The sequence below is a fragment of the Colossoma macropomum genome, unplaced genomic scaffold, assembly GCF_904425465.1.
Source record: "Colossoma macropomum unplaced genomic scaffold, Colossoma_macropomum, whole genome shotgun sequence".
Classification (NCBI taxonomy): domain Eukaryota; kingdom Metazoa; phylum Chordata; class Actinopteri; order Characiformes; family Serrasalmidae; genus Colossoma; species Colossoma macropomum.
Window position 1 is genome coordinate 25,086,689 of NW_023494788.1, and position 144,179 is coordinate 25,230,867.

Sequence of the window (144,179 nt, forward strand, 5' to 3'; positions counted from 1 at the left end):
GACACATTTCTCGGCCGCATATGAAGGAGGCTTCGAAATGGGACAGCCTAGTCGCACCGCTGTGACACAATCGGCATTCAACTGCAGCCTCCAAAGGACGCAGCCCCTGAATTGAGACACATGGCAAGACAGCTAGCTAGAACTAGCCGTTAGATATGTCTGAGACAGCGAAAAGAGTTCTTGATACTATTCTAAATGATCGAAAACTGAGCATTGATAATGCTCTTAGCACCCGAAGTAATGTTTTACAAAATACACTTCAAAACAGAAGCACTGAACAAGAGGTCCAACAGTTATTTAACAGACCTAGTGCTAGCAAACAAATCCCCGCTTTTAATTTTTCCCGGGGAGTTGCGAACATGAGACGAAATCTGTAAGTTTTTCAATAAGTATTGTGGGTTAGCTAGCTAGGTTCTTTATGTTAATTGTTATTTTGAGTGAGTTACCTTCAGGTTTGGTTTGATAAGCTAGCTAATGCTTTGCCAGCATTAGCTTCTTCTTTTGACATCTAGCTATCGTTAACGATGAACTCATCTGAGAATACAGCAAATATTAGCTATCGTTAGCTAATGTTATGATGTTATCAAGATTTCTGATACATAGCAGTTCCTCATATACAGATTTTGGCTTTACTTGTGTAAATGGATGTAAGTTACCTTCAAAATAAATTATACAAAGGGATATTAACTGTTGCTAACACAAAAGTATGTGGATAAATGCAAGCCATTAAAGAGCCCATATTCTAGAAGTGAACGAGCTTCACTTGTAATGTCTGTGTGGTTTTACACAAAAAAACTGTCATTCATTTTTACATGAAGGTTTTCCAGTCTCTCTTATCCTTGAGAATAAAACATGCTGTTTTTGTTCCTGTCCCTTTAAGCCTGATATTGTTAGGGAGGGGCTAAAGTGCTGTAGGCTGAATAGGTGGATATATGTAAATACGTTGGTTTAAAAAATTGTGACGACAAAACAGGTTGTTTTGCAGTTTAGTTTTCATATATAGACTAGGGAGTTAACAGTACAATTTGAAACTTTAACAATGCATGCATACTATGGTGAGGTAAATTACGTTTTCCATGATATGGGCCCTTTAACTAGGTAGGGTTATTACTGAAGTGCAGTTTAATGATTTGGGGCATATAAACAGGTTTAATCAATTATTAAAATCGATAGGCTATTAATGGAGGATTGGAAGTGGAAGTAATAAAAGAGTATTTTGTGGAGAACAACAGTTTTTTTTTTTTTATTTATGACTGAGTATGTGATTATAGCTTGCTTTTGTTTCCTAATCCAGTTTGAGAAGTTTATTTGTTTTCCCCACCATCTAGGTATAGAAACAGGAAACAGTCAACTACTGACAATGTTCCCTTCCTCTGTAATGTTTGTCTGCTTCCATCTGCCACTGATTGTATTGTCCCAAGATGCAGCAGGAGGAGTGTTCTGGCAGAAGAGTGTTCTGCCATATTATTTCTGCTGTGCAGTTCCAAAAACAATGGACTGCACAGCAAGTGCTGCAGCATGTGTTTTTCAATATAAATTAAGGACAGCATACAGTGAGTCTTATTTGCTTATTTAGTAGTTCTCTTGCAACATTTCAGTATGTGACTCAATGAGTAAAAGGGCCATAGTAGAAAATCTCAAGAAATCTGTGGGCCAGAGGAAAAAATGTTTGGTAACACTTTGCAAAAACTTCAACAGTAAGAAATATTACATGAATGCTTGAAATGTTCAAAATGTAAATTTCCCCAGGAGCTCGTTTTTTTAAACCTACCTATCTGATTGAACTAGACACCTGGTATCCTTTCTTTCCTGCAAGTTCATTAATACTTGGTCTAGTTTCTGAGCTGCTGAGCTAATGTTAGGTGTTTATATTGGTTGAAATGCAGCTAGTGTGTTTAATACTTTCACAGGCCTTGTGTTTGACACATGAGAATGTATAGGGTGGAGTAAAATGTTAATGTGCTGCATCTTTTGCACATGGTTATCATAGAAAATTTCAGTGTGTTTCTCTGTACTTGGAAAGAACTCAAAACTCACTTAAATACATGCATTGAAAGACCAGAAGATTTTGTGTATTCGTGTTGATCTGACTGTTTGTGCATTAGTACAAGGAGACACTGAAGTTATAGGTCATCTTAATGGAGTATGTACAGATGCTACATAAGTACAAATGTAGCATGTGGAGATTAGGTTGAAAAACTCACTGAATAAAGGTTTTGCCTAGGCCATTGACTTGAAGGGTGCCTAGTGAGTGGTCATGCAAGTTTTAAATCAGGTCTTTTTGAAGTCATGCAAAGGTTTTGAAATATGTCTTTGAATGGGAAACACACCTTGGCCAGGTAATTGAGGTCTCTGTGGTAGGGAGGTAACAATACACCCAGCCCACGATTTGATTTGATATGATTCAATACTGGGTCAATGATTTGGTATTCTTATAATTAAAAAAATAATACATATAAAAAACTTAATTATAATGATGTTGCATTGCTTACTAATGACACTAGAGCTGTGAGGCAGGGTGAGTGCTGGAGCAAGGTGTTGCTTGGTGCTGACTGGTGTTGGTGTTTAAACGATGCAGTTGCATTAGATGGCATAATTAATAGAATATCCATTATCTCTGATGCTTTGTCACACCTCCACAATGCACAATAATTAATTTTGTTAACAGACAAAGACATGTAAATGCTTTATCATTTGTATTTATATATACATTCATTGTTTCCTGTTTTCCTAAGAATTCATCATCAGTCTGGACATCAGCTGCAGCAGCATCACCAGTCCAGGCACAAGCTGTGGCACAACCACCAATCCAGATACCAGCTATGGCACCATTACAAAGTCAGATGCCAGCTGTGGCATCATCACGGGTCCAGACACCATCTGTGACATCATGGGTTTAGAAACCTGCAGCAACTGAGTTATCAGTCCAGAGACCTGCTGCAACTACATCAACAGTCCAGACACCAGCTATGGAACAACAATCAGTCCAGATAACAGCTTTGTCACCGCTATCAGGCCATACCCCAGCAACACCACCAGTCAATGAAACAGTTTTGGTCTTATCACAAGTACAAGGTGCAGCTACATCTGAATTACAGGCCCAGGAAATAGCAGTATCTCCACTACTTTTCCAAGCAACAGCTGCTGTGCCAGTACAGTTTCAGGCAATAGCTACATCTTTGCCACTGGTCCAGGCCATGGCTACAGCCATGGTAGAGTGCCACCCTGCAGCTACTTCCTCATCACAGGTACAGAAAATCATTAATTGTTACTGTACCTGTCACATTGTGAAAACCTAAAATAACAGCCACAACTCCAAGTCTGCAGCAGCATCAGAAATCATGGTTAGACCTAATATCTATTATAGCTCCTTCACAGATTATGGTTGATTTTTCTGTAGAATTTGTAATACAGTGTTAATACAGTGCTTAGAGCTGGGTGATAAGGCAAAAATGTAAGACAAAGTAGTGCCATGTTTAAAAAATACTTTCAAGAACTATGAATCCAGTCATTTGTATTCAATATTTCACATCCTTCACTGCAATAAATCCAACTGAACACAACTATTGAGGCTCTACTTTGTAGTCAAATATGCAGTTGGCAAGTGTTTTTAAGTACTTACAATATCTACGATATGCTCAGAAAAGCTTAGTGATGTAATTTATCACAATAATACTAAACATTGTCATATTCACCGCACTGCACTTAAGTTTTAATAGGACACTTGAGTACCTGTATCTGTCACTTTGTAGGACTGTAATCCTACACTACACGAGTGGGTGAATGCAAGAACTCCAGATGTGAGTATTTAATGTAAATATTATTACCACATGCAGTCTTCATATTTAAAAGAACTTATGAACAAACTGAACATTACAGGCAGTAAAAGTGCATCAAAATATTTAATGTCTTTTTCCCTCATTCATTTTTAAGAATATGAATTGAATGCTAATACAGAAGAAGAATTGAGTGTCTGTTTAAACATGATCATGTGATGCACAACTTAAGGGATGTTATATTTTAGAAAGCTAATGGATGTTATACATAATTACTTTGTATTTAATTTGTTTTTTTAATAGGTATTCCACAGGGCGAGAAGTGATGAACAAGCAAGCGCACAAGTAACAAACTGGTTTGTTATTATTATTATTATTTTTGTGACATAAAGCTGTTTGCAGATGTGCTTGTGCATTTAACTCCTCCATATATATTATCTCTTTAAGAAATATTTTATGGCGTATAGTGTAACTTGTACTCTATATTTATGTTCATTTTGTAGGTATGTAACAATACAACATATTATATTGTATGAAATTGTATCATACCGTATTGTAGCATGCCTTGCATATTAGCTTGTGTCTACACTGTAAAAAATGTAAAAAAAAATGCTGTTTAAACTAAAAGCTACTTATCAGGCTGCTTTCACATTTTACGGTTAAACTTCAAACTGATTCTTGTTCTGTTATCTTACTGTTAGAAGTTTATTTTAAGGCAACCTGATAACTAACCTTTTAAAGATAAAACAGCATGTTTTTCGGTGTAGAGTGTTAGATTGTAGTGTTGTAGTCCTCTAGTCTGGTCTTGTCATCATTTGACTTGGTCTTGTATCAAGGTTAGCACTAATGACATAGTGGTAGATACAGTGTGTACAATTAAGAAATTAACAGAATTATCAAACTAATCCACTGAGAATGCAGAATTAACTGCTTTTCGTTCCTAGCGCATCACTTGCAAAAACTTCACTTGAATTCAGCAGAAACACCAATGTAATCACAATGAGCAGTTATACTGTTAAATGTAATTTTAATTGCTTTAAAATGATGTCAGACTCAGAAAAACATTCTTCACATGTACTTATTAAAGAAGGGCGAGAGGAAGATCATGTTCTGAGACACATAAGCTGGACGGCTGTCCCACCGCCGTCTTTTAAAGCTCAGAACATAAACTTCATCTCCTCTGCTGACCAGTTTCTGCTCCTGCCATGTTGAAAGTTATAAACTTTCGCTATGACACGATGCACATGTGCAGAACCTACTTAAACTTTCCAATTGGGAATGTAATCGGATACAAACGTTTACACTGACATTATTCTTCTATTTATTGGATTATTTACAGGATTACCCACCTTGTCCAATCAGATAGAAACTGTAACCTGAATGGCCTCAATCGGACTAGCCTCTTCCGATTGAGGTGTATACATAGACGTATTCTATTCCAAATGAGATATCAGTTGAATTATTAATGGATTATAAGGTTGCATGTAAACGTAGCTATTGACTAAGATGTGCTTAAATTGTGTTTCTAGTGGTCTGACTAAAACACTATCAGATTGTTTCAAATATTGTATATTTTAATGTGGAATGCTCTAATAAATTGAAAATAGAAACATTAAACATATTAACATCAGCCTCATTTTTAGCCACACCTCTTTTGGTGCTGTATCTGAAAATATAAATCAGTATATCAGGGACACCATTGTATTGTATCGAAATTGAGTTCTGAATTCATTACACCACTAGAATTATGTGTCAGGCTTATTAACCTAAATTTCATGGAGGGGATCGGCAAGATTTTTTTGCTTATTTGTGATTAGAGTGTGAAAGAAAAAGGAATGTGTAGTAACAAAACATTCATTCCAGGACTTTACCAATGTATCTTAACCTCAGTTAAGCAAACAATGCATCAAGAAAGGACTAAGTAATTACAAATATTTGAAGACTGTATATGTAGTAACATATACTTCATGAAAAAAAATGCATCATAGTGAATATTTTTATTTATTTATTTATTTATTTTTTGAAGGGAGGACTTCACTGTACTATCAGATAAAGAAGAAGAACAACCTGTCATGTTGCACTCTGTTAGTAACACCAATTCGGAAAGTGTAAGTAAATACTTAAATACTTTACCTTAAATTATATTCTAGACATCAAGAACAACAATAATAAGATGAAGAATAATGTTAGTATATATTTCTAAACTTTTTTAGGAGATGTCAGGCTTGGCTGACATTCTGACATCATTCCAGAAAGAAAATCTCGACACTCAAGTATGTGTAACTGTGGTTGGTAGATCGATAGATCGATAGATCGATAGATAGATAGATAGATAGCCCAGTTGAGACTTTACTGTAAATGAAAATGTTTACAATTAAAATTTTCTGCACTTTAACACATATTTTCTCCTTTTTGTTAGGCTTCTAATGAGTGAAGTTCTGTCATCTCTTGGAATTTTTGAAGGCAAACAAGGCCAGATTTTCTTTTCTTACAACCAGAGAGCTCTAGAACAGAACAGATTTTACACAGAAGGAAAACTGATAGCTTGGTCCATTATGCATGGAGGTCCTGGCCTTAAAGCCCTTCATGCTATATTGTACTTGATGATGTGTGGACAGGAAGGACAGTTGGAAAAGTTTGACTTTTGTGACTTGCCAGATCAGGAAGTGCAGTTAAAAATACAACAGGTATATTTATCGCACAGGGGGACTGAACTCCAGTGATGGAGGGTCATTGTCCAGCAGTTTTGTGATTATCCCTGCTAAAACCATGGAAAGTGATTCAGCTGATCTGTAAATTCCTAGTTTAGAGCAGGGAAACTGTGCTCAACAGCAACCCTCCAGAACTGGAGTATTACAGGCAAAGTATAATAGTTACTATCATTACATATGTGGTTATTATTAACTTTGCTTAAATATTAATAAAAAAGGTGAGACAGGTCAGGTAATCATTTATATGTAATTTTGTTTTTGGTTCTGTGCATAAAAAGTCATTCCATTAATATATGTAGATCAGTCATCACTGATGTAATAGAACATCTGGCTGTTAAAAAATTATTTTATCCATTACTCTGTTTGTGTGTAGCATTGTTCCCTGTTTTGTTTTTGTCCTTTGATTTATATTATTTCAGACCTGCCAACATGATTGCACAGTTCAAAGCTGGGATCAATTCATGTGGGTCATTGTGGCAAACAGTGGAACAAAACTGGAAGGCCTTCAAGCCTCTGTTCACTAACATGTAGAAGCCGCTGTCAAGAAGTATGTTTAAAGACCTTCTTGTGATCAATTGGAGTGAAGAGAGTAGCAACAACACAGAGGCTGAGAAAGAAACCATCTTCTCTTGGGAGTGTTTACTCAACAGCATTCAGAGTAAGTACACAAATGAGTTGGGCTACTTTATACAGTCACTTCATACAGTTTATACTTTATACATGTCCATAAATATTTGGACATCAGCAAACTTATTATGTTTAAGGGGCCTTGTGCAAAAATGGTTGTAATTCCTAAACTGTTCAACTTATTTGGGATGTAAATACCCAAAAAATTAAAGCAGAAACTCATTTTTATTGTTCAGTTTCAACTCCAATATGCTGTGCCTAGGCAACTGAAATAATTTTGTGGACATCCAGATATTTATGGACCTGACTATGTTTTCACTGTTAACAGTACACACATTTGAATCTGGAGTAATGTGGTTGAATAAGCTTTGTTTTAATTACCTGTCAATGTCTAACCAACAGAGAAAGAGTCACAGCTGACTTTTAAGCATCTTCTTTCATTCATAAGTGGAGCGGGATCACTTCCCCCCACTTGGCTTTTCTAAAAAAGCTGAGATTGCATTCTATGCAAAACAGGATGGATGCCGAAGTTTTCTTTACGCATCAACCTGTTCCATGGTGCTCTTCTGGAAAGGCAGAACCGGAAAGGTTTACTAACTGAAGCAGTAAAAGGCTCAATTGGGTTTGAAAAAATTTTAGGTTTGAAGTCTGTGCTCTGCTCCTGCCAAATTACCACTAGTTCTGTTTACATCTATATTCATTTTTGATAATGGTTCGAATTTTCAGAAAAATCGGATTCTGTAGCTCATTTTGTACTTATGTATTTTAATGGAAAGTTTGTGAGTATTAATTTTCTTTTTATTTTATCTCACTAGCTATCAGTAGTGTTTGAATGGTTTGAGGTGCATTTACCACATCTTAGAACTGAAAGTTAGTTCAGACACAAAATAAATGTTTTACTTAATTTTTCCATTTTCCAACAGTTCCAAGTGTTTACAATGTAGGAAAACAATGAGTTAAAATATATAGAGGTCAGAGGTATACTGTAATAATTGGAATAAGACATACACCATGTTTTCAATAAAACTGAACTAAGTTTTAGTTTTGAGTTTTTATTTGTCAGTAACATTTCAGACAGTAGTAAAACATTTTACACACAGTTGTATTTATGTATCATGTGTAACTTGGAAATATTCAAGTTTACAGAGATGGTTGTTGAGATGACATCTAAAACAAGTAGTGCTGTATTTTTTAGTCATCTGATAAGGGGTCCAGTAATGCTTGAAGATATTTACTAGGCTATCTATGATGTTTATATGTAATGTACTGTCTGGGACTATGGTGACCTGTGTGTCAGTCTCAAGATAAACACTTGTGCCTTCATAGTCAATGTCATATATTTCTGTCTACATTTAAATATAAGGTTTGGCCTCAGTCATCATCCATATGGATATTGGACTCCTGGCAATCTGAGACTTTGATAATTCCACTGACTGACAAACATGCTTTCAAGGAACACATAATGTAGGGCCTACAAATGCATCTCATCGTATGTACTGAAACAGCTGTCTATATAGGTCTAACACAGCCCTGTTAAGATCTGCCTAAAGTTGTTCAATTCGTTGGTTATGCGCACTGCTGTTAGTCTGTCTGATGGGCTCGTCCTTCAGCAGTTTGATGTTGTGTTGAGCCGCTGCCATCGTCCTCCCGGGCTCCTCCCTGAAGAGACCGCTGGGGATGATGGCTTGCACCTCCTTCCGTTGGTCTGGGCTCAGGTGGTTCAGGTCCAGTGTCACTGCATTGTGCTCACTGCCAGAAGGGAGGTACTGTTCATTGCACTCCTCTTCCTCTCCGACTGCTCCCACCCACAGATGTTCCGCTGTCTCTTGCTCCCATTCCCACCCCACTGACGGAGCATGATCATGTGAAAGGACTGCTTGGTCTTCTTGTAGTCCGCTCGTAGGTGGTCTGGTTCACTTGGCGGATGACTTCATATGGGTTGTGCCACTTTGCCAGTTGTGTCAGAACTGGTAGTAGCACTAACGCCTTGTCACCTGACTTAAGCATCCTGTTCCTCGACACCTTGTCATACCAGTTCTTCTGGTACTGCTGCACTTGCTCAAAGTTCTCCTTCATCATTGCAGTCACACCAGCCATTTTTTCATGAATCTTCAGCACATGGGAAAGGACGTTGACTTCTTTTTTTCAGTGTCTTTCAAGACGTCCAGTGGCCCTCGCACTTCTCTTTCATAGAGCAACTGGAACGGTGAGAAACCTTTTGATACTTGAGGCACTTCCCGTTATGTGATCAGGATAATGGGAAGCCAGGTGTCCCAGTCAGAACCCGTGTCACACACAAACTTTCTGAGGAGTGTTTTCAGGCTCTTGTCTTAGGATGGTACAGGGTGGTTTTGATGCTATGAATACCTGATAAATTAAAAACATCTTTAAACTGCTTTGAGGTGAAATTAGTGCCTTGAACTGTTATAATTTCTATGGGGACCACTACCCGTGAGATAAGCTGAATTAAGGCGTTTACTAGTTGCCATGTTTTCACCTTTTTAAGTGCAAAAGCCTCAGGATATCTGGTTGCACAGTCACAAAGCACTAACATGTATCTGTTGCCAGTTTTGCTACGGGGAAGTGGACCTACTATGTCCATTGCAATGCGCGAGAATGGTTCTTCCATTATAGGGAGGTTTATTAAAGGTGCTCTGTCAGATTCTTTAATTGGTGCTGTAAGCTGACATTCTGGGCATGATTTGCAGTAACTTAAAACATCTAAGCGCTGCCCTGGCCAATAAAATCTGGTGGATATGTGATTAAAAGTTTTTGTATTCCCCATATGACCTGCCCATGGCACAGAGTGTCCAAGCTTTAAGACTTCAGCCCTCATACATTTAGGAACTACCAGCTGTTCCACCTCTCCCTTTTTCCTGTATAAAATGCTGTCCCACACAAAGAACTGCTCCTCCTTTTGTCCTGCCTTAGCAAAGAGAGATTTTAGTGTGGGGTCTTGGCTTTGTAATTGCGCTATGTTAGAAGTTGGAACGTTTAGGTTGGCATCGGGGGTTGTGACATGTTCATGTACTTTGGTGCCCTGTATTTTAGCCTGTCTTCTCTCACGTTTGGTCTTTTTATTCTTGCAGGATTCACCATAGGGAAATTCTTTAAAATTATTGGTGCTGTCCTATTCTGCTTTTTCAGAACCTGCCCTAGTAGTGACCATCACCTCAGCTTCACTCTGCTTTTTTCTTAACAGGTCTATTAACACTGGCACATCTCTGCCCAAAATGACTGAGTAAGGTGAGCACTTTGATACACCAACAGCCAGTAAGTAAACTTGGCCATTTATTTCCACCTTTATTTCAGCTGTGGTGTATACTTGCTCATCCCTATGGACACACTTAACTGTCAGTTGATCTGTGTGTTTAAGCTCATTTTTAGGTAGGCATGAGGCTAAAATTAAAGTGTGACTGGCCCTTGTGTGTCTATAAGAGCTTTTTGTTTCCTCTATTTAACGTATATGTAGAGGACTGAAAAATAAAAGGGTTTATTAGTTCCAGTAAAATAGGGACCCTCACATTTTTTTTGTTATTTATGTAGTTGACTTGATTTTATTACATTTTGTTTATTGTGAACATTAGTACACCGTATTTTTGTGACAGTGCTGAGGATGTCAAATCATTGTCTTTTAAGACAAAGTAGTTATATTTATTTCACCCAGTAGAGGGCGCTCTTAGGCTGAACCGACAGGAAAACGGGCTGTGTGGATAAAAGGTTCAGAATAAACCTTGCCCCGCAGGCTGACGACACATTCATTTTTGTGTTGGTTTTCCTTGTCGTTTTAGAGGTACGAAACACTCTTTTATACATTTGAAGTAGTTCAATTGTATGCTAAAACATTCAGGAAGCATTGTCTCATACCATAGTTCACATAAGGTGTGTTTTTGTGAAGTTTTATCGAGCGTATGTGGTAACGTGAGAAACGCGAGTGCCAGCTGAGCTTAACAAAGGAGTTGTTCTAGCCTTTTACGTAGCAGAAACAAACTCTGTTTTTCATCTATATTTTCTGTAATTCTGTGTTCTGCTGAAAATCCCAAGTATGTACTAGCAACATCAGATATATTGTTTAGAAAGTAGTTTCTTTTAGTCATTTTGTGCATCTGTGAAGCAACGTTTACTTTCCGTATTAGCTATCTTTTAGCAGCTTGTTCTGGAATGGCGGCGCCCATGAAAACAACGAGGTTCTTTGTACTAAGCTTTTACTATTGTGATGTGTGTTCTGAATATTTGCTCTTAGTAAAGAAAATAGCTCAGCCTTAGAAATGCAATATCAGCTTTATTGCCAAAAGCAATCTGTTTTCTGTTGTTTATTTGAAACAGTGATATGGAGATAATTGTATTACAGTCTTAATTTCAATATAGAGGTTCTCAAACTTAAGGGAATTAAGATGAATATAGCCTAGACTTCAGATGTGAATGTAATGTGGAAATGCATTTTCTGGAGTTATGAACGATTTTGTATATTTAACAGCACTGAACATACAGAAGTAATTTCTGTGTGGATAAAAGGTTCAGAATAAACCTTGCCCCGCAGGCTGACGACACATTCATTTTTGTGTTGGTTTTCCTTGTCGTTTTAGAGAGAGAGAGAGAGAGAGAGGGAGAGAGAGAGAGAGAGAGAGATCATTCTCGACCATCTCCCGCCATCATACAGCCATTTGCTGCTATGATTCCATATTGTGCACGGCTCAGGTTCCCCTAGGCCTGAGGCCGGCAACAATTGGGGGCTCGTCCGGGATAGCGCCACCTGGTGGGGACAGCCGCCACTGCACCTGAATGATCCTGTTGTCGACGCTTCAGGGAGAGCTTCTGCAAATAAGTAATCCAGAGAGTCAAGACTTCAGGCAACAAGGACAATGGCAACATCCAAACCACGTCAGACGCTTATCTGGGACATTCACAAAAGATTGCCTACACTGAATCTGAGACAGCTGCGAACCCTTGCGGCAGCCTTAGAGAGTGAACAAACAGAGGAGGCTCTAAATGTGTCTACACTCAGTGAACCAGAACTGTATTACTACATCACGGACTATGTCAAAAGTGAGAAGTTGCAGAGTCTGGAGGATGAGGGCATGTCATGCTTGCTCCTCCTCTGTGACATGATTAGCGAACTCATAGCAAGTAATGACGCAACCCAAGTGGCAAGTGAAAGCACACTGACATCGCAAGGCAAAGGAACAACGGCACAGCTAAATGCGACCCCAGTTCAAGGTGACAACACATCTCCAGATATGCCAGTGGCAACACAAGGCACCTGCACATCTGCTGCCCTCATCAGCATGTCAGCTAACATGGACAGAGACACTGTGATGCATGTGTCAGCTGGTAGAGACTCCGTTCCTGTGGGTAGGAGAAGTACATCATCAGTGGGGTCAGATCAGGTGGTAAGACTTACTGAAGTAGCAGCTTTTCTGCCCCGTAGAGAGTTGAAAATTCAGGGGGGCCAGATATCAGACTCAGGATCTGAAATCATTTACAATAGTATTTGTAAACAGATAGATGAGGGTCTGAAGGAGGGATTCACAGAGTCAGAAGTTATTAGGTCTGTACTGAGAGTCACAAAACCAGGTACTTTCAAAGAGTTTCTGACAGATAAGGTTGACCTTACAGTTGATGGGTTAAAGCGCCTACTGAGATCTCATATTCGAGACAAAAGTAGTACTGAGCTCTTTCAGGAGTTGAGCAATGCTAAACAGAATGAGAGGGAGACACCTCAACAGTTCGTATACCGAATAATGGGTCTCAAGCAACGTGTACTACTGGCGTCACAGCAGTGTAGCTCTGAGTTCAATTATGACAGAAGGCTAGTTCAAGGTGTGTTTCTCCATACACTGTATCAGGGTCTAAATGAAAAAAGCAACAACATTAGATGTGACATAAAACCCTACCTTACTGATCCACAAGTGACAGATGATTTCATCTTAGAACAGATAACTAAATCTGCAACAGAGGAGGCAGAAAGACAAAAACGCTTGACTTCCGCAGGGAAACAGAGACCAGTGACTGTTAGTTCAGCTCAGGAGGTTAACACTGACCAGATTAATCAGACTAAATTAACACAGGTCGATAGTGAGTTACAAGCCAACCGCACTGCTATCATGCAGCTGACAGCTCAAGTGTCAGCACTAACTAAAAGTCTAGAGAAAGTGGTGACCTCAAATGGTAGTGAGATGCCTGCTACTCACCCACAGTCCGCTCCTAAAATCCAGCCACCGAAGGTTACCGTGAAGAGGAAGTGTCAGGAATGTATTCAACAGGGAAGAGAAAAATGTGTCCATTGTTTCCTCTGCGGCCAAGCCGGACATAGGGCTGTGGGGTGTTTTAAGCAGTCTGGGTCGGGAAACTGGGTGAGGTCACTGGAAAGGGACAGCCAGTGACCTACAGCAACCAATCGTCCCATTCCAGTCCTAGTCGCAGTAAAATAAAACCACCAGCAGGTGGCACCACTCAAGCTGGGTTCCCTAAAAGAAACCTCGTGGCACAACTCATCGGGAGCCGATGTATGGTCTCCTGTTTAATCAGTGGGGTTCAAACGCATATGTTATTAGACACGGGAGCTCAAGTCAGCATTGTGAGTAGAGAATGGTTAGAGAGGGAACTCCCTGACATTAAGATCCAACCCCTTGACAGTCTGCTCCATGATGGATCATTCCATGTCGCTGCCGCCAATGGCACTGAAGTCCCATTTGATGGATGGGTAGATGTGTCTCTGGAACTTCTAAGTGAAAGACATGGTCGGTTAGCAATTCAGGTGCCATTGTTGGTAAGTCAGAGCGGTGTTAACTGCCCACTCCTTGGATTTAATGTCATTGAAGAGATTATTTGGGAAAATGACAAGCAGACAGAGACAATCAGTCTCAGTGCACTGCTCAGTGAGGTGTTAAATCTAAAAAAAAATACTGTGGAGGCAATTGTGTCTGTGGCCAAAGTGAAACCGTTGGAAACACCACAACCTGGCCACCTTGTGAAAGTGGGAAAGAGAGGGCTTGTTATTCTGGCTGGCCAGATAAATGAAATCAGATGTAGAGTTAGATGTTGTCATAAGGGGGGAACCATGTCCTTTGAACCAGCAACTGTTAACCACTGTCCAGATGGTTTAGAAGTATTTCCAGCTATTGTTGATGTTCCTGCTGGTTCTACTAAGATTGTCAAAATCCCCATTCAAAACTCCACCCAGCACAACATCTACCTCACTCAGAGAACAGTGTTGGGTAGACTGGAGGAAATTGCTGACCTTATACCCATGTTCAGGCAGAAGCATGTTTCAGGACCAGTGACTCAGTTAGCCGATGCCCAAGCAAACTCAGCCGAAGTGGCTACTGACAAAAGTAGGGAGAGAGTCAATACTAGGGAGAAATGGAACCCACCTGTTGACCTGTCCCATCTTCAGGAAGTTGAGCAAGAGGCTGTCAGACGCATGTTGTATGAAGAATCAGATATTTTCGCCCAGGACGATAATGACATTGGATGTATCCCAAGCCTGAAATTAAAGATCAGCCTAAAGGATGAAACACCGGTTCAGAAAAGTTACAACACTATTCCAAAGCCTTTATATAAGGAAGTCAAGGAATATGTGCGAAACCTGTTAGAACGTGGCTGGATCAAGAAGTCTGTCTCACCATACTCATCCCCAATCGTGTGTGTCAGGAAGAAGGACTCAAGTTTGCGCCTTTGTGTGGACTTTAGAGAACTTAATCGCAAAACAGTCCCAGATCGGCACCCTTTGCCCCGCATTCAGGACCTGCTTGATAACTTAGGGGGATATGCTTGGTTTTCAATCCTAGACCAAGGCAGTGCATACCACCAGGGTTTCGTGGAGGAAAACTCGCAGCAGTTCACAGCCTTTAGCACCCCCTGGGGATTATACGAGTGGGTGCGCGTCCCCTTTGGCCTAACTAACGCACCAGCAGCTTTCCAGAGGTGCATGGAGGGGGTACTGGAGGGTTTGCGAGATGAGTGCTGCTACCCATATTTAGACGATGTGCTTTGTTTTTCTAAAACATTTGGCGAGCACGTGGAAGATCTCAGACGTGTATTTAGGCAGATGCGTGAGCATGGAATAAAACTGCGACCAAAGAAATGTGAATTATTTAAACAACAAGTAAGATACGTAGGCCGTTTGGTTTCCAGTGATGGGGTTCAAATTGACCCTAAAGATTTAGAGGCAGTTCTGCAGTTGAAAGAGAAGGTTCCCACAACAGTTGGAGAAGTCAGAGCACTTGTAGGTTTCTTAAGCTATTATCGCTCCTTTATTCAGGATTTCTCAAGATTGGCCAGTCCTCTCTTCAAACTTCTTCAAAGGGCAGATGAATCCACGGGTCTTGTAGTAAGGTCCAGAAACAACAGAGCCAACAGCAAAGCTCCTGGGCAGCTACCCTCGAAAACACCGGTCACATGGACAGCTGAACACCAAGCGGTGGTGGCAAAATTGGTGGACATGTTAACCAGTCCCCCCATCCTAGCATACCCCGACTTTGACCTACCTTTTGTGCTGCACACTGATGCATCCAGTGAGGGGTTAGGTGCTGTACTTTACCAGCAGCAGGGAGGTAAACTGCGAGTGATTGGGTATGGGTCCCGAACACTTAGTCCAGCTGAAAAGAAATATCACTTGCACTCTGGCAAACTGGAGTTTTTAGCCCTCAAGTGGGCAATTTGCGATAAGTTCAGGGACTACCTATATTATGCACCTACCTTCACTGTGTTTACTGATAACAACCCCCTAACCTATGTTCTGAGTACAGCAAGACTTAATGCAGTAGGTCATCGTTGGGTGGGGGAGCTGGCTGACTTCCATTTTGATGTAAAATACAGGCCAGGAAGGATGAATGTTGATGCAGACACCCTTTCCCGTTATCCTATTGCTCTTAGTGACGATGTGAATGAGTACACTGAGGCTATGTCACCAGAAATGGTCTCAGCTGTACTGCAGGGGAGCAAGGCGGTTAAGGATGAGGAGGTGCCATGGGCTGCTGCAATGCTGTTTGCTTCCAAAGATGAAGACTTATTCTTGGGATGTGTGTCCTCAGTCATGCCCAGAGACATCAAAGCCGCCCAGCAAGAGGATGTGACAATCAGGGAGGTTATGAAATTGAAAGAAAGGAATTGGAAGCCAAATAGAAAGGACAAAGAAACAATGGGACGAGACACAAAGAGACTCATACAGGAGTGGAACAAGCTCACAATTGACCAAGGAATTCTTTTCAGACAGACAGGGACTCGCAAACAACTAGTCTTGCCAAGTAAACTAAAACCAGAGGTGCTAAGGACATTACATAATGACATGGGACACGTAGGCGCTGACAAAGTGATTCACCTAGCAAGAGACCGGTTCTACTGGCCATTCATGCAGCGCGAGATTGAAGATTACGTAATCCGAAAATGTGATTGTGTATAGCAGAAACATCCCACTATTCCTGAGAAGGCACCCATGGGGTCCATCACAACCACTGCACCATTTGAATTAGTTGCTGTTGATTACCTCCACCTTGAGCCCAGCAAGGGAGGCTATCAATACATACTAGTATTGATTGATCATTTCACGCGTTTTGCGCAGGCTTATGCAACAAAGAATAAGTCAGGTAAAACGGCGGCTGAAAAAATATTCCACGACTTTATCCCTCGCTTTGGATATCCAGAGAGACTGCACCATGACCAGGGACGGGAATTTGAGAACAGTTTATTCCGGAAACTGGAACAGTTGGCTGGAATATCTCACTCTCGTACCACGCCCTATCATCCACAGGGAAATCCTGTGGAGAGACTAAATCGAACACTGTTGCAGATGCTTCGGACGCTGCATGAAGAGAAAAAGGCAGGGTGGAAAGATCACCTACAGCAGATTGTTCATGCATATAACTGCACAAGGCATGAGGCTACTGGATATTCCCCGTTTTTTTTACTTTATGGCAGAAACCCCCGCCTACCTGTCGACTTACTTCTTGGACTGAACCCAGACAATGAGACATACACAAGACAGACTTTCGCACAGAAATGGGGCACAAGAATGCAGGAAGCATACAGAATTGCTTCTGAGAACAGTCAAAAGTCATCGGCAAAAGGAAAAAGGTACTATGACAAAGGGGTAAGAGGCGTCCTTCTCCAGCCAGGTGACAGGGTGCTTGTCAGAAATCTATCTGAAAGAGGTGGACCAGGCAAACTTCGTCCTTACTGGGAGAGGAAGGTACACCGGGTAGTGAACAAAGTGGGAGAAGCCTCAAGTCCAGTGTACAGAGTTCAAGCGGAGGTTGGAGACAAAACCATCCGTGTTCTACACCGAAACCTTCTCTTACCTGTGAATGACCTACCTCTTGAAGACAACTTCTGCAGTAGACCCACTGAAAGGACTGTACCTGCAAAGACACAAACACGCAGTGCTAGGGATGAGCATGACTCTGATGATTCTGACGATGATGAAATCTCATACCTGTCAAGTCCCTTGTGTCGCCTGTCAGTAGCTACTAGCCCTGAAACTGTCCAGAGGGAGCCATGCTTCACACCTGAGGCAGTGACCCAAGAGTCCCAGCAGCTTCAACTGGGATCTGAACAGCCACAAGCAACAGCACAAGTAGAACTAGAGCCAGAAATAGAAGGAACTCAAGAACCTGTTGAACCGAATGAAAATGTACCTGAAATGACAACAGAGGTCTATGATGAGTGTGAGGTGAGAGGAAGAGCGGAAGAAGAACCTGTCTTGCGAAGGTCTACACGGACTGTAAGACCAAAAGAACTATTCACATATCAAAATCTTGGTCAACCCTCTTATCGGCCATGGACACTGGGAGTAAATGCTGTATGTACTATCCCAACTAGGGTAGCTTACACAGCGTCACCGGACTTTTGTTTCTATCCTCAGGCAATGGCTTGGGTCCTGTAAACTTGACTCTAGTGTAAGATGTCCGGAGCCATCTTAAAAAAGTAGGGGAGAGTGTAGAGGACTGAAAAATAAAAGGGTTTATTAGTTCCAGTAAAATAGGGACCCTCACATTTTTTTTGTTATTTATGTAGTTGACTTGATTTTATTACATTTTGTTTATTGTGAACATTAGTACACCGTATTTTTTGTGACAGTGCTGAGGATGTCAAATCATTGTCTTTTAAGACAAAGTAGTTATATTTATTTCACCCAGTAGAGGGCGCTCTTAGGCTGAACCGACAGGAAAACGGGCTGTGTGGATAAAAGGTTCAGAATAAACCTTGCCCCGCAGGCTGACGACACATTCATTTTTGTGTTGGTTTTCCTTGTCGTTTTAGAGGTACGAAACACTCTTTTATACATTTGAAGTAGTTCAATTGTATGCTAAAACATTCAGGAAGCATTGTCTCATACCATAGTTCACATAAGGTGTGTTTTTGTGAAGTTTTATCGAGCGTATGTGGTAACGTGAGAAACGCGAGTGCCAGCTGAGCTTAACAAAGGAGTTGTTCTAGCGTTTTACGTAGCAGAAACAAACTCTGTTTTTCATCTATATTTTCTGTAATTCTGTGTTCTGCTGAAAATCCCAAGTATGTACTAGCAACATCAGATATATTGTTTAGAAAGTAGTTTCTTTTAGTCATTTTGTGCATCTGTGAAGCAACGTTTACTTTCCGTATTAGCTATCTTTTAGCAGCTTGTTCTGGAATGGCGGCGCCCATGAAAACAACGAGGTTCTTTGTACTAAGCTTTTACTATTGTGATGTGTGTTCTGAATATTTGCTCTTAGTAAAGAAAATAGCTCAGCCTTAGAAATGCAATATCAGCTTTATTGCCAAAAGCAATCTGTTTTCTGTTGTTTATTTGAAACAGTGATATGGAGATAATTGTATTACAGTCTTAATTTCAACATAGAGGTTCTCAAACTTAAGGGAATTAAGATGAATATAGCCTAGACTTCAGATGTGAATGTAATGTGGAAATGCATTTTCTGGAGTTATGAACGATTTTGTATATTTAACAGCACTGAACATACAGAAGTAATTTCTGTGTGGATAAAAGGTTCAGAATAAACCTTGCCCCGCAGGCTGACGACACATTCATTTTTGTGTTGGTTTTCCTTGTCGTTTTAGAGAGAGAGAGAGAGAGAGAGAGAGAGGGAGAGAGAGAGAGAGAGAGAGAGAGATCATTCTCGACCATCTCCCGCCATCATACAGCCATTTGCTGCTATGATTCCATATTGTGCACGGCTCAGGTTCCCCTAGGCCTGAGGCCGGCAACATATACATTTAAAAAGATGTCCTTAGCGTCTCTATTTTGGTACAAGCTGTGGCTTTTAGGGCTGTAGTATAAATGGCTAGAACTGCTGTTTAATTTTGGGCATGCAAGTTCATTGCAATTAAAACATCTGAGCATTTTTTCAGTGTATGTTTTGGAGCTGCTGCCTGCCCTGTCTTTATATTTGGCATATGAGGTGTAAGAGCCTCTTGTGGCTGATTTGAAGTACTGCGGCATCAAACCACCCCGAGCTCCGCCCCCAAACTCACCGGACTGTCTGTGTTGGTGCCTCTCTGTGCTGCATTTGCCCAATTCAAATGTTCCTTCTGCTTATCTTGCTGAACGTAGGCCTCCGCCAGCTCGACCGCCTGGAGGGTAGATGCAGGGCTATGCTCTAGAATCCAGCTTCGCAGATCTGGGTTGATCATCTGCAGGTACTGTTCTAAGATGATCGTGTCTCCTATCTACTCTTTGTTTTTTTTCTCCATCCACTTTTAATGAAGTCCTTTTAAGTGGGTGTAAAGTTATTTAGGCGTTTCGCCGTCGCATACTTCCTCACTCCTGAATCTCTGCCGGTCCGTTTCCTTATTTTCGCAGAATTGCTTCTTTTACCTTTCTGTAGTCCAAGGCTTCCTCCGCATCCATAGCAACATTTGCCCTCGAGAAGTGGGACTAAATGTTCTCAACGTTGTCTGTGTCTTTGAGCGTTGGCATATTTGGTGCTGGCCAACTCGTTACTACGGGCGTTTGCATTGCCGGTCTGGCTGACATGCTTTCCACCGGCGTACGCCTCAGTATTTGCGTCTTCCGTTCTCTAGAGGTTTCCTCGTTCTCCCCACCGCGCTCAGCTTGTCTCTCCACCTGACTTCTCTGCACTTGTTCCTGGAGCAGGCTGAACTGGTGCTGCATTAAACGCCAGTGTTGTTCCTGTCTCGCTGCTTCGCGCTGCCACCGTTCGTCTTTGCTCCGCTGTTTGAGCATGAAAGCCTGAAGCACGTTGCACACGTTGTTCTTGGTTGCATCGGGTGAAGCTGCTGCTCCGTCGGTTGAGGTAAGACGTCCTTCCTCTTCGCTAATCTCTTCCTGCTGTCTCTTTGGAGCGATCTTCGTTCGCTGTCAATCACTGCAGCTATGTACTGCACCGCCACGGTTTCTCTTCGCGATTGGCCACAGCCACTGCTGTGATGCAGAGACATGTAGAAAGAGAGTCCCGTCAACGGAAGTTCAAAATGCTTGATGGTCACATGATTCACGTAGACTTCAGATAGTTCCAGGAAGTTCTTTGCGGGCAGTTTAAACCCATAAACACTCAGCAACAGAACTGCGTCTTTTGGTACTTTAAAGTCAATAAATGCACTGATTTACAATATTTATATAGAAAACCAACGTGTGTGTGTAGTTACAACAATATGATATATTTTAAAGTCAAATTCGCTACTATTTGAGGATTAAACAGCTATCGATACCTGCCTTTTTGGCATGTTAGGTTAATGTTAACATGATTTCAAAGTGTGTTTTCGTTGTTTCATTGCTTTGACTTTTCAGTATTATAGATAATATCCCAGATAGCAGCGGACTCCGTTCCGGATCCGCTTTTCCTACGGCAGATCCGTGTCACAGTAACCTCCGTTTAGCGTATTCGGCCCAGCTCCAATTCGGTTTCGGTTCGCGAGTCGATTCACTGTGACGTATGCACTGATTCACAGCCGCATCTTGCACGGAGGAGATGTTTCATTTGAAATTTGAACTTCTTCGGTTTAACGGTCGCCCACTGCTAATGGTTTTCAGTCATCTTTGGTGAGTACTGCTTGCAATTTTATTTATATAAACATGTAACTTTTAGGTATCTATATGATCAGCACTGCCTGAAACGTGTTTTTCTTGTTTTTAAAGCTATCCTTAACATCTCCGGCAGTTCATTTTCGAGGTAACGCTAGGCTAGCAGACTCATATTACAGCCTATTTGGGGGAAAAAAATAGCTAGCTAGCCACGTTAGCTAGCTAAAGTTAGTAGCCTTGTACTTGTAAACGTGTACTATTTATAGACTAATAACTAGTTAGTGTTATTTTTATTGTTAACTTATTGTTTACCAATTTGAACACTTGGTAAAGAAAAATCCACACGTTTGGCCAACATTTCCTTGACTAATAACTGATCAGCTAGCTAATAGCTAACGTTAGCTAACGTTACATCTGCTAACTTTAGCTGGTGTGCTGTGCAGTGATGTTCTCATGTTTCTTAGCAAACGTTAGCTGTATGTCACCAGAAGTTTTGGGTTTTTAGCGTTAGCTAAGACTTTATTCATTGACTATTGTATTAGTTTATTGGTTGCTGATTGGTATTAGCTAGCTTGCATGCTCTCAGTTACATTTATTTTTGTGAATAAATGATCACCCTGGCTGTCTAGCTGTCTGAAGCAATGCAGTGTTTATTCAGACTGCATCAGGTGAATAAGACCAGTATTGCTGATTTTAACTGGTGTCCTCTGGTCTTTTCCACACGTCTCAGCCTTCAAACAGCCTCAGCAACTAACCTTACTTCAGTATTGATTGGGCTGTCTCTTGGCATACTGACCTACACTGAATCAAGCCTGGCTCAACAGTTCTGGTAAGACACTCCTGTTAGTGTGTTTTACACTGTTTGTACGTTGTGTTATATGGCTTTTTGCTAGTGAAATGAATACCTTAAAGAATTCAAACTCGTATATCACCTACACTGAAAAAAAGGGTGATGAAAGGTTGTTTTAAATTTACATGATTCAAATGTGTACATTGGCTCTGCATGAATGAAATGTTACATCAACATAATTACTGTAAGTAATCAATTATATTAAATTGATTTAACATATTTCAGTTATGTGTAACCAGTATGCTCTTCTGAATCATGTAAATTCAACCACTTTTTTTCATTGCACTACTATTGTCAAAAAATACTTGTGTTATAAATTTTAATATAGGCCTTTGTAGTGTTCCATGTCAGTCAACACCGCTAACATGTTGTTTAGTTTTGTCTACTCACTCAGTAACTCATGTGCGAGTCAAAAGTTGCCTTGTAGAATTGGTCCTATGTTTCGGTGTCTGCCATCATTTTAAGAGCCAGTATGAGCACTATGGAGTACCAGGTTTGGCTAAATGAAAAATAAATAAAATTAAAAATAAATGACTTAGTAAATTCATATATGAAGTAGAATAGCAAAGAATAATGATGCAAAATCTAAAAAATATACATAACAATTAATATATTACTAAATCTTATATTAATTAGTATGTCTGTATTTACATTTTTTTTGTTTTTCTATTCATTTATTTCCATAACTGTTCATTTCTATATTTATTAATTTCTCTATTTATTCATTTCTGTATTTCCTTGTCTTTATGCTAATAAAGGGGCTGCCAGTAAATGATGTCACAGCGTGTTAATATTCCCATTGGTTGATCAATGTCAGATTCTGTAGATCAATTGTATATGTCTTGCTCTCTTAGTGGTAACCAAGGACAAGACAGTACAATGATGGCTTCTTACAGGTAGCAGACAGACAGAGATCCGAGACTCCTGGCTGATCTGGCTGAAAATGAAGGTCCGGATTACTGACTCTTTTGAGCGGAGGCTGTGGGGACAGTTTGCTCCATTTAGCTGATCTGCTGATACGGAGGTCAACCTGTAGTGTTCAGAACTTTGGAGGAGGTGGTTCATTGTCTTTTTAGCAAAATTCAGATCACACCTTCTCACATACGGCCTGTGGAAGCCATTGAGAGTAATTTATCGGCAGGTTTGTCTGTCTGTGGCATTGCAGCTCTTTATTGAGTTGGTGAAAGAACAGTTTAATCAACTCTTCTCCTCCTGGTCTTGATTGCTAAACCGGAACATGAAAAACATGCCCCCCATGAATGAAGAAATACAGAAATAAATAAATGTATTAATGAAAAAAATGAATTAATAAAAAAATTAACAAATTCATCAATACATGAATCAATGAATTGAATGAAAGTGAACAATTGTTAAAACTATAGGTACGGAAATTGTATTAATAAAATTAAATAGTAAAGTAATAAATAAATTGAGAAATATATAACTGTAAGAAAATCCTATTTGTTAATGATGTTTTTATTATCTTAGTATTTTAGTAGTATTTTAATTATTTAATTCAAAGGCATACATAAAAAGATAATAATGATACAAATGAACAGTACTTAAGATGTGACAAAGTACGTCTTAAATTTTTTGTTTACAGAATGTTAAATAGAATTTTTGTGATAGAAAGTCCTGAAATTTAGAAATGTTTGGAAATGAAAAGGTACATCAGCTTAATGGGAACCCGTAACCTAGTAGGTCTGTTGAGCAACAGGCCAATTCTAAAAACATTGGGACAGTAATAAAAACACAGCAATGATGTGCAGTTCTTTTGAGACCTGTATTCATTTTGAAAACAGTGTAAGGATAAGATTTAATTTCCTACTCAATATTTTTAAAAATATAGGCTTATTCTAAATCTGATGCATTGAACATGTTCCAAAAAGGTGGGACAGGGGCATGTTTGCTACTGTGTTACATAACCTTAGCTTTCAACAATGTTCAGTAATCGTTTGGGAATTGAGGACACCAAGGACACCTAGTTCTACAATTACAGACTGTAGTCCATCTGTTTCTCTGCATACTTTTACCCTGTTCTTCAGTGGTCAGGACCCCATGGACCCTCACAGAGCAGGTGGATCATTCTCAACACTGCAGTGACACTGACGTGGTAGTGGTGTGTTAGTGTGTGTTGCGCTGGTCAGAGTGGATCAGATGCAGCAGTGCTGCTGGAGTTTTTAAACACTGTGTCCACTCACTGTCCACTCTATTAGACACTCCTACCTTGTCAGGCCACCTTGTAGATGTAAAGTCAGAGATGATAGCTCATCTGGTGCTGCACAGTTTGTGTTGGTCATCCTCTAGTCCTTCACCAGTGGTCACAGGACACTGCCCACAGACACTGAGATGTTTAAAACCTCCAGCAACACTGCTGTGTCTGATCCACTCGCACCAGCACAACACACACTAACACACCACCACCACGTCAGTGTTACTGCAGTACTGAGAATGATCCACCTGCTCTGTGAGGGTCCATGGGGGTCCTGACCACTGAAGCACAGGGTAAAAGGGTGCTAACAAAGTATGCAGAGAAACAGATGGACTACAGTCTGTAACTGTAGGACTACAGTCTGTAACTGTAGGACTACAGTCTGTAACTGTAGAACTACAAAGTGCACCTATATAGAAAGTGGAGCTGATAAAATGGATAAGGAGCGTAGAAACATAGAGATGGTCATAATGTTATGCCTGATCAGTGTGTTAGAACAGGGCAAGTATAATACTGTGCAGAGAAGAGGGTCCCTGGGACTGCACACATTCTGTGTTTACATCTTACGTCTTGTACACTAAAATTGTTGTAGTTCAGAATTAGTCCTTTGCATATGGTTTATTTAGATTTGGGTTGATGGGTTATACAAAATGACTTAGTGACTATCAGATACTATGACAAAGACTGACTGCATCAACTACATCAACTGCATGCTACTGTGAAACAGGATATCAAATGTGAAACAGGATAAAACTTCACTGTAAGTACTCATTGTGTAGGTAGCTTTTGTGCTAAATCTAAAGCTAATCCAGTGGTTCCCAAACGTATTTCAGTTATATCCCCTGCCCCGCACATATTTAGTGTTTTTCATGCTTAGTATTAGTGTTAAATGTTAAAATGTTTTGGGTGTGGGGAACAACCTCTTCTGTAAACTATTTATTGCCATTTCATCATCAGGACCATCATATGGAGTGTCCAAAATTAATTTGTCCTGTGTGCTTTATTTTCTTAACAACAGGTAATCTAGTCATAAAACTGCATCACAGTGAGGTTATTGGTAACCACATCATTGTTAAGGTGAGAGTAATATAATTTTTACACAACTATTTTAAGTTTTACCTCAGGGTAGTTTGCCGTTCCAAAGGGCGTTTGCCATGATGCTCCATTTTTGTGTTCGCAGTGACAAATACAAGTAAAATACATATGCAGAAATATGTAGACACATGGTTGTCCAATGTTTATTTTTAAATTAGTGGTATTAATAGGGAGCTTGTTCCAGCCTTCGCTGCAATATCAGCCTCTACTCTTCTGGGAAAGTCTTTACAGATGACGGAACATTGCTGTGAAGATTTGTTTGCATTCAGCCACAAGTGAATTAGCATTAGTTGGATCACTCCAACTCATCCCAGAGATATTCAGTCACCTAATCTCAATTATTTGAGAAGATCTCAGTTTTTTGAAATGACTTAAATAATTTGCCACAGTAGTTAGATTTCATAGTCAAATTATGCTGCAACTAACAAAATTTGAATTGGTTGTAAAGGTTCGAGGTGTATACGCTTTAATTAACAGAAGCAGTAATGCAAGGGTGTCCAGTCTTACTTGCAAAGGGCTGGTGTGGCTGCAGGTTTTCACTGCAACAAAGAAAGAGCTCACATGATCAGTTGTTTAAAGACAGAGACTGACTGATTAAACTATTAGAATCAGGTGTCTTCCTCTTGTTTGGAACAAAAACCTGCACCCACTCTGACCCTTTGTGGATAACCCTGGGACGCTTATAGCAAAAAGAAAGTATCCACTCTCCCTAAATTGCATGGAGTGCTAACCTACAATCTGAAAGGAAGAACCAAGCAAAATTGAGACTGGAAGGTGGGACTTTCAAGAATTTTTTTTTTTAGTTGAGCTCAGTAATCCAGTAAAAATGATTTACTGCAATAAACATGCTACGCAGCAGTGCATGTACACCATATTTTAACGTTTTAATTTGACTCAATAATGCTACTTCTTCTAATTTTAACAAAACAGTCATACCTAGTGCAGTTTTAAATAAAGTAAAAGTTTAAAGCTATTATGGTTTACAAATGCTTGGCTTGTGACAGGCACCTGTACTAAACATTTTGTTGATGTCACATCAGAGAACAAATTTTTACAGCCAATGGTTGAAAAATTAGGTATACAAGTATGTAATTTTATGTGAATATAAGAAAAAATTGCAACTTAAATTTGAGCTTAATTTTTTTTTATCTGCACTGATGATAAATTTGTCAGTAAAAGATGCCTGATCTTTAACATAAAATATTTCTCCATTTGTGGCATCTATCTTTGTAATTCTAGATTTCTACATGTTCCTGTTAATTCAATTCCTAAACAGCAAAACAGTGGCAGTGGTGCCCAAAAGCTGGTATGCTGATGGGGTCACCTATTGGCCAAATTACAAAAGTGATAATCGTATAGAAAGAGCAGTGAAGAATGCAGAGGAACCTGGATCAGACTGGGAAAAACATGATGTCAGAATTCTTAAATCATGCAGTAAGCTATTCCAAGAAAATATTTTTTCATTAAAACTGAGGCTGGCTTTACACTTTGAAACTTTCACACAACTAGATGTAGGTTGCAAGTTGTATTAAGCATCATTTCTGTGCAACTTGACAGTTACTCACTCAGTCACTTACTCATCATCTAAGCTGCTTATCCTTCTGGGTTGTGGTGAACTTGGCAGTTACACAAACCTAAATAAAATAGACCAGTACACTGAATTATTCTACTAGTTTCCAAGATTAGTAGCTACTTAGTTTGCTCGCTAATTAAAATTTGATGCAACATGTTTACCTTTGCATATTTATTTATATTGCCTTTTGTTATTTTTCCAAGTATCACTATTACATTTGCAGTATGAGAGCAGTCCTAATATGTTAAATATTCTAGATGATACCAGCCAAAACGGTTGTGATAACAGCAACCTATTGTTGTGGCTGAGTTTCAAAATGGTTTTAAGTGAGTTGTGTGAGGCTTTACATTATGCAACACAAGTGACACAAGTTTCGTTTAAATTTCAACTAATCAAATTCTTGTGAAAATTTCATTGCATAAAGCCAGCCTAGCCGATTTCTTTAATATTCTTCTCCCACTCTCAGTCATTTTTTTGGAGACACGGACAATGACAGCGAGGAGGAAGTGTTACCAAAAAAGAGAGCCAAAGGTTCACAGAAACTCCAATCTGAGAACAACCTTTCACCTCCTGTCATACCCCCTCCTCCAAGCAGCAGTGCTGTACCTCTTCCTCCCGTCTCCCCTGCCGATGCTATGCACTACTCCAGAGCCTCCCTGTACATGGGTTTGTAACATTTTTAATTATTTATTTATTTTTGGGCTTCAATTTTTTGCTTTTTTTTTCATACTTGTGATTTTTCAAAACTGTTGAAATGTGAGTTGTCATTTTGTATGAGTTGTAACTTTATGCAAATCCTTGCACCACACAGTGAAACTTTGTGCTCTTGTACAGGTTCCAAATAGAAGTCATTCAGCACCAATACCCAAGCAGCCCCCTACTGCAAGCCTGTACAGACCTGTCTGGAAGGGGGGTGCGGTCAGGACAGTATTCCCTGCTCTAGTGAGTATTACTTACAGCTTAAGATAGTTGGGTTGAGTGTAATACCTAATATATGTAATTTTAGCATAGTAACTCCACCAAAGCCCTTTTGTTATAACAATGGAAAATGCATTGTTTTTTAAAGGATAATTCAACCAATTTTTCAAAATTCCTCTATAATTCAGTGGTTGAGGTGTAAACATAGTGGTTTGATGTGAAATGGTTGAGTGGTTGGTGGTGATAGGCACCAGGGCTCACAATGTCTACAACACAAATATAGCCATTTTATTTATTATCCAAGACCACCACTGAACCTACAGGTGTCAGGTTTTCTTTGAGGACTAATTTAATTTATGACTCCCTGCATGTACCACTGTGCCATGAAGGTGTTAGAAAATACAGTTTAGGCCAAAACATTTTTAAAATGATCATAAAACAATGTCATAGACATCAGCAAGTGTGTTCATAAACGGAGATTTTAAAAGGTATTAAACTCTTCAAGTGCCTAGTTCCTATCTCCACCACTGTGAACAGCTCTCAGTCGGCAGGTTACAGGGCACTTTGAATGAATTTTTCATACATCTCAGTGATTGAATTATGCAGAAAATTTGAAAAATATGTGGAATTCCCCTTTAAACATACTGAAGTCTAGAACATTTTAGAATCATTTTGAAAACATTTAGAAAAGACATTTTTTATGCTAATTTTAGTTTTTTAGATATTGCCCAGGCATAGTGTCACCTATATGTAGTTCACCAGTAAACAGGAAATGTTCATTTTTATTGTAAACTGTTTTTGCAGCTGCAGAATTGCATATATTATCATTACTGGAGTATTTGAAGCACTAACAAGACCAGTTAATTTCTAAAGTAAATTATCTCTTGAGTAAATGTGATCCAGTTGAGCAAGTAGAAATACTGCCAAATACAATGGAATTTCCACTGGTATAAGTATACCACTATACTGATCAAGTATAGTGGGGCTGCAAAAGTGGGCTTTACACTGGTAACTCATTTGCTGTAGCCGAACGGCAGGAGAGTTATTAACCAATAGAGCACAAGAGGGAGTGTGATATGGCAAAAAAACATCACAGCTCTGATTTGGTCAGAGGCTGCACAAACTGAAGACGAAAGAACAATTTTGCATTCATAAAAATGGAAACTAAATTTATGAAGTCAAGTAAAATAAATTTAGTAGTCAAAAAACTTAAACAACAAAAACATGCATATTGTTTACATGAAATATCCTACAAGAAAAGTTTCATATACAAAGTATTTAAATAAGCTAAGATAAATTTAATTTTGTATCATGTTTTGTCTTTCTTTGGCCAAGAAGGCATGCAATCAGAGAGAAAAAAATAGGATCTTTTTAAATTGTCATTGTATCCTTATACAGCACTGTGTAAAAGCACCTAACCAATTTGTTATTAAGAATTACAAGACTTTCTTTTAAAAAAATCTTGTGAGCTACTTTGAATAACCTAGGTTTGGTTCCTGATTCTGCTCTCCAGCCATTGCATAGATTTGTTTCAGTCCCTCCACAGACCTATTTTTTTTTAATCATTTTGTACTTGTCTATCTATCTATCTATCTATCTATCTATTTATCTATCTATCTATCTATTGTTCTGCAATTCTCTATCTCTGTCTATCTATCTCTCTCTCTGTCTGTCTATCTGTCTGTCTATCTCTCTCTCTCTATCTATCGTTCTACAAGTCTCTGTCTGTCTGTCTGTCTATCTATCTACCTGCCTGTCTGTCTGTTGGTCTATCTATCTATCTATCGTTCTGTAATTCTCTATCTATCTATCTATCCATCTATGTTTTGAATCGAGGGTTTTCATCCACAGTTGTGCCAATGAAAGTTAAGGAAACCATTAGAAAGCTGAGAAACAGGAATAAAACAGTAAGAGACATCGGCCAAACCTAAGACCAAAAACGTACCAAAAACAACTGTGTGGAACATTACTTAGAATAAAGAGAGTAACCACAAAGAGACTGGTAGCTTATTACATTCTGATGAGAATTCTCATCATAATGAAGAAAAATCCACATATCCCTGTGGATTTGTGTGTATTTAACAATGATTATTGTCTGCACAAGACTTTAGAATAGATATACAGAGGCTACATGGCAAGATGCAATCCACTAGTTAGCCACAGAAATAGGATGGCCAGGTTTGCTGAAAAGTATAAATACACTTTTCGAAGCATATTGTGGACATCTTCAGTAATTATAGATCCCTGACTATTTACATGTTTCCTTACAAAGTGAATATAATTAGGCCTGTTTAATTGATTTAGTTCAGTGCAGTTTTGTAAAACAGTGAATAAAATAAATGACTTTAGCTGTAGGTATGTAATTATTATAATAGTATTTTTATATGTAATACTACAGATTCTAAAATATTGTGATGCATACATATCTGGTATTGCAAGTATCAAAATATAATATATTTGCCATATCGCTTACCCCTACAAATGCATGGTGGAATCAGGTAGATCTCAAATTATGATCATTGGCTCATGTTACTCATACAGTGCAATACAGCATGAAACTTATTCATCATACTTAACCTGATGTCTACTTTTGCTGAACCAGTTCAGTTAAACTTTGTAATTAAAAGTACTGATATTTTAGAAAGAATATCTTGTACTTTAATCCACAACTTTTGTCTTTTAGATATCCTCTCTAGCATCTATCGGGGGGCACGACACAAAACACGTAACATGGAACATCCTTTCACATATTTTTTCTGACAATGTTGGCAAGAGGATAAGTTGGAAAGGTGCAAATGGGAAAAAAACATTGTCAGATGGCAACAAAAACCTTGCTACTGTGTAAGCAGTTTTAATATTTATATTCAAAAGGGTTTATTACATTTACTTGATTTTAATTGGTGAATTAAGGCATACAGAGAGATGTTCTGAGTGACTGTTGGGTTCTGCTGCTGTTCATATATCATTTCCCTGACAGTTTCCATTCCTCAGCACAGCCTGTAAATAACAATATTACATTTCATATGCTTTGACTCACTTTACCATAATTAGAAATGTTCAGTTAAACATTGTAACGCCAAACTGGCTGCTTTTGCAAAGGCTGTTAATGCTGACATTAGCGAGCTGTATGGTGACATATTGTGCTATAAGGAACTTGTTAATCTAACAATCACACTAAATAAGGTAGTCTACTAGTGTTTTGATTGCTGTGCAGTTTTCTGCATGGCTTAATAGTGGGGCATGTTTCTCAGTGGAAGGTCATAACTGCATACAGAGTGTTACTATAGATATTGGTTAGAGGCTCATCATAGAGATATAAAAATAAGTATTTTGTGTCAATTAATATTATATTATTAGTTAGTGCTCAGCTTTGTTATGTCTTGCTTGTGACACAAATTCAAAAACAGGGTGCATCAAAATTTGAGAACACACACATACACTATATTGCCAGAAGTATTCGCTCGTCTGCCTTCACATGCATATGAACTTGAGTGACATCCCATTCTTAATCCATAGGGTTTAATATGATGTCGGCCCACCCTTTGCAGCTATAACAGCTTCAACTCTTCTGGGAAAGCTTTCCACAAGGTTTAGGAGTGTTAAAATGTTATATATATATATATATATATATATACACAATTTTATGTTAAAAAATATATATTTTTATATTATATAATATAATGATATATTTATCACAATTTATTATAACTTGCAATAATTTATTATAATCTTGCAACATAACATTTGGAGCAGTGGAAACACATTCTGTGGAGTGATGAATCACGCTTCTCTATCTGGCAGTCTGATAGACAAGTTTGGGTTTGGTGAATGCCAGGACATTACCCGCCTGACTGAATTGTGCCAACTGTAAAGTTTGGTGGAGAAGGGATAATGCCAGGGGTTGGCCGAGGCCCCTTAGTTCCAGTGAAGGAAAATGCTTCAGCACACGAAGACATTTTGGACAACTGTATGCTTCCAACTTTGTGGGAACAGTTGTGCCTTTTTCTGTTCTAGCATGACTGTGCCCCAGTGCACAAAGCAAGGTCCATAAAGGCATGGCTGGATGAGTTTGGTATGGAAGAACTTGACTGACCCTCACATAGCCCTGATCTCAACCCCATCGAACACCGTTGGGATGAACTAGAACAAAGATTGCGTGCCAGGCCCTCCTGTCAAACATCAGTGTCTGACCTCACAAATGCTCTTCTGGATGAAAGGGCAAAAATTCCCACAGACACCCTCCGAAATCTTGTAGAAAGCTTCCCAGAAAAGTGGAAGCTGTTATAGCTGCAAAGGGGGGACCAACTCCAAATTAATGCCTATGGAGTGAATGGAGTGGCATAAAAGCTCCTGTTGGTGTAATTTGTAGGTGTCCCAATACTTTTGTCTATATAGTGTATGTAGGCACCAATATGTCTTGGCTGATTAAACACTTATGGGGTAAAACTGTGCAAGTTAGAGTGTTCACTGAATTAGCACTTTATGTATAAACAGTGCATATTCCATAAAATTTTACAGACCCAGGAAGTATGAAATTCTGAAGATTGCATTATCAACTGCACTGAGTGACTTCAAAAGCAAAAGCTACCTGACATGTTTGATCACGTAGGAAATTTATTTCATCATTTAATAGGAGTACCTTCGGATATCTTTGAAATAGTGATGTGTGCAATGCATCTACCTTCCTCAAGTTCCACCTCATGACATGAATAGTAACCATGACAGTCCTCACTGTAGCGAGGAAGAAACAAAAATAAAACATGCATACAACAACAACAACAACCTTAAGATGTCCATATTTAAATAAAATGAAATCCTTGCGTTCTGACTACTTGCCTTCTTTGCTCATATGTTTGGTGGTAAGGGCCACACGTGGCATGTAGCTGTTCACCTGCTCTACCTGTGACAAATAAAAAGGGCAAACGTTATATCGGAAGACGTTTTGAATTCAGTTACAATCATAAAAGGGACTTTTGCATTAATGATACCTCTTCACCCTTGGTTGTTCCAGCGCCTGCCTGGTTCCTTCCACCCCAAACAATCTGGATACCAATTAAAAGAACACATTGGGACTCATTCACCAGCTGTTCTTAAGAAGATTTTTTTTCTTACAACCCACTTACACAGTTTTCCCTAAGATTCTGACATTCATCAATGTTTTCTTATTTTGTGATTTGTTCTTAGGTAAGAGCAGAATCTGTGCACACTCAAGAGCACAAAGGTATGAACAGTTCTGTGGTTTAAGAGCATGTCATGAATCTGGTGTAGACTTTTTCTTAGAACCTCTCTAGAACACTTTTTTTTAGGAAACAAACATCTGATGAGTGGAGAAAAACAGGATGATAAACAGTAGAATAAACGATGGATAGCCTCCAATAGCTCAATTCACTGGCAACCTCAGTTTTTATAATTACATTTACCCCACAGCACCACACACACACACACACACACACACTCGCGCACACAGACACACCTTTCACAGCCAACACAGACTTTCCAAACATTACAACAATAAAAACAACCTTATCTTTGAATGGGGAAGAGGGAAGAAAAAAAAAAAAATCAATCTGCCGGCATAACCTGGAGTGCATCAAAATACTAAAGAAAAGAGTTCCATTTAGCATAAAATGCAGCAGTATTACCTTTTATCGTTAATCTAATCTTCTCCAATTTATGAAAATGCATAACATCACGGAGCCATAATACGACTGAAGGTGATTTTAAGGACTTCCACAATAATAAAATACAACATCTCGCTAATAAAGATGTGAATGCAAGAATATCTGACTGAACTCCAGTGGGTGAGGGCAAATCAGTGGAAAATCCAAATATTGCAACAGAGGGATTCATACTAACATTACATCACATGACACTGATTGCTGACATTTGGATACAATTTAGATAAGTGGGACTAGGATATATGAACTCTGTATCTAGAACACGTTTAAGAAAAAAAAAGTATTATTAGTACGTGGGATTTACTTATAATCCACTTAAAAGATAGCACAAATGAATGAAAACAAAAGTAAATCTGCAGCAAGTGCAGGGCATTGCAGACATCTGTTTGCAGGTTCTAAACAGGTAGGCGCACAATCTGTCTTCAAAGGTTTCAAGATGTATAATACATTTACAGACATATCTCACATTGTGATGAGTGTGCCTTTGCATGCAAAGCTGAGAGAAATGGTTTCATATTTAGTAGGTTCTGTAGTTCGGTAAACCTCACTGCAGCCTTTTCCAAATATGGCCACAAGGTTATATTGTGTTTTCTGGCAAGGTCTTTTTGCAAGAAGAGGGGGTATGCTAACATCTCACCATGATATATATTAAGCCTACATAACTTCATGAACACTCAAAGAACCATTTGAATGCTTAAAGAGTTCTTTGCATTGTGAAAGCGTTCTTCAGATTAGTGGAGAATGTGTTCTGTGAGTGTTCATGATTCTACATAGAACCATCGTCTTTACTAAAGATGGTTACTGAAGTGTTCTTTAAGAGTGCACATTACAAAATTCTAAACATTAGTGAAAGTTGCATTAGTTACAAAAGAACAAAAATAAGCACAATATACATTACCGAAGATGATATTACTGACTAAAAGATGAAGTCAGCTTCAGGGCATTAACATACAAAAGAAAACTGACCATTTACCCTTCCATATCACAGAGACCTTTGCTCTAGAAATTTTATGAAAGCATGTCGAGACAATCCAGGAGCAAAAACCTTTGCATCTTCAAAGGATAAAAACACGTCTCTGGAGTACGCAGTTTGATACTGCATGGATGCTGGCCACAGACCACTCTTCAACAGATCCTTGACACCAAGGATCACAACGCAGGCACCAGAACGTGAACAGCTAAGGGAGGGAACAACAGCCTAAAAAAAAAAGACAATATAATTCTTGCTTCATAATGTTCTGAAATGCAATGTAATGAGGGTACCTCTGGAATACTATAGGAATGAAATGCAACTGCATTAGATGAGGAGCATTTACCACATTCAACACACATACCATTCATTATTATCAGAATTACATATCTTCCAGGGGTCACTTGGAGCAAATCTGATCCACATGAGCAGATTGACCCTGGTAAAACAACTGAGAGGAGACAAGCTGTTGGATCACATGCATATTAGCAGGTTTATCGGGCCTTATAGAATAAGAATGCATAATATATTTGCACAACTAGTAATTGCTTCCAAATATATAAATATACCAAATATGCAAACACACAGCTCAACTACAAAAAAAATTCAAGGCACTGTTCTTCATAATTGAGAAAGCCAACACTGGTCACGATCATATGACAAACATGCCTATGTTTTCTTGAATAAAGTTTCCAGTCTGTCAATGGTGTCACAAACTTAATTTCAAAAATACTTGTTTAGAGCTGTAGCCCCTGCTGGCGCATATTTACCTCTCTCAGTAATTTTATAGTTTCCATCACTGCCCCTCTCAATCCTGATTGTTGGAGAAATGGGCTGGGACCCTCCAGCATTACTTCACTATTGTGTAAAACCTGAAGCATGTGGTGGTTGGCATCACATTCTTCACAATAAAAAGGTTAGGGAAGACACACAGCTGTATGGTCACAATAGTAGCACTCACATGATAATACGTCTTCAGCAGCGTACGCACTGTTGATCAACTGTGGTCTGGCAGCCTACCATCTTTCTTTGGTGGAAGACTGCCTTACATTCCACTCAGATGAACAGGGCTGAACTGGCTCAGAAATCATCCCAACAATTTCTTGCAGTCGTTCAAAAGGATCTCCAGTAATAATAAAAAATAAATAAAAATAAAAAATTAGGCAGGTAGGTACACCTACCTTTACTAAATGTTGTTTTTACCAAAAAGACCAACCATACATGTGCACTTTGTAATTACATTTATTAACTGTATCCCCCAATCTCATCCATCAGTAGTGAGGGACCATCAGTAGTGAGGGACAGTAGTGAGAATAGAGAGTATGTGATAAATAAACACACATGCAACACTGCATAAAATACTGAAGCGAACTGATTGTCATTCAACAACAACCAAATGGCAGGCTAAAACTTAGGTAGATCACCACCAATTCTAAATTTCCATGAAAGGTACTAGATGAAATCTGTTACCAAAACTTGAAGCTTTAAAAGAACAGTTAGAGTTTTACAGGTAAATTCTTGAATGTGTTACTTAAAACTTTTTTTTTTTTTATTAGATTTTCTTTGCAATCCTTTAAAATGCATACACTCTTTAAACAAAAAATAAACTGAAGTTACCAGGTAGGTCAACATGATCTACTGTGGAGACAAGCTCATTGCCATGCGTTGACTTCCCAACTAAAAAGAAAAAAATTGTCAGTAAATTAATACAATACTTTTGACAGCAATCATCAAAACCAATCAACATCCCTATAAGAGATTTACCATCCTACAAAGGTCAGTTCCAACACAGGGGCTCTTCAAGGATTCTTTACTAAAGCTACATAGAACAGCTCAAGGAAACATTTAAATGCTTTAAATGGTTCTTTGCCTAATAAAACAGTTCTTTGGATAGATGGAAAAAATATTGTATAACCTCTTTGAAGAATCTTTTAAAATGGTTCTATAAAGCACCAAATGGTCCCTTTTTTTTTTTTTTAACTATTTTAGCTGGATTTTTTTGCCTGTATTTGTAAAACAGAAAAAAATAATTATGCTACTAATACCTCAGTAGCAAAATGCACACATTTAATTTTTTAACATAATGATTTCTAATTTACACTTTAACTGCATTCCATTTAGTGTTCCAAAGCAAAATCCTTATATCAGGGTTCCCAGCCCAGATCCTGAAGCCCCCTGTCCATTTTCCCTGTTCTAAAACAACCATTTCAACTCAGGAAGGGCTTGTCAATTATCTGATTGGTTGAAGTAGGTGTTTTGGAAGCATGGAAAACACTAAAATCCAGAGCAGGGGGGCTACAGGACCAGAGTGTGAAATCCCTGCCCTATATTCCCTATACCGGTGGTTCCCAATTTTGGTTTTGTGTTTGCCTTACTCTGCATACCTGACCCAGCCCATTATTAGTTATTGAGTTGAATTAGGTGTGCTAGATGCAAGAAAGCACAAAAATATTAGTGTAGTGTCCTGCCCTACAAGCTGAGCACAGATGTCAGTGATTCATAACCCTGATCTTGGAGAACTCTCTGCCTATTTTTATGTTTCTATTAGTGTTTTTGTGTTTGCCCTGCTACAACACACCTAATCTGGGTAATTAGTGAATTAATAAACCCTTCCCATGTTGAACTGGATGTGTTTGAGCTGGAAAACAGAAATGTGAAAGCCTGTGGCTACTCCATAACCAGGCGTGGAAACATAGGAGTTAAGTGAATTGCAGTTAATTAAATACCTTCGTTCAGAATGCCCTGCAACATCATCAGGTGCTACGAGGTGTGCACTGATGAGTAAACATGTCTGCAGCTTTCTGTGAAGTGATGTTTACTAGCCCCCTAGAAGTGTTAAGTTCCATTGAAACAGAACAATTTCACTTCCTATGGTTTGGATTCACATTTTAAATGCTTAAATACTTGTGTATTCCACTTTGCAGAGAAGTACTAGCAGACCTGAGATAATTTTCTCCCACAAAAGCTGCATCCCATTTCAGGGGCTGCGTCCTTCGGAGGCTGCATTTGAAGGCCGACTGCGTCACAGAGGCGGCGACTAGGCTGTCCCATTTCGAAGGCTCCACAGAGAACTTGTAGAGAGGAGAATTACCACTCTGCAGTGCCTTCCGGTTTTCTCAAACGCTAGAGGGAGCTCCCGAGTGAGTCCAAAATGAATGGGTTGGTATGGAGCATTTGAGCAAAATCATAGTTTATAAATGCGTAAATATTTCATGAACACTGAATATCATAAAACATTTTAACAGTGCTGTTATATTTAAGAGCTTTAAAACTCGAGTTATAGGAGTTTAAAACGGCACCTCATGTATGTACATGACGTCAGTGCGCGCGAACAGCCAATGACCTGCTCCGCTCGCCAATCAATCATCACGCTCTAGCAGTAAAGCCCGCCTTCTGCTGCCCAAAACCCGTTTGCTGTAGAAAAAAGAAAATATATGTGATTTTTCTTTGCTTTTTTTAGTGAAATACATTCTTCTACTTTATAAAATTAAAGAAACGTTCTGGGCAAGTGATTAGAAACTATTAACTTTTTGTTTTTAGCTGTTGAGCGCCATTTACTCCCATTCATTGAGGACTCACTCGCGAGCGCCCTCTGTTTAGCAGTCCTGTTTTTGATATAACGGCGGGAATAGGAAGTGGCCAGGCTAAAATACTAAAATCAAAGTTTCTGGCTCCATCTTTAAAGAACTTTAAAAGAACTCACAGGAGCGGCGTTTCGTGACGCAGCGGTAAGGGGAACAGCGGTGCTGTGACGCAAACAGGAAATCCTCCATAGGGCAGACCATAGATAGACATAGTTAGATGCCGCGTTGCTTGTTGTACTCTATGTGAGGCGACGCGTCTGCGCGTCCGCCATGTTGGAGCGGTCAACGTCCGCTTATGAACAAATTCACTTGTATTGAGAGATGATGTGTTTTAGGATTAAATCGGCCACAGATTTCACCAGATTTGTTATAATCCTCAGACATAATTTAATCTAGGTTGCACGGACTGCTGTCGGTAGCTTTTATTTCTTTAATAACTGATCGTTCTAATTAGCCGTCCGGAGGAAATTATTCAGTCTGCACCTGACGTGAGTTTAGCGCGAGCTCCAGTAAAAACACAATCAGCAAATCCATCAGTGTGTGAATCACTTCTCATCTTAATACACGGAAGGACGAAGCTAAAATTGGCTTCCTATTTGCCAGCTTCTTGTTCAAGTTCCACCTTAAATGTTGCAGTAGTCACTTTCTGGTGCCTGAAACTGCACCATTTAAGGTGGAACGGGAAAATTCGAACAAGAAGCTAACTTCAGGTTCGTGTAATAAGGTGCTAACGTTAATCTATTATGAAAATCTACACGGATTAAGGAGTGCTATAATTTAGTTACAAAGCATTAACCATCAGTGTAAATAAATAACTACTATATCAAGTGAAGATCCCCTGAATAGACTATTAAATGAAATAAGCTTTATAAAACCAGAGGAAAAACTCACATCAGCAGGTTCTCTGCGCATCACCAACCACACGGCTGTATCTACATATAAACATCACACAAACATGAGCGTGATTCTTACGTTTTAGGGCGCGCTTTATTTAATTCTTCTTCATAATGTGACAGACAGGTTGTGTGGATTTACCGAAACAGCGCTACTAGTGGACGGGAGCTCGTTGTGCGCATACCCACGCAACTGCTGGAGCTTAAGACTGATTGTAAAATAACTACGATTCATAAATTGTCTGTGTTACGAATATCTGGGCTTGTCTTTTCGTCGTATGTGTACTAATGTTTGTGAGACCTTGTTGCAGCTAAAAGCAGGGTATTCTTACCCGTCTTCGCTGTGTGGCCATTAGCTTCGAAATACGTGCTTATCGAGTGCCACCAGGTGAGGAATTAGACCACTGGTTACCGATAATACACTTTTTGGTGTTGGTATATGATCCGTAGTTTCTGTAATTCTGCGCTCATTAGATTAGGCTGTCCAAGAGAAATAACAACAAATTATCCACACTGAACATAATCATAACTTACCAGCTTTTAGTTTTTGATCCTCTGGAGGCTTACCTGTTGTCACGCATCAGGTCACTTGATGCGACGGAACAACGTTTTACGAGTAGATTAATCAAAATTAAAAGTAATGTTTTTACTTTGAAGGAATATATGTAGTGATGTGTGGAAACGTCAGATTTGAGTATGAAATGAAAGAAGCAAAAAAGCAAAAGAAGGATAAACATATACTGAATTTCTAACTACTAAATATCTGCTGAATTTGTGACTACCTAAATATTCTAGACAGTCATTAAACCTCTTTCAGGACAAAAAATAATGAGACAGGATGAGAATGGTTTAATTATTTTCTTTATTGATATAGACAAACACTGAACATTGACAGGCTTCACTTCTCATTTTCCAAGTCTGTAATGTTCTTCCTCTTGCTCTGCTCATGAATATGATTGCCCCAAGTGTAGGTGAGGTACATCAAAATCATGGCTGTGAGAGAGAAAGGAAGAATAATTACTCAATGAGATACCACTTCTTCACTTTCTTCTACAGTATGAAGTAACAACAGTTCTAGACAAGAAGCCTCCTAACTTAAAGCTCATGCACAATATGTGCCCATGTTCTAAATTGCAATACTTTGTATGCATGCCTCCTTTGCTAAGATAAACCATCTGCATGTGACTTAGATGGCATACCGAAGATTCATTCAACAGCATGATCATTACAAAAAGTATGCCAATAAAGTTCTGTTACACAGCATAATGAGTCAGCAAAAGTTATAATACACCATCATGTGCCTCATCTGCCACCACCACCATTGAATGTTTTGGCATGATAACACATGATCCCATTTTGCAAAGATCTGCAAACAACTCCTGCAAGCTAAAAACTCAGTATGCCACACTTTGTGTCTAAGGTGCTCTGGATATCAAACGATGTCTGTGGCAAATCAACAACATGGTCAACAATAAAATCAATTGTGATCACAGGAGACTTCCTTTTGTAAAGCCCCATGGAACATTAACATCTAGCAAAGTATGATACTGTGGCGGTGAAGAAAAATGGAAAGGATGCCATTATTTCTCCTCAAGGATTTACATTTTCATTAGAACAAGCAGAAAAGACCAGTGAAAAACAGCCAGAATGGTGACAAAATTAGCTGAATGCCATCTACCTCCACTCTGGTTAACACAAAATCCACACTACTTAACTACGGCATCATCAAGTAAAACATAGCTAAAACACTCTACTGTCTCTGGTGCAGCAGGTCCTTCTGTCTGTCAGTGCACCACACTTTTACCATGCAGGAGCCCTTCCACTATGACTGTATCCCTTTCTATAGCAGGTGTTGTACAGCCACACCTGTGGCCCAGGTGAATAGAGCTGTCCCTGGCAGCGTCAGTGATATGCCCTATTTTGGCTAACACTGGCCATGCCATGGTCGTTCCTAATGAGCTGATCTGCTTTGTACAGGTATAGGCGGAAGTGACGCGGCCCCAGCAGCTCCCTCTGTGTCAAGCAGTTACTATGCTCCGGCTTGCTCAACAACTCTCATTCTCATCCTGTACTTGTGAGAGGACAGGGCCCATGCTTTTGTCGCTGGTATGTGTCCACGATGAACCTGCAGCAATTAATTTGCTTGTTGCTATCCCTTTGCTGCTGAATTTCCCCATTGTGGGACTAATGAAGGATTGTTACCAGTGAACCGACACAATAAGCGCCAGTAGTATGAGGCCAGACCAAGGAGGTTTCAAAGCTCACTCTGGGCCACTGCCACACTCCATCCACCTTTCCCAGGTCTGTTTCCACTCCTGCGCTGCTTACCATGTGCCCCAGAAAATTTATGCAAAGGAAGTTTGTGGCCAGTGTGCATTATGGAGGCCGAAGGCCATTACTGTAAACTGCTTTAGGCTGGTGCCCAGTGTGCCAAGTCTTCTCTACAGCATCTAAAGCAAGTACTGATCTGAACCACATGGAGCTGGCGAGTCAAACCAAAATGTGTCAATGTATGGGTTTTGTGACTATTGATTGAAGACAAAAGTACAAGTAAATGAGTCAAAGTATACACAAAGGTGGTGCTCTACCCTGCTGTGTCGATGGCTCACTAAAACATTTATTTCTACTTCTGTTCAGTGTGCATGCTTTTGAAAGTACTGATAGGAGAGCACTTACGCGGTGCAATCTTGAAGATGGATGCTGTGAATCGTCTCCAAACGTTGGGAATTCCCTTTGAAAAGTAGTTGGGGAAGGCCCTTTGCTCAAAGGGGGAGATGCTGTAAGTGATTATGTGTCTTATCTTGGCCAAATCTCCAAAGTGGCGACCCATTTTGTCAAGAGACCTGTTTTAAGAGACAAGACAGATACATTAGCTTTCAAAATTAAATCAACTCAAATCAGTCAAAGTTTGTGTGTTTGAGTGTTCTATACAAATTATCCTTGAATTTGAGACTTATTGTATGTGCACAGAACTAAATAATTCATTTTCCATTTTATCAGCATTCTTATAAATCCATTAAAAAAAAATGTTAAACCTGAACATTCTACTTTTTCATTTTTATACACATTGTAAGTCACACTGTAATATGTAACCAACTGGACGGTGTACCTGGAGCTCATGTGAAGCTTAACATGCTGTATAACATTATGCAATATAACAATGATTTAATGGTAATTAAGTACAGTATGCTAATGACAACATTGCTTAGCTTTGTTTTGGTGTTTGTCTTCTGTCCCTTACTGTTGTAATATTTCACATACAACAGACTTACAAATTTAAAACCATGCGCAGCATCAGACCCCAAGAACTGACCTTAAAAAGAGGAACTGACTTTAAATTTGGCATGGATATTGATTAAAGCTGGTGATGGTCAGAGGTCTTGATTGTAACAGATGAAATAAAATAAACCAGTGAGTATCCCTTTATTACAATCACTATGAATTATCTATAGATTTATTATGATTTTTCATGAATTTCATGACATCATAATAGGACTTATGCTAGCCAGATTTCTGTAATAAATAATAAGAATGCATTGATACCGATATGGGCTCCATACTTCACTCATTTACTTGTACTCATTCTAAAAATAAAAATGCACCGATACCAAAATCCGGTACCACTTGACATGGTGTGATGTGTGCATAGCGTATGCTGCAGCTGAATCTGCGGCTGAACCTGCCAGTGAAAAAGGGTCTGCTCGCACAGACAAGTGTTACTGACACTGTGGCGATCAGACACAAAGTCACTGGTCACTTTAAACTAGTGATGCATCCAAACCATTTTTGTACATGTATTTACTACTCGCCAACACTATACTGAGTGACCTACTTGATTTTAAGTAGTTGTTAATGTAAATAAGTGCAATATACATTAACAGTAAAATTTTTAAAACCTAGCTGATTTTAAATGACATGCATTAGCTAGCTATGCTACATTAGTTACCTTGGCTTAAGTAGCGCTGCAGTGGAGCAGATTTTGTTCCACTTCAGAAAAGCACTTCTGTATATCCTTAAGTAAAGTATGTTTCATAGATGACATTTCATAGAATCCATAGAATCGATCTCAACAACAGTCTTTCTAGCACAGTGACAGCATAAATCATAATCGTGGGTAATCCAAGGAGCCCACTAGTTAAGTCTCACAAGTTTTATGTCTTGCTTGAATTTTTGATTGACTGGTTGAGCTTTAAGTGAATGTCCCCTAAAGCCAGACACACCATGTGCAATTTCAATAAACCTTTTCTTTGGTGACTTTGAATAGACCATCACGTACAGACAAAGCTTACAATTTATTTACTGACACAGTAGGAAAACCCTCAGTACATGCTATGTGAAAAGCAGCACCTACACACCGCTCTGTCAATTAGCAATAAAGCTGTTTCATTCAAAATAACATGCTGCTCACCAAGAACTTAGCAAACATGCCACACTGTGCACTGTAGTCAAAAGCAGGCGGTGACAAAATGGCTCTTTACAGTCTATCTAAAAAAAAAAAAAAACAAAACAAAAAAAAAAAAAACACAACAACGAGGCTACAGAATGAAACGAGGACATGCTTAAAAGAGCTTGGCAGAAAAAGGATTTGAATTCCAAGGAAAAAGGATACATCTGGACAATGATTATGCACCTGAGTTGCTGAGGAAGCGGAGGAAATATGCAGAAGCGAAAGCTGCGCTCAAGGAACGAAATATAAAATTCCAGACTCCATTTACAGTCAGCCTCAGAGTGTTTTACAAAGATGGTATGGTGGTTTACAGCTCGGCAGAGGAAGCAATGAGGGACATGACAGAGAGGGGGATACCGATATCTGAAGCATCCAACTTCTCGACCAAATCAGCCTGCTAACTTCGCGTCTCAGCGGAAAAACGAAGACAACAGGAGAACACAGGCTCTAATTAAAGATTCAAGGAACAATTCCAGACATTTCGGCGTTGGGACCTTTGATAAATACATTTTCTATGAAAGATATTTCCTCCAAGAACGTTAAACAATGCAGAAAATAATGGTGAGAGACAGTGCTAATTTTCAATACCGCTTCTCTACGCGGTAAAAGTTTGGATTCCACTAGACCTTTGTTAAAACTATTCAAGCATTGTACAGTGACCCAAGGGCAATAGTTAAAATAAACAGCCATATCAAGAACCTTTAGTCTGGAGTGAGGGACTAGACAGGGCTGCTCAATAAGTCCATCATTGTTTGTTCTATTTATTGAGGCGTTAAGTCCAAGAATATCTCATTACAGGGCTCCAGACAAAAAAATAGCTTGAGGAGCCACTGGCTCCTAAAAGGATCAGGCACCAGTAGCTGTTTTTAAAGTGCCAAATAATAATATGCAGGAAAATAAGGCTTTTCAACACACCTCAGGTTAGCTCTGTGATTTAAAGGGGAATTCCACAGATTTTTCAAATTTTCTGCATAATTAAATGGTTAACATGTCAACAAATTCACGCAGAGTGATTTGGTATGAAACGCTTTGTTCTAGAGAGACAGAGTCAGGTCATGATCGGAATCAGACTTCTGAAGAGTTAAATGTGTCTAAAAGCTTCGTCCCAGGAAGGTATTATGTGCAATGATTATGTATACACTGCCGGATGTCCGAAACATTGTTTTACAGCAACTTTGTGATAAAGTTTTGGTTTAAATGTATTTTAATCAATTAATCTATTCATGGTGGAGGAATACATGAAGGGTATTCTAAGGTAAAACAGTCCCCAAAGAAGTTTCAGATTTACCACTGTTTTACCATCATCAACGTTACATAAAAACTCAGAAGACACGTGTAGGTTCACTGGTGGTTTTGGATAGTAAATAAAATGGCTACGTTTGCATTGTAGACATAAGGAGTCCTGGTTTCTATCACAATCACTGTAAAGACATGAATCTGTAAGTTCTTTGCAAATGAACCATTTCACATTAAATCTGAATGCCAGTTTGTATCTCAACCACTGATTTGCACAGACATTTAGAAAAATCTGTGGAATTCCATTTTAAGTATCTCTGCCTTCCACTGTGCCTGATTCTCGACACATCTGGTCTGCTATTTTTCATTAACAAGGTTTGGGAGATGAATTTGGTAAAGATTAGTTCTTTACATGCTATCATGTAGGCTGTGCTGAATTCAATTTTAAGCTCTTTGAATTCTTTCTCGGCTGTTTTTTCGCTTGCATGAGACACTGCATGAGCTGAGGGAGTTTCCTTAGGAGCAGTCTGCAATAATGAAAACGTGTGCGTTTTTATGCGACTCTCGCCATGTTTTTTCACTGTCTTTTTTAAAATGATTGGCTCCTGTTGAAAAAAAATATTTTTGTTAGTTATAAAGGTCAAACATTGGACATTTTGTCAGCACTGAGAGGACAATGGCAGCAAAAGCCAAAGACAAAAGCCACTGCCAAAGCTTTAGGCATACATGGAATACCAGAAGTACTCCTGCCACCATTCCAAGCCTCCCCAGTAAGTCTAATAATTGCCTGATAAAGAGTGTCTTTACAGCAGACAGCATCAATTTAGCTCCGTACTCTTTCCTGCTGAACCTCCTTCAGAAGAAGGAAAAAGCACCTCTTGGGTGATCGTCCACATCTGGGGTAAGCGATAAATCATGTTAATTTAATTGTTTGCTCAACTATTCCTTTAAAAAGATAAAGATCACTCTGGGCCAATCTGAAACTAAGTTACATAATATTAGGAAGATCTATTCTGTCATGTTAAGATGAGTGTTTCTGTAACCAAACATGTTTTAACCCTTTCTTTCTCTTTCTGTAAATAGGTGTATAGAAATAATAAGAGCTATTTATGCCATATTGGTTATTTTAATGGGAAAAATCAGTATGATTATATCAGTTTAGGAAAATGTTCATGTTCCACATTTTATAGAGCACATTTTAAGTGTGGATATCGCTTTTTAGACCAGTCTGCTAATGGCCCTGACATCAGGGTGCTGTCCTCTGTCTGACTGCCCTATAATTTTTTACTTTACTTGATTTATTGAAAATCCTATAATGCCCTATCGATAGAAGTCTCTCAAATTATGAAACATAAGTTCATATGTTTGAACATACTTTAAGAAAGTACTGTTTCATACTCCATAAGTTTTGTATCAGTAGGGAAGTATAAGTTGTGCAACAACTCAAGTGCTGGATCCTGGCGGCCAAGATGTGAAGCAGGGGTAGTGATAGAGAGGCAGAGCAACAAACTCTGTCCCTCTCGGCTCAAGAGCTCACGTGATATGGCGTCGGCAGCATGAGTGCCTTTAAAAGACAGAGAGGGAACAGAGAAGGAGAAGGACCAGCAGCAGTGACAGACTGACGAGCTGAAAAGCTTATATGTGGAGAAAAGGACTGAAAACAACCCCATTAAACATTTGATTCTTATTACGAAACATGGACATATCAATATTTGATCTTTGAAACAATATACACACACTATTTAAAAAACAAAACAAAAAAAAACATACACAAATTGTTTGAAAAGAGTATAGTTCTTTAAAGGTTTTTCATTAAAAATGGTTCTATATAGAACCACGAGCACTCAAAGAACGTTTTGCATGATCAAAGAGTTTTGTATTGTGAAAGCATTCTTCAGAGTGATGGAGATCTGCTGAATAAGGTTCTACATAGAAACCTTTCCAAAGAGGTTTAATATAGAACCATCTACTGCACATTCTACATAATGACATTTTAAGATTGTCAGAGACTTCTTTACACATCTTACGGTCTGCTTTTGGGCTGAACTTGCTAGGACGGCCTGACCTGGCTATGTTGGCAGTTGTTTTAAATATTCTCCACTTGTAGATTATTTTCCAGACAGTGGACTGGCTGATTTCTAATTGTTTAGAGATATTTTTAAATCCTTTTTCAGACTCATATGCACCTACAACCTTCTTTCTGAAGGCCTAAGAGAGCTCTTTGGATCTTACCATGGTGATACCACTCACTTCAACAAATCAAGAGCAAACTAAACTAAATGTCTGAGGTTCAGGCTCTTCCAAATTCCTCTCTATCCATGTTCTAATCATTTGCAGCTGATACGGGGCATCTGATTCTAATTTTAGGCATTTTAAGTAGTAAGAGTCACAAGAAAATTGCATTTCTATTCATTACATTTTACAAATTATTTTTCAAAAACATTTCTTCAGTTTTATTTGTTTAGTTATATTACCTTCATCTTTCAATATTTGTAAAAAAATTAAGATAAGCTATCCATATACTTAAATACATTTAAAAAAGACTCAGGTTTTCATGGGGTGTCCTATGCCACATGACTAAATGGGTGCCACAAAATAAAGGGTTAAAAATGTGTTGAACCACCTAAACTCACCTTTAAAGGAATGAACAGCTCTTTCCAAAATGATATAACTTTGTTTCAGACTGACCCAAACTGAGCTTCACCTTTAAAATGACCAACATACACTTACCTTGAATCTACACTCACTGTCCATTTTATGGAGGCCCAGTTACCATATAGGTGCACTTTGTGCTCTACAATTACAGAATGTAGTCCACCTGTTTCTCTGCATAATTTGTTAGTCCCCTGGTACCTGGTTCTTCAATGGTCAGGACATCCACAGGACCACCAAAGAGCAGGTATTATTTGAGTGGTGAATTCTCAGCAATGCAGTGACACTAACATGGTGGTGACGTGATACCGTGTGTTGCGCCAATACAAGTGGATCAGACAGCACTGCTGCTGGAGTTCACTTAGTATCCATTTTATTAGACACCCCTACCTCACTGGTCCACCTTGTAGATTTAACATCAGAGACAACAATCAAGTTTAAAGTTTATTTATACAGCGTTTTTTACAACAGGTGTTGTCACAAAGCAGCTTTACAGAAAAAGGTCCAAGCCCCCATGAGCAAGCTGGGGCAGTCATGGGCTGGAGGTTAGGGAACGAGCCTTGTGACAGAAGGTTGCCGGTTCGATCCCCTCAGCTGACAGTACATGACTGCTCCCAGATCATGAGCAAGGCACCTAACCCCCAATTGCTCCCTGGGTGCTGTGGATAGGGCTGCCCACCGCTCTGGGCAAGTTAACTAGTGTGCATGTATGTGGGTGTTTTACTGCACGGATGGGTTAAATGCGGAGGTCTAATTCCTCTGTGTGCAAGCACAGTAGGCTAATGGTTCTGGTTCTGGTTCAGTGGCGACAGTGGCAAGGAAAAACTCCCTAAGAACAAGAGGAAGAAACCTTGAGAGGAACCAAGACTCAAAAGGGGAACCCATCGTCCTCTGGTTGACACCGGATAAGAAAACAGCATTAGTACATTAGTATAAAATATTAGAATACAAAACAGGGAAAAACAGGTGGAGCAATGGTTAATTAAATAGCATGAGTTCATGCAGCAGCAGCAGCAGCAGCATCATCATCATCATCATCATCAGGAGGGTCAGTTCATGCAGGTAAGGTTTGCACAGCGTTGTACAGCGTGAAGCTTCATGGTGGTCAAAACAGCTCATCTGTTGCTGCACAGTTTGTGTTAGACATCTAGTCCTTCATCAGTGGTAGGGGTGTGAAACATCAAAGGCCTCACGATACGATCACAAAACTTGTCATGATATTGCGATTTTAAACATATTGCAATTTATTACTTATTTTCAAATGCGAATACGACCAACAGGTTTTGTCGGCAATCCCCCATCCTTGTGCTACATTTTGCAGGAGGTCTGCCATGTTTGCCTCAGTGTAACTTTTGTGTACTGCTCTAGTTTGGAGAACATGAGACAGCAGTCGCTAGTCCTCTGTGAGAATTCACAGTTTAAGTCACACATGAATCCACTGCCCTTGATGCAATCCTTTCTGATGTACTCAAAGATCCCTCAACTTTAAGTTTCATTTCTTTGTAGAGCTTGAGCATGGATGTGTCGATTGTGGTATGCACCTGGGTTCCAGTGCATGTAACAAAGCCCTTTGTTTTCCACAATGTTGTATGGACACAGGTCTTTGCACATGAAGTAGGTGATGGATTATGCCATTTTCTTAGCTTGATCAGAATTGGAAGCTTTGACAAACTGAATATTTTGGTGAAGCTGATTTAATGTTGGCTTTGATATCAGCAAACCAAAAGTCAGCTTATTCGCAAGTTTCTTGTTTAAATTTTCCCGTTCCACTTTAAATGATGCAGTGGCTGCAACACTGCTGTACCTGATCCACTCGTACCAGCACCACCACCACCACCACCATGTCAGTGTAGTTCTGTAGTGGGGGTTCTCACCATTGATGGACAATGTGAAAGAGGACTAACAAAATCTGCAGAGGAACAGATGGACTACAATCTGTGACTGGAGAAATACCAGTATATCTTTATGGTAAGGGGAACTGATAAAATTGACAGCAAGTATAGATATAAGGAAGTTGGAATGATTATGACCATTAAATAAATGAAAATGTCAAAGGGCAATTTAAAACAAGTAAACCTGTCTGCCTATTTGTAAAAACAATAAAATCAAAACAGTTCATAATTCCGGTATAAATGGCTTTATGAAGCCAATTTAGTGCCATTTTACAAGGATTACACAGATTAATGATAAGTGACGCATCAGTGTGAAATATCGTCTCTGCACCATTTAGGGTGCATCGGAAATTTCGAATAAGAAGCCATGTTTTCAGTGCCTTATTAGAAATAAACACAATAACAGTAAACATGATTTAACTATCACTGCCTTTGAACAAGACAGCCAGTTATACTTCAGTTATGAACTGGAACTGCATTAGCCTCATTAGACCTGGTAATTCATTTTTGTCCTCTGTAGGGGACATGAGTCCCCAAAGGATTTCAAAAAACCATATATGCTACAGTGTTGAAAAATGCTATGTAGAGGACATCCTGGCCATTCCAGTGATATATAATTTGTTGGGGTTTGTCATTCGCAACAGGAGTTCTGCCTTTTCAAAATGGCTGCCATCTCAGCACCCACATTTTATGGGTGCAAGAGAAGCAAGTAGTTGAAAAACATGTATTTATGATGTTTCTAAAGCCTATAGTTGATAATGTTTTAGGTGGAAAAACGTTTTAGCTAATTTTCAGAGCAATTTTTTATTGATATGCATAAAAGTTTAACCACCTAACAGTATACTTTTTTTGATGTCCTCTGTGGTGGACACTGGGACTTTCTAAATCTGTTTTTTTATGAAATTCATGGCATCAGAAAATTGACTGAGGCAGAGGAAATTAAAGGATGATCACGCCTCTCTTGATCCAGTTTGGGTTAGAAGCAACAACATGTAAGCTTAGCAGTTAAATACATAATATTACTGTATTTCATTCTTTTGGTTCTCATTTTTTGGACAGTATTTTCACCAGTATTTTAAGTTTTACTCTTACGGCTAAATGGATAATTGGAATAAGTAAAATCTCCTTTCACACATTTAAAAATTAAAACATTTAAAAACAAATTAATTTTCATCTGTCTCTACTTATACCTACTCTACTCTTATACCTACTCTATAATATTCCTCCCAACCATGGAACAGTTTGCTGCTAAATGACAACACCCAAAGTCGTACTGACTAGGTGCCCTAGAATTTACTTTGATGATAAGGACTTAAAAAATTGATAACATGTTTCTTGAAGTTGTTGCTGATGTTGCAGCAGGGTTTTGGTCTGATGCAGTACAGGAAACAAGAAATATGACAGCATAATTACTATGTAAATGTCCTGTTGTTCACTATAAAGTATTCTGAAAAAAAAATTCACTAACAAGTTTTTTTCAGCCAATAGACTTATTTTATCTTAAAATTACTGAAATTCACAAACTTTATTTTTTCTGGGTCTTCTGAGGTACCATGGTAAATTGTTTTATTTTCCATACTCGCCTTTTCAGCACTAATGACATTTGAACGGACTATGGAAGCTAGTAAAGACTTACATATTCAGGACAGTATGACCACAGAGAGTAGTGCACACCTTTTCTTTTGCGGTTTGGATGACATTTAACATACCCCACTTTGTGTTAATACCAAAAAACAGACAAGATTTCCAATCGGAATAAAACGCACACCAACATCTGTGCATTTGTTTTCCTCCAAACCGTTTCAGTGCTTTTAAAAACATTTTTTTTCTTTCCTTTAACAATAGATTCCGTCGGACAGATCTATAGTGAGAATTGCACACTATTTTAATTTTGAAGGACATTTTAACCAGTAGCTAAAAATGTACTTGCCCATGCTTATTCTTACAGCATACTGTAATACCTGTAAAAAGTGATGTTACCTGTTATACAGTTAGCCTGATGATGACATTCACAGTCTTTAAAGTTGAACAGATGCTTAACTGTCTAGAATGTTTGTATTAAAACAGGTTGTTTTCAATCTCATGTGAGTGCAGAGGAGAAAATGTCTTTTTGAATTTATTTTAAGTAGAATTCAAGTTTTATAAATCCACCAAACACTGGTGTCATGTTAGAGGCAGTCTTCAAACAGACAGCTTGGAGATATAGCACATCCGCAGTTTTCTTGGAATGACTTGGAAACACTATAATATTTTATATTCATTATTTTTTTAAATTCATTTAAAAAAACTGATGACAAATTTGTTTTAAATGTAATACTTCAGATTATTTTTTCCTTTTCGAATTTCCATAGCATTCTAGCTACATTACATTTAACAGTGAAATAATCCGTGTGCAGACAGATGTCAGTAATGATGCACAAACTTTGGATTTTAACTTTGGATGTAATGCAGTTAATTTGAGTGTTGTAAGTAATGCAGCTAAAATCCTTGTGAAATTCAAGATGGCAAAAAATACATAAAGTAAATACTATAAAGTAGTTATTACCTTCAAAACTTGCTGCAACTTAGCTACAACATTTACTACCAATTTTAGTGTTGCATATACTGCAGCCGAAATGCTATTGAACAATAGCATGAACAATAGTAATTATTACATTGCATCCAAAATTGAAAACTATTATGATTGCTGGCACCTACCTGCACTTCCTTTGTTTTTTTAGTGTTGTACGTAATGTGGTTGAAATGCTACTGAAATTCAAAATGCACAAACATCATAAAGTAGTTACTGCATTATATCCAAAATCCAAAGGGTGTGTATCAAGGCTGACCCTTCACTTCACCATACACAGTTGTTTTTAGTGTTGTAATTGAAATTCAAAATACATAAAAATGTATATAAATAAGTTATTGCATTAAATTCAAAGTCCAATGATTGTGCATCATAGCGGACATCTCGCTGCACCACACAGTTGTTTTTAGTGTTCTATGTACTGCGGCTAAAATACAGAAATTCAAGATACATAATTAATATTACATAGTTTTGGTATTACATACAAAATCAAAAGGTTGTGCATGATTGCTATAACCTAGATGCACCATACACACTTGTTTCTAGTGTTGTATTGAAAATTAATATAAAGTAGTTATTGTTACATCCAAAATCCAAAGTTTGTGCATCATTGCAGACATGTTGCTGAGTTTTTAGTGTTGTATGTAATGTGGCTGAAAATAAACAATAATTTATATAAACAATAATTTATATAAAATAGTTATTGCATTACATTCAAAATCCAAAAGTTGTGCATGATTGCTGACACCTCGCTGAACCATACACAGCTGTTTTTAGTGCTATATGTAATGCAGCTGAAATGCTATTGAAACTGAAAATACATAAACATTTATATAAGGTAGTTATTGCATTAAATTTAAAAGCCAAAGGTTGTGCATGACTGATGAAAGATAGCTAAACCATACACAGTTGTTTTCATGTTGTATGTAATGCCACTGAAAAGCAATTGAAATTTAAAATACATTAGAATTAATGTAAAGTAGCTTTTGCATTACATCCAAAATCCAAAGGTTGTGCATGAAAATGTAATGGAAAAACTACTTTATATTAATTTTTATGTATTTTGAACTTCAATCATTCAGCCACAAGACATACACCACTAAAACCAACATTTTACGGTGCAGCTAGATTTCATCGATCATATACAATCTTTGCATTTTGGATGTAATGCCAGAAATACATAATAATAATAATAATAATAATAGTTATATATTTTGAATTTCAATAATTTTTCAGCCGCATTACATAGAACACTAAAAACAACTGTGTATGGTGAAGCAAGGTGTCCACATTAATGCACAACCTTTGGATTTTGAAATACAATGCAATAAGTGCTTTATATTAATTTATGTGTTTTAAATTTCAATGATATTGCAGCTGTATTACATACAACACTAAAAACAACTGTATATGGTGCAGCAAAGTGTTCCCAATGATGCACAGCCTTTGAATTTTGGATGTAATGCAATATATAAAAATTGATATAAATTAGATATTTCAAAATTTCAATAACATTTCAGCCACATTACATATATCAAAAACAGCTGTGTATGGTGCAGCTAGGTTACAACAGTCATGCACAACATTTAGGTTTTGAATGTAATGCCATAAAGAATAACTACATAACTAAACTACATAATATTAAGTTTACATAGAACATAAACAACTGTGTATGGTGCAGCTACATGTCATCAATCATGCACAACTTTTGGATTTTGGATGTATCATAATAACTACTTCATATTAATTTTATGTACTTTGAATTTCAATAATGTTTCAGCCATCTTACATACAACACTAAAAAGAATTGTGTATGGTGCAGTGCCAGCAACGATGCACATCTTTGCATTTTAGATATTATGCAACTACTTTTTGAACTTTTGAATTTTGGATGTATCTCAATAACTACTCAGTATTAATTTTATATATTTTGAATTACGATAATATTTCAGCTGCATTACACTAAAAATAACTGTGTATGGTGCAGCAACATGGCACCAATGATGCACAGACGTTTTATCGCCTAGCCTTATAGCTACTTTGTATTTTTTCCAATTTGAATTTCAAAAGGATTTTAGCTGCATTACTTAAAACACTAAAATCAGCTGCATTACATCCAAAATTAAAATCCAAAGTGTGTGCATCATTACTGACACCTGTCTGCCCCAAACACTGTTTATTTCACTGTTAAATGTAATGCAGCTAAAATGCTATGGAAATTCAAAAAGAAAACAATTATCTAAAGTATTACTTTTAAAATAAAATTGTCATCATTTCCAGGTAGTTGCACCATTTGTAGTTTATTTTAGTTTTTTTTTATATGTGGTTGAACTGCAATAGCAATAAAAAAAATGTAAATTAGGTATTTGATTACATCCATTTTATTGTTTCTTAAATGAATACAAAATATAAGATTAGTGTTACGGATTCCAAGAGAACAGCAGATGTGTTATATCTCAAAGTACATTTTTAACAGTTAATTAAATGTCCTTTCTTTAAATTAAAGTGATGTGCAATTCTCACCATAGATCAAAGTGAACAACACAATTGATCATAGGTGTATAGACACTGTGGTTATGGAGCTATTGACTTTTTTTGGTCCGGCGGACACTACCGTTAACAATAAAACAATAACAATAAAACAATAAAATATGCTTTTAAAAGTACTGAAACAATTTGGAGGAAAACAAATGCGTGCACACAGAGGTGGGTGTGGTCTAGAAAGACAAGCATTTTATTCCGATTAGAAATCTTGTCTCAGCTTTTTAGTATTAACACAAAAAGAGGGGTATGTTAAATGTCACCAAACCGCATAAGAAAAAATGTGCATCACTCTATGCGGTCGTACTGTCATGAATATGTAAGTCTTTACTACTTCCATTCAAATGTTATTAGCGCTGAAAAGGCGAATATCGAAAATAAAACTAACTTTACTGTGGTTCAGGAGGTGAGAGCAAAAACATGTGGACCGACTGGCAGTCCCGGAGTTAACAATGAATTCTGTGACCACCGAGGGTGCCATTTCACAGTTTCTGTTCTCATAAACGAGCGTTTTATGCAGACTGCGTATGCTACGCCGACACACTTTCGATTCTCGTTCTGCTGCTTTCAGCAAGTCTAATGATGAGAAATGCGTGTACATTTCATGTTGTATGTTAATCATATACATATTCTTGGACATAAATGTTTCATTACAAATTTTCTACATCTGTAAACGTTATGAGGAAAGATGGACAATGTCCACGCTAAACAATAGCAAGCTTTTCTGCCTGAAGAACGTAAAACTCCAGGCACAAATTAATTCACACACACACACACAATAAAAGCAGTGAGTAACAGTCAGAATGATAAGTTTCATTTTGTACGTGAAGCAAGATACTTCCATAAACAGAGGTAAAGCTGTGAGAAGAATTCTCTCACCCTTTGTGCCTGTTCATGCTAAACAGATGAGGTGTTCCATTTGAGGCTACTCTTAATTGGGCTTAATTCAGATGAAAAATGGTTGAAAGATGAAAGATGGTTAGTCTCCTAAAAGGTTTTGGTTATTTTATTTTTTTTTTTTAAATAGAGTTACAGCGGAGTAATACCTTCTCATGGTAGATGATGGAATTGTGATAAAGTTGCCTATGCCAGGTCCTGTCTTTAAACCCTTGTTATGAGGGTTGGCATTAAATGAGAATAATGGAAAAGCTGGGTTGTCACACAAGTCTTGGCACAAGAGTCATTATTTATCACAGCTATAATCAGAACGTATGACCCCACTCCATCTCCACAAAAGAGAGAAAAATATTTCTTTTAAAAGACTTACCATCCTCTCTCATTTTCAGTCAAAGAAAGCCTTCATGACTGGAGTGGACACATTGGCCTTGGCATAGGGGTCACTAAATCTGACAGCTGCTGTCAGAATATGTGACTGGATTGCATCTCCACAAAAAATGTCCGCTTTTCCACTATCGAGCCAAATCTGTTTCAGGACCGTACTGGGCCTTCCTGCGCTGGTCCGGACTTGTAAGTCTGGTTATGGTTTCTGTTTCCATCCGTTGTACCACTAAATCAGAACCAGGAAAAACCCCAAGAAATAGCCATCTTGTTTATCCTCCAAACAGGTGGTATTTGAGCATGAGTCACTGAAAGAGTCTATACTGCGGTGGATTTTACCTGTAGCCGGATAACTACATTAGCATTAGCGTCGCATGGCAGGGTACAACTCAAAGCACCATAGAACAATTCTATTTTTTAATCTTTGTCACTTCAACACTAGTCTTTTGAAGTTGTGCTCTCAGATACGAGTCTTTATCTTCTAAACGGGTGTTTTTAAGCATCGGTTAGGTAGAACAGAGCCCATACTGCTGTGGGAGGCACCATGCACTCACGTTAGCTTAGCCAAGCAGGCTAAAGCTTAAAGCTCTAACAAAACAGGTCTGATTTCAGCTTTCCGTCACACCAACACTGATCAGTCGACTATGCTCTCACTATTCTAACTTTTTATCATCTATACTTGTGATAGTAGAGCAGTTAAGTTAGTTGATCCAAACGTGCACTGTGGTGTTTGGATCTCTTTAGCTAAATTAACTAGGAGACAAGAGCCAGCTAGCATTAGCTTAGCTAGGAGGCTCCAGCATCAGACACCAAAGAAGAGGTTAATTTCAGCTTTCTGTCCCTCTAACATCAGCCACTCGACTTCGCTTCCTCACATATGAATCATTACCAGCTAAATTTGCGTCAGTAAAGCTTTTGTTAATCAGAATCAAATCTGTTCTGTGGTGAGCAGCACTGGCAGCATGCTGGCTAAGCTAACGCTAACCAGCTACTCTCTTCTAGCTGGTTAGGCAGGGCCGTTTAACATTTAGAAATTGGTTTTAGACTGAAGCTTTGATGTTTCTTGAAAGATGGATTTAAAATCATGCACTGCTTTAATTTATTTGAGCAAACTGAATTATTTTAATGCTTTCAGGTTTGAAACAGCACAGCAGGATGCTGTGGCAAAATACCGATATAAACATAGAACCAGTCAGCGAACAGCTACGTCGTTACATCATCCCACCGAATGGTTAGCTAACCTTGCCCAAAACCCCGAGCCTGGTTCTTAGGCGTTCCGTGTCAAACCGTGTCTTTGTGGGAACGCCACTGGAACGGTTACCCTCCATGCTCAGAACCGTTCGGCCCTCCAGTGGAAAAGAGGCCAATGTGACAAACCAACCAAATCTTTTCAGGTGACCTAGCATCCCTTCATCTTTTCAGCCAAAAAAAAGCATTCATGGCTGGACTGGACTGATTGGCCTTGGCATAGGGACAACTGCTGTCAGAATGTGACTGCACTGAATCTCCACAAAAATTAGTTGAAGTTCAACCAAATCTTTTTGGGTGACTCAACATCCCTTTACCTTTCAGTACAGTCAACTATTGATGTTGCTCACTAACCGGGCCCAAAAAACGGGAGGTGAACGTCCACGTTGGATAATTATGTTTCAGTCTCGTTCTCATCACAATTAAGTCTGGAGAGATGCAAGGGACTCTCAGTACTTAAAGCAAATAAGGGTCAGGGTCTTTAAAGACATGACAGAGAAGCAAGAGCTAAACTGTGACTGCTGGTAGATCAAGCTTGGAAAGAAGGCAAGAAAGCTGGATTTAATGGTCCTGTGGGGATCACTGATGGCATAAGTTTTTTTGCGGATAGATTATAAGAACTATACAGAGACACTGGCATTTCAGATGACTCAGCCCTGTGAAACTATAAAGTGCTGAAGGGGATTCCTTCCAGCTTAGTTTTACTTTGAAAGAAGAAAGGATGGTGAAGGATTCATGGTTACATTATTCAGAGGGTAAAGTTGGATGCAAAGTTTTGCACTTTCATTCTACTGCTATAACTTACACTTTTGTGCGTTTTTCAGTGTTTAAACTTACCTAGTGTTCTTATGCCTTTTAAAATTTCTTTGTTTTCTCTAAATGTACGGGGGATTCGTGACTTGAATAAGTGAAAAGCTTTGTTTTGTTTTGTACTTTGCAATGAAAAGATGTTTATTTTTTGCAGGAAACTCATTCTTGTGTTGATGATGAACATTTCTGGCAAACTCAGTGGCAAGGTAACATTTTGTTTTGCCATGGCACAAATCGTTTAGGAGGTGTTTTGGTTTTGTTTAGCCATAATTTTAAAGGCAACGTCATCGAAACTCATTGAGAGTAGAAGGATTATTACAGTATTGCAAACAGAAGATTTTAGACTTGCAAAATAAATTTCCAACAGCTGATGTTATTACGGGGGGTGGGGACTTTAATGAGGTATCTGATTTATACTTCCATAGATTTCCACCAAGAGGAAATGCTATTTCCCCCTAATTGGGTCATTCAAAACTTTATTAATGATCTTTCTTTTGTAGATGCTTTTCAGTTCAGACATGAAAATACTCTATGTTTACATGGTTTAGGACAGACCTGTCACAGGAATCACAACTTGACTTTTGGTTAATCTCTGAGTAGCTAAGGCCTCTGATCACTAATTGTGATATTTCTCCAGCCCCACTAACGGATCATGCATGCATTACTTTGTGTCTGTCCACTAATAAAATGGCCAGACAAAAAAGTATAGGTTATTGGAACTTAAATTCAACTTTGTTGCAAAATCCAATATATTGTAGTAACAAACATTATAACACAGTACATAAAGAATACTGAAGGTGCGCCCAAAAATAGGAAATGTTTAAATATGAATTTAGAAAATATTCTTTTGCATTTAGTAAGCAACTTTCTAAACAAAAAAATCTCTGGTATGCTAACATCCTAAAGGAATTGAATTGCTTGTTTGGATCACCTTCACTAAGCTTAGATGAAGAAAGGTTACATAAATTAAAAGAGGAACTTAATATGTTCTGTATTGATAAAGCTAAGGGAGTATTCATTAGGTTAAGAACCAAATGGCTTGAATTTGGAGGAAGAAATTCTTCACATTTTTTAAATCTGGAAAAAAAGAGGGCAGAACTCAAAAATCTCTCAGCTTTGCATATTAATGGATGATTGGTCACAGATGAACATAAGATATCTGAGTATGTGTAAGTTTTACCAATTACTGTACTCTTCCTCTTTTATTTCTTATTCAGCAGATTTTTTTTCTTTACGAAAGCATCTCCGTTTCTTGATACCATAACTGAAGAGTGCCACAGTAATTGTAAGAGTGTCCCTGCGCTATATATGCATATGATTATTAACTTTTAATAAAAGTTCTGGACCAGACGGTTTACCTTCTGAGTTTTACAGAACATTCTGGCAGGATATTACACAGTTTCTTTTGGAAGTTCTTAAGGAGTGTATTAATTCCCCCTTTTCAACAAAACTATGAAGCAAGGACTGATTAGATTAACTCCAAAACCTAATAAAGATAAGCTTCATTTGGATAATTGGCACCCAATAATATTACTCAATACCGATTACAAGTTATTAGCATCTCTATATGCCAATAGATTAAAACCCTGCTTAGAGGATATAATATCTGTTTCTCAATCTAGTTTTATGAAAGGTAGACATATATCAAATAATATCCGACTTATTTTGGATCTTTTGGACTATCCAGAATTGGTTAATGAGGGAGCTGTTATTTTATTTTTGGATTTTTATAAACCATTTGATACAGTGGAACATAAATTTATTTTTGAAATGCTACTTTGGTTTTTGTTGTAATTTCTGTAAGGTTATTCAAGCCTTTTATGAAGACATTAACAGTAACTTTTCCTTATGTAATGGTGTCTCCACACTTTGCAATTAATCTCACCTTACCTGTTTCTACTAGTAGCTGAGCTTCTTAATCGTTATATCCGGCACTGTTCTAAAATAGAGGGTATCAATATATCGGAAGAGGTGTATGTAATTAGTCAACTGGTAGACAATACTTGTTTATTTTTAAAGGAAGAGAGTTAGGTTACTAATACCCTAAAAGTGCTACAACTGTTTTCAGAAGCATCAAGTTTATTGGTGAATCGAAGTAAATCAGAAATAATGACTGTACATGATAAGAAATATTACTCAGATTAATGGAATTCAAGTTAAAGAATCGGTTAGGTATCTTGGAATATTGATCAGTAAAACACCTTCTGCCAGAATTGAGTAGAATTTCCATAAACAGTTCCATAAAGTTAAAACCATTTTTGGGTGTTGGCTACAAAGAAAACTGACCCTTCAAGGACAGGTATAATGATCAAAGGTAGAGGATATTTCAAGAGTGGTATATCCTTCTCTATCCTTGTATGTTGACTCCAAAACCTCCACAACTATAGACTAAATGATATTTAAGTTTATTTGGAATAATAAAACAGAGTATATAAAGTGAGTATATAAAACTCATTTTGCTCTTTTTCTTTTTTTGGGGATTTTGAAGACTAATAAATAATAAAAAAAGACAAAAAAGAAAAAAACATGTAGCTGCAGGCTAATAACTATTTTCAACTACAAGAAAAAAAAAATCTAATTTCAGTCTCACTACAGCTCCTTGGAAATCTCACCCCATTCATTTCACCTAAGTTAGCAACCATGCGTTAACCTACGCATTTTTCTAAAATGGTGACCACGCGTTTATTTACAATAACATAATTCGACCGTGTACTCACCAGGCAGGAAGCCGATCAGTGTACTTTATGTTGTTTGGATCAGAAAAGAGCCTCAACGTTCTGAGTCCTGTTCTAACTATCGTAACCCCAAAACCACTTACACTTAGTTAGTAGTCATAAGTATCGTAAATACGGTAAATAACTATAACAGCATCAAGTGTAATGGACAATTAATCTTGCCTTATGTTGTGAAAGGATCCATTCTGTATAGCTATCCAACGACGCTTAAGTTCAAATTACGTGCTAAACTGCAGTAGCATGACATCTAGCTAGCTTTGCTAGCTACCTAGTCAACCGAAGACCTTGCTTGACTTTGGTCTGGGTCTCTCTATTAGTGAACAGAAAAAGTCCTTTACCCCCCAGAAACATCACATACACCAAATACAAATCACAATCGACCGTAACTAATCGATAAAAAGGAACTAGAGCACGAAATCAACATTTTATACACCTACCTTACTGCTAAACGACCCCTTTCTTGCGCGTTGCAAATGTCTATCCGAATAGGCACGCAATATCCGGTTCCTTAATGTTTTTTTAGGTGTCGGTCACAGAGCACAAATGCAGAGCGAGGGAGAGCACTTTCACCATAGATATACATACCTAGACGCTGCATTGGGTCCAGCCAGGCACGTCAACGGCGCCGCCATTTTGGGGCGGTCAACATTGCTGCTGGACTGCATTCAGTACCATTACAAAGCGGCAGTTTGAGAAAGATGCTGTCCATAATTATACTATTTCAAGAATATTGCACTCAGAAAGCAGGATAGGATTATATAACGGAGGGAACGCAGCAATCCACGCTCATGTTTGTGTGATACGTATTGTTTATGTGATGTTTATGCATAAATATGGCCGTGGTTGGTGATGCACAAAGAACCTGTTGATGTGATTGTTTTCCCTCTGTTTTTTTATTAAGCTTATTTCATTTAATAGTTTCTGGGGATCTTAACTTTATGTAATAGTTATTTATTTACAATGATGGTTAATGCTTTGTATCTAGGTAAGTTATAGTATTCCATAATCTGTCATATGCATAACATTAGCACCTTTTTACACAAACCTGAAGTTAGCTTGTTATTTGCCAGCTTGTTGTTCCAATTTTCCCGTTTCATCTTAAGTGGTGCATCCGCCACCATCTTGTTCGAAATTTCCCATTCCACCTTAAATGGTGCCTGACTGTCACTACCCACGTTGTCTGTTCGCGAGCTTACAAGCTCGCATACTTTCTGTGGTTTCGTATTGCCTGTCGTGGATGCTCCACGTGATGTTATGAAATTTTATGATAAGTTTTTATGAAAAACGATTCTTTTACAGTTCTAACTATGGCGACGTTCAGAATACCACCACCATTTAAGGTGGAGCGGGAAAATTTAAACAAGAAGCTGGTGAATAGACATCCAACTTTAGCCTCATCCTCATGTGAACCTAAATGTAAGATAACCTGTAACATAATATGTTTTGGTGCCTAGTACTAGTTAGTACTACCGAATAACAAACATACGAGGACTGTAGGAGATATTCATTGTTTATTTAACAAATGCACGTTTCACAATGAAATATTAGTGTGTCTTCCAAAGCCAAAGCCTTCACGCGACATCTGCAGTTGTTCATTTTCTTCACAATTATGTCATATTGTTCACTGAAGCCAGGCAAATGTCGTCTCTGCAAGAAGTATGCTGAGGCCTTCAGGCGATATGTCTGCACGTCCAAGGTCAAGATCCGCTTGTGAACAAATTCACTTGTATTGAGAAGTGATGAGTTCTCAGGATTAAATCATCCACAACTTCTTTATTACTCAACTGATTTTCACCAAGTTTGTTTTGTTATAATCCTCAGACATGGATTAATCTAGGTTGCATGAACTACTTTCGGTAGCTTGTATTTCTTTAATAACTGATCGTGCTAATTAGCCATCTGAACCAGCAGAAAAGTATTCAGTCTGCACCTGATGTTAAAAACCAAGTTTAGCGTGAGCTCCGGTAGAAACATAATCTCACACACATCAGCAAATCCATGTGTCTCAATACACTTAAAGATAAAATAAATCCCCCAAAACACAGCAAGAAGGACGAAGCTAAAGCTGGCTTCCTATTCGCCAGCTTCTTGTTTGAGTTTTCTTATTCCACCTTAAATGGTGCAGCAGTCACTTTCTCGTGCCTGAAGCTGCACCATTTAAGGTGGAATTGGAAAATTCGAACAAGAAGCTGGAAAATAAGAAGCTAACTTCAGGTTCATGTAAGAAGGTGCTAATGTTAATCTATTATGAATATCTCAAAATGAGGAATGCTATAACTATAACTACAAAGCATTAACCATCATTATACATAAATAACTACTACATAAAGTTAAGATCCCCTGAGACTATTAAATGAAATAAGCTTAATATAAGACCAGAGAAAAAATAATCAAAAACATCAAGAGGTTCTTTGTGCATCACCAACCACATGGCCATATCTACACATAAAAATCACATAAACAGTACACATCACACAAACATGAGCGTGGATTGCTGCGTTCCCTCCGTTGTATATTCCTATCCTGCTTTCTGAGTGCAATATTCTTGAAATAGTATAATTTTGGACAACATCTTTCTTAAACTTCCGCTCTGAAATGGTACCGAATGCAGTCCAGCAGCGATATTGACCGCCCCAAAATGGCGGCGCCGTTGACGTGCCTGGCTGGACCCAACGCGGCATCTAGGTATGCATAGACGTGTTCGACTTAACCCGGCGCTGCGCAGACCGATCGCCGCCAGGCTCAGTACGGTGCATGCCGGTTAGTTTTTTTGTCCGATTTGCTTCGGCGCCATCGGCGCGTCATGATGACATACGGCGTTATAATCTCACGAGTTCAAGGCGGCTGCAGGCTTCAGAACCAGTCGCTGCAGTTGCTTCGCCCGAGCTGCGCGAGCTGATAGATGGCTTGATGACGACAGAGCTTAATCCACATTGGCTAGAAGCTCTGCTGACACCTATGACGTCTGTTTCGTTTTATTCTAAAATGAAACTTTTTTTTCTAAAATGTAAATCTCAGCTGTAGCTCTTAAAGACCCTGTATGTACACTAGAGATGAAACGGTTACCGGTTTCACGGTAAACCGCGGTAAAATTAACGACGGTTAGTAGTACCGTTTGAACTTCAAAGTATCGTTAAAACCGCGGTCGATTACCGCGGTGTGAAAACTCGGAGATTCGGAGATATTTCAGCCTTCTAAGAAGACCAAGTCTGACGTTTGGTCATATTTTGGGTTTTATAAGGATGCAGAAGGAAAGTTAATTGAAGATGACCACCCTGTCTGCAGAACATGCCGAAAGAAAATAGCGGCGAAAGGGGGCAACACATCAAACTTTACGAGTCATTTCGCGACCACCACCCGCTACTTTTTAGAGAATGCAAGGTTAACTTTAACGTAGAAGTCTGTGAGGACTTCGAAATAGAAGAAATGTCACGGTTTGTGTGGTTTAACCTATGCTTATGGTTCGTTAATCATATAAAATGAAGCTTTTAGCGTCAAAAAAAGAAAAACAATCGGTGAATCAACTGTGAATCGAAACTAAAGCTTTTAACACATTTCTGTGGAGCAGAGTCTCCAAAATGAGCTCTGAGTTAACAGTCACACGAGCTCTGGAACGAGACGCTGCAGAGGTTCAATCTGCACAGCTCCCCTTTCTCGTCTCGCTTGCAGTGTTTACTGTCTGAGAATAACACCGTCTCAAATCACTCAGTGTCCCCTACGTAGAGCGCTACTGTTCAAACAAACACGATCATCATTAACAAGCAGTTGAGTTTTAAATAAGGACTTTGTAGCCTGTTGTTAATGTTGATTATAGATGACTTAGTCGAACGTTTCACGCACTCTTTGGGTGAAGGATTTGCTATTTCATGATCCACGAAGTGCACTACATAGGGAAGATAGTGTGCTTTGAGGCGGGACCTCGCGCGAGTAAACGCTGCGTGCTGCTTTTAGGAAAAGTTTCAGAGATTAAACTTCAGGAGTGATTCTGCCGCAGCTCAGATGCGCGTTAATTTTAAATTATGTTTTAGTTTTTAATGCTTTTAAAGAAGCAGCTTCACAGGTGAAGACACACTGTGTGAGTTCTACACTGTCTGCAGCTCACAGCGCGGTCACGCAATTCCTCTGTGATTTTGGCTGTTTTTCCTTGTGCACTGTATTGATTAGGGGTTCAGCGCCACAACGGCACAATAATGCTGCAGTTGCAGTTCGGACAGAAATCCCCCGAGTGCAACACTTCTTAGAAGTAGTAATTTTCCATTAAGACCCACCTCAGAGTTGGTCGAGATTTAATTCTCTATGCAGGGAAATCCCTAGTTATTGTAATTAATAATAATAATAATAATAAGAAGAAGAAGAAGAAGAAGAAGAAGAAAAAAGAATAATAACAGTAATAATAATAATAATAATAATAATAATAATAATAATAATAACTGTAATAATAATACATTTGCTATTCTTTTGTTTACAGAGTATTACAAGTATTGTAAGTAATACAAAAGTAATACTAAAAATGTATTGACCTTATTAAAATAAAATTTGGTGAAACGAGTTTCAGTTTGTGTATCAGTATTTATTTTTTTATTTATTTTACTTTTCAAAACATTTGAACAATATCGCGATAATCGTGATAATTTTGGTCATGATAATCGTGATATGAGATTTTAATATCGTTTCATCTCTAATGTACACTAATACTATCATGCTCTCCAGTAGCATGACAGTTTATTTCCGTGCATTATTCGACGTATTTAATGTCATAATGATCATTTCATATCGTGAATACTCGAGTGCCTGATATTTCTTCAGTCTAACATATCTTTTTGTCTTGATATTTTTCTAGAACTTTTAATGGTCTTTGTCTTCTTATTTTATTTTTATGAAGCACTCTGAAATGCTTTTATGATTTGTAACCTGTTTTTTTAAGCACTACATTACTATTGCACTTTGATTTATTTTTCTTTCTACTCTGTAAACTTTGTAAATGATTTAAAATATGATAAACAAATAAAGCCGTGTGAATGAGCATGGTGTTATGTTTCTTTACAAGAACGCCAGAAAGTAAGTTGTTTTGGAATATAAGAACAAAACAATGTGTTGTTCAGAAGATGATTGTGTTTAGAAATTCATCTTCAATTAACCACAGCCAATATTCATCTTCAATGCCTGAGTAATTGCTTTGTCTGTGCCCGAAGAAGCACAGACCTCTACACAATCATACAATGTACAATTTAACCCCAATATTCATTCGTGACTCATATTGGGCACATCCTTCATTGGTGTGCCTACTGAAGTACTGCTACACGATACATCCATAAAATAACATCCAGCATTGCATGTTATGTGATTATTTATAATAGATTTGTTTTATCCTCCAACAATTTAATGTTATCACTGATGTTGACAATATATGAATATATGCACTTACAAACTGCAGTTTCATACACACCACTTAGAAGTAGAATAATTCACCTAAATGGCACACCCAGTGGCATTGACTGCTAATTGAAATGTGTTCAATTTGTATAGGCTAAAGACCACTCACTAAATCTAAAAAGAACTTGGTATAACTTTTGGTATATAAGGCCACTGTTTCATGTTATATGTGCCATAACATCACAACACGGACAACATCCTTATCATTTTGATGGACAGCCAAGGAAATATCACCTTATGTGTACCAGAAACTGTTGCAGAAAGGCTGAAGAATGGTGAGTCAACAATAAAAGCATGATGCGAATGCAATGGTTTTGGGAAATACTTTATTCATTTTGATGTACTTTGCCAGATAAAGAGTATTTGGCTGAAAAAAAATCATGTACGAATCAAATAAGAACTGCAAGGAATACAAAAAGTTCTGGGCCTGCAGGTACACTCTGTATTTGTTACACTCTGCTACACCCCTATATGACTCCTGCTTCAACGGTGTCCATAGACAGGCTATGGACACTCTTGTCAGTGGCAAGTTTTTCTGCTGTGGATTCATATAAACAGGACCAAGTGTGTTAATCAGATCCTAAATAGTAAGCAAGAGTAAAAAGGTTATCATAATAACATTAAAACCATTTGGATAGTAATGTGGCTTCCACATACTCTACACACCTCTACTTGTCCTTAGAAGAGTCTGAAATGACTTCTACATTCTGAGAGGCTATTAGAGAGGGATGACATCTAAATGTTGTATTTTTGGATACAAGCCTAAAAAGGGGAAATGTGATTAAGTTCATCTCGAACAGGGCTTATATCTATGATTGAACCGTACAATTAATCAGAAAGAAATAAAAGTCTCACAACTGGCTGATGACACCACCATCTTTCTTGAAAATGCAAATGAAATTCCCAAGGCCTTAGATACAATAACCAAATTCTCCAGCGTATAAGGACTGAAATTAGATGTTAGTAAGTGTGAAATACTGGCCTTAAAGTTATGCAATCATACTAAAATCTGCGAAATTCCTGTAAAAGACACAGTCACCTACCTTGGCATTAAGACTACAAAGAATCCACAAGAAATTAGTAATCTAAATATAATGACTGAGACCACCAAAAAGAAATTCAACTCATGGCTAACTAGAGATCTCTGTCTCCATGGAAGAGTTTTATTAACTAAAGCAGAGGGCCTTTTTCGTGTCTCGTACATTTTCTCCTCTATAGATTTCCCACATACTTTATGTAGCCCTCTTGATAGATTATTATCTAATTTCATTTGGAAGAACAAGCCTCACAAAATTAAAAAAGAAGTTATCAAAAATAAAATAAAGGACGGTGGATTGAATGTACTGGACTTTACAACATTTAATAAAATAATGAAAGTAAATTAAAAGATACTTAAAAAATCCTCATAGCCAATGAAATATTCAACCCAATTTTTTATTTCAAAAGCTTTGTGGTCTGAACTTTTTGCTGCAGTGTCCTTATGCGATAGCGAAATTATCAATCAAACTAGCCAACTTCCATAAGCAGTCACTACTCTTCTGGTCTCTTATCTACAAACACAACTACTCTCCTCAATGTTGCTTCATTTGGAATAACCGAGACATCTGTCATAAAAGAAAAAGTCTATTATTTGAAAACTGGTGCAGGAGTAATATTCTATTCGTAAATCAACTGCTAAATGAAAGTGGTCAATTTTATCAACACTCTGACTTTCTACTTAAATATAACATTGAAATTAGTACAAAAGAATATATCATAGTAACAGAAGCTATTCCTAAAGATATACTCACTCTCCTAAGAAACACAACAATAGAAATATCAGCATTAACATTTGATAACCTTGAAATGCTTCAATTGATGGAATTAATATAAGTGAAGAACGATTTAATAATAGATTTCATAGAGATTTATACATCCCAAGAAGTATTCCCATGGCACTGGCTTAATGGGCATCAAAATTTGTCATTGATTGGAACATAATATGGTCCCTCTCTTACAAATATGTATTAAATAACAAACTCAAAGAAGTAATATACAAAATCCTTCATAAATATTACCCCTGCAACAGTATAGTCTCAAAATATAACTCACAAGTAGAAAATATATGTAGCTTCTGTGGTGAAAAAAATGAATGTATTGAACACATCTTCTTCAACTGTATTCATTCTAAGAATAGTTGGTATGATGTAGAGAAGGATATTGGACAAAAAACGAACGTAATATTAATAATAGATATATTTGATATTTTATTCTATTATAAAGACTCCAATAAGGACATTTGCTACTTGCTTAATCGGTTCATTCTACTTGGTAAATACTTCATCCATAAAATGAAATTTACAAAGAGAATCCCATCTTATATCTCCTCAATCCAGTATATGTATTGTAAAAGAACAGCTAAGCTAATGAACACATTGAGAAAACACAACTTTGTTTGAAGACTTGTTCCACTACCTCATGCAAGATGTGATAATCTGCTTTTCAGTTATTTGTGTATTGCGTTTATATATGGAAACTCTGACTCTGATATTTGTTTATTCCTCTAGCAATAAAAATAATAATAATAATAAAAAATAATAATAAGATTGAACCGGAAACCCAATTTTGACTGTGCATGTGCATCAACATATGTCATTTCCGGTATCGTTTTACGAGGTTCTTCTGGTAATAATACGTAGGAGTTTCGTAACCGAAATGTTATAATCACGTGTCTTGTTTTACCCAGAGTTACGCACTTCCGTTTCTTGTGAAAATGGCCTATTGGATTTCGGAACTGATTTTTTTTATTATTATTTAACCATGCTTTCTTCTAATTAGTTTATGTGTTGAAACGCTCATAATTTATTTTTATTCTGTGACGTTATTAAAAATTAAAGTACCAAAGTAAAGGTATTTTGTTAAACAAAACAAGTAAAAGTACTAGCATTTAATTGTACTCTAAAAAGTACCTGTACATAGAAAAATTTACTCAAGTGTAATTTGTTACTTTCTACCTCTGGATGTGACAACCTACTGGAGAATGAGCATTTTGTTAATTTGGCATTGAATGCACTTGCACTGTTTGAGCACCAAAGTTAACAAACAGAAACAATCACAAACGCACCAACATGTCAGTTAATAAACTGTGCAACAACGCCACCATTCTTTTCATTCAAATTTTGTTCATAATACCATAAAAATATAGAATCATGAGCCTAGGACTAAGTGTCTAAGGCTGTTGACATAAGGATCCTTTTGTCCCTGTCTTACAGATCAGTTACTTAAGGACTGTAATGTGAGATGACCCTTTTTTTATTTACTTACATGGTCGTCGTGCTTATTATGTCGGGTATTTTAATAATGTGTTCTTAATCGAACTCTTACTTTGAAATGTGTAACCAAACGTCACCGAACTGGATCGCCCTATCGGTGCTGGTTTTACTGCTCGATTACTTCCCCTCTTACTTTTCGTTATGGGTATATCATGTCTAGCTCTGCTTGCATGAAGGTCAGATTAGGAAACACTAAGATATTACCTTAAGTAAATTTAAAACCTGCAGTAGACTGGTACAATGAATACTCAAGGAAACACGACGGATCCCCAGCTGCAGCAGTTTATCGAGATTGAGTCTCAAAAACAGCGATTTCAGCAGTTAGTTCACCAGATGACAGACGTGTGTTGGGTAAGTAAGGAACTGACCATAGTGGCTATAGCATTTAAAGACTTGTCTCAAGCTGTATATCAAAAATGCAGAGTTTTTTTTTTTTACTGAAGTTCGCAATGTGATTACAGATAAACACACACCGTGGTAGGCTGCGGGATGCATTGGGGTAGCGGTGGTTGTCGTAAAAGATGTTGACAAAGACGATTTGCGCAGATTTTTCTAAAAACGTAAAGTTTAACTCACACTGGCAACTATGTGCATGCTATCTACAGGCAATATACCAGAACAACTTTACAGAGACCTCATATGCAATCCCAGAGATTATACTGTACACCTAGATGTGCATGCCCGTTCGAGTGAATGGGGCGAAAAGGGTTACAGCTTCGCTCTGCTTGGGACAACAGCAGGGAATGACTGTGTCTGAAACGTCATAAATGCTGCCTACGCATACAGTATTCTGAGGCAGGAAGGCACAGAGTCATGTCCGAATCCACTATTTGTATAAAACGCTGCCTGATAAGGTTCTTCAGTTCATCCGTTTTTTGAAGGCAGTGTAGGTGTATTCTTCGCTGCCTTACATATCCCATAATCCTTTGTGTCCTCGCTGGTTCGCCAGTAAGAGTTGGATTTCTGCGTGCCGGGTGACGGGCGGAAGTGGCCGCTCATGTGGCAGCAGGAAACAGCCACTTCGCAGCCACTTTTATTAGCGGCCGCCACTGAGCAGCCACTTCACCGTCACTTAACCATCACTTTTGTAAGCGACTGCCACTTCACCGCCACTGCTCTGTTACTTTTTAAATTTACAATTACATTTCAAATAAATTAATCTACGCCAAAACACATTCAAAACACAAAAATGCATTTCAGGATATATTGCCATGTGAATAATATTAGTAAATGTATTTTAAAATGCACTTATGTTAAAATTTATGAGGAAATATTACACATAGAAATGTACTATAGAAAACTACATGTATGTAAATGTATTTATGAAGTACATTTGAAAATATATGGAAATTACCAAAATACTTTGCCTAAAGCACTTTACTGTTGGGAAACCTTTTGAAGTGAGTCTGTATCTTTTGAAATGAATTTGTACAGTATCTTAATTGTAAATGTTGGTAAATGGACCTTTAACAGGACAAAAGCAAGTGTTGTAGATATTGATACACTGAGAAAATGTAGTTTGACGATTTGATATCTTGTTTATTTGACATACATTTTGTGTGAGTGTCTTACTGCATACGTAATGCAATGTACAATGCAAAACACAGAAGTCAGAAGTTCTTAACATGTGTACAAACTTAACATAAATAAGTAATAGGGAAAGCAGTTCCATTTTATTGTAGAAATTACAAGATTAAATGTTTAATTGTGTAATGAACATTTCATCTTCTAGATGCTTGTAGTCCCTGTCTTATAAGTTAAGAGTCCAAGTTTTTTATATTTCCTTTCCTACTTTCTTTTTTTTTTACTGTAATTGTTTTGGTAATGCTTTGGTGAAAATTAATTACTACATTTATTGACATTAAGAAACAATGAGCATCAGCAGCAACATTATTTAGACATAATGTTTACAAAGTATTTAACACTTGTATTAAATTATGTTTGTTAGTGTCAACTAAATATAGAACACTTGAATTATATCATATTTATTCTGTCTGACTTTTTTTTATTTTTACTTTTTTTCTTGTTCATATCTTTGAATTTGTTCATTTATCAATTACTCAATACAATTGTACTTAATATTTACTATTTCGTTTAATATTTAATGTTTAAGAACTATAACATCAGCATTTCTTTATGATGTCTTTTTACAGGTATCATGTATTTTTTCATGCCTTTAAATCTCTCACTTCATTCTCAGTCTCAGCCTTTTGAGAATGGGGCTTCTGACTTTGGTCCCCCCACATCATTCTACCGAAAATTCTCAGGTGGCACAGCTGTTCTGTGAACAGGACAGAACAAATGCACCTGAAAAAAGCAGAAACACTTCAAAAAATAAAAATAATATAGTGCTGGATAATTCACTGATGAGTCAAATGAAACAATGGAAAAGGAAAAAAAATCAGGTTTCCTTCCATCAACCGAACCACCATCACAGGACGAAGTAAATTTAAATTACCACATCACTAAATATTCTCTGTACAAAACCAAAATAACACGGCTGACATAACTACACAGCATTTTAGTGAGGCTAGATGAATTCATGTGTGGTGGGATACTATTTACTTAGATATTCTTTTCCTGTTTACTTTGTAAAAGGTTATAGCCTGCAATGCTTGTAGGATGCAACTTAGGAATGTAGCGGGTTCCAGTAATTCCTTATCTTCTAAAATTCCCAAACACTAAGTGCCACAAACATACAACCCATGGCAAATTCCTTTAGATACTGTAGGCTCATGTGACTTCTCACCGTAGCTGTGCAGATGATGTGAGAGCTACCATGAAATATGCCCCAGGAGAAGCGGCTAATAAACGTGTCCGGTGCAGCGCCGGCCTCTGATAACACTGCTGGCAAAGTGGCTGCTCAGTGGCGGTCACTAATAAAAGTAGTGGTGAAGTGGCCACGAAGTGGCGGTTGCTAATAAATGTGGCCATGCAGTGGCCGCTCTTGTGACTGCTCAGTGGCTGTTTCCTGCTGCCACAAGAGCGGCTGCTTCCGCCCGTCACCCGGCACGCAGAGATCCAACCCCGACTCCGGTTTGATTAGAAAAAATAGAAGAAAACACCAGTACTGGCACAGAGGACCACGCTGCCTTCTAAGACAATAACTTATAAGACAGTATAGGCAGCATGGCATCGAGACTGCCTTCAGTTTTGGACTCAAGCCATGAGTGGTTAAGAGAACAGCCACTCACTCAGAGTCCAAAATGAATGGGTCAATATTTTGAGCAAAATCATAGTTTGTATATGCTTAAAGGCACTTATAAAGAAGAATGCACTCATTTCCTAACACAGAACAACATAAAACATTTAACACTCCTGTTATATTTTTGAGCACTTTTGAACTTGAGTTATAGGACTTTGTAATGGTGCCTCATGTATATTATTGACTTCAGCGAGTGTGAACTGCTTCATTCACCCGATGAGCTGCTCTGCTGGCCAACCGGTCAGCACTCAGTAGCAGTATCGCTAGCATTCTACAGCTCAAAACCCATTTGCTGTAGAGAATAGGAAATATACAGGTATGTTGTTTTATAAGACTCACTCATAGGTGCCCTCTGGCATTTTGCAGTCATATTTTTGATGTAACAGTGGCCAGGCTCTCCTTAAACTGGCTCTGGGCAAAAGCAGCAGCCTGCGAAGAAAGACTGGACAGCGGGCTGCTCAAAATACTTAAAAGACCCTAACAATTACAAACATGGCCACAACTTTGCTGTAACCGTTAAGTAGAGGAATGGCTGTTACCATGAAAATTTTCCTTGTGTGGTTTGATGCCAGATAAGTACAAAGCTGTATCTGTCGGTTACTCCACCATGGAGATTGTCAGAAATAATGTTTTTTCTTTTTTTTTTTCATTTTTAGGGATAAGGAAAAGAGTGTTCCAAGCAAAAAAAATCACTACACATCAGGCCATGTAGTGGAGTGTATTTTGTTAGAAGGGTGGAAACTATGATAGAAGTTTTTGTTTTTAAATGTCAAGATCCAGCTGCTGGTTGATTCAACTGGATGCTTAAAACTATATAAGGAATTTCCTAAATGAAGAAAATGAATAGGATTTTTTGAACCAAGGCCACTGAAAAAGTGGACCGTCACTGTTCAGTTCTATAAATTACTTACACATTGACCTGTCACTTCATTACTTACACCTCCTTATTTCTGCACTCTTTGTCCATTTGATCAGGTCCATTCACCATATAGGTGCACTTTGTAGTTCTACAATTATACAGCGTAGTCCACCTGTTGCCATGTGGGGGTGTAAAAAAATATCAATACATGAGTGTTGCAATATTATGTTTTGTGATACTGCATCGATTCTAAAAAATACAGTATCAGTTTTTTCATTGATAGTTTCCTTGCAGTTACATCCAGTGTGCAAATTACCCTCTGGTATTCGCAGGGTCACATGTTGGCTTGCTAATCTTGCATTGGCTAGCTGCTAACTTGTAGCAGAGCTGATGCTAACTTCAATGGCAGCAAAAGGTTTGGTTTAACAGTTCTTCTTCTGGAAATGCTCTTTTCTAGTAATTGGTAATGCGGTCTTCAGCACATAAACTGAGATCTCCACTTTTGTCTTCGGTTTGAGAAATGAGTAACAATTCACTCTTTTCACCAATCTCTTTGGAAACTGGCAAGGTTTCATCTTTACAAATATATTGCAGCATTTTGTAAAGATTTACAAAGGTATACCAGGCATAGTTGCTAGGCTATAAAGGACCAACTGGGTGAAGTAATTTGCTACAGAGCCACGCTGAGACAGATCAGTGCTCCATCTCTAGTTAGTCATTCAAGAGGTTAATCAGGGGGTCCCAGCCCAGGATCCCCTGTATTTTACAACTTTGTTACATCCTCCTTTGTAGGAACTAAGCCTTGGCCTCAGAGCTCCCATCCCAAGTTTTTTTTCTACCAAGGCTAAAGGGCTTGTTGTTGGGTAGTGGACAGTTGCCTGAGCCTCAGAGTTTAGATTGCAATTTCTTTTCTACCACTTGGCAAAGAGTTGATCCCAACTCTCAGACACATTAGAGATGAAAAATTAAACTTTTTGGAGTTGATTTCCTACTACTGATTTCCCACTAGTTCTGCAAGGAAGAATAGTAGAAAATTTCTGAAACAAGAATTGAAAGACTAGCTGACTATAAAAAGCTTTTGCAGGCTGTGTCTGCTACAGAGAATACTACTAAGTACTGACTCATTAGGTCCTCCAAAGTTTTGCACAAGCTACAATTACTATTTTATCTTTTTTGGATTTTGTAGGTTCATCAAAAATAAAGTAACAGCACATTCATAATTGCAGACGAATGTAATTTTTAAAATATGTTTATGCAGCAGTTGTGTTTAATTCTTTTCAATAGGTTTTTTTATTAAAAAGAAAAGGAAAGGTTGTGAATGAGAAGCTTGGAAATGTTGTCTGAATATGCAGGACATGAAAGAACTGGATCAGTTCTAGCTTCCAGCATTTGTTAAAAAAGATTATGTTCTTTCTACAAGATGATGTGAAAGCGTCAGGTTTTATGTGGTATTGTGTTCTGTGTTATAACTATATATTGTATAGTCCTTTATTAAGTATTTTATTAACCTTGGCATAAGGCTTATCTGTTAATGATCATGCTGTTTAATAAGAATCTAGGTAATGTGAGCTGTTACAATTCCAGTATTCCTTCCTAATTCCAGTAATACTTTTTTTCTGTCTAGGAGAAATGCATGGATAAGCCTGGTCCAAAGCTTGATTCAAGGACGGAAGTCTGTTTTATAAACTGTGTTGAACGTTTCATTGACACAAGTCAGTTCATCCTCAACAGACTTGAGCAAACTCAGAGGACAAGAGGCTCCTTCTCAGAGACCATAGCAGACTAAATGGAACCTGAATAAGACAAGAAATCATCTGTTCCCTGTCATTAAATAAAGAAAAACATTGATTTTCTCCCAAAGTGCCTCATTGTCATCTCGCATCCAGTTCAGGAGAACACTGAATCTTATTCAGTGATATGGACAATAAGCTGTACAGGTGCTAACTGGTAATTGATTGCCAGAAAAAGGGGAAATCTGCTGTACTTCATACGTTCAAAGTTCTTTCAAAGATCTGGAACCACATTGGATTTGCCATCTATATAATTTGCATTGCATGCAGAAGAGCAGCTTCATAGTGTGCCATAAGGTGAAGCTGGTATTTAAATGTGCATATGCAATAAAGTTCAAATTGATCTGCCTTATATGTTGTGTCAAAAAATTGCTATAACTTTTTGTTTATTTAAAGTGATTAAAATAGCAGCATGTAACTGTTTCTTTTTCTTCTCAGTTGAGTCAAAACATACTATATTGTATGGAATGATTTTTGTGCCAAAAGGACTTGGATTTGAACGTTGTAATTCTGAATATTTAGCCTGAATTTGTATAAATTCAGCCAATGTAGAAAATATTTTTTTTCTAAATCACTGCACTGCATTTCAAATTCAGCTCATGAAATTCACATACAAACTTTTGAAATACTGTATCAGAAAATACTACTACCGAAAAAAGATGAGTGAAAACGAGGGAAGTGAGGATTGGGTCCTTCATTTAGAAGTTGTGTTGGGATGCAAATCTGCAGTGCTATTATGATTGTACCCATGAAGAGGTAAGGCTTGAGGCAAGGCAATAGAGCAGACTTTAGTAGTAACGGAACACATGCAGCCCCAGTGTCATGGACAGGTATTAGTGGCCCAAGCCCAGATGCTGTAGCTAGACTGCTTTAGGGTTGCCAGATTGTTTCTGTGGTTTCCTGCCGAAAAATTCCCAAAACCGCATAAAAAGTACACATAAAAAAACAGTCTACCGTTACTTCTACCATAATACGAAATAATACGAAATTTCAATATAACGATAGAAGTATCTGGGTACGTTAAGCGCTGCTGTCTTGCCTTCGAAAATTTGTAGACACTTAAGCCGTCACTAGATGGCACTGTTGGATTTTTTTTTTATTTATTTTTTTTACATTTTTTCGATCACTGGTACGAAGAATCAAAACCTTTTACGTTTATTATACATATGCATTGTTGTGAGATTAAAACAAACAAAAAAAAGTTATATGATGTTGCCAGACATTTCATTTGAAGTTGTTATTTTATTGAGTTCTGGTAACACACAAAATATAAGTGTTGTTTCAACACACTATCATGACTAACCCGAACTTAACATACTTGATTAAATAATAAAGAATAAAATTCAATTTCTGGCAACTTATTTGAGGACTTCATTTTCTTATTCCTTTCCCCCGCCCACTTGGACGACGCAAACCTTCTTGATTGTGAGCAAATCACAAAAAACTGAAGCAGGTTTTTCATAAGCAAGGTGAATGTTAAACCCTTACCAACATTTTTATAACCCACATGGGTAGCTATTTTGCTTTTGTGATACGATAACTTTACTTCGCCCGTTTTGCAGCTGTGTCGAAGGTCGGTAGGAACGAACTAAGTAGCTAGTTAACATTTATTTTAATGATTATGGATTTAAAAATTATTAGATAAGTACTTCATGTTGATCAGATTTATGTGTAGGCCTAAGTACATACACAATAACTATTGTTTACACATTCTCCTGCATATTTAGATGTACATTTAAACACAAAAATAAATAATGACAATGGATAGAATAATATCAGTAATGTATGAACTGAAATTGTGGTATCAAAGAGTTTTGATATTTTGTGTGATTACAATATTTCATATGTTATTTATACCCATTATGAACAGAGGCTATGGCCGCTTATTTTATTCACCCTCTTTACACTCTAGGAATCCATTATGCTGCTTAGACACTTACTATTTTAATATGCTGCTGCATGTGAAAGACTCTCTGTATTACACATCAGCACATTTGTGCCTTGTTATGCACTGTTTGTTTACCGTGCTGTTACATTCTGCTCCAAGGCCTTGGAGAAAGCTATTTCATCCAACTGCACACCTGTATATGGCTGGAATGGCAATAAAGATTAACCAGACCTAAAAACAGCAGTGATTAAGTAAATTGTTTGGCCTGTATTAAAAATTGAAAACAGTACAAAAAAAAAATGATATTTGATGCTTTATCTTGCACTGTTTTTGTTTGTTTTTAGTCTTAAATTCCTAGAACATGCTGCAAGCATCATTTCAGAATGAAAATAAATTTACAAAACTAACAAAGTTGATAATATATAATATTACATAGCTTGTCTTTGTGCTGTTTTTATTCAAATAAATCAAAGTAGATTTATAAATTGCTTTTTGTTTTATTTGCATTTCACATACTGTCCCAACCCAATTTTTGTAATAGGGTTTGTATTTTAATAGATATATAAGAACACTAAAAACATGGAATTATATTTATAAATAATAACATTGCATTTTCTTCTTATTCTGAGCTTTTAAACATGAAATGCTCATATTCTGCTTTCTGCTTAGTTAATGCCCAGTGTACTGTTTCCCAACCCTTCTCCTGCAGTAGGCAGGCCTGCACAGTTTAGTGTTTTCCCTGCTCTGACATATGCACACATGAATGGACTTGTTAATTAGTATATTTGAATCAGGTGTGTTGAGATCACAGAAACCATAGGCCCATCCATATTCTAAGCTGTTTATCCTCCTGGGTCACGGGTGCTGGAGCCTATCGCAGTGGTCATTGGGTGGAAGGCAGGAAACACCCTGGACAGATCACCAGGCCATCGCAGGGCAGACACACAGACATACACATTTACGCACACACACACATAGGGGCAATTTAGCATGTCCGATTGGCCTGACTGTGTGTCTTTGGACTGCAGGAGAAAACCGACGCGCATGGGGAGAACATACAAATTCCACACAAAAAGGACCATGGTCGCCTAGCCAGGGTATCAAACCCAGGCCCTTTTTTTGCTGTGAGGTGGCGCTACCCACTGCACCATGTGCTGCCCAGAACCACAGCTCGATGTTATGAAATGTACCCATAAAGGCATATATACGCTGACCAGCCACTTCATTAAGTCCACCTGCTTGTTTTTACACTCATTGTTCATTTAATCAGCTCCACTGACTATATAGTTATACTTGTGTTGATTTTGTCTATTTACCTAGTTCAAAATGTGGTGCTAGTAGTTCAGGTTCCTATTTTCCTTCATAATGCCAATTTTCTTATAGATTAATGTTTCCTGAGTAAGATTATGTTAATAAAGTAACAGCTAAACAGTATTTCTCAGCCACACCAGTTGGGCATTAGTCAAACAGTCAGAATCTGATGGTTTTTCTATTCTAAATAAAATATGGCACCAGTGCTCCAAGGCCTACAATTTCAAAATATTACTTTTCTTAAAGAACCATGTGTTCTGAATAAGATCAAGTTAATGAAGGCTGAAAACTGTATTTTCTAAGCACAACAGTTTAAGTGAAATCCCTTCTTCCAAAACATCACAAACCCTTCGTTTTTTTGGTCTAATATAAACCAAAAAAAAACAAAACAAAACAAACAAAAAAAAAAAAACAGCATTGCTAAAATGCTTGCACTCTTTAACAACTTTTTTGGCTTAAGGCTCGAACTAAACAGATCAAGTCTGCAGTTAGCAACAGTATTTGTAAATTTGTATAGTTCATTTTATGGAGCTCTGGTCATGTGACAATGATGCGTTGACCATCATTGAAATAGGCGGTGCACAATCATAATTACATGATTATAACATTTCGATTACAAAACTCCTACGTATTATCACGTGCAGATTACGTTTCACCACATACCCAGGTATGTCCAGAGCCGGTTTATGAGGAGCCTGGCCACTTCCTATCCCAAAGGAGGCGATTGCGCATTAGGCTAGATTTGTTACGTCAGCTAACAGACGCCTGCGCTGAGTGATGGGTCCATCCTATCCACCCAGAGAGTGAGGCCAATTGTGCTCTCTTGGACTCCCGGCCACGCATGACTGTGGTCATCAGCGATCGAACCCGCGATCTCCTGATGATAGGGCCAACGCTTAGACAGTTGCGCCACTCGGGAGCCCAATATATGCCCATTTTGAATTTGATGCCAACACCACCACCCAAATAGTACCTGCTCTGTGAGGGTCCATGGGGGTCCTGAACACTGAAGAACAGGGTAAAAGGGGGCTAACAAAGTATGCAGAGAAACAGATGGACTACAGTCTGTAATTGTAGCACTACAAAGTGCACCTATAGTAAGTGGAGCTGATAAAATGGAAAATGAGTGTAGAAACAGGAAGGTAGTCATAGTGTTATGCCTGATCGGCGTATCACTCAGCATTAATGGTGCCTTCACAAATGTGCATGTCCCCAGTGCCATGTGCACTAATGCACCCCTATACCATCATGAATATGGCTTTTGAACTGTACACTGATAACAAGCTGAGTGGTCTAAGCCCAGAGTCCACAGCGTCCATGATTTCCAAAAAGAATTTCAAGTGTTCTAACGTTCTAAAAATGTTCTATTTTCAATAAAATATAGGGTTTTAATGATTTGCACATCATTGCATTTGTTTTTATTTACATTTTGCACAGCTTCCCAACTTTTTAGGAAATGGGGTTGTATTTCTGTGCACCATCTCTTCAATTGACCATCCTCTCAAGATGACTTTAAAGTATAACAACTGTTCAGAAGAAACAACACTGGCACACATGCTCCTACACAAAAATAAATAAATAAATAAATAAAAATAAAAACTGGTGGTAAAAGAGGCATCTGACCACAGACAGGACTCTACACAGCCACTTGCTTTTCATGTGAATAGATTCGTTTCCTGCCATGAATTGAATATACAGTAATATCGTCAGATGTCTGTTACTGTGCTTATGCTCGACTTATTTTATTATGGAAGACAAGCGAAGCGTTAAAGTTCACCTCCATTAGCTGGAAACAAGCAAAGCATCAATAAGCCCAGCTCAGGACTCCAAACCCTCAAACTCCAGTCTTACGAAAGAAACTTACCAGGTATAACAACAATTTTCCTCATGGTAACAAACAAAAGAAACGCAGCTCTCTTTATTTAACCAGTTTTAACAGCTTCTGCAGGTAAAACAAGCGCAACATTGAGCACGAGGCTGAATTTCACTTTGCTCATTTTCTGCCATTTTAGTGTGAATGTATGGCTGGTTTTGGTTTGCCACTTTGGCAGAGCTTAAAGCTCATGTTGGTCTGCTGCTTTGGCGTGAGCACAAGGCTTTGTTTTTGTTTTGTTTTTTTTGCTGCTAAGGTAATCCTCCTCTTCCAGTGTTTAAAGTAGTAAACTACTGCAGCTGGTGATGGGTTAATCATCAAAAAATACAAAGTTAGGGAAAGTGTAATATATTGGGCCCAAGGGGAAGTTTTGCAGTATAGGTGAAATGATGCTTACTTAGTCCTAGAATTCAGTTCATTCAAATTGATATTGACCTGCTGTTTGGGTTCTCATTTAAGACCACATTTATTTTTGGGTAGAACGTGGTTAAGACCCAAACTAAGTACAAAGTTTTCAGAAACACAGAAGCCTGTCTTGTGTTTTATGTATGCATGTGTGTGTGTGTGAGAGAGAGAGAATATATGAGTCAGTTATTTTTGGTGAAGCTATATGTGTGAGAGTGCATGATTAATCTGCCAGTGTGTGCATTGCCACTCAAACGTTTGGAATCACTTTCTAATTATGTCAAAAAAAGATGAAAAACTAATTAAATTATGGACTGAGGTGACAAAGGGGAAAAATCCTCAAACAGGAAACACTTAGTGTAGACAGACTGGATGAAGGTAGGGGTAAAATGGAAAGTATGGGAAAACAATGCCTGTGTTTTTTTAAAAAACGCAAAAGATTTCCTAATGAGCCACTGAGCCCTGTGGAAAACAGCATTCTGTCAACTCTCAGCTTGTCAGTCTACCTGTATGTATGTTTCGAGCTGAGCTCAGGTCGTTTCCATTTTGAACAATTTGTCAGTACTAAAGTCTTTGAATTTATAAGCCTCTATGCATTTGAATTACATCCTTTCCAATCTGTTTATGTTCAAGGTAAAATTATGAGTTGTCAACAAGTTAGGTTTTTTGTGTTTTCCAATTCACTTTCTTACTGTTTAGTGTGTTTTTGGGCCACAGCAAAGGAGCTGAACATATATCAGTATCACAGATTTATTTCTGTTTAATTTTTAGTATTCAGTTTATTTCTGTTCTTGATGTTATTCATATTTTTTTCCTCCTAACTTATCCTAAAGATATGTATGTAGAAGGTTAAAATGTTAGTTTTGTAATTAAGGAGTCAGGAAAGTAGGGTTGAGAAGTGCTTTAAAAAAGTGTTAAAAAAAAAACATGAGAAAGAGATCATGTGTTAATGATAAATGTTCATATTTTGCTTTCTTAAAGTAAATGTTGCTCTTTCCTGTACTTAAGAACTTGTTTAACTGCTTATAACTACATTTTAAATCCCCATCAGTGTAATATAACAGAAATCTTCAGTAAGTTGAAGAGTGCTTGGTTTTGTTTGGCTAGAGATAGTTTTGGTTTAGTTTATAAGCTTTTTCAATCAACGTTTATTTAAACTTAGAGTACATTGAGGGTGACCATCATTTACAATGTAGATGAGCCTCTACAGAAAGTAGGAATTGAAGAAAGGGAAGTAATGAAAAAAGAAAAAAAATAGATAAAAATAAATCAAATATATAATATAAGATAATATAAGATAAATAATAAAATGTAAGGGTACAAAAATCTAATCAGAGACCAGAGAAAACCAATAAAATTACAAAGATAAAATAGCAAATGATAAAAAATGATAAAAAAGTAAAACAATAAGCAACAATTTGTTGTTCGCCATAACACACTCCGCCTCCCCTCGACTTCCCCGACTCCACTGTCCTGTCCATGCAGTAAACCGAGAAGAACTCGGCTGGCTAGATGGCGTGATTCTGTATTGCTGGGCTCAGCCATGATTCGGAGAAGTAAAGGAGGTTGCAGTCTCGAATGTCCCTCTGGAACTTGATCCTGGCCCGAGGTCATCAAGCTTGTTCTTGTACTTTAGAGAATTCTGTAATAAATTCCATCTTAATACAAAGTCTATAAATTCAAAGGTGAGTAAAAGCAAAACTTAATTACAGTACTACATGATTAAATATACAATTGGAAGTGTATAAAAGGAATATAAAAAATTGTGTAAGTCAAATAATTATAGTTTATTTGATAAAGTACTACTTAATCTTAATGAATAATGTGATTATAATTAAACTTAATTTTAAGCTTTGGGGCTGCCATATTTATTGTGACATCCCCAGCTGACAGAAAAGAATGAAAAAAAAATCTCTACATGCAGGTCAAGATGACAGAATGGGCCAGTTTTTGGTGTACGCAAGGATATCACACACAATATGGCAGATTGCTGAATAGTGTACATAATGCCTAAATGTGCATTACTTATAGTGTATACATCTGAACTGGGAAGATCTGCTTTTAGCTACAGTGCACCGTGCAGTACGGTACAGGGAGCTGGAAATTATTTCAGGAAACTCCAAAGTTTTGCTCACTGGTGTCACAAACATTTTAAACATTTAGTCTCTAAACACCTCCAACCAGCTTGCAACTGTTTTACTTGATTTTAGTTATATTTTAAAGTGATTTTTGGTATGTTTTAATTTTTATTGTTGTGTTCTTATTTATTTTAATGTTGCCAAGCTATTGTATCTTTTATTTTTTTTATTAATTTCAATGTTTTATCTTTATTTTATTTTATTTATTAAGTTACTATGTTGTTATAATTTTAACGGTTTATTGATTGATTTTTTTTTTTATTTACTGCTATGATTTTTATTACTTTTTAGCATTTGTTATGTTTTTACTATTTATCTTCTCAATCCCTGATCTCTGTATTGGTTCGGCTACATTGTAAATGAGAGTCTCCCTCAGTGAGTTTAAATAAATTTTGATTGATTGAAATAGTGTTCCAAAGACATTTTTCATAATTTGGTGCAAAACCTTACCATCAAATGACTGACCAAAAAAGTTAAAACATTTTTCATAATTTGGTGCAAAACCTTACCATCAAATGACTGACCAGGTGTGAAACTTTTTTACAGATCATATGTCTTGATCTAAGCCTGCTTTTATCTCTTCATTTCTTTAAATGACATGTATTGCTGGTTGGCCACCTAACCAAAATACCCTATTTTACTAATGGTAATGAAAATAGACCTGTAAAAAAAAAAACAAAAAAAAACAATCAAATATGCTTGGGAATATGTTTGGATTTGGATCCAAATTTGGATGAAATCAGGAAACACCTAAAACAAGTGAATTTGCATGGTTAATGGTAGTGATTGTATTTGAAATAAAACACTAAAATCTAGAGCTGCTCTAATAGTAGTGACTTGTTCACTGCATCAAGTGCTGCTTTGAGGTTAGTGACCATTTTCCTTTGTCTAATGGTGCTATGAGAGTTGTGACCAGTTCAATATATTTTAACTAACAGAAAATCTTATAGGTTACTATCTGCATAATCTCAGCTCAGTCTATAGCCCTGTTTGAGTTGGATTAGTTTTTACCTGCAGTGGTACTGTAACTTGAGTAGTTAGAGATGAGATACATGATTTTAATCCAGTACAAATCTACCATGTTTGTAGTATCTACAAGTGTGCGAAGTAATAATGCTGAAGCTATTTACCTTCTATAATTCACTGAACTTGAAGCTCCCTCTGTAATAGCAATCTTATTCAAATCGACATCACAATGATGTAATAATAAAACTAGGTAATAGAACACAGCGCATCTCCATTTTTATATTTTTTTTTTGCAACCCAAAGACAAGACTAACAGTTAAATAGATCTTTATTAACTAGTTACTTTAAAAATCATTACACTGACGCAAAAACAGTTAAGTTTAAAAACATTTATAACGGTTCATCGAATACAGCTCTCCCTCCTGTAATGATCTATCTCTGATCATGATGCTAGATTAAAAGAAACTCTTGACATTCTTGCTCCAGTCAAATGGAAGAAAAACTTGTGTGCTCATAAAAAGCCATGGATGAATGTGGAAATATGCCAGTTTAAGAGAAACTGTTGCAAATCAGAGCACTTTTGGAAAACTAAGCTGCAGGTACATTACTCACTGTGCTGACTCACTGTGTAATATTTTAACATATACTTTTAATCAGTCAGTAAAAACATGTCGGATTCCATTATATTAAAAAAAACAAACAAAAAATAAAAAAAACAAACAAACATTTTCCCTGTTCCTAAAAAGTCCACTGTAACTCGTTTTAATGATTACAGACATATAGCTCTTACTTTTGTTACTATGAAAATTTTTGAAAAACTTATTTGTGAGATTCGAGTCACAAATCTGACGACTTTAGACTCGACTCGAGAGAAGAAGAGAAAGGCTTGGGACTCAATTTTGACTTCAACACCAGTGACTCGGACTTGAGCATCATGACTCAGAAAGACTCGAGACATCAAAGTAGAAGAAACGCGGAGAGGCCTCTGACTTCAGATGGGATTCTCTACGCAGATTATTTTTCGTGTGAATGGATTAGTTTCCTGCTGTAAATTGAATAAACAGCAACGTTGTCAGATGTCTGTTACTGTCCTTATGCTCGGTTTATTTTATTTCAGAAAACAAGCGAAGCGTTAAAGCTCAAGTTCGCCTCCTTAAGCTGGAAACAAGCGAAGCATCAACAGCATCAATGAGCCCTCGATCAGTACCTAAACTTCAGTTTTACTGGAGAAACTTAACAGGCAAACTGACCATTTTCCTCATGGTAGCAAAACAAAAGAAACACAGGTCTCTCCGTTCGACCAATTTTAACAGCTTCTGCAAGTAAAACAAGCGCAACATTTACAATGAGGCTGAAGCTGGCTTGTTTTTTGCCAGCTTCATGTTGGAATTTGCCGCCACCGTAAATGGTGCAGCAGGCGGCGGAATGTAACTGCTGCACCATTTAAGGTGGAACGGAAAATTCAAATAATACGCTGCTGGTGAAAAAAAGTCAACTTGTGCTTCATACATTCATCATCATTTTGCTGTGTTTTCTGGAAACTTTGTTCTGCTCGGTCGTTTTGGTTTCTGTTGTTGTCTAAACTAGTGGTTATTTTTAGTTGGCTGAGGTAAAAACGTTTAGCTTTTTTAATCCTATGCACCCAATATTGCCAAAAATCACCTTTATATATATATATATATATATATATATATATATATATATATATATATATATATATATATATATATATATATATATATATATATAAGTTCAGTAGTACTTTTAGAATTCTTTTCTTACGTAGTGCACTCCTCTTTATGTATACCTGTCATGGTTATCTGGGTACCATGGATCTTGTATTTTAGTTGGAAGGGTAAAAGAAAATAAATAATTATAGATATTTAATATACAGCCATACCCTACTAACATGCTGTCATTAAAAGGCTATACTACTGTTACCATTATTCAGTGTTATGGCCTTAAATTAGCAGAAGAATGCAGACTAACTTGTTTAGCACCCGAAGATTAGGACTATTGACTTAGGACTCGACTTGAGACTCGCCTTTACTGACTCAGGACTTGAATTGAGACTTTGTGAAGACTTGAGACTTGTTACTTGCAACTTAGTGACTTGTTTCCATCTCTGCTGATTTGTAGTCATCTCTCTGATGTTGGGATAGATACATACCAGTTTGAATATAGGGTGAGTAGGTCAGCTGAGGATGCTGTGTCACCCTACTTACGTTCCATTTTGCAACACTTGGAGGCACCAGGCACATATGCACATACTCTTTGATAAGCTTCAGAGGCATTGGTACTCACCTGTCTTCGTGCTATTGGATTCTTGATTTTCTGTCTAGTAGAAAGCAGGTATAGCAAGTCTTAGTGGAGTGGAGCAGGGTGAATAACTTAAGCCTGACTATTGAAAAGAAAAGGAGTTGGTGGTTGACTTCAGGAGACGGTAGGTGGACCTACCATCTCTGACCATCAATGGCAAGGAGGCGGAGAGTGTTGCCTGCTTTAGGTTTCTGGGGACAACCATCTGTTAATCTCTTAAGTGAGAGAGCAACACTGCTGTCTTGTGGAAAACTCATCAAAGGCTAAACTTTATAAGACAGCTTAAGAAATTTGGTGTGACTACAGATTGTATGATATGCTTTTATAGAACTATTGTGGAAAGTGTGTTGACCTTCTCCAAATGAGTCTGGTATGGGAGTACAACAGTGTATAAGAGAGAACAGTAAGAGAAAGTGGTCTGTACTACCTCCAAAATCACTGGTTGCAAACGAAGTATTGTTTTTATTATTATTATTATTATTATTATTATTATATTAATCTTCAAATTCATGACAAGACAGCTGAAATTCACAACAATTGAGTGAATATTTCCTCACATATACTATAATTATGCACCATCATTTGGAGTTGCCATTGATAATGTGCAGTCAAATTACACACAGATTACATTACTGGACTTCCCATGGGAAAAAAAAAAATAATAATAATAATCCAGCTTGAATTAGGCTTTTAAAAAAAAACTAATCCAGTTTGAATAAGGCTTTTAAAACTTTTTTAACTGTTTTAAACTTATCCATATTGAGCAGCATTTCCACATAATTAAGTGCACAGCAAGCAATTATCAGTAATCATCAACTTTGTACCATGTAAAGCACATACATCAGCTTGTCATACCTGTGCACAAGAATTGGGCACAGATATGACATGTACCCTCAATTTACTAACAAATAATCCTGCTCAGATGGACTAGTGATCTGTTCAATGCATCGTACTACTGCGAGCAATGTCCAATTCACTGAATCTAATTCTGCTCTGAAAAAACATCTATAAATAACTATGAGAATATTTAAAAACAAAGGGTGTATTTGTGTCTTTGAGCCTACATATTGTGACATCATACAGGCCTCTTGAGTTTTTAATCCATGTTCAGGCATATACTCCAGGGCCAGGGTTAGCAAACACTGGCTCAGAGGATGGACACTTGAAGTAAAAACTCTCTAATATCACATCAATACTGCTGGTGCCTACCTGGAAAATAAACCAGAAACTCTGAAGGTCTACTACTTTTTGGTTCTTGGTGTGAAGCCATAATACAATGCATTTCTCATTAAACAGAGTGCAATCAAGCCTAACTGGTTATGTCTGGACAAAAAGAAGCTATGTACATCCACTCACAGAAATAGGCAGTAATAGACATGATAAACTTATTTTAAGGTTTATTTCACATTTCCTGTGGTATATACATGTGGCTTCAATGAAACATTGTACTTCATATATAAATGACTGTACCACTACACAAACCAACTAATATAAGCCGTAAAACTACATTGTGAGCCTAACAAGTCAAAAAGTTCGAGCCACAGAGTAAATAAAAAATATGTAAACCAGACTACACACATTTTGCAGCTTAATTCTGACGTTATTAAAGTCCACACCACAACCTGATGAAATGAGGCTTCCCCAGGATGATCTCTGGGTTTACTAACAGTAAACAGAATTTATTTGGTGTTGTTCAGGTGCTGGTATTAAAAGACCTTTTCCATAGCAGGCTCAAAGCACTTACAGCAGAAGAGTGTTTCCTGTATAAACAAATAAAATTTGCCGTTCATGGCAGTGTACAGGGCTTTCATTTGCTATTTGTCAGACTGCATTCTTCTTAATCCTTGTCACACCTGCCAATAAAATATTTTAATTAAACTTTCTTTCCATTAAAAATGCAAAATACTTTCAAATGATATTCTAAGTATTCCATGTGCTCAAAAACGTTTTGCAAATGAGAAAACTATTTTTTTCATTGATATATAAGATTTAGCTGGGCAATGAGTAGGAGTGTACATCTCTGATCTCATAAAGATTTGGTTCAAATTAGTTCAATTATTATTTAGGAAATGATTCACAATGCATAATGATCTCAAATGTTATCCTTTGTTTCTGATTTTTTTTAAAAATATGCAAATATGACTGGAATAAAAACTCACATAATCTAGAAAATAAAACAAAATAAAAAAGAAAATCTGCAATTCAGTTATTGCCAATTCCCATCCTGGCCAACTCTACCAATTATACTCTCTTGGCCTTCCAGCCACAAGACTGGACTAGCAATGTCCCATTCACATGTGTTTCACTCAGGAGCCCCATGTTTCTGGAGATTTTTATATTTGAAAATAGCCTGCAAATTTTATTTTGGCTAAAAAAAATAGCAAATGCTCATTTCAAAATCAGTGAAATTTACATCAGTGCATCATGGCATTTTTACATGCCATGTACTGAGTGCTTGTTGTTCCTACCTGAATTCTAAGGTGAGAAGCTCTTTGGGTTACTTCTTGGGGTCAGCTTGCCCATATCACCCCTCAGAATCTCATGGGTTGACAAGGCAATATAGGATTGGTTCCATGCGCTGCCTTGTGGGGCACCATGCAAATAAAGAGGCAGTGAATCCCAGCTAAAAGTAGTGTCCTTAAAAGCATGGAGGAGGAAAATGCCCATGATAATTGTAAGAAACCCACTAACAGTTCCAACAACTCCATCAGTGGACATACGCAGCCACTCTTTGAACAAGATAGCTGAGCACACCATAACAGAAGTTGTAAAAAAGACATAATAGATAGGTGTGACAATAGAGGTGTTAAATATGTCTAGAGCCTTGTTAAGGTAGCTGATCTGAATGCTGACACATATTACAAGGCACACAAGTAAAGCCCAGAACAGAGGTTCTTTTAGCGCTGCTGTTCCTGCAAAAAGTTCTTTGATGCCAATACCAAGGCCTTTCACACAGGACACAGATAATGAACCAATCACTGAACAGATGAGGATGTACACCAGCACATTCTTCTGACCATAATGAGGCACAACAAAGAAGATCAGGATCATGGTGCTTACAACAATGCAGATGGCAAAAATGATAAATCCTGTGAGATGTAGAAGACAAAAAAGAAAAATAACCAGAAACATGCATCAACATGTGTAAATTAGAAATAGCTATTGCTGTCTGGTAGACAGAAATGCTTTCAGATGTTAAAAACAGCACCTGGATCTTTAAGCTTCTCTGCCATAACACTCAGAGAAGCAACCTCCTCCTCCTGAGGAGCATGGATCACCATCACTGTTGAGCCAAGGATGCACAGTACACAGCCAACTTTCCCATGGACGTTCAGTTTTTCATTCAGGAAATATGTTGAAAGCACAGCACTACAAGAGAAAGGACAAGAGAGGATATTTAAACCTAAAGCACATTACCTACACAAAAATGAGTACACCTCACTTTTCAATATCACTAAAATAATTACACATAAAAAAAATGAATGAATGAATGAATGAATGAATGATTGAATGAATGAATGAATAAATAAATAAATAAATAAAACATGAATTTGTAAATTATTGTACATTTTTATGAAAAAATAGAACTGTTTGACTGGTTAAACTCTAATGAAGTGTTCATACTGCAGAGTGTTTCGAGAAATGATTTTGACAGTTAAGGTTTTTATTTCTTCAGCATTTATTCATGGGGTTATTCTGGATAAAATACATAATATATTCTAACTTTCAATGTAAAGGCAGGACTAGTTTTTCTCAGGGGGATATGTGTGTAAAGCAGGAAGAACTGATAATAAGCCGAGTGCTGACAACTGAAAGAGTAAGATGTGTGCTGTTTAAAGAAACTGTTAGAGAAAATCTGAGCTTATGTACAGCATAGCTGTGGCCAACAACAAACTTGTTAATAAAGCACCACGACTTGTGCGAAAGCTCTGTCGCTTTTAATAGCCATGAACGCTACAATACATTAAAAGAAACTGCCACAAAACCCAATACATCCTTCTCTAATGGAATTTCATTTGTTGTTCAAGCCTTCTTGGCACAGATAATACCAAAGTAGCACAAATTTGTTGAGGGATTTTCTGCCATTCTTCACTGATGAGTCTTTTATACACAGAGTGCAGAGTGTTGTGCAAGACAGCACGTGAGCCTGAAACAAACACGTATTGTTTATAATAAGTGCTTCTGTCACTGCAGCATTCTCTGTGATAGATGATGAAGGTATCATATAAATGTCTTTAGAGGTAAACCTACGCAGCAAATTACCCTTCAAATTAATTCCTGAATGAAGCGCCTGCCGCATGGTGACTGCCAAGCTACAAAATTTTGGAGGTGCATGACCATGTGCCGCAACTCTCTCTCTCTCCGCTTGCCTTTGGGTATGTAACTGTGAGAGACTGTTTATCTGTTTAACTGCTAAATAAAGTAGAAATAATTGTAATTACTATGATTACGAGAGAAATATAACCAAAGAAATAACAAAGAAATAACAGAGAGATATAATTCAATTGTATAGTTTAGTTATACAGTTTAAAGCCTGTGATGTTACTGTCTCTAGAGGTTGACATCAACAATCTAGCTCTTAATGTTGATAAGATGAAAGATGATTGTTGACTTCAGGAGGACTCTCAATAATCACTCTCCACTGCACATCAATGGTTCAACTGTAAAGAGAGTCAAAAGTCTCTAGTTTCTTTGCTGTAGGACTGGCACTAAAAATTATTATTAGTTATTAATCTATTAGTTTTTTTGACACATGCAAGATTGTCAAGCAATCTGTTTAAGAGGCAAAGCCAAAATAGAAACAATAATTAAACAACTCTTTGAGGAATTCTGAACTACTTTGTTGAAAACAGAAAAAGCCTTATATATAATCATCTAACCACCGGAAACCACTGAAAAGTGTCAGATTAAGTTTGTATGGCTGTGTTTGTGTTTTGTGTGAAAATAAAATGAAAATGCTTGCTGCAACCATCACTCCTGTCTCCAGCGTCCTTCTTCCTCCCGGGGGACCACATGGTGTGTTACAACTACTTTTACTTGTATTCAAGTAAATTATCACAACAGTAACAGTACTCTTACTTAAGTAGGTGTTACACCCCTGAGAGGGGAATGATATAGAATATTAGTGTTAAGCAAACACAGTAGATGTTTAGCTGGGCTACTTAGCCTTTTAACATTAGTAACTCCATAAGTAAAGCTCAGTACAAAAATAGCTACTGAATACAGTAAAGTAGTTCCATACAAAATATGAAAATAAACAAAACTTGCAACCGCTACATAAATCCTTTGTTAAATGAGCATACAATTCCTTAGAACAAGACTGGGCAGCTTATTTTTCTCTTTTAGCTTTTGTCAGAGCACCGTGTCAATGGGCTAAGCTAGTGACTTGCTCTATGGAAACGCCAAATAGTAATTTGCTATTAAAACGACAGTTAAACCGGATTTCACAAACAAGACTGCTTCTTTAAACATCATACTTGAAACTTGCTGCAAAATGTTTCGTACCCAAGAGGAGGAGTGATAAAGAATATTAGTGTTAAGCAAACACAGGACATGATGAGTACTGCACACAGCTGCATTACTTTATAAGTGATGCAAACTAAATGCGCATAGACCACTGTATCTCACAGTAGAACATTTCGATAAGATAGCACAACTCATCAGAGCACCGCCACAGCCTGCATTAGTGTAGCTTAGTGACATCAAATTGATGCGCAGTAGCTTTAGCTCAAATGTAGCAATATTAGTATTATAGCTCTTAACGACCTGGTAATTTAGAGGATCCAGTGGTATTCGGGAGAAAATGTACACAGGACAAAACGTATCAGGTTCTGAACATTTTTATTTAACACATGGGGCGATAGAGGCGTTTTTTCGAAAACCCTATTCATTCTGGCTATAGAGAAATGGAGCTTAGACCCGGAGTTCCTAATATGGGCATAACGAGGACTACAGAATGACGCACGACTACAGTGGTCTATTCTCTAGGTTCCCGCGCTCAGCCCGAACCAATCACACATCGATCACAGGCTCGACCAATCAATTACACAGTAATGGCTCATACAGAGAAATAAGGTTTTGTAACAGTATCAAAACAGTTAGAAATATACTTTTTTCTTTTCTTCTTTTAACATACTTTTTTTCTTCTCTTTTTTTGTTTTTTCTTTTTTAAGTGCGTTTTAAGTAGGCATTTTCAGTACTCTTTCCACCACTGATTGTCACTGTGATCACTGGTCTTGGCCCATAGAGGTGCACTGTGTGGGCACACACTGAGAGGCCGATTTTTGAAAATAAATCTAAAGCTAAACTAGAAGCACTGGCCCATCTGTTTTTCAGTGTAAAATTGAGTACAGTGCTGGGTCAACCTAATCAGCGGCATAAGCAGCTGGTTAGGGCTCCATCAGGGCCCCCCCTAACAACTTCTGAATTATTACTGTACTATTATGTTGTCTTATGGGCATTGGAGCCCCTCTGCCCCTTGCTGATTAATGATTTAACGCAAGAATGACACTGAAATGATACATCATCATTAATGATTTCTACATGTTTAACTGCACTTGCCTGATGCCTGATGGATGCTGTATTCTAATAATTTCCAAGAACTAAACTCATGTTTGGATTAATTGAGTACATGAAGTAAATTAGCTGATAAAGCTCACGCCAGCAGGGAGAGCTGATGGCCTTTTAACTTTATTTTATGTAGCTTTTCTCTTAATTTTGCTGTCATCCATTTTAGAAATAACCCTGTTATTCCTGTTTAACCGCATTTTGACTGTCAGCTGCTACAAGTATCAAGATTAATTGTCAGAATTATACATTGTTCCTGTGAAAGGCTGCAATCACTACTGACTATAAAAATATTACAATATTTTTACTTAACAGTAATATTATTTAAAATACAAGGCTGACTGATGGTATCTTAAAATAATTAAAGTAAGACATTGGCTTTTATCACAATCTAATGGTGTAATATGATGAGATATTGCTACAGTTAAAGACTGATGCTGTAGTTGGTGTTTTATCATTTTGATCCATGTGTCCCTGCCGTTTTAAGGGTCTCTGCATGGCCTTGAATGAAAGTGTGGTGTTTATGAGGAACAGCCAGTCATGGGAAACATGAGAAAAAGTCACCAAAGAAGGAAAAAGAAATTATAATACCTTAATATGTAGTAAATTAACCATTTATAATGATATAAAATCTATGCTGTCTCAACGTCTACCAGTTAGACTGAACTATGCTTAAAGTTAGCTGGGTGAGCAGGAACAGACTCCAGGATCCAAAAGGCTGTGAAGGTTATCTGTAATTTAAACTGTAACTAGAACCCCAAACGAACAACCAATGAGCAAAACACAAATTAGACTGTTATAAATTTACATATTTTAGACAGCTTTAGACGTCATTGTTTTTAGTTAGTTTTTAATTTTACAGTGTATCAACAAACAAGTTGAAGGGCCTCAAAAAAGAAATCTGCTTCAGGAACCCTGAGCCAGCCCTGTGTAAATAGCAGACTTTCAAGGACAGCCCCTTTGCTTTTGGTCACTGGTAGTGTTGCTCTTCTGATACTTCCTTATAACTGCTATAAGCTGTTTTGGCTTGTGTTAGTTTACCAATGTTCTTGAACCCTTTTTCATATTTGTGAAGTGTTATTATCTGGTTTCTTACTTTTTCAGACAATTCCTTGCTCTGTGGATCCATGATGGATAACACACAGCCCATAAGACACCAAATTTAATAAAAAATTGTAGCTGGTTTTGTCTAGCAACCAAACAGTCAAGCATCCATAAAAGTATTTTGGCTAATGGCTGACACAGGGATTGAATAATTAGCCTTCATTGGAAATTACATAACATGTGTACTCACTTTTGCTTCACTAACTTTCTGCAATGCAGTCTAACCTGATTTTTCAAATATAATATTTTAAAATGTATAATGTAAAATGTATGTTATTTGAATAAACTAGTATTTTAAGTCATTTGATATTTTAGTGATACTGAACAAGGTTGTACTCACCTTTGTTGTATTCTGTCAATGTATAGACTTACCTTACTAAAACACTCATTGCTCCCAAAGGTGTCACTAACGTGGCAGGTGCAAAGGCATATGCTGCAAAATTTGCTGCTTCACCTACTCCCACTAAGAACACATAATGAAGACAAACACGAGTTTAATGCTAGTCAGGAAGTGGAGAAAAAATATCTTTGAGACCACTATCACTCACAAGTAATTTCAACAAAGTGAATGGACCTTTGTAAGTTATTCATGATGATAATTATAATGAAACAATGTGGAAATTCCACATTGTTTCATTATAATTATCATCATAAAAAATATGTAATTTTTCAGGACATTGTTAAAAAAAACTCTTGAAATGACTCTGCTTCAGTCTGTTCACACTTCAGAATAATTGCTTTCTCTCTCCAGAATGATTCTTGTAAGCAAACAATTACATCATACTTGATATGAGACCGGCCCACCACAACCATTCTTTCAGGTATGCATATCCACCTTGACCTGTTAATGTGGACAAATAACTCTGTAACAATTTACAAAATCCATAATAACAATCAGTATTATCCAGTATTAATCTACTATATAAAGCAGCAGATCTTATCGAAATTGAAATGCTAAGCTGTCATGCATTAGTCACATTGACATACCTGCTCTCATGGAACCCTTGCTTGCAAGTCTTAAGAGTCCTTTCTTTTTCAAAATAAAGCTTCCACCAATGAAGAAACTTGAGATGATGGCGAGTGACAAACCAATGTAGAAGTCAGAGCGATAAAAGGCACCAGCATCCATCTGAATATAATCACAAAAACTGTTATTAGTGGACAAAAGGGCAAAAGATCTTCAGAAAAAAACACTATGATGTGCTTTCCCATGTATTATGAGCTTTGTTCATTTATATATATATATATATATATATATATATATATATATATATATATATATATATATATACATATATATATTACACACACACACACACACGTACACACACACGCACGCATATATATATATATATATATATATATATATATATATATATATATATATAATTTTGTAGCTGCTTAAAAATTAAAATATGCCTGAAATCTACAATGTGAGGGTATTAAATAAACATGCCATTTTTATTACAGCAAGTGCACATAATGACAAAAGTCGCCTATACAATAGTTGATTTACTTGCTTATCAGTGTTTAATAAGTACTAAAAATGGCCATATATGACTGAAATGCTCATTAAATGCTCATGAAATCGTTCAAAACAATACAAATCATGTTGTAGCCTGTTATTAATTTTGAAGACTGTTTTTCCATTGTGCATTGCATATAACACAATTAAACAATGAATTCAGTCAGAGCAGTGCAGTTTGTGCAAGTAAGCATGAATTGTATTTTACAAATTAATTGATTAAATAAGTTTTTGATCAGGACAAAGTCCTTGAGTTTTCATTACAGTGCAGTTCCTAACTAAAAAGGCAAGAAAAAATGTATGCTAAAAAGAAAGAAAGAAAACAGACAAAAAGAAAGGTAATAAACAAAAAGAGAAAAAGAAAAGAACAAAGAAAAGAAACATAAACAAGAAAGTAACAAACATACAAAAAGAAAGAAAAAGAGAAAAAGGAAAATAGGCAAAAAAAAAAGACATAAAAGCAAATGCAAGGTGAAAAGGGGAAAATGAACAAATGAAAAAAAATTAAATAGCTGAAATAGATAAACAGATAAAAAGATGAAAAATTACTGAAATAATCTTTAAATACAAAGATAAAATAATGAAAGACACAAGGGATCTACAAATTCTGCCGTAAAATTTATAAAAATAGGTTATTATTTCAAATATTCAAAGTTTCTAAATGTGTTAAAGAACAGTATGGGGTGCTGAAGTATGGAAAACAGAGATGAGGTGAAAAAAAAAGAAAAGGAGTGCTAAAGTAAAAAAGAGAAGTGAGGAAGAAAAAAAGAAGAAATAAAAAAGTGCTGAACAATAAAAATCAGGAGAAAGAAGGTTGAAAAGACTTAAAAAGTCTGAACGGGAGAGGCCGCTGTGCAGTAGAAGTCACTTTAAAGCACAGCCAATCAGTTCCTATGATAAGTCTATGAGAACACGTATCTACCATTTAACTAAATATTTAAAAACAGACATGAAAAACAGATACCATACCTCAACACTGAAATTATTTACTTATTTACTCTTACTTACTTACTCACATTTCTTTATTAATAATTTTTTGTTCTGCAGTACATCATTTCTTTAGGGGTTTTATTTTTTTATGTATATCACTTTATTATACTGGTCCTGATTATCATTACTCCTAGTTCATTAATGATGAGTTACTATTTGTTTCACTTTATAATACTATTCCTTATCACCATTAACTCCTAGTTCATTAATAATGAGTTAATATGTGTTTCACTTTATACTTGTCTTGATCATCATTAACTCCTAGTTCATTAATAATGAGTTACCATGTGTTTCACTTTATATTGTTCCTGATTCATAGCTCCTAATGAAGAACAGCAACACCTCATTCATTATCTAACAGACAGTAATTACATAATCACTTGGTAATATTTAGAACCAAGTGAATTTGAAGGCAGGACACATACACAGTCAGATATTTCCGTGAGCCCTCTCGTCAACTGACCCTGCCCTCAAGAGGACTTTAAAGGAGAACTACTGTTCAGAAGAAACACTGGCACACGTGCTCCTGCAGAAAAAATGATGTTTTCTTTTCTAAAGATGAGAGGTAAGCAGACTGGTCTACTGAATCCTATAGTATTTTAGCAGTTGTCCCATTTGTAGGCCAATGTACAAATTGGTTCACACTGCCAAATATGAAGATGTGCATTAGCCTTTTAAGGTTTCTGATCGAAACAAACACATGAGGGACATCAGTCAGTACAGTGTGGTGTGAAGCTCCCAGTCTTCTCTGAGGATACCTGTTTCTGTGAATAGAAATGCAGGATATAATCCATTATATTGTGGAGACTGCGCACTGTGTAGTGTATTTCATACCCAGCTGTCATTGTGTCTTAAGATGACACTAAGATGAAAACTTGACAGTATTAGACAAGATGTCTTAGACAACATTTTCTTACATTAAGACATCTCAAGAACGTCTTAAGACGTATGAGTGAAGACACCGTCTTCATCTTGGACATGAAAGTGAACATCTTAAGACAAAGAAGTAATTATTTTGTGTGTCTTGAAGATGAGGCATGACTTAAGACATTTAAGACACTTTGTCTTAAGACATAGAGATGTTATGTCTTAAGACAGTTCAGTTGAGACCAAAGAGTGGTCCATTACAAAAAGTCCTGTGGTATGAATGTGGTATTCCTGTGGTGCTGCCAAACGGAAAATTACAACAGAGCATTACCACAGCACTCCTTAATGTAAAATATAACAAGAATATAACAAGTAATATAACAAGTTTCCTCAAGAAACAGCCTGCTGGAATCTTATGGTTTTTGTGTGATATTACCAAAGGAACATTCACTCAATTTTTTTGTATGTTTTGTTTTTTGATTATTGCAGAAACGTGTTTACAGTAGCAAAAGAAAAAAATCAATTCTTAAACCATTAACCTTACCTTAAAATGTTTAAACTCTTATCCTCATATCATTGAAGTTCATGGTACAACCCCAATTCCAAAAAAGTTGGGAAGCTGTGTAAAATGTAAATAAATGTTAATAAAAACAGAATATGATGATTTGCAAATCTCATAGACCCATATTTTATTCACATATTTTACCATTTCATGAAAAATATTAACTCATTTAGAACTTGATGGCAGCAAAGTTGGGACTGGGCCATGTCTACCATCGTGTAGCATCCCCTCTTCTCTTAACCACAGCCTGTAAACGTCTGGGAAGAAAGGAGACCAATTGCTGGAGTTTTGGGAGAGAAATATTGTCCCATTCTTGTCTGATGTAGGATTCTAACTGCTCAACAGTCCTGGGTGTACTTTGCCAGATTTTTCATTTCATGATGCGCCAAATGTTTCCTATTGGTGAAAGGTCTAGACTACAGGCAGGTCTGTTCAGCACCCGGGCTCTTCTTCTGCAAAGCCATGCTGTTGTGGTGGATGCTAGTGTAGTTTAGCCTTGTCTTGCTGAAATATGCAAGACCTTCTTTGAAAAAGACACTGTTTGGATGGCAGCATATGTTGCCAAAGCCTGTATATTTCGTTCAGCATTAATGGTGCCTTCACAGATGTGCAAGTTACCCATGCCATGTGCACTAATGCTCCACCATACCATCATGGATGCCGGCTTTGGAACTGGGAAGCTGGGAGGTCTTTAGCATGGAGGATGCAGTGTCCATGATTTCCAAAAAGAATTTCAATTTTGATTCATTTGATTCCACAGGACACAGGACGCCTAGCTATGGCAGCACATATGCTAAAATCGGATCGATACAGAGAAGATTAGCATGGCCCCTCTGTCGTGGAACACAGACGTCATGTGAAAAATAAGTTTTTTAAGCTGGGGTAAGGTTTTGCGGTCATATGTAACAAAATTGGAGCTTTTTGGCCACAGTTCATGTTTGGCACCAATTTAACATTGTGCATTGTTAAAGAAACACCTCTAAAGTATGGAGACAGCAGCATCCTGTTGTTGGAATGCTTTTCCAAAGCAGGGACTGAGGCATGTGGTTAAAACTGAAGGACAGATGGAGATACTGCAAGACAACCTGCTTCAGTCTGGTTAAACAACAAAAAGATCGATGTTCTACAATGGCCAACTCAAAATCCAGATGTCAGTGCAATCAAGAATCTCTGGCACTGTTTGAAAATTGCAGTCCACAGGTGCCAAACCAACAAACCTGAACAACCTGGAGCAAATCTGCCAGGAAGAACAGGTAAAATCCCTCCCAAACTGCAGAAACTTACAGAAACTTCCCCCAACAGACTTAAAGCTGTTACTGCAGAAAAGTCAAGTCAAAGTTTATTTATATAGCTCTTTTTACAACAGGCGTTGTCACAAAGCAGCTTTACAGAAAAATCTGGGTCCAAGCCCCCATGAGCAAGCCAATGGTGACAGTGGCAAGGAAAAACTCCCTAAGAGCAAGAGGAAGAAACATTGAGAGGAACCAAGACTCTGGTCGACACCGGATAGCAAACAGCTATAGTATAAAATATTAGAATACAAAACAGGGAAAAACATGTGGAGCAATGGTTAATTAGATAGTTTGAGTTCATGCAGCAGCAGCAACAGCAGCAGCATCATCAGGAGGGTCAGTTCATGAAGGTGAAGTTCAATGCTGGTCAAAACATGGTTTTACCAAGTACTAGTCTGAAGATATAAATAGTTATGCAAGCAGCATTTTTCATTTTTTTATTATTTTAAAGATCTGATAGCAAATAATAAATTTTGACTGTGAAAATGTAGGTTAGGGGCATTTTGGTTAGCAAAAAAATACTGGCCGGAAATAATCTGTGTTATTTGTAACACAGATTACTCTAATACTTTTGCAAGTCATTGTCTTGACAAACCAAAGTTTAAACAGAGTTTGTACGTTAAGATTTGCATTTCTTGAATAAAATACAGCGCTCACCCAGCAAGCACTCTAATAAGAACTAGTTTTGTATTTTCTAAAGGAAATACAGTGCGCACATGGTAAAAAAAATAAGATATTTTCTGATTAATTGCTCAGAAATATTATTTTAGGATAATATTTTTCCGTGGCAAGCACTGTAATAACAGGAATAACACTACAGTGTTTACAATGCCAAAAAATGCTGAGTTGAAAAAATATGGTTACATTGACTCAGCACTAGGTTAATTTTAACTCTCTGGTTGGGTTACAATCTGATATTTTTGTTTGTTGTTTTTGGCTGCTTGCGTGGTTGCTATGGTTATACTGTGCAGTTGCCACGGTGTTCCAAGTGGTTGCTAGGTCGTTGCTAGGCTGTTGTTAAGTGGTAGCTAAGTTGTTGCTGTTATTGCTAGGTTTGAGTTAGGGTTACTAGGGTGTGGTTGAGCAGTATCTAAGGTGGTTGTTATGTAATTCCAGGCAGTTGCTAAGGGGCTGCTAAGCAACTGCTATGGTATTCCAAGTAGTAGTTAGGGCTAGGCCGTTAGAGGTTGACTGCAAGATTATTGCTGGGGCATTTGCTAAAGTGTTGCTAAGGTGGTTGCTAAGGTATTTCTTAGTAGTAGCTATAGTATTTTGGGTCATTGCTAGGGTGTTGCCCGAGAGAACATCCTGATTGGCTTTATGTAAGGTTTGTAGTTTTTTTCATTTTGTCAGTCACCTAAATCATGACAGCAAATAAATTATTCAAGCTAACATTTCTGTATCCAGCTAAGTTAACTAACCCATTATTGTTGCAGACTAATACACCCTTTACTTAGAGATCTTGGCTTTTGAACTTTACTCAGGTATCAATCAATATGGTCCTTCACCTCTGGCCCAGAGAACAACATCCATTATTTCCATAAACAATCTGAAAGGTTGACTCTTCAGTCCACAATACATATTTCCACTGTGTATCAGTCCATTTCAGATGAGCTCAAGCCCAGAGTAGCATTTGTGGACATTTTTGACATATGGCTTCCACAGTTTTAACTTGCATTTGTGGACGCAGTGATGAGTGTTTACTGACAACGTTTTTTTTACAAGTGTTTTAAACTTATGCGATGATATCCATCACAAATTCATGCCAGTTTTTAATGCAGTAGCATCTGAGGGTTCGATGGTCACAGGTATTCAGTTGTGGTTTTTGGCTTTGATTTTTTATGCAAAAGAATTTTCTAGATTCCCTGAATGTATTGATTATGCACCATAGAGGGTGAAATACCTGAAATGCCTGCTAGTGCTAATTGAGGAATGTAGTTTGAGAGACTATTTGCTGATGCATTTTTTGGCAAAGTGGTGAGCATCGGCCTTGTCTCGCTCATAAAGGACGAGATGTTTCCTGGATGCTCTTTTTATACCCAAGCATGATTACACCACCTCTTTAAAAATGTTTTCTGAACATTTAACAAATGTTCCTAGTCTTAAAGTGCCCTGCCCCAACTTTTTTGGAACATGCTGCAGGTATCGATTTCAGAACATATATTTACAAAAGAAGAACAATTAAGTTGATAAAGTGAAACTTTAATTATCTTGTCTCTGTACTGTTTTTGTCTAAATACAGGTGAAACAGGATTTACAAATGACTGCTTTCTGTTTTTATTTGCATTTTACCTACTGACCAATTCTTTTGGAACTGGGTTTGCAGTAAAGAACACTAGATGGGTAGATAAATCACAGACATATAGATATACAAAAAAAAAAGAATGGTAATGATAGCTGGACAAAACTACACAGATGAGCCATGTTACAAATGAGCATTTGGTTACAACCATTTTTTAATTTGAAATAAATGGACGACATGTTTGAACTGTCAGAAATTAAAAAGCACAGACAACCATAAACTAACACGAAGTGAATTAATGACAAGAAAACATAAAAAGGAAAGAGAAGCCAGAGAGGCAGAATTACTGGAAAAAGTGCCTGCTATCTCTGTTTGTTTTCTGAAAGCTGGGAGTGGCTGAGAAGGTAGCAGCAGGCCTGGATCATACAGTGGCGCATATGGGTGCAGGCCCAGGGGCTCAAGCCACTAGAGGGCCCGGCGAGTAACTGTGAGGAAATGTGAACAGCTGTGGACTCGCCATGGGAACATTACTAGCGGCACAGCAGCAACAAACTAACATCATGTCCCAACAGCAAGCAATGCAAGTAAGAACAAGAAAACCAAAAAAGTTCCATTATAACCGTATAATCACTGAGGATTATATGAGGAGCTGAGTGCAATGTTTTTTCTACAACCCTTCCAGTAAACAATCTGGAGAGAAACTGCCAGTGCTAGTTAGCTTAGCTAAATAGATACACATTAACATAACAGATCTGCCTACCACGGTATAATGCTAATTTAACTATGTAATTTAGACTAATGATGTTAAATGTGGGGATAAAATGTAACCTGTTAAAAACTCTAATAAATACATACCCCAAACCACAGCCCCAAAGCAGCTATCTTTTGATAGGTCTGTGGTTTGTTTTACATTTTCACCTAACGCACACTTGACGTTTGCGGTGTAGACATCCTGCAGGCCTTGCAACAAGATACAATCCTATGATTAAATTCCAGTTTGCTGTTAGAACACAGTGTAATTATGCATTATAGCCTGGTGCTCTCCACATCTTTCATGATAATGATACTTAATTTTTCTACTCCAATCACTGCTTAGTAACCATTACCCTATCCTTCATTATCTCACTCAAGCTTTCGGGTGTTTAGCATTGAGCTAGCGTCCCTGTGAATGTACGTTAAATATGAAGCTCCAGGTATTCAAAAAATGTGCCTGAGGGATCTGTAAAAGTGAGACCTGAAACTTTGACAGAGTATAAGATGCACATTTGAAAGTCAAATATAACATGTCAACCACTCAGGTTAAAAAAGTTGATTTGTCCTTGTCGGCAGTGATCTGTGTCATCAGAGGTAAGACACACCCGCCGTGGCAGCATATTTTAGCTAGACTGCTTGACTATTTGGGTTTTTAAGTTTGCTGCTTTTTTCTCTCTTTATGTACATGTCTGCTGATTTTAATTTATTTTGTCTTCATTGGGGTTACTGTTTTGATTGTCAAGAATGGATGAATGCTTTATAGGGGATTGTTGCATTGGTCGTTGGATTTTATGTTAAACATTTATGAGAACACAGGTTGTGTAATCTTGCTTCTGTTTTGTCTCAAATGAGGCAAGTGGCGACGTGCCAACACTAAAGGTTAGCATGTTGCCACTGTGGTGCATATGTCTTGTTTAACTTATCATAATATCATAAAAACACTGACCAAAACCCCCAAAAAAGGTAGCCAGGTAGTAGCCCACCAAAAATTTGTGCCCAGGTCCCCATAATTTGATAATTCGGGCCTGGGTAGCATCAGTTGATTATAGCACTGAGGCTAGAGATAGCTCAGTCTCACCAAACATTTCCCAGTCAACTTTACGTTCACAGCTGTTGTTAACTGCTGCAGAAGAAGCTAGAATTAAAATTTTAGTGTCACAGTGTCTGCAGAAGGCACTGATAAGGACCTGCTCCAGTTAATGCTGCAGTTGAAATCAAGCAGAGTTCGCAATTGAACATGGATAACTGGTATGAAAAAACAACTGATCCAGTGCTATGGGGAACATTACAGAAAAGGCATAAATTGTTCTAACTTGCTTTGAACTTACTCTTACTTTCGTAACAGAAGAGCCAAATATCCAGCCTCCATCAGCGATAGTGGAAGGGATAGCAAGAGCAGTTCATTGACTAATGATTTACTTTGTAAGTGCTTCGAAATAGACAGATGGTTTCAAACAAGTGGTTGATTTATTCTCCATCAACAGTCGATGTGTTCTGCTCTGCCTGAAACACATTCTCTGATTCAACACACTCTGAGAGGATTTCAGAGCATGAAAAGAACATCTATCATGTCATGTCATGCTTGCTTTATTGCACAGATGAAAAGTGCTACTGTTGAGAAAGGCTTCATTAAAGTTTCATGGAGAGAGATGACTGATTGATTTAGAATGATTTAGATAGGGGAATATGAACTGTTGGTCCATTCCTCTCTCAATATATGCAAAAACATTGTAAGACAGACAAAAGCAGCTGTGAAGGTGTGCGTGACTGAACAGAAGTGTAGACATGGGTTTGCTAAAAATGGACTGTGCAGACACATCCAGTTCCAGGGCTCCTTTTTGTTTATTGAAGTGTTCACACACAAAGAAAAATATTTACATTCTTGAAAATAGCTAAAACACAAGTTTAGCTTAACGACTCTGTCGACTTCCCAGTCAACTTCTGACAGACACTTAAACAATAAAGCTTTGCTTCAGCTTTAGTCTAGGTCTGCGAAGCCACACAGACTCAATACACCGTTCAACTTTCTCAGGTAACTCAGTTGATCGGCCCTCTACACTAGGGGTGGGCGATATGAAATTGTTCATGATAATACTGGTATCTTTTTAAATTTGAGAGGATTTTTGCCATATCATGATATTGTAAGCAACACACATGACACGAGTAACAGTAAAAAAAAAAAAAGCCCAACAAAGCAGAGAGTAGTACCAGCGTTAGCGCTAAGGACAAATTCATCCATACAGTAGTGTGGAAGCTTTTTGGGTACAGTAGGTCAGACTCCAAAACAAACAACCAACTGTAACCAAAAGTAGTCACTCTGGCAACCATATAGCTGCAGCATTCGCCGGTGGCAAGCGGCGGAATGAAATTACTGATGCAATCATTGTTAGCTAAGAACATGATGTCTACCTAAGCAGTGGAAAAGGAAGGATTTTAGCAGCTTTTTAAAAGGTAGACTCAAGGTACAACAGCCCTGGAAGGAAATATTTTTTGGAAGCAGATTTGCCGCAACTGTATGACGAATGCCGTGCCAAGTTAGCCGCTACATTAGCTTTGCTTAACTTGCTGTCAAACAGAACCACAGAGCTGTATTTAAGCTTGACCGTACGCTACTTTTAAAGCAACTGGAAACTCTGCAGTTCCTGCCTACAGACAAGCTTTTTCCCCCAGAAGACCACATGGGAGAAAACACTTGCCATTGGAAAGTTCACTGGATGTTGCTGTTCTACATTTCTGGAAAATAGTCAATTGTTATGGAAAAATATGTTTGTTTGTTGTTTAGATTAAAGAATGAAAAATCTAAACCCCACCAAATACATAAATACATAAAGTCCACAAGAACGCTTTTTAAGAAGAATGTTACAGAAGGATACAGAGTAAAATCATCAGTGTAAAAATTGTATAGTTAAATACTTCAGTAGAGTTGGTTGACACTCTTCTGGTGGTAGGAGAGTTACCAAAAGGAATAAAAACAACACCAGTTTTAAGTATTAAATCTGCACTAATGTCTGTAACATTGTTGTACACTGCGAGTGTTCTTTTAACACAAATGGGGAATCATTAACACTGAAAGATTAATATTACCAACACTGTCATTTTTTGTCATTTTTACTCTCTGACCATACATGCTCCAAAATGGTGTTAAATCAACACAAAGAGTACATTTAAGCACTGCTGATACTGAGCTTTGTTGTGTATGTGAGGGATTTTCCTAGGCCACCACAGATTGGATATTGATTTTTTTTCACATATTTTGCTATCTGATAATAGACTGTCAAAAATGGTTATTTCTAACAGAATACATTCTGTCTCTATCTCTCCTCTCTGACCAGAGCTGAAGGACCCCAGGATTGAAAGAGCAGTGGAGGTCTGCAAAAAAATTGTTGCAGCGTTTTCTCACGGCTGGAAGAGGCAGCAGGCACTCTGAGTTGTACAAGCAGAAATGGGCCTTCCCTAGCACAAACTCATCACTGAATGACCAACACAATGGGGATCGAGACAAAAATTATTCAACGGATGTTGGAACAAGAGAAAGCCATCACACAAGTCTTGGCTGCTGACAAACCAACTAGACCTAGAGCTTACATGGCAAGGTGTGGATGTCCTTGATTCAGTCAGTAAGGCTCTAGGTCCACTCTTGGAATTTACTGATGCCTTGTCTGGCGAGGATTACGGAAAAATGTTTCATGCCTGAGGCCTGTCCTTCAGTTGTTTAACAGTGACATACTAAACATTGCAGACAATGACAGAGACCTCACCAAGACAAGATCCTGTGGTAATACTGTGACCTGTCAAAGATCAGCTCTGAAACCAGCATCAGTGAACATGCTTGTTTTCTTGTCAAAGAATCTAAAAGTGTGTTAGCTGGACACATTCTGCCTCTAGACAACGAATTTGCTGCTGTTGTGTTTGTTTGTATAAACAGTGACTGCTTTTCATTTTCACTTGCACTTAAATGTATATATACATATATTACATTGCACTAAATGTATACATAATTTTAAGTTTTAGCATTGAGCTTATGATTAGGGCTTTGTTTAGCAGTAAATATTCCATATAATTTCAAGACATTTTTTTTACAGTTACAGGTGATACAGATTTGAAGGTTAAAATATTTTCCTGTTGACTGTTACACTGAAGATTTGTTGATTAAGCAAGGAAACTGCTGCTGTTGTAAAAACAAAAGCTTGTACTTGTATTGACAATTTTGTTTCCACTCCCCACTAAAAGGATACATTTTCATTTGGACTTAATGTACACACTGTATTCAGCTGTGGCATTGAGATTATAATTAGGGCTTTGTTTAGCAAGGAATATTCTATTTCATTTGAAGGTTACTGTAGCTTACTTTAGTGTACATTTAGTAACATTTGCACCATAGGTTTCAAGACTGACTCCGAAACATAAACATAAACAATAATGTTTTTAAAATGAACCTTTTTTAAAAGTATTTTTATATATTGTTAGTGAATATCATTATCGCAAAAAATCCCAAAATATTGCGATATTAATTGAAGGCCTTATCGCCCACCCCTATTTCACCCTCCTCTCAGTGCATAATATAAAAAAATATGGGAATCTTGAGAAATCTCTGTTTGTCGTTGGAAAGGCTAAAAACCACAACTGAATGCTGGTAGCCTTCAACCTCTCACATGGCACTGCATTAAAAGCTGGCATGCTTCTGTGATGATGCATGGGTTTGGGAATACTCAAACAAACTAATGTTAATAAATGCTATTTGTTGCTGCCTTCACAAATGCAAGTTAAGACTGTACTATGCACAGTGGATTTCATACATCACCAACAACCAGAAACACCACCAACTTCTCTGGGCTTGATCTCATCTGAAATGGACTGGTGCACAGTAACCTGTATTGTGGTCTAATGAGTCAACCCTTCATATTATTTACAGAAATAATGAATGTTGTGTTCCCTGAGCCTAAGAAGAAAAAAGATCATCCAGATGTTTACCAGTTCAAAAGCTTTTGTGTGTCATGGCATGGGGGTGTGGCCATTGTGAAGGCTGTAAACGCACCATTAACACTGAAAGATATTTATTATTTGTTTTATAACATTTTGGTGCAACCTATGAAGCTCAATGCTTATTTCTACATGACAACACCAAGCTGCATTCTGCACGTTACAACAGCATGGCTGCATAATCAGAAAGTGCAGGTGCTACACAACAATGAAGGCCTCATACGGTTGTGAAGCCGAAGTCTTGTATATGAGAAGAATGGCAAATAATTCCGCTTTCAACACTGGAGAGAGGAATTCAGTCCCCAAAGGTTTATTAAGTATTGTTAAAAGTTTTATTGTCAAAAAAAACAACAACAACAAAAAAAAAATAAAGTTCATAAACATCAAATATTCATCATCATTCATCATCATTCATCATGATCAAAAATCATCATCGTTGTTATTAAAAAAATTAAGCCAGGTAAGTAGTTTCACTGGATTCATTTAGAGAGGCAGAGATTGCAAGATAGGCAGATGGGCAAAATGCAGGCAAATCCATCATCCTGCCGTCAATAAACCAAGGTCCATGTCGAATAAAAAACAGAAGAGCTAATGAGGCATACTTGGGACACACAGCTAGTAAGTATGTGAAAACTGCCAAGAACAAAACCACAGACAAACTGACAAAAAGTAGCATGTTTGGGGGCAGTAATGGGTGATAGCTGGAATGTGCCAAAGAGATTGAGTTCTTAATTTTTTTAGGTTTAAATTTGTTTCACCTTAACATACAAAAAAAGAAAAAGATTAAAAAAGGGAAAAAATATTATTTAAAAAAAAAGTCATCAGATCCTCTTGCTGACTCATGACTGTGCTGCAAAGTACAGCTCAAACCACATCATCAAGTTTGCTGATGACACGACTGTGGTGGGTCTGATCAGCAAGAATGATGTATCAACGTACAGAGAGGAGGTGGAGCTGTTAACAGTCTGTTGCGGAACCAACAACCTGTCTCTGAATGTAGACAAAACTAAGGAGATGGTTTTTGACTTCCGGAGAGTGCGAGGTGACCACCGCCCACTTAAGATCACTGGCTCTGCTGTGGAAATCGTCAGGAGCACCAAATTCCTTTGTGTCCACATCACAGAGAACCTCACCTGGTCCCTCAACACCAACTCCATAGCCAAGAGAGCCCAGCAGCGCCTCTACTTCCTGCGGAGACTGAAGAAGGCTCATCTCCCCCCTAACATCCTCACTATGTTCTACAGGGGGACTGTGGAGAGCATCCTGATGATCGCTGCATCATCGCCTGGTTTGGGAATTGCACCGTCTCTGACTGCAAGACCCTACAGCGAATTGTGAGGACAGCTGAGAGGATCATCGGGGTCTCTCTCCCCTCCATTATGGACATTTACACTATACGTTGTATCCGGAAAGCCACCAGCACTGTGGACGACCCCATCCATCCCTCACACAGACTTTTTTCCACTGCTGCCGTCTGGCAGAAGGTACTGGAGCAACCGTGCCATCACTGCCAGACTCTGCAACAGCTTTGTTCCTCAAGCAATCAGGTTTTTAAATTCACAAGGACATTGCTGCTAATACTCTGTTTACATTGTTTTACTACCTCAGTAACTGCCGTGCTCATGTATGTATCTGACTGCGTAAACTCACAGATCACAGCATGTTAAATATATCTACACCCTATTCCACTACCTCATGCTCAGAAATGAGTGCTGTGTCAGCGCTGCACTGTCCTGTATGTTCACTGAGTCTAATGTCTGTTTAATTTATTGTACTTATTGTATTGTTTCTAGCTTAATTTTTTGTTTGCACACTGTGTCTGCACGTTCACACTTTGTACTTTTTGTTCCTTGTTGCACCTTGTTCCTGGAGGAACGTAATTTCACTCCACTGTGTACTTGTACATAGATGGAATGACAATAAAAGCCTCTTGACTCTTACTATAGGGATCAATCATTCAGGTCTGTAACCAGCAACACCACTGTGTCTGATGTGCACTTACACCAGCGCAACATACACCACCATGCCACCACCATATTAGTGTCACAGCAGAGCTGAGAATGATCCACCACCCAAACAACACCTGCTCTGTGGTGGTCCTGTAGGGATCCTGAGCATTGAAGAGGTATACAATAAACAGATTGACTACAATTAGTAATTGCAGAATACCATAGTGAGATGGTGATGGTGATACTGAGAAGAATTGATGAAAAGTGTAAACGCTGGCTTTTGAAGATTGCACTAGTAAAAACCGTGAGGGTAGTACCAATGGAATAGGTAAGCTGCACATCTGTGAAGGCAACACTAATGCTGAGTGATAAATCTGCATTTTGGTGCAACATATGCTGCCATCTAGACGACATCTTTTTCAGGGGCATTCCTGCTTGTGTCCGCAAGACAAAGCCAAGCCACATTCTGCACGTGTTACAACAGCGTGGCTTTATAATAAAACATTGCGAGCATTAAACTGGCCTGCCTGAAGTCCAACCCTGTCTCCTATTAAAAAATGTGGCTTATTATGAAGCATAAAATACGACAATAGAGACCCTGGACTGTTGAGCAGCTGAAGTGTTATATTAAGCAAGAATGAGGGGAAAAATCTACTTCAACAGCTAATCAGTTTCCAAATGATTATTGAATATTGTGATGATTTTAGAATGTTGCAAGCATGAAATTTAGAAATCAAATGTGTGCATGTATATACAAAAAACTTTAATTCAATGTTCAACATTAAATATCTTGTCTTTGTACGATTTTAATTGAGTACAGGTCAAAAAGGATTTGCAGATCATTGCTGTCTGTCATAACAATCTTGGCCACTTTTTTGTAAAAAGTGAAACAAAGTACACAACTTAGGCAGCAAAAAATATTTTGTTAATGTACAGTTACTTTATATTTGAGAAACTAAAATAAATAAAATAGTACTTATGGCATGTCCAATAGTGTGGACACCACACTAAGTTAGTTCTTATTAATTCTCCTTTGGCAGATATCACAGTTTGTTCTTGTTTTAGGAATTTTCACCCACTCTTTCTTGCTGAACGCTTTTAGTTCTGTGATATTATTAAGCTGTCTAGCATGTTTAAGATCTACCAACATAGTTTCAGTGATGTTCAATTTAAAAAACTGTGAGGGCCATTCCAAAAGGCTCAATTTGCATTTCTTCATGTAGATGATGGTGGAGTTTGAGGTATGTTTTGGCTCACTGTTCTGTTTGAGAAGCCAGTCTCTTTTTGCTTCCCGTTAGACAGTTCCACAGCTAATGGGGAAAAAAACAAATCAGACAGCAGAGTGTACATCCCCACCAATATTTTTAATGAAAGATAGACATAGTCTGTAACCTTATCTGTGTCATCCCTGTTTCACTGAGTTATGCAGTTTTTCCAGATGCCAAAACTCATCTAACCTCAGTCCTGTTTCAGACTAGCATGCAAAGAAATAAATTCATCTCATGCCAAAAAGTTTAGTCAGTCTTGGTCAGTCTCATGCCAAATAAGCCTTGAAAGTTTGCAATATCCTGTAATATTACTCTATTTTGTAAGTTGAAATTGTTCTTTTTCTTCTGATGTTTTCCTTGCAAGTGCTGAATTCTATCTTGCTGGCAAAGTTCAACTTCCCTTCATGTGCACGTGCATCATGCAGGCATATGGATGCGACAGACTGCATTCAAGATTTTATTTACACATAGAAATAACCAAAATTCCAAGTGTAATCTGTAACGCCCATGCCTGCATGCATGCGAATGGGAGTTGGGTTCTGTATCCTTCAGCTGGTCAACAAATACATGTGTACATGAGAAAGACTCATAGTGCAATTTGTATGTGTGACAGTGGTGTAAAAGTGAAATACACTCTGAAACTGTAGGGGGAGCCCAAGAGCAAAAAAAATTCTCGGAAAATGCTGCTCTAAGTGCATTTTCACACTTGTCCCGAGTGCCCGAGTCCACACCCAGGACCGATACTAGGCTTGCTTGCGGGAGGGGCTCATTATCTCTGGTTTGCTTTCACACACAAGAATTCCATTTTAGCCATGGATTAGTTGCACAATTCCATATGTCACTTTTCTACATGCAGGTTTGCAAAATTGTTGGCACCAGCTTCATCTGTTTGCTGCTTTTCATTATTTTCCTTGGACACAAACACTGAAGCAGCGAAGAACAGCACTTTTCGTCCACAACAATCCTCTTCCCGCCATCCAAAAACTTGAAAAGTGAAGTGACACAATAAGTCGAAGCAGTCATTTTACAAAATGAACCAATCATGCAGCCCCACATGCAGTGCAGAGAGCAGATAGCTTACAGATGCCAAAACTCATCTAGCAGATGACTCATGGCACAAACCCCTGGATCAAAGACAGGCAGTGACCACAAGGACAATAAGGAAGTGGTCACCTGAGGCTTTAGAATCACTGAGGGGCTGTCTGGTGGCTATTCAATGGGATGGCCTGTGTGAACCACACGGTGAGGATGTTGATGCAATAACATCATGCATCACTGACTACATCAACTTCTGTGTGGACTCTGTTGTACCCTCCAAGACTGTCCGATGCTTTCCCAACAACAAACTCTGAGTTACCAATGACTTAAAAACCAGAAGAAAAGAGCATTTATGGCAGGAGACAGGGAGGAACTGAAGAGGGAACAAACGAGCTTAAAACCTCAATTAAGAAGGCCAAAGAGGAGTACAAGTCCAAGCTGGAAAACAAACTAGAGCTGAATAACACTCTTGATGTCTGGAGAGGCCTAAAAGACATCACTGGCTTCAACCAATGTAGCCCTATTCCAGCAGAGGGTAAGCGTGAAAGGGCAAATGAGTTAAACCAATTCTTCGTGCGGTTTGACAATGAATCCTCTCCTGCCCCATTGTGTCTGTCTCCTACACAGATTAACACACTTACACAACAATGCCATGGGCCATCCACAACCTCACCTTCCTCCACCTCAGCCATTCACACCCGTGACCATCAGCAACTACTGTCTGCAATGGACGCCTCTCACCCAGCCCCCACAATTGAGTTCAGTGATAGTAGATTCACTGCTGATCAGGTAAAGAAGAAACTGAAAAAAGCAAAATAAAGCAGCAGGACCTGATGGCATTGAATCTAGGATGCTGAAACTGTGTGCAGAGCAGCTATGTGGAATTCTTTAGCACATCTTTAATCTGAGCTGCAGCCTGAAGACAGTCCCAGTTATGTGGAAAACATCTTGTATGGTTCCTGTCCCCAAGAAAAGGCAACCCACACCTCTGACTTCAGGTACAACACAGAGTCATGTCATCTGTAAAAATTCTCAGGTGACACATTGTGGGGTGCATGAGGAATGGATAGGAGGAGGAATACAGGAAGCTGGTGAAGGACTTTGTTGACTGGTGTAAGCTGAACCAGCTGCAGCTAAACATCAGTAAGACAAAGGAGACGGTGCTGGACTTAATTCTTAAGTCTAAACCTGCCTTGTCACCAGTCACCATTGATGGAGTCGATGTGGAGGAGGTTGGGGACCTACAAGTATCTGGGTGAGCACTTGGACAACAAGCTGGACTAGAGCTGTAACACTCTGGCGGTGTACAAAAGAGGCCAAAGCCGTCTATGCTCCCTGAGGAGGCTGAGGTCTTTGGTCTGTGTACTAAGCTCCTATGGACATTCTACCAGTCTGTTGTAGCAAGTGCTTTATTCTATGCTGTTGTGTGCTGGGCAGCAGCATTAACAAAAGTGCTCTGAACAAACTAAACAAACTTATTAGGAAGACTTGCTCTGTTGTAGGAGTCAAGCTGGACTCTTTGAAGGCTGTAGCAGAACAAAGGACGCTCAACAAGCTGTAAGCCATCTTGGACAACACCTCACACCCCCTGCATGCTACACTGGAAAAACAGAGAAGCACATTCAGTGGCAGGATGTTACAGCTGAACTGTGTTAAAGAGCACCATGTAAGATCTTTCTTACCCACTGCTATAAGGCTCTACAACGAGTCTCCTTACTGCAGAGATGGTACTGATCTCCTGCTGTCTGAACTGTGCTGAATCACATCACCTCTCCTGTTAATACACACTGTGCAATATATCATTACTGCTACTGTAATGACAGTCTCACTGTGCACTTTACACTGTGATATTGCTGCAACTCCTAGTTATGTCTACACTCATTGTGCTTTTAGACTACCTCATACCACTGCCTGCTATCATGTAAATACAACAAATCTGTCTAATATGCTATGTAAATATGCAAACAGAGATACCACTATTTCTACTCTCTTATACTTTAACTTATGTCTGTTTTTATTTCTGCCTAACTTATGTCTATTTTTATTTCTATTATTTATTTTCTGCATAGTATATGTATGTGCAATTATATGCCTTGCAACTGAAACAGTGCAATTTCCTTTTTGGGGTCAAAAAAGTTCTGCCTTTCTTTCTTTCTATCCATCCTTCCATCCATCCATCCATCCATCCATCCATCCGTCTAACTAACTAACTAATTAACTAAGCACTTCCTGAACTGAAGTGGTGTGTTACAGCAGGAAAACACTACAATGTACCCCCTGCCCTGAACATTTCATCATTATCCCTGCTCACAACAACGTGTTTCACATAAGTGGCTTGAAGAATCAATGATAAACTGATATAAGCTAGATTTGATAATCTTATTAACCAAGCTCGCGTTAACTCTGTTTCAAAAACATGCTTTACGATTTGATAAAACAATCCAGCATTCAGCAATTTTGGTTCCTCTCTGTGACATAAAAGGGAGATAAAATGATATATGAATGGTCACAAGACATACAATATCAGCTGAACTTGACAAAAGCTGTACTTTTTTAAATGGGTACATTTACATTAGAATTTTAAAATGAATCATTTTGTAATGTAATTGTGAATTTACATTATGGTACATGCACAACAATGTTTACTAGAATTCATAAGATTACCACACATCTTTTTAAAATAAAAATTTAGAAGGATCGAAAAATGCTAAAATTGCTGAAAAATATTCTGTTTTATTGTTACATTTACCCCAGTGTCATTGGTGTAAAGGATGTTTGGGTAACATCTTTCCTTTCAGAAGACTTTAAATTAACAATTACTAAGCTAAGGTGCCACTACCACCTAACTAAATAAAGTAACATCTCGGACCAAGACAGGCCTACAGAGCCTTAAAATGAGAAACAGAGAATAAAATCCAGTTATTGCATAAGCAGCTGGAATCAGTATATTCTGACAACCATGTCCACTGAAAGTGTGATGCACTGAATTTACTTGATTCCAATGTGTACAATATTTCCACATTAATAAAGTATATCACACCAACACACTTACTGCCAGAGGTAACTAAACTGAAAGATATAAAAGACAAGATATTTAATGTTGTACCTTCACAACTTCATTGTTTTTACAAATATACACTTATTCTTAAACTAATGCCTGCAACACATTTCCAAAAAAGGTGCAGACCGAATACTTTTCTGTTGGTGCGGACGGCTAATTAGCACGATCAGTTATTAAAGAAACAAAAGCTACCGAGAGCAGCCCGTGCAACACAGATTAATCTATGTCTGAGGACTATAACAAAACAAATTTGGGTTGAGTAATAAGGAAGTTGTGGCCAATTTAATCCGGAGAATTCATCACCTCCCAATACCAGTGAATTTGTTCACAAGCGGATCTTGTCCAGAATAAAACACCATTGTTAATCTACAAAAAAGGTTTAGCCTACTTAAGCATCGAAAATGGTTTTATTTGAAAAGGAAAAAATATATGTGTGTGTGTCATATATATATACACACGACATACACACACATATTTTTTTTTCTTTTTTCAAATAAAACCATTTTTATTTGTACACCGTGACCCAGAAGGATAAGCGGTTTAGATGATGTGTGTGTGTATATGTATGTGTGTATGTATATATATATATATATATATATATATATATATATTTGTATGTATGTATGTATGTATGTATGTATATACACACAGTTTTCTTGTCTCTAACAGCTCATTCGCCACCCTGCTAACGTCTAATAATGTAGATGTTAAAAAAAGGGGGGGCAGGTAAACCCTAGACTTCAATGGGAATCCAATTGCATAACTGCTGCAAACAGTTGCTAATAGTTCTGTGTGATTAAAAAACAACAGACCAGAACTGATAACCTCTGACACTGTCCTCGTGGCTGTGTTCTCTCTGCCCTGCTCTACACTGTGTATACTCAACTGCATTCACAAGCATGACACAAACACCATCAACATTGCTAAGCATAGCATAAAAGCAGGCCTCATCACCAATAATGATCAGGAATTGAAACTCCTCACAGTTGCAGTGTTCTGACAAAAACTTCTACCTCATTGTCTATGAAACTAAGAAGATCATTGTTGACTTAAGGTGAGAGGAGAGAGAGCCAACACCCCTGAACATTATGAACACCAACGTGGAAAGAGTGTGCCACAGATGACTTCATATGGAAAATTAACACCTCATACCAGGTATTAAAAAAGGCCAAAAGATGCTTCCACTTCCTAAGGAGGCTAAGCAGAGCCAACTTGTCCCTCAGCCTCTCACCGTTTCTACAGGTCCACGGTGGAGCGCATATTGACTAGCACTACGACTGACAGGGTGAAAACCAGTCAGGTCATAACCAGAGCTGCTCTGCCACTCGTACAGGATACTTATCATGAGATAAAGCAGCATCGTATCAGACCCCACACACTTAAGCCACAGCTTGTGTCACTCTCTACCATCTGGAAAGATATACCGGAGCATCAGTGCCTGAACCATCAGACTAAAGAAGAGTTTTGACCATTATACAATGAAACTGTTCGCAACTAGAACACTTATCTGATTGCAGAGAACCATAGTCACTCAAAAATACTTTAGACCGTTCGCACTCATTGTTTCTATCGACCCCAGACATAATCAGCCACTGAAACATAAAACACGGCATTACAATCACATTCGTGTTATTTCAAAGAATCAGCTGACTGCATGTTGCTGTTTATTGTTTATTTGGAAGACTACGCGCCTCAGTACAACGCCCACAATGTTTCAAACGATAACACAACAGCTCTTGGACCGAAAGAACTACCAGTTTCATATTAGGGCATCGTTAACGGACCAATCGTTTACACAAAGGTTTAGGTTAACAATTTGTCTGGAACCACAGACTCGACACAGACTATATCGTAGTCTTGTGCCTAGCGAAACGAACTGTTACATAGAAATGATAATATAACACATGTATAACATTATGTTCAGTTATGTCATACAATAAGGTTTAAATATTTGCTCAGCCCAAACAAGATGATGAAATTTGTTCTAATTAAACAAACCTTACATCGGTAACATCCATCCACGATCCGTTTTGAATAACTTCCTGGTGAGCACGTGAGTCAGAGACCACAGCCGGTTTAGGAGGAGCCAGGCCTCTTACTCTTTCTCCCGTTTTTTCAAAAACATGACTGCAAAACGCCAGAGGGCGCCCGTGAGCGCCAGATGACGGACGGAGGTGGCGGTTCTTACGACGGCAGGACCAGACACTGCACCGTCAGTGTTATTAGCGAGTGGCTTTTGGATTGATGTGCAAAATTTTGTAAGAAGAAAGCCTGGACACTATATTACGTTGGATGTTTCAGATGTTATTATTTTTTTTTCTATTGACAGATTAGATGTTAAAGTATTTCCTCTTGTACAATACTTAATTATTATAGGTAAATATCATTTACATAAGAAGAGATGGTCTGATTATAAGCCAAACCTTTGCACATTTCCTCCACGAGCTTAAGGAATATGGCACTTCTTTCAAAAATATAAAAAGCAAGAAACCAAAAAGGACTTTGGAATTATACATTGATCATGATTTATTCAATGTGTAAACACACCCCTGGCTGTTGGTTGTTGTAAGTTATGTTGTATAAATCCTACAAAAACAACAACAACAATGCTACTACTACTACTACTACTACTACTACTACTATTACTACTACTACCCCTACTATACTACTACTACTACTACTACTAATAATAAATATAGCCGCAAGCGGCAATGAGCGGGTTCGAGCACGCAACAGCAGTACGGGCCCTTCTGCAGGTTTAGCCCATTAGGCCTAAAAAGGCCTCAAGCTTCTGGTTTAGGCCATTAGGCCTAAAAAGGCCTCAAGCTTTTGGTTTCGCCCATTAGGCCTAAAAAGGCCTCAAGCCTTCTATTATATTAGGCTTAAACAGGCCTCAAGCCTTTGTATAGTAAGTCTTTGTATAGTGAAATCTTTGAAAGAATAAGCCAAAATAAAAGACAAGCAGTGCAATTTTTGACATAACATGTAATTAGAAAGTTGTTCATCTTAGTGGACTGAGTCACATGACACCAATAGTTTATATGTGGACCTTGTAATAACATTGTAATAGCATTTTCATTGATTTTTCAGTGTTTTTGAGTGCTGAAGCACCCCCAAAGGCCAATCTGGACCAAACTTGGCATACTCCATTAGAATCTCAATATCTACAAATCCTCAAAGTTTGAACATGATCCGACCAATAACTGATGAGTTATAGCTAATCAAGCTAACAATGCCACGTATGCAGGAATGTAGTGATTAATCCACATGACCCTGAGTAGAAAAGTCAAAATGTTTTTGATAATTATTTACCTACAGATGCCAAAGAATTGTTCTAGACCAACTTTGACAAGATTGGATCAAAATCCAGAGACTAGTTCGAAAAGTAGGGTTTTCAAACATTTATCGATTACAAAAAAACGATACAGATTTTTAATAAACATGTATTGGCAAAATTGTTTGTCCCACTGTATTATAATAGGCTCTAGGTGGAAATTGTAATAATATTGTAATAACATGTAATAATATGTAAATTTTTGAAATAGCGCCCCCCAGTGGTCAAATCTTTTGAAACTCGACTGGTTGTTAGAAAGTGGCTACCTATAGACACCAGTCAAGTTTCGTCATGATTGGTCAATGTTAAGCCTGTCAAAAGGCCTGCTGAATGCTTATTGGCCGATGGCGACCACAAATTTCAATGTATCCAAATGTCCTTATAGTCGCACTTGTATTCTGGCCCAATGATGCTGGATGCAAAGTTTGAGCTTGATAGGTTGTACGGCTACAGAGAAAATGCCCTGTTTTTGTTGCTCCGCCCCCTAATTACTTATGCGCACAAAAATCGAATGGCTACCTCAGAATGGGCTACTGACATGGCCTGTGAAGTTTGAAATTTTTTGGCTGAAGAATTCTTGAGTTACAGATTTTTCAATTAATTCTGAATTATTTTGAATTTATCCAGAAGGGTTCATTTGCATATGGCAGCCATGTTGTATGGAAAACTTAAAATATTTTTGATAATTATTGACCTTGAGGCTCTTCTGAATTTTTTGACACTAAAAGCATGAGGATTGGTCAAAAATTGTAGGACTAGTTCGCAAAAGTAGGTTTCGCATATTTCGCAGTATTGCGAAAAATCTAAGTGGGCGGAGCTAAATAATCAAAATAGCCAAAAGGTTTATTTGGACCCATAGAATCAGGAAAAAAATATGGCTTGTCTGGCAAAAATCTAGTTTAGGAGATATAGACCCTAACGCGTTGGCCTGCGCTGTAGCGCCCCCTTGTGGCCGACTGGGCTGATTCCTTGCGCCTGAGTAGCGGGAGGGACTACTACCTATTGACCAAGTTTGGTGTCTCTAGGACTTACGGTTTGGGCTGTGTGTTCCGTTTCATGGCAGAAAAATAATAATAATAAATATAGCCGCAAGCGGCAATGAGCGGGTTCGAGCACGCAACAGCAGCATGGGCCCTTCTGCAGGTTTAGCCCATTAGGCCTAAAAAGGCCTCAAGCTTCTGGTTTAGGCCATTAGGCCTAAAAAGGCCTCAAGCTTTTTGTTTCGCCCATTAGGCCTAAAAAGGCCTCAAGCCTTCTATTATATTAGGCCTAAACAGGCCTCAAGCCTTTGTATAGTAAGTCTTCGTATAGTGAAATCTTTGAAAGAATAAGCCAAAATAAAAGACAAGCAGTGCAATTTTTGACATAACATGTAATTAGAAAGTTGTTCATCTTAGTGGACTGAGTCACATGACACCAATAGTTTATATGTGGACCTTGTAATAACATTGTAATAGCATTTTTATTGATTTGTCAGTGTTTTTGAGTCCTGAAGCACCCCCAAAGGCCAATCTGGACCAAACTTGGCATACTCCATTAGAATCTCAATTTGTATAAATACTCAAAGTTTGAACATGATCTGACCAATGAATGTTGGGTTATAGCTAACCAAGCTAACAATGCCACGTATGCAGGAATTTGGTGATTAATCCACATGACCCTGAGTAGAAAAGTCAAAATGTTTTTGATAGTTATTTACGTACAGATGCCAAAGAATTGTTCTAGACCAACTTTGACAAGATTGGATCAAAATCCAGAGACTAGTTCGAAAAGTAGGGTTTTCAAACTTTTATCGATTACAAAAAAACGATACAGATTTTTTAATAAACATGTATAGGCAAAATTGTTTGTCACACTGTACTATAATAGGCTGTAGGTGCAAATTGTAATAATACTGTAATAACATGTAATAATATGTAAATTTTTGAAATTGCGCCCCCCAGTGGTCAAATCTTTTGAAACTCGACTGGTTGTTAGAAAGTGGCTACCTATAGACACCAGTCAAGTTTCGTCATGATTGGTCAATGTAAAGCCTGTCAAAAGGCCTGCTGAATGCTTATTGGCCGATGGCGACCACAAATTTCGATGTATCCAAACGTCCTTCAATGCACACTTGTAGAATGGCGAGTGGATGCTGCTTGCAAAGTTTCAGCTTGATAGGATGTACGGCTGCAGAGAAAATGCCCTGTTTTTGTTGCTCCGCCCCCTAATTACGTATGCGCACAAAAATCGAATGGCTACCTCAGAATGGTCTTCCGACATGGCCTTTGAAGTCTGAAATTTTTTGACTGAAGGATTCTTGAGTTACAGATTTTTAAATTAATTCTGAATTATTTTGAATTTATCCAGAAGGGTTCATTTGCATATGGCAGCCATGTTGTATGGAAAACTTAAAATATTTTTGATAATTATTGACCTTGAGGCTCTTCTGAATTTTTTGACACTAAAAGCATGAGGATTGGTCAAAAATTGTAGGACTAGTTCGCAAACGTAGGTTTCGCATATTTCGCAGTATTGCGAAAAATCTAAGTGGGCGGAGCTAAATAATCAAAATAGCCAAAAGGTTTATTTGGACCCATAGAATCAGGAAAAAAATATGGCTTGTCTGGCAAAAATCTGGTTTAAGAGATATAGACCTAAACGCGTTGGCCTTCGCTGTAGCGCCCCCTTGTGGCCGACAGGACTGATTTCTTGCGCCTGAGTAGCGGGAGGGACTACTACCTATGGACCAAGTTTCAAGTCTCTAGGACTTACGGTTTGGGCTGTGTGTTCCGTTTCAGGGCAGAAAAATAATAATAATAATAATAATAATAATAATAAGAAGAAGAAGAAAAATCCGCACAATTCCAATAGGGTTCTACGCACTTCGTGCTTGAACCCTAAATATAGCCGCAAGCGGCAATGAGCGGGTTCAAGCATGCAACAGCAGTACGGGCCCTTCTGCAGGTTTAGCTCACTAGGCCTAAAAAGGCCTCAAGCTGTTGGTTTAGGCCATTAGGCCTAAAAAGGCCTCAAGCTTTTGGTTTCGCCCATTAGGCCTAAAAAGGCCTCAAGCCTTCTATTATATTAGGCCTAAACAGGCCTCAAGCCTTTGTATAGTAAGTCTTCGTATAGTGAAATCTTTGAAAGAATAAGCCAAAATAAAAGACAAGCAGTGCAATTTTTGACATAACATGTAATTAGAAAGTTGTTCAGCGAAGTGGACTGAGTCATATGGCACCAATTGTTTATATGTGGACCTTGTAATAACATTGTAATAGCATTTTCATTGATTTTTCAGTGTTTTTGAGTGCTAAGGCACACCCAAAGGCCAATGTGGAGCAAAAGTGGCAGACACCATTAGAGTCCAAATATGTATAAATCCTCAAAGTTTGAACATGATCTGACCAATGACTGGTGAGTTATAGCTAATCAAGCTAACAATACCACGTACGCAGGAATTTAGTGATTAATCCACATGACCCTGAGTAGAAAAGTCAAAATGTTTTTGATAATTATGTACCTAGAGATGCCAAAGAATTGTTCTAGACCAATTTTGAAAAGATTGGATCAAAATCCAGAGACTAGTTCAAAAAGTAGGGTTTTGAAACATTTATCTATTACAAAAAAACGATACAGATTTTTAATAAACATGTATTGGCAAAATTGTTTGTCACATGGTAATACAATAGGTTGTAGGCGAAAATTGTAATAATATTGTAATAACATGTAATAATGTGTAATTTTTTGAAATAGCGCCCCCCAGTGGTCAAATCTTTTGAACCTCGACTGGTTGTTAGAAAGTGGCTACATATAGACACCAGTCAAGTTTCGTCATAATTGGTCAATGTTAAGCCTGTCAAATGGCCTGCTGAATGCTTATTGGCCGATGGCGACCACAAATTTCAATGTATCCAAACGTCCTTCAAAGCACACTTGTAGACTGGCGAGAGGATGCTGGATGCCAAGTTTCAGCTTGATCGGATGTTCAGAGGCAGAGAAAATTCCCTGTTTTTGTTGCTCCGCCCCCTAATTACTTATGCGCACAAAAATCGAATGGCTACCTCAGAATGGGCTACTGACATGGCCTGTGAAGTTTGAAATTTTTTGACTGAAGGATTCTTGAGTTACAGATTTTTAAATTAATTCTGAATTATTTTGAATTTATCCAGAAGGGTTCATTTGCATATGGCAGCCATGTTGTATGGAAAACTTAAAATGTTTTTGATAATTATTGACCTTCAGGCTCTTCTGAATTTTTTGACACTAAAAGCATGAGGATTGGTCAAAAATTGTAGGACTAGTTCGCAAAAGTAGGTTTCACATATTTCGCAGTATTGCGAAAAATCTAAGTGGGCGGAGCTAAATAATCAAAATAGCCAAAAGGTTTATTTGGACCCATAGAATCAGGAAAAAAATATGGCTTGTCTGGCAAAAATCTGGTTTAGGAGATATAGACCCAAACGCGTTGACCTGCGCTGTAGCGCCCCCTTGTGGCCGACAGGGCTGATTTCTTGCGCCTGAGTAGCGGGAGGGACTACTACCTATAGACCAAGTTTGGTGTCTCTAGGACTTACGGTTTGGGCTGTGCATTCCGTTTCAGGGCGGAAAAAGAATAATAATAATAATAAATATAGCCGCAAGCGGCAATGAGCGGGTTCAAGCACGCAACAGCAGTACGGGCCCTTCTGCAGGTTTGGCCCATTAGGCCTAAAAAGGCCTCAAGCTTTTGGTTTAGGCCATTAGGCCTAAAAAGACCTCAAGCTTTTGGTTTCGCCCATTAGGCCTAAAAAGGCCTCAAGCTTTTCGTTTAGCCCATTAGGCCTAAAAAGGCCTCAAGCTGTGGGTCTTACTTATAGGCAGAGTGAATAGAACCAAAAGGAAGTCAGTTCATCAACAGGCCTTCAGTTGCCATAAACAACAATCAGAGGTCTTTAAACACAGTATAGGTTTATATTCATATGTACTGATCTACACTGGTTTGTAGAACATCCAAGAGGTTGTCAAATTTGATGTCTAAACTACATGACTAATGGCCACATTTCTCACATAGTAGCACTTGCACAGTGGATTGGTTCTATATTTAAGCCATTGATTTGATGTAGGCCATAATGAGGCCCAACGCACTCATAAGAGACCCTATTGGTGTGAGGAGCTCAGTGAAAGTGGGTCAGAATTAGTGAAAAGGCCACAGTATGGTATCATTCTTGATCAGGGACCATATCCAAAGACGTTCACCAAGTTTTGGTCAGAATGACCTTTTGACCTTTGTATAATAAGTCTTTGTATAGTGAAATCTTTGAATGAATAAGCCAAAATAAAAGACAAGCAGTGCAATTTGTGACAAAACATGTAATTAGAAAGTTGTTCATCTTAGTGGACTGAGTCACATGGCACCATTTGTTTATATGTGGGCCTTGTAATAACATTGTAATAGCATTTTTATTGATTTTTCAGTGTTTTTGAGTGCTGAAGCACCCCCAAAGGCCAATCTGGACCAAACTTGGTGTGCTCCATTAGAATCTCAATTTGTATAAATACTCAAAGTTTGGACATGATCTGACCAATGACTGATGAGTTATAGCTAACCAAGCTAACAATGCCACGTATGCAGGAATTTAGTGATTAATCCACATGACCCTGAGTAGAAAAGTCAAAATGTTTTTGATAATTATTTACCTAGAGATGCCACAGAATTGTTCTAGACCAATTTTGAAAAGATTGGTTCAAAATCCAGAGACTAGTTCAAAAAGTAGGGTTTTGAAACATTTATCTATTACAAAAAAAGGATACAGATTTTTAATAAACATGTATAGGCAAAATTGTTTGTCACATGGTAATACAATAGGTTGTAGGCGAAAATTGTAATAATATTGTAATAACATGTAATAATGTGTAATTTTTTGAAATAGCGCCCCCCAGTGGTCAAATCTTTTGAAACTCGACTGGTTGTTAGAAAGTGGCTACATATAGACACCAGTCAAGTTTCGTCATGATTGGTCAATGTTAAGCCTGTCAAATGGCCTGCTGAATGCTTATTGGCCGATGGCGACCACAAATTTCAATGTATCCAAATGTCCTTATAGTCGCACTTGTATTCTGGCCCAATGATGCTGGATGCAAAGTTTGAGCTTGATAGGTTGTACGGCTGCAGAGAAAATGCCCTGTTTTTGTTGCTCCGCCCCCTAATTACTTATGCGCACAAAAATCGAATGGCTACCTCAGAATGGGCTAGTGACATGGCCTGTGAAGTTTGAAATTTTTTGACTGAAGGATTCTTGAGTTACAGATTTTTAAATTAATTCTGAATTATTTTGAATTTATCCAGAAGGGTTCATTTGCATATGGCAGCCATGTTGCATGGAAAACTTAAAATGTTTTTGATAATTATTGACCTTCAGGCTCTTCTGAATTTTTTGACACCAAATAGATGAGGATTGGGCAAAAATTGGAGGACTAGTTCGCAAAAGTAGGTTTCGCACATTTTGCAGTATTGCGAAAAATCTAAGTGGGCGGAGCTAAATAATCAAAATAGCCAAAAGGTTTATTTGGACCCATAGAACCAGGAAAAAAATATGGCTTGTCTGGCAAAAATCTGGTTTAAGAGATATAGACCCAAACGCGTTGGCCTTCGCTGTAGCGCCCCCTTGTGGCCGACAGGGCTGATTTCTTGCGCCTGAGTAGCAGGAGGGACTACTACCTATTGACCAAGTTTGGTGTCTCTAGGACTTACGGTTTGGGCTGTGCGTTCCATTTCATGGCAGAAAAATAATAATAATAATAAGAAGAAAAATTCTCACAATTCCAATAGGGTTCAATGCATTGCATGCTTGAACCCTAAATATAGCCGCGAGCGGCAATGAGCGGGTTCAAGCACGCAACAGCAGTACGGGACCTTCTGCAGGTTTAGCCCATTAGGCCTAAAAAGGCCTCAAGCTTCTGGTTTAGGCCTTTAGGCCTAAAAAGGCCTCAAGCTTTTGGTTTCGCCCATTAGGCCTAAAAAGGCCTTAAGCCTTCTATTATATTAGGCCTAAAAAGGCCTCAAGCCTTTGTATAGTAAGTCTTTGTATAGTGAAATCTTTGAAAGAATAAGCCAAAATAAAAGACAAGCAGTGCAATTTTTGACATAACATGTAATTAGAAAGTTGTTCATCTTAGTGGACTGAGTCATATGACACCAATAGTTCATATGTGGACCTTGTAATAACATTGTAATAGCATTTTCATTGATTTTTCAGTGTTTTTGAGTGCTAAGGCACACCCAAAGGCCAATGTGGACCAAAATTGGCAGACACCATTAGAGTCCAAATATGTATAAATCCTCAAAGTTTGAACATGATCTGACCAATGGCTGGTGAGTTATAGCTAATCAAGCTAACAATACCACGTACGCAGGAATTTAGTGATTAATCCACATGACCCTGAGAAGAAAAGTCAAAATGTTTTTGATAATTATGTACCTAGAGATGCCAAAGAATTGTTCTAGACCAACTTTGACAAGATTGGATCAAAATCCAGAGACTAGTTCAAAAAGTAGGGTTTTGAAACATTTATCTATTACAAAAAAAGATACAGATTTTTAATAAACATGTATTGGCAAAATTGTTTGTCACACTGTATTATAATAGGCTGTAGGTGCAAATTGTAATAATACTGTAATAACATGTAATAATATCTAAATTTTTGAAATTGCGCCCCCCAGTGGTCAAATCTTTTGAAACTCGACTGGTTGTTAGAAAGTGGCTACATATAGACACCAGTCAAGTTTCGTCATGATTGGTCAATGTTAAGCCTGTCAAAAGGCCTGCTGAATGCTTATTGGCCGATGGCGACCACAAATTTCGATGTATCCAAACGTCCTTCAATGCACGCTTGTAGAATGGCGAGTGGATGCTGCTTGCAAAGTTTCAGCTTGATAGGATGTACGGCTGCAGAGAAAATGCCCTGTTTTTGTTGCTCCGCCCCCTAATTACGTATGCGCACAAAAATCGAATGGCTACCTCAGAATGGGCTATTGACATGGCCTGTGAAGTTTGAAATTTTTTGGCTGAAGGATTCTTGAGTTACAGATTTTTCAATTAATTCTGAATTATTTTGAATTTATCCAGAAGGGTTCATTTGCATATGGCAGCCATGCTGTATGGAAAACTTAAAATGTTTTTGATAATTATTGACCTTCAGGCTCTTCTGAATTTTTTGACACCAAATGGATGAGGATCGGGCAAAAATTGGAGGACTAGTTCGCAAAAGTAGGTTTCGCACATTTTGCAGTATTGCGAAAAATCTAAGTGGGCGGAGCTAAATAATCAAAATAGCCAAAAGGTTTATTTGGACCCATAGAACCAGGAAAAAAATATGGCTTGTCTGGCAAAAATCTGGTTTAAGAGATATAGACCCAAACGCGTTGGCCTTCGCTGTAGCGCCCCCTTGTGGCCGACAGGGCTGATTTCTTGCGCCTGAGTAGCAGGAGGGACTACTACCTATTGACCAAGTTTGGTGTCTCTAGGACTTACGGTTTGGGCTGTGCGTTCCGTTTCAGGGCAGAAAAATAATAATAATAATAAGAAGAAAAATTCTCACAATTCCAATAGGGTTCAATGCATTGCATGCTTGAACCCTAAATATAGCCGCGAGCGGCAATGAGCGGGTTCAAGCACGCAACAGCAGTACGGGCCCTTCTGCAGGTTTAGCCCATTAAGCCTAAAAAGGCCTCAAGCTTCTGGTTTAGGCCATTAGGCCTAAAAAGGCCTCAAGCTTTTGGTTTCGCCCATTAGGCCTAAAAAGGCCTTAAGCCTTCTATTATATTAGGCCTAAAAAGGCCTCAAGCCTTTGTATAGTAAGTCTTTGTATAGTGAAATCTTTGAAAGAATAAGCCAAAATAAAAGACAAGCAGTGCAATTTTTGACATAACATGTAATTAGAAAGTTGTTCATCTTAGTGGACTGAGTCATATGACACCAATAGTTCATATGTGGACCTTGTAATAACATTGTAATAGCATTTTCATTGATTTTTCAGTGTTTTTGAGTGCTAAGGCACACCCAAAGGCCAATGTGGACCAAAATTGGCAGACACCATTAGAGTCCAAATATGTATAAATCCTCAAAGTTTGAACATGATCTGACCAATGGCTGGTGAGTCATAGCTAATCAAGCTAACAATACCACATATGCAGGAATTTAGTGATTAATCCACATGACCCTGAGAAGAAAAGTCAAAATGTTTTTGATAATTATGTACCTAGAGATGCCAAAGAATTGTTCTAGACCAAGTTTGACAAAATTGGATCAATATCCAGAGACTAGTTCAAAAAATAGGGTTTTGAAACATTTATCTATTACAAAAAAACGATACAGATTTTTAATAAACATGTATAGGCCAAATTGTTTGTCCCAATGTACTACAATAGGTTTTCGGCGAAAACTGTAGTAATATTGTAATTACATGTAATAATATGTAATTTTTTGAAATAGCGCCCCCCAGTGGTCAAATCTTTTGAACCTCGACTGGTTGTTAGAAAGTGGCTACATATAGACACCAGTCAAGTTTCGTCATGATTGGTCAATGTTAAGCCTGTCAAAAGGCCTGCTGAATGCTTATTGGCCGATGGCGACCACAAATTTCGATGTATCCAAACGTCCTTCAATGCACGCTTGTAGAATGGCGAGTGGATGCTGCTTGCAAAGTTTCAGCTTGATAGGATGTACGGCTGCAGAGAAAATGCCCTGTTTTTGTTGCTCCGCCCCCTAATTACGTATGCGCACAAAAATCGAATGGCTACCTCAGAATGGGCTATTGACATGGCCTGTGAAGTTTGAATTTTTTTGGCTGAAGGATCCTTGAGTTACAGATTTTTCAATTAATTCTGAATTATTTTGAATTTATCCAGAAGGGTTCATTTGCATATAGCAGCCATGCTGTATGGAAAACTTAAAATGTTTTTGATAATTATTGACCAGGACACTCTTCTGAATTTTTTGACACCAAATGAATGAGGATTGGGCCAAGATTGTAGGACTAGTACACAAAAGTAGGTTTCGCACATTTTGCAGTATTGCGAAAAATCTAAGTGGGCGGAGCTAAATAATCAAAATAGCCAAAAGGTTTATTTGGACCCATAGAATCAGGAAAAAAATATGGCTTGTCTGGCAAAAGTCTGGTTTAGGAGATATAGACCCAAACGCGTTGACCTGCGCTGTAGCGCCCCCTTGTGGTCGACTGGGCTGATTCCTTGCGCCTGAGTAGCGGGAGGGACTACTACCTATTGACCAAGTTTGGTGTCTCTAGGACTTACGGTTTGGGCTGTGCGTTCCGTTTCAGGGCAGAAAAATAATAATAATAATAATAATAAGAAGAAGAAAAATCCGCACAATTCCAATAGGGTTCTACGCACTTCGTGCTTGAACCCTAATAAGAAAAATCTTGACAATTTCAATAGATATAAGTATATATAAATATAGCCGCGAGCGGCAATGAGCGGGTTCAAGCTGCGTGCAGCAGTATGGGCCCTTCTGCAGGTTTAGCCCATTAGGCCTAAAAAGGCCTCAAGCTTCTGGTTTAGGCCATTAGGCCTAAAAAGGCCTCAAGCTTTTGGTTTCGCCCATTAGGCCTAAAAAGGCCTCAAGCTTTTATTATATTAGGCCTAGAAAAGCCTCAAGCCTTTGTATAGTAAGTCTTTGTATAGTGAAATCTTTGAATGAATAATCCAAAATAAAAGACAAGCAGTGCAATTTTTGACATAACATGTAATTAGAAAGTTGTTCATCTTAGTGGACCATTTGTTTATATGTGGGCCTTGTAATAACATTGTAATAGCATTTTTATTGATTTTTCAGTGTTTTTGAGTGCTGAAGCACCCCCAAAGGCCAATCTGGACCAAACTTGGCATACTCCATTAGAATCTCAATTTGTATAAATACTCAAAGTTTGAACATGATTTGATCAATGACTGATGAGTTATAGCTAACCAAGCTAACAATGCCACATATGCAGGAATTTGGTGATTAATCCACATGACCCTGAGTAGAAAACTCAAAATGTTTTTGATAATTATTTACCTAGAGATGAAAGCAATGAAAATCTGGTTGCTGAATAATGACAAGAAAAAAAGTCAGCTAATACTGCAACGTCAGGTCATCAGATGTTAAATTTATTGCTCCAGACAGAGGTTTAAAGCTGTGTTTAATATGTTGTAATACTTATCGTTATGACTGAAAGGCATTCAGTCCCAGTTCTCAGGTACTGCAACAACAACTAAACCATCACGGTGAGAGTCTTTGTTTGGTTTTAGATCCTGTTGTGTTGTTTGCTGTGACGGAAAATTAAAGATAAAGCGTTATTTACACACAGAAATAACCTAAGAAATCCCGAGTGCAGTCCGTAACGTCCACACGTTTACGGGAATTTGGCACAACACCTGTCCTTCACCAGCACTTTCAATAACGGCAGTCATGGCTCCCGCGCACGTACAGCTACTACCTGAGAGGAGCCTCTAGGGCTAAAGTTGAACTTAATCGGCCGTTCACAGCTGCAAAATCCCCTGCTAAGGCATCTCAGACCTGACATACATCTGAAGATATCTGGCATACAGTTGCTGATCCTAGCTTATTTGCAGACAGGGCACAGTGGCTCATACCCTTTGCCGGGTAATGGATGGTAACTGCTAAGCGCTCTGATGCACTCACAGAACAGTAGTTTTCTCTTAGTCAATGTAAGGACAAACATAGTGCAGAAGATCGTCACATTTTGCTGCTGCCATTCTGAAATACTGGAAGTGCTGATCCATGCATGGGCTGAACAAGAGAAACATACTCTCCATCATTTCACCGAGAGCAATTCAGAGGACGCATACCCCACATTCGCCTATGCAACAGGTAAAGCAACACACGCTCCTCTACTGTTGACATGTTTAACCCTATCCTGTTTACACACGGTATGATTCGTCCTCTATTGCCCTCCTGAGTGTTTTAACCACCATGGCAACGTAAGAACTCATGTTGCGTTGAGTTTGCTGAGCACAACCGTGTGTTTGCATAGCATTGGCTGTGTGTTGGCATTTGCGTACTTGTGTTGAATATGTTTCTGGCCTTGTGTTGAATACGTTTCTGCACTGCACACGCTCTGTACTTCTGCACAAACTCACCATGCATTCTTACATTGCTGTGGCGGTTAAAACACTCAGTCCTGCAGCGGGCGATAAAGGACAAGTCAGAGAAGGATCTATTGTCATTCCAACAGCCTCAACAGCTAAACGTGGACAAGGAGAGTGAGCTGCTTTACCTCTTCTGCTGGAATGGAAAGGCAATCATGTATCATATTTTTTATGTTTATGTAAGCCGTCTTTGCACGAGACTCAATTGCTCGTCTGCTATGGCAGTTGAGAAAGCACGCTAGCGGTACAAGTCAGGCTTGGCTGTCGTTATAGTGCCCCTTGTTGTAACGCTCTGAATGCAGCTTGCACTTGCGGTGAATTATGAGCTGCAGGGGTTCAGCCCCAAAGTAGCATCTGGCAGCAGGAAGTGGCAACTCCGCTGTCCGGAAATGGCACGTACTGGCATGTGCCACTTAGCGAATGGCACCTGACACCGACAACTGGTAACGAGTGGCTCATGCCACTCGGTTAGTGGCACTCGCCAGTGGCACCTGCCACACAGAAACGGCGTGTGCCTCTCAAAACAGGCACATACCAACAGCTCCTGTGAGTAAAGCAAAGACTCTGGACAGCGGCTACTCGGCTGGGCTGACTAGCAGCACATCATAGCTCCACCATCGGCCATCAGAACCTGGGAAAAGTCATGGAGGAATGTCGACCTAAAGACTCAGATAGTCTGTCATTTTGGGCTTTTGTTGTGGCACGGAGAGCTGAAGAAAGCAGCTCGTGTTACTCGAACTAATTACTGAATTCATTGTGGTGTTATTCATGCTAAATCTAAAGTATGTATAGACTATTTATCAGCGTATTTATTAAACAGGACAAGAGGAACGCAGGCTTGTGTTCTTGGTTTTAACGTTATTTATTATTTTTTCAGGAGTGGCACTAGCCATTTACTGAGGTTAAAGGCACTGGCATGTGCCACTCAGGAGTGGCCCTAGCCATTTACTGAGGCGAAAGCCATTGGCATGTGCCATTCAGGAGTGGCAATCAGTAGCAGTACTAGCTACTTATCACACAGTGGACAAAGTTCCAAGGTTTGAAAATAGTTCTCGATTAGCCTGCATCACACAGGTAAATGCCCCAGTTGAAAGTTTGATCTCAAACGTAAGCAATATTGGTCAATAACTGTATTCAGTAATTCTTGTGAAATGTGTTCCTGTTACTAATTTCGGAGTTCCTGAGTATAACATTTACAGTTACAAAGCTACCTCGCCACATTTGCAAGTATTGTACAATGTTGTTCTCATGGTATATGGGGTATTTAAAGTTTTAATTATGTGAGTAATCTTAAAGCACGTGCAATGTAAAATAAAAGGAACTGTACTGGTACATGTTTTAATGTACAATGTAAATTTAACCAAATGTGTACCTTAAATATGCTTTTCCCAGGTAAAGGTTATATATTTGTTCATTTGCATAATCTAAAACAGAACAATAAAATAAAAAAAAAAGCATGGAGACAAGACTGGGTATGTTCAGTCAATATAGTTGCAATAGATTACGCTCTCCAAATAAAAGGTACTCAAGATGTACCTTGAGGGTACCACCCCTGTGACAGTTCAGTATAAACCCCTGTGTGTTTAAAACATTAAGTTATCCCCACTTTAACTGATGTAACGTTGAGAGCTCTTGACAGTATGGATGAATATAGGTCAAGAGGGCAATCAATCAATTTTTTGTCACGTTTTGTGATAGTTTCCACTACTGACCCCCTTATGAACAGCATGAGGCACTATTTTCAAAACTTAGCACTTGGTAACATGATGTAAATATACTTATCTCCCCCACCACCCAGCAAAACGCTGGTCAACAGTAAATTGCTAGTGCCACTCCTGAGCGGCACATGCCAGTGCCTTTACCCTCAGTAAATGGCTAGTGCCACTCCTGAACAAATAATAAATAAAAACAAGAACACAAGCCTGCGTTCCTCTTGTCCTGTTTAATAGTCTATACATTAGATTTAGCATGAATAACACCACAATGAATTCAGTAATTAGTTCGAGTACATCTGTAACACGAGCTGCTTCCTTCAGCTCTCCGTGTCACAACAAAAGCCCAAAATGACAGACTATCTGTACAGAGTCTTTAGGTCAACATTCCTGCATGACTTTGCTAGTTAGCCCAGCCGAGTAGCCGCTGTCCAGAGTCTTTGCTTTACTCACAGGAGCTGCTGGTATGTGCCTGTTTTGAGAGGCACACGCCGTTTCTGTGTGGCAGGTGCCGCTGGTGGGTGCCACTAACCGAGTGGCATGAGCGGCATGTGCCACTCGTTACCAGTTGACGGTGTGAGGTGCCATTTGCTAAGTGGCACATGCCAGTATGTGCCATTTCCGGACGGCGGAGTTGCCACTCCCTGCTGCCAGATGCCACTTTGGGACTGAACCCCCTCTCCGTTTTTAATTGCGCGCGCGGACATCGGTTCAAAACAGTCGGAGAGGACAGTCGGAGAGGACAACTACTTTATTCTGCTTGCTTCTGCTGCTTGGAACCTTAATTTGGTAAGTTTTGTTTCAGTCCATTTTCGAAGCAAATACAACGCTGCTGTAGTTTTTCAGCCTGAGTGCAGTTAAGTGTTGTTGGTGCTAGCTGCTAATGTTTTCAGGAGGCGGGCAGAGTTTATTTTATCCACACGTTCATTTACAGCCTAAAAAGAGCAACTTCACGGTAATTTGAACTTTTCTTAACTTTACTGAACGTGAGCACGTTAGGGGTGTAAAACATTTTCCTAGAGAGTATTAAGAGAGAGTATTCCTTGAGAGTATTAAGTGAAGCTTTGGCTGTGCTTAAATGTAAATTTCCACTCTGCAATAATAGTGAATGTCGGCAAAATAGAACAAGATGTTTAGAAAAGGTAGTTCATTTACAGTCTAAGAACACTGGCGCGAGGGAAGTGTTATGGAATCCAAATTTTAAATCTTTGGCGCATTATGTTGAACTTAAACTTGAATAACAGCGTGCATTTTATGTAACAGTATTTTTTTTTTTATTATTATTAGCTTGCAGGCGTAAGTGATTGGTGATAAGAGCGCAGATGATGTGAATACAGTTCATAGGTGCATTTTTATTTTTTATTAATTGCAAACAATATTGTGATACTCAGACAGTGACTGTTGTATGATTGTCATCATAGATCATATTTGCATTGTCAAAAAGTGATTGATTTGTATTTTTGTGTGCATGAATACGACGGTACACTGAAGACAGAACATATGGTCAGTTCCTAAAAGAGCACTGCATAGGTAAGTCTTGATTTATGTAAATGCCATTTTCCAATTAGAAAAAAATTCCCTTCATTCATTTCTGAAGACAACTTTAGACAGTGTTGTTAAGGCTATGTTTAGTAACTGAAGGTGTTTTGGAAATACTGAAGTTGTCATAAATATCCCATACCTGCCCTACATTTTCAAAAGTTGGCTTGTACTTGTACATACTTATTGACTAGTGGATTGGAAATGCAGGTTGTGCAATAATGCCTCCTCTGATACTCATGGACAGTCACTTGGGCATTATCGTTTGCAACATAGCCATTTTTCAAAAGTCAGCCCTTTGCTATGTCTTTATGAAACATGTATTTGCACATTTCAATCAGTCGATGCACTAAAAATTCATGTGTCAAGTTTCACAAAGAGACAGAAAAAGTAGGGGCAAGTCAAGGAAGACAATGAGTGCAGGTGGTGTATAAATGTTGTTTGAGTGGGTTCAAGCAACCTTTTTCTGAGAAGAAACTTTTTGCACATTTAGGAGGGCATTTAAGAACCCATGAAATGGTAGCATGTCCATATAAGAATTGTGCTTATAGTACTAATGTGTACTCATCCTTTAATGCTCACAAAAGCAGAATACATGGTGCCTGTGCTGGTCCAGAATTCTTTAATGATGTCTATGCTGATGAAGACAGTCTTGGCCTAAATGCTGCTGAATCTTTCGATGAAAATGTAGATCTGTGTGAGGGTTTGAGTCAACCTGAGAATGAAAACTCAGATGTTGACAATGGGCAATGTGACAGCAACCAATTAACTGTGCATTTATGTCACAATTTAGCTTCTCTTTTTTTAAAGATGCAGGCTATTCTTCATGTTTCTGATCTAGCAGCACAGGAGATAGTGGAGCATTTGAGACAAATCTTTCTGTTGTCTAGACCTCTTCTGAAACAAAATAGAAGTGAGGTGTTACAGAAACATTGCGCTACTGTAAGTGATGCAGTTCTTGATGAGGTTGTTAGTGTTGTCTTAAACAGTAATATATTTGTCAGTGCAACAACTGTAGGTGGAGAATTATCCTCCAATAAGAGAAGAAAATCATTTATAGAAAGAAACTATCCTGTGGTCATGCTTTTTCAGTATATCATAGAGTCTGGACACACTGCAGTGTATGTCCCTATACTTCCTATGAGTCAGGAGCTGTTCAGACATACTGATGTACATGATAAAATTCAAGAAGCATGCTGTTCTCAGCCCGACCACTACACAAGTCATCGAGATGGTTTGTACTTTCAAGAAAATGAGTTGCTGTCAGCATCACATGAGCTAAAAATGATGTTGATTTTATATATTGACGAGATAGAAGTAGCAAATCCTTTAGGTACTTCAAGGAAAATACACAATCTTCTGTCAGTATACTGGGTTCTCGCAGACTTGCCAAGCAAATATCGGTCTGCTTTGCATGTAATACAGCTGGCAGTGTTATGTAAAGTACCCGATCTTCAGAGTTTTGGTTATGAAAGAGTCCTTGGTCCTTTGGTGCATGACATTAGAACACTGGAGCAGGAGGGTGTGTTTATTGAGTCTCTTGGTCAGTCTGTCCAAGGCACTGTCCTTTGTGTTGCTGCAGATAATCTAGCAACTCACGGATTAGCAGGCTTTGTCCAGTCTTTCAGATCAGAATATGTGTGCAGGTTCTGCCTGGCTAGTTGAGACTTGTTTCAGTCTCAGGAAGTTTCTGAAGGTAATTTTGTTTTAAGAACCAAAGCAAGCCATGACCTGAATGTCCAAAACGTCACACAGGGAGCAAGTGACAATCAATTTGGCGTGACTGGAGACTGTTTGTTAAGACAAAGGTTGAAGCATTTTCATCCCATCACTGGTTTCCCTCCTGATAATCTTCACGACCTACCGGAGGGGTTTGTGCCAGTAGAGTTGGCTTTATGTATTCAGGAAATGATTTGTCTTAAACATTTCACTCGACTATTTGAATCAAAGAATTGTGTCATTTCCATATCAACATACAGACAAAGTCAATAAACCAAAGCCAATCGTGAAAGCATATGCTTTGAAAATGACAATAGGAGGCAACGGGCATGAAAATGCTGCATTACTGAGGCTACTTCCCTTAATAGTAGGCAATGTAATTCCAGAGGGTGATGGTGCCTGGGCAGTGTTAATGGAATTAAAAGACATTGTGGAGTTAGTGTTGTCCCCAACATTTACTGAAGAAACAATTCAGTATTTACACACTAAAATTAGGGACCACAGACAGATGCTTCTTGAAGTTTTCCCCCAGTTTAGGCTCAGGCCAAAACATCATTACATCGAACATTACCCAGAGTTGATCAGATGTTTTGGTCCTCTGGTTCACTTATGGACCATGCGATTTGAGGGAAAACACAGTTTTTTTAAGCATGTTGTACATGACACTCAAAACTTCAAAAATGTGCTCAAGACACTAGGTGTCAGACACCAGTATATGATGGCTTACCATCTTAGCGCACCAGCATTTTTTAGACCACATCAGCAAGCATCAGTTGTGACTTCTGTATTGGTTTTGACATTACCCGAAGTGGCAAAGCATTACATTCAACAAAAGACTGACAGTAATTCTATATACAGGACATCACAAGTTACCATTGATGGTACTGATGTTTGTGCTGGGATGTTTGTTTCTGCAAGTGTAGAAGCGAGATTGCCTCAGTTTCGTAAGATTGAAGATATCCTACTTGAAAATAATAATGTGGCCTTTCTCAGCAGACAGCACAAGTCTAATTATGTGGAACATCTAAGGGCGTATAACCTGATTCCAGGCGAACTAACTGTTTCCACTGTGTCAGACTTGAATGACATATATCCTGTTTCTGCTTATAGCATAGGAGGCCAGTTACTGTTGACCCCAAAGAGATTTCTACTGATACATTGACAAGGTATGTCTTCCTCTACTTGAACTTGAAACTGAACATTTTATTTATTTTATGAGAAGAGCAATCGTTCACACAAGAACAAGGTAATATTCAATTCATTAAATATTTTAGAATGTGTGGAATATGTACATTAGCTAAAGTATATGGTCATAGTAAAATATTTAATTTTCTTTGTTTTCATTACATGGCGGAGTCTGACAGATTGTTATTAAGAGTCTTCGTAGTCACAGATATTGCTCACAAGATGTTGCTTCCAACATGCCCCACATCAGTGCAAGAGCTAATCACCATAATGCGAGAGAAATTTAAACCTCATCTTGATTTTGACTTCAACTTACAATATGAAGACTCTGACTTTGGAGGACAGCTCTGCATTCTTTCAGACATTACAGAACTGCCACAAAAGGCTGTAGAGAAGGTTTTCAGATCAGAGAGTGATACTAGCTCAACTGGAACTTCAGACACAGATTTACTCCCCCATGCCCTGGCACGTGTGCAGACCTGGCCTGATGTATTTCCAGTACCTCTCTTTTCCTATGATGTTGAGTACATCCTTGAAGCTGGCAATACAGCATATCAGAATACTGGGAAGACTTTGAAATTAACAAGAGCACAAAAGCATGACATCTTGGAAAACATGGCCAAAACTATGCACACTTTCAAGGCGTACCCTAGTGATAAAGAAATGGCTTCTTTCTATTCCTTTCTGTACCTTATCTAATTCTGCTAAGCAATGTGATGTTCAGGAGCAATGTGATGTTAACCACCGACGTACTGCTGCCCTTTGAGCCCTCGCTGTGTATCTACGTGAAGATGACTCTAGGTTTTTAAGGACTTGGAATGTAAGTTGCCAAATATGTTTTTTCGTATTTACCATATATTGTTTCCCATTTGCACACAAAACTTAGAAGACAATGAGGAAATGTTTCTTAAAACAATAATTACAAAGTTTTGGTGTCAAGTCACTTTGTGACATTCCAAATATCATTGACAGTTTAAGTTGCATATAATTTAAGTTGCATATCATTTTCTGATAAATGTGTAAAGTCTAAGCTATTCAAAGTGTTTTGTTATTGTTAAACTGGTACAGAGACATGTACACAGAATTTTACTTGAGCACTAAAGCACCTTTTTTGGGCTTGTGTAAAGAGGTTTTCCCCCTCTTTTCGCAGGTTTTGCACTTTTCTTTCTTTGTTTAAAGTACTAAAATGTGTGCTTTCTGTTGATGTATTTTAACTTCAGTGAAAGGTTTTACTGCACCTCATTGAAAGCTTGTTTAAGCATGTTTACATACTCTTTAAAATACATTTTTGTTTAATGGGTACAGTAAATGTACACACGGTTTTACAAGCTTGTATCCTGTTAGAGAATTATGGACATGTTCTAGAATAGTTGCAATAAAATGCTAATTTTGACAGATTTCTGTTTCTTTTTAATTTTTTTACATTTTGTGATGGTATATGTTTGAGTTTTGTTAACTTAATTACTTTGAGGTAATTAGTTTCCTTAAATGTTTTAAGTAAGGTATTAGACTTATTTTAGTATTTTCTAGTCAAAATATTTAAGAATATTAAATTAAAATATTAAGTAAACTAAGACACATTTTTTAATGTATATCCAATATTTTAAATTGAGTATATCAAACTTAAAAGTTCACAATGTTTTGAGTTATGTTAAATGTAATTAATGTAGTTAAACATTAAAAGTAGGAAAACATTAAAAGATTATGTACACGGTACACATTTTTTTTACATGAAAAGAAATTAAATAAATACAGTTAAGAGAACAATAAATTTTAAGTATAGTGTAATCAGGTTTATAAAGTTGGTATATATAAAATATTTACGTTTTTGTTCACTTTAAAGAATAGAGTTTGTCCTCTAAAATATTTTGAGGTAATCAGTTTCCTCAAAAAATTTGAGTTAGTTGAACTTGTTCGGGTTTACAGTGCAGGTACTGACTGAGGGGCGAGTCTGTTGAGAGCTTTATATGTTGGTAAAAGAATTTTGTAATCAATGCAAAATTTTATTGGCAATCAGTGTAGTTTTGATAAAACTGGGCTGATATGGTCAAACTTTCTGGTTCTTGTGAGGACTCTGGCTGCAGTGTTCTGGACTAACTGAAGCTTGTTAAGGCTTTTGCTGGAACATTCAGACAGCAGGGCTGTCTACAGTCTACAGTAATGTAGCCTTGAGCATGAACTAGCTTTTCTGCATCCTGTAGAGACAATGCATTTCTTAATTTAGCAAAATTGCGGAGATTCAGGAAGACTATTCTAGTAATATTCGTTATATGTGCATCGAAGGACAGGTCGGGATCTATCGTGACACCAAGGTTTTTTACAGATGAACGTGACGCAACTGAGAAACCATTAAGTGTTAAATTAGATAGTTTGTTTCTATCAGCTTTCGGACCAAGAAGCAGAATTTAGTAGGAGAAAGTTACTCCACGTCCAGTCTTTTATGTCTTTTATGCAGTCCTCAATCTTGCTAAGTTCGATCAGGCATAGCATTATGATCACCTCCTTGTTTCTATGCTTATTGTCCATTTTATCAGCTCCACTTACTATAAAGGTGCACTTTGTAGTTCTACAATTACAGACTGTAGTCCATCTGTTTCTCTGCAATCTTTGTTAGCCCCCTTTTACCCTGTTCTTCAGTGGTCAGGACCCCCATGGACCCTCACAGAGCCGGTATTACTTGGGTGGTGGATCATTCTCAGCACTGCAGTAACACTGATGTGGTGGTGTGTTAGTGTGTGTTGTGCTGGTATGAGTGGATCAGACAGATTTTTAAGAGTTTTTAAACACCTCAGTGTCACTGCTGGACTGAGAATAGTCTACCAACCAAAAATATCCAGCCAACAGCGTCCTGTGGGCAGCGTCATGTGAACCACTGATGAACGACTAGAGGATGACCAACACAAACTGTGCAGCAGCAGATGAGCTATCGTCTCTTTACATCTACAAAGTGGACTGTCAAGGTAGGAGTGTCTTATAGAGTGGACAGTGAATGGAAAAACTCCAGCAGCACTGCTGTGTCTGATCCACTCAGACCAGCGCAACACACGCTAACACACCACCACCACATCAGTGTTACTGCAGTGCTGAAAATGATCCACCACCCAAATAGTACCTGCTCTGTGAGGGTCCATGGGGGTCCTGACCACTGAAGAACAGGGTAAAAGGGGGCTAACAAAGTATGCAGAGAAACAGATGGACTACAGTCTGTAATTGTAGAACTACAAAGTGCACCTATATAGTAAGTGGAGCTGATAAAATGGACAATGAGCGTCCATGAGAAACATCTTGCCCATGTCGGTTATCTCGATTTTTTTTTTTTTAATTCTGTTAATCGTTTCCCCACTCTGTGTGTTCATGTACTGTCCCCTTAAAAAGGGGTCACGTGACTCCGCCACGTCCAGTCTGAGACATGTAAGCTAAGGCTATATTCACATAGCAGGTAAAAGTGGCCCAAATCCGAATTTTTTTTTTTTTTTTTTGACTGTTTACATTATCTTTTAAATGTGACCTATATGCGACATTAGTCTGAACAGATCAGCTGCTAAACCAACCTGCATGCGCAAAAGAACAACGCGTCACGTTCATCCAGAGGTAAACAATCATGACTATGAACGAACACCAGTTGCTCTTGGAGCTTTCAGTTTCATCTTCGTCAGCGTCACAGGAGCGATCATGAAGCTTCACTGACTGACAGCTGGGCTCATCACCCAGAATGTGTTTGAGCTCGCCGTAAAAAGGTCACTTTATTCGGTCATTTCTTTGGTTCGCATCCTCGGATTCTTTAAACAGTCAACCACAATGCAAAGAACATCTCAAAATATCCCATTTTTATTCCCAGTGGTGGACAGAAACTAAGTAAATGTAAGTCATTACTGTACTTAAGTTTTTTAAGTACTTAAGTATTTCCATTTTGGGCGACTTTTTACCTTCACTCCACTACATTTCAAAGTCAAATATCTTACTTTGTACTCCACTACGTTATGAGAAATCTGTCGTTCTTTTTGGCTTATATGTGTATAAAACGTAATGTCAAAACGAAAGAAGCGCGAAGAAAGCACACCAATCAGGGTACAGCGCGCACTTTGTTTTAAACTTGTTTTGACCCGTTAGACATAGCTACCCAGTGCAAGCGTACGGTTCAACGTCAGTGCAGCAGCGTGAAATTTTGGGAGTGCCTATGCCAACATAAATGATGGAACTAACCTAACTTTGTGTAAATAGTCCACAATATAGAAATATGTACACATATGCAGTTGTGACTGGCTTGTGTCTTTTTTCTGAATTTATACAAACACTATTTAATTTTATAGCTGTTTTTCCTAGTTTATGTTTATGAACAGAGACCTACAGATGCAATGTAGTAAAAAAAAACACATTTGTGAACCTGTGTTGAAAGCACGTTTTTATTAAACTTAAATGTGTAACTAAGTTGCAAATATATCTTAAACTGAAACTTTACTTGTTTGCAAAGTTATTTCATAGCCACTTGGTTCTACCTAATGGAAATAGTTACTAATTAAATAATACTAATTAATGATGTTCTATTAAAAGATTGAGAGAGTGACACTAGAGTATTTTTACCTAAAATGAGTTAATGAAGCAAGAGTCTTGTTACAAAAATGATAATAGGACATTAGAGTCATAATTAATCTTTTAGTACTTTTATTTTTGATACTTAAGTACATTTGAAGGCAAATACTTTTGTACTTCTACTCAAGTGGAGTTACTCAAGTGGTCTTTTGGTCTCTGGTCTGACTCTTACCAGATTGATGTCTCTTTACAGGGCCCTCTTGCGCAACTCTCCATAGGGCCATCTCACACAACCCTCCATATACGTACAAGAGTGTACCTCAGCTATAACTTAAACTGTCGTCTGGCACAGCTCCCTTCTGTAGGCCCAGAAACTCTTTCCCCGTTAGAGAGTCTGCTGCACAGTCCATAGTCTGCTTCCCTATAATACCTTAATAGGAGGAGTCTCTAGTCAGCCAATGTTTAGTTTATTGATTACTAATCAGGAATATTTTATTCAGTCTTTCCCTTCAAGTCATAGATGATCGACAGAGTTCGGTGGAACTGCATCGCTAGGTGGTGCTATAATAAGCAAAAAAGTGTCATGCAACTGAAGGTTGTCCGATTGACATGAAAATTGGCACGGTGCTACAATGTGCTGTACTGGATCAGGATCTACGAGACTGATGTCATATTTGAAAAAACATGTACGCCATTGGCCAATCAGATTTCAGCAGGTATTTGACAGCCTTCAAATTGGCCAATCACCACGAAGACCGACTGACAGTTTCGGAATTTAGTGTAGTCTCATCTTCAGAGTCTGACCAAATCGGCTGAAACGTTCAAATGACTTGAGCGTCTCCTACAGCTGTCAAAGTTGTTGCTTAGCAACGGCGTTTCAGGGGAGTGATACAGTGTCTGTGAAAAACACAGACACTGCATCACTCCACTGAGACGTTAGAACGCTTCTCAACCAGGCAACTTGCGTGGCCAGAACTAACTGTCGTATAAAAAGTAAATAAACTTTGACTTGATTTATGGTTGAAGTGAGAAGATAGAAAAAATGCATCTGAAAAGGATATGTAGCAGAAACGTTATGACGGCCTTTTGTTTTGTTTAAAACTTGTTCAATATCTATGCAGTTTTACATTCATAAATATAAATGGCTACAGACTAAATGTTAAGAAATTCAAAATAGAAATTGACTGCCCACAAAAAGGAAGACTTGTAACCAACAAGAGCAAACTGCAAGTTGAATGGGACCTGCTTTACGGGTCAAACTACATTTAAAAAGTGAGGAGTAACGAGTAACTTAACTGCTTAGTTTGACTTGAGCTCTACACACATATCCAGCTTAGTTGGACTTGAGCTTAGTGCACCTTTCTAGCTAAGGCTAACACTAAATTCATTAGCTAGAAAGCTAGCTAGCTAGGTCAGCTCACTTGTCTTGTTAAGGTGCTGCCGTTGTTGCTTAGCAACCACTCCAACGTTCCATGCCTGTCTACTACAGAGGAGAATATTTCAGCACACAACACAAATATTCTGAAGGTATACAAGGCAAGTAGAACAAATCAAACACCATTTGGTCTAAAAATAAGACTACACTACAGTGTAAAGTTTACACCAGGGTATCACAGGTCCTTGTGCACAGTAAATCTGGAAGGAGCTATGTTGATCCACACTGAGTAGAATTTTCCCAAGGCTAAGTAGTAAGTTGCTTTGTGGTAAAAGTGTTATTTATTGGTTTGCTGAATTTGTCTGCTGTGTGTATTTTGTTTCACAGAGAATCTCAACAGAAATCTTGTGCAGAGTGACTGGTGAGACTCAAATTACTGTTTTAACTTCCCTGATGTTCGGTCAAACTGATTATCATACAGATGTATGAAGACACTGCTCTGGAAACATAGTGCCCTTAATACGGTATAAGTTTTATATCCTGTTACTTTTTCTGCATATGGTAACAGCCTTAAAGAGGATCTATATCTATTTTAAAAACTCATGCATATTTCAATCGTTGTGACATGTAAACAAAGTCATTCAGAATGCTCTGATTTGAAATGCTCTATTCTAGAGAAACTTACTGACTCAAGTTTATTCACGGTGGTGGTGAGAGAAACCAGAGGTCACAAAGTCTACCACACAAATATAGCCATTTTATTCACCCTCCAAAACACTAGCTAGTGAACCTACATGTGTCTTCTGAGGTTTATGATGTCTGGGTGGTCTTAGTGAGTTGCAGAAATAATTCATATAGGGGGTCAATTTTACACAACATAAAAGTTCTGCTTTCCATTTTAAAAATTTATATTACAAGATGTGCTGGTATATATGTGACACAGTGAGCTGGTTCATGTTTTCCAGCTGGTATAAACAGTATATGGAGGAAATTGTTTGGAAATATAATGTTAGTTAGCATTAACAATAACTTTTAGCTTGCTTAATTCTGCAGCCCTCCTCAGTTCATGTAACATATTAGCAGATGAGGTGATAGCAGAACAATATATCCACATCTTAAGCTCACTTTGTAAAAGATATTCTTAAATGACCTCTGAACTTGAATATGTGTGGTGGGCCTCACACTCCCCTATAAGCAGTCTTTCAGCCACCGCTCTTCGTTTATCAAACATCTTGGCACATTTAACTGCTGCCCCATTTAAGGTTTATGATGATTGTTTAGAGAAGCAATAGGTGACCATCAAAATATGGCTGTTTATTGTTAGTATAAGACACAGATCTAATAAGTTAAATGAGGTCTATCAACTTCCAGCAGACACAGATCCACCAAAGGTACTGGTTCCAGCAGTGCTCTCTCTCCTCTCTCTTAGACAAACTAGAGCCCCTAAAATTTCATTCAAATACACAGACTATGGACAGGCACCTGATCAGACCTGCTCCTTCAGCCCTGTCAGTCTCCTTCAGCTTCTTTCTTATCCTGTCCTCTCTGGGTTCTGGCAACACACTGTTTTATTAAACTTTACAATAGAACTTGAGGCTTAGACCAATCAGTTCAAATTTTTTTAAAATGAAAAATCGTATTGTCAAAGGTTAATTTTAGCTCTTTAGCTCGTTCACACTCTGACTATCTGTGGCGTTTATTAAAATAGCTGGCTCATCAAGTTAATATAAAGTTAGCTGTAGTTATAGCTAACAAGCAGTTGAGAGTGGGGTAAAAACTTGCGGCATGACAACATCACACTAGCACCAGTATTGCGTAATAACATTCCTTGAGTGAATTATTGTCATTAAACCACAGTTTTCTCACTGATAGACCTATTTATTGATAGATTAACAGACAAATAGTGATGGAAACTGATTAACATGAAAGCATATTTACTATTATATGGTAAATAATTAAATCACCTAATTACACACAGATCTATTTCTGTGCACCAATGAACTACATTTGTTATAAAAAACTCATATTGATTAAAATGGAGCTTATGATACTAGGAGGTTGTGACAATGTAAACATGTAACAAAAATGTTATCTGTTTTTATTTCCAAAATTACATTCATATCCAGCAAAACTCTGCAATACAGTGAATTCTGTAGGTTTTCCTTCACGGTCCCCCTCTTGCTACAGCTGGTAGGTGTTCAATATGAGATCAGAATGAGATTTCTGTAGTTTTTAATAATCATTTTGCATCAGCTGGCAACTTATTTTATGAAGTTTATGGAGCTTTGTCCATTACTTATCCAGATGTCCAGGTAATGCCAAGGCCTCGCTTCACTTTATAGTAGCTCTTCTCTATTGGCGTGGTTAATGCATTACTAACAGTGAATTCAGTGAAACTGGTTGGCAAGGATAAACTTGATCCCTCTCTTTTAAAGTTTGCTAACTTTTTAAAGTTATGTAACCCCTCTACATAAAGGGGATGGAGCATCTGAACTCAACAATTATAGGTCTATCTCCAAATTACCATGCTTGGCCAAAAATGCTAGAATCTATAGAAAATAATCAGCCTAAATCATTCATCTCAGCACATTCTTTCCTGATCATACAACAATCTGGTTTTAACTTACATTGTTTCATCTTAAGATAAAAAGAAGCCTTGTGCAGCTCTTTTTATTGATCTTTCAAA

At 38.0% G+C, this 144,179-nt stretch overlaps 4 protein-coding genes, 4 long non-coding RNA genes and 1 pseudogene across 12 annotated transcripts; 6 read left to right on the forward strand and 3 right to left on the reverse strand.

Annotated features, from left to right (window-relative positions):
• The first annotated feature begins 10,559 nt into the window (after window positions 1-10,559).
• On the forward strand, window positions 10,560-13,497 carry LOC118806323. Its single transcript, XM_036567733.1, has 2 exons — window positions 10,560-10,834; window positions 11,630-13,497. Exon 2 carries the CDS (start codon window positions 11,977-11,979, stop codon window positions 13,495-13,497), a length of 1,521 nt encoding a protein of 506 aa, XP_036423626.1. The 5' UTR covers window positions 10,560-10,834; window positions 11,630-11,976.
• Window positions 13,498-21,155: 7,658 nt separating this feature from the next.
• LOC118807087 lies at window positions 21,156-23,253 on the forward strand. Its single transcript, XR_005007163.1, has 3 exons — window positions 21,156-21,240; window positions 21,823-21,921; window positions 22,797-23,253. It is a non-coding gene; the product is annotated as an uncharacterized LOC118807087 (long non-coding RNA).
• Window positions 23,254-26,631: 3,378 nt separating this feature from the next.
• LOC118807089 lies at window positions 26,632-27,770 on the forward strand. The gene is made up of 3 exons (XR_005007165.1): window positions 26,632-26,683; window positions 27,289-27,488; window positions 27,657-27,770. It is a non-coding gene; the product is annotated as an uncharacterized LOC118807089 (long non-coding RNA).
• A 6,723-nt stretch (window positions 27,771-34,493) lies between these two features.
• LOC118807088 lies at window positions 34,494-38,944 on the reverse strand. Its single transcript, XR_005007164.1, has 4 exons — window positions 38,864-38,944; window positions 36,006-36,065; window positions 35,350-35,511; window positions 34,494-35,222 (listed from the first exon to the last, which is right to left on the reverse strand). It is a non-coding gene; the product is annotated as an uncharacterized LOC118807088 (long non-coding RNA).
• Window positions 38,945-39,708: 764 nt separating this feature from the next.
• Window positions 39,709-60,815, reverse strand: LOC118807090 (cytochrome b-c1 complex subunit 8). Its single transcript, XM_036568895.1, has 3 exons — window positions 60,711-60,815; window positions 41,542-41,708; window positions 39,709-39,858 (listed from the first exon to the last, which is right to left on the reverse strand). Exons 2-3 carry the CDS (start codon window positions 41,693-41,695, stop codon window positions 39,764-39,766), a joined length of 249 nt encoding a protein of 82 aa, XP_036424788.1. The 5' UTR covers window positions 41,696-41,708; window positions 60,711-60,815; the 3' UTR covers window positions 39,709-39,763.
• Window positions 60,816-69,125: 8,310 nt separating this feature from the next.
• On the forward strand, window positions 69,126-75,225 carry timm8a (translocase of inner mitochondrial membrane 8 homolog A (yeast)). The gene is made up of 2 exons (XM_036568897.1): window positions 69,126-69,368; window positions 74,706-75,225. Exons 1-2 carry the CDS (start codon window positions 69,258-69,260, stop codon window positions 74,865-74,867), a joined length of 273 nt encoding a protein of 90 aa, XP_036424790.1. The 5' UTR covers window positions 69,126-69,257; the 3' UTR covers window positions 74,868-75,225.
• Window positions 75,226-87,142: 11,917 nt separating this feature from the next.
• Window positions 87,143-116,079, reverse strand: zgc:101583 (uncharacterized protein LOC494104 homolog). Of its 5 annotated transcripts, none has more exons than XM_036568900.1 (7): window positions 115,973-116,079; window positions 97,369-97,443; window positions 94,430-94,571; window positions 94,227-94,283; window positions 93,815-93,905; window positions 88,980-89,140; window positions 87,143-88,860 (listed from the first exon to the last, which is right to left on the reverse strand). In XM_036568900.1, the coding sequence occupies exons 3-7, from the start codon at window positions 94,569-94,571 to the stop codon at window positions 88,247-88,249; spliced, it is 1,065 nt and encodes a 354-aa protein (XP_036424793.1). In that variant the 5' UTR covers window positions 97,369-97,443; window positions 115,973-116,079; the 3' UTR covers window positions 87,143-88,246. The 5 variants fall into 5 exon arrangements, with proteins under 5 accessions (XP_036424793.1, XP_036424794.1, XP_036424792.1 ...); XM_036568901.1 differs by having other exon boundaries at window positions 115,968-116,067; XM_036568899.1 differs by lacking the exon at window positions 97,369-97,443 and having other exon boundaries at window positions 87,143-87,624; window positions 88,240-88,860; window positions 115,973-116,060.
• Window positions 98,160-98,260, forward strand: LOC118807396 (annotated as a pseudogene).
• Window positions 116,080-131,813: 15,734 nt separating the features above from the next.
• LOC118806448 lies at window positions 131,814-136,035 on the forward strand. The gene is made up of 3 exons (XR_005007118.1): window positions 131,814-131,934; window positions 132,637-132,675; window positions 135,514-136,035. It is a non-coding gene; the product is annotated as an uncharacterized LOC118806448 (long non-coding RNA).
• Window positions 136,036-144,179: the final 8,144 nt, after the last annotated feature.

Coding starts and splice junctions, on each gene's coding strand:
- LOC118806323 (XM_036567733.1), top strand. CDS start 11,977: ATGGCAACATCCAAACCACGTCAGACGCTTATCTGGGACATTCACAAA.
- LOC118807090 (XM_036568895.1), bottom strand. CDS start 41,695: ATGGGTCGCCACTTTGGAGATTTGGCCAAGATAAGACACATAATCACT. Junction 39,859..41,541: donor CATCTTCAAGATTGCACCGC/GTAAGTGCTCTC, acceptor TCTCTCTCACAG/CCATGATTTTGATGTACCTC.
- timm8a (XM_036568897.1), top strand. CDS start 69,258: ATGAATACTCAAGGAAACACGACGGATCCCCAGCTGCAGCAGTTTATC. Junction 69,369..74,705: donor AGATGACAGACGTGTGTTGG/GTAAGTAAGGAA, acceptor TTTTCTGTCTAG/GAGAAATGCATGGATAAGCC.
- zgc:101583 (XM_036568899.1), bottom strand. Junction 94,284..94,429: donor CAAGGGTTCCATGAGAGCAG/GTATGTCAATGT, acceptor CCACATTAACAG/GTCAAGGTGGATATGCATAC. Junction 89,141..93,814: donor GCAATGAGTGTTTTAGTAAG/GTAAGTCTATAC, acceptor TTTCTCTTGTAG/TGCTGTGCTTTCAACATATT.